This window comes from Platalea leucorodia, assembly GCF_965183815.1.
Source record: "Platalea leucorodia genome assembly, chromosome: 10".
NCBI classification, from domain to species: Eukaryota; Metazoa; Chordata; class Aves; order Pelecaniformes; family Threskiornithidae; genus Platalea; species Platalea leucorodia.
In genome coordinates, this window is record NC_138832.1 from 496356 (window position 1) to 620793 (window position 124438).

At 50.3% G+C, this 124438-nt stretch overlaps 1 protein-coding gene across 1 annotated transcript; it reads left to right on the plus strand.

The window, feature by feature from the left end:
* Nucleotides 1-65726: 65726 nt before the first annotated feature.
* Nucleotides 65727-121683, plus strand: AR (androgen receptor; the record flags this gene model as incomplete). Its single annotated transcript, XM_082322828.1, has 8 exons — nt 65727-66730; nt 94328-94479; nt 104037-104153; nt 111047-111334; nt 118552-118696; nt 119657-119787; nt 120345-120502; nt 121528-121683. 8 exons carry the CDS (start codon nt 65727-65729, stop codon nt 121681-121683), a joined length of 2151 nt encoding a protein of 716 aa, XP_082178954.1.
* Nucleotides 121684-124438: the final 2755 nt, after the last annotated feature.

Below are 124438 nucleotides of genomic sequence, written 5' to 3' on the forward strand. Positions count from 1 at the left end.
CAGCGGCATTGCGCTACCCTCAGGCATCGAACCGAAATGAATCATTACCGAAAGGGTCCCTCCGGCAGGGCGGCTGCCAGTCCTGCAAAGGAAGGTCTGCCGCTCTTTCTCTGGGTTCCTGCTCTTTAGCTGGGCAATAGGTGGTGATAGAAAGCATGTTCCCTTAAATCCTCTTGCCAAAACGCTCTGGCAATATAACATCTGCAGAATAGTAGCAGTTATACAAAGGAAAGTAAAAGCGATTTCTCACTGCATTTACTCAGCCAATTAAAAAAAAAAAAAATCAATCCTGTTTATGGTGATCCTTTTGAAGACAAACGTTGCTGTGTGTTTCCAGTTCCAGCCGTTTGTCTCCTCCATTTCCCCAGTGATATGCACATTAGTTTGGCACTGTTAGTTATGCCCGGGTTTGTGTGCTAAACTCCTCAGTTTTCCTTCCATTATTTTCTTTATAGACAAAAAAAAAAAACAAAACCAAACCCAAAGCTTTTGGCAATTCTTTTGAAAATAAGAAACTGCATTTATATAAGACTCTGATATAAATAAGACTCTGAGTCTATAAAGAAATTTATATATAAAGAATGGGCCAAATTTTAGCTTTCTTAATCTCAGCAGGCTCTTTATTAAGCTTAAGTGATGTTTCCTTTCACAGGAGACTAAGCGAGATTTTTCTTTGCCTTATTACGTGGCAATAGCCATGAAAGATACAAAGCAACCACCTAAGCATTTTTCTTTTCTCAAATCCCATCCAATATACAGATACTACTGGCAAGAGTCACATAAGAAAATATACCAAAGAACGAAGCATTACTGACATCAAAATATGTTAAATGAACGAAATGGGGGATCTGAGATACTTGTGGTACGTATTTAATAAGACGACCCTTTTTGGTCAGATCTCGCCCACTAAACAAGCAAGTTTGAGCCTGATGATGTCAGTGTGCCTTTTACCGAAAAGTTTTAAATGATCCAAGTGGTGGGTTTTGCAATAGATGCCTTAAGATCACTTTCTTTCATATTCAGCTTATTTTTCTTTTATCCACCCTTTCACTTGCATGTTTTAATCTTCAGGTTGTAGCCAAAATAAATTAAATTGACAAACAGAACTTGACCCAAGTATTCAGTCAGTGGCATGTTTCAGTATTAAGGAAGAGAAAATGAAAATATAGAACAAATTACACAGATAAGTATCAGAAAAGTCAAAGCTCATCAGATCTCAGCATGTCCACGTGAGAGATCGGCACAGAATGCGCTCATTGGACTGAAACGTCATACTTCCACACAAGTTTCTATCCCTTTCTCTTCTCCTCCTCCTCCTTTTACCACTTAATGACCATGATTGCCCTTGGGAATTTTTTTTTTAACATTTTCCAATTGAAAATACCAGTGTCAGTGCTTAATCAGATATCATTTAGCTCCAAGTAAACATTTCTACAACTTCCATCACATAAGTCCTTAAAACCACGTCAGTTTTGGAACCACAGTCTAGATGAAAATGGACTGAAGCACCGAACAAGCATAAGCCAGTATACAGCATTTACACCACCTTCAAACAGGAGTACCTCTCCTTCACTTTTGTTCTGTACTTCGTCCCCAGCCACACGGAAGCCAAAGGAGGGTTCCATGAAAACCAAGCAAGTCACATACAGAACCGAGTAAAAAGAAAGAACAGCAGATACTGCTGTCATCTACGGCAATAGACACTACAAAAAGAACAGTTTAGAGAAGGACATAAAACCTGCTGCTTCGAGCTTTATACTGATTTTTCAAAATATTATTGGAATATTTCACATCTGCTTTCTGTACAGCTTCTTCCACATTTTTATCCTCCAGCACTGGCTACAATCAGAGGCGCAATAAGTAGCAGTCAAAGGATTAACAGAAGCAGCGGCTGGACGCGGCAGTGGCCGTCCCGAGCCTACCGGCGCTAACGGGCACAGCGTTGGTTCCGCGCCAGGACGACGGGGTACGGCTGCACGGCACCCCACATCGCAACTGTACCCATCCCCAACCTTTCCTTCCCTTTCCCTTCCTCTACTTTCAGTAGAGGATCCCAGCCCTTTAATCAAACTGGTAAACGGCAACACCTGCAGTATGGTCTAGCGTGTGGCTTAGTATATGTTTTAATATACGAAACTTTCCACATAACTCAGAATAGCCACCAACACGAAAGCTAGGAGCCATAATCCCAGCTTTGGTAGCACATCTACTACTAATATGCAGGCAAATATGCATGCAGTTTGTGACGGCCACATTTTCCTATTGCAAGCCTGAAGCGTCAATGAAGGCACAAGAGGCCATGTTGCAAAGAAGCACAGGAGACAAGTAATCCACACAGCTGCTGGCGATCCAAATGTCAACCTGGTGGCACTGCAGGACAGAAATTCATAAAATGAGAGAAAGTGACTGCAGAAATGAATTATCATGAAAATTACTATTTTTCTTCTTTTTGCATTTCATGTACAATCAACAGTGCAGAAGTTTGTGAGGCGGCTGATTGTGGTTCTCAGTTCTTCAAACCAGAAAATGCTTCACAGCAACAGCTCTCTAGGTTCGTCAGAAATATTCTTTTTATCAGTTCAGAGGAGGAAACCGCACCTGAACTCCATGAGTGGCTGCACCTGCGAAATCCCAGGGAAGCAAACAAAGGCAGGCTTCGGTGGAGACCGCAGCTGGGGGATCACCGCGCAACCTGGCTGACAACAAAGGGAAACTTCCCAGGCATGAAGATGGCCTGATAATACCAGGGATAAAATAATGATAACAAAATTAGAAAACAGCCCAATCAAATGTAACGGGATATCCTAGGAGCGCACCATTGCTTTACAGGCAATGACTCTGAACCACGAAGTTTGAGTGAGTTTTAACCCCCTCGAGTCTCAGAATCAGATGAATGTCACCTGCCTCCGTCATGTGCCGCCTTCACACAGAACAGAGGCACTCATTATCCAGGGGAAGCAAATGATAATCTCTCTTGGCCAAGGCACCGAAGCATGCTTTTGTTGAAAAGCACAGAAAGGAAGAGGAGAGGATGTGGAACTTGAATTCTAACGAGGCTGGGTTACTGCGTGCCTCACTCAGTAACTGAAGCGATTGATAGATCCCTCGCCTTCCAGAAAATGCCACCAGCCTCTTCTGAAGAGCGCTCAGTTGCCAGCCACCGTTCCTCCTGGTGCAGATGCCAACCCAGCTTGAAGGGAAGCCGGCAGGCTTGTGGAGGCAAGTCGCTGCAGATGAACGCTGTAGCATGAAACGAAACCGCTATTTCCTTCCCGCTCACGCTGCAGCCGCTGCATGAGGAGCAGTGCGAATCCACTGTTCAGGCTCCAATAATCTATGCACAGACAACCGATGTCCACGTTAATTCAGGTGTTGAGTGGATGATGAGAGCAGCAGAATTCAGATGTGTCCTGAAGTTTCTTAAGAACTGTGAATTTCCCTGCCAAATCGTGGGAGGTATGTGCATTAGTAACAGGCTCAGGAACATGCAAGCTGCAGTCTTGTACGAAGGAAAGACTGAAATGATCTTGCATACAATTCCCTCTTTATTATGAAAAACTATGAAGAGGCAGAAGAAAATTAAGATGCTTGAAATGACATCTCTAATATCTTCCAAGTAATGCACAATATATTTAACTGCTTTCTCTGAGGGTTAATATTGCGTTTTACATTTTGCATAAATGTATAGATTAAGAATCTCTTATTTGATCAATAAATGCTTAAAGCACTGCTTCTTGTAAAATATCTTTTATGTGATAGTAGATCCTTTAAGAACAGACATCTGTCTTCAAAAAGCATGATCAGTTTGGCACTTCAGATGGTACCTTTTGCTGAATCTTTTAACTTGAGTCACCAATAAAAAATAAAATCTATTACCTCACTTTCTGCTTTGCTTTTCACCTAAAGTCAAGCTGAACTGGAACTTTGCCAAATTGTAATAGTTAAATACTGTTTTTCCCAGTATGTCTGGCCCAAATGAGAAATACAAGTGCCAAAGCATTGCAAGGAGGCCTGGCTGCACGTATCTGTGTCCCAGCTGGAAGCAGGAACTGCTAAAATGCAGCACGAAATTATTTTCACACAACGTCCCACATACGTTGTGTGACACCAAAACTACTCGCAGATGCCTATGACCATCTTAAAAAAAACACCTTTGGGAAGGTCATCCATCAATAGCTCTCATCATTCCCTTTTATCCCCAGTGAATTAATGATTTTGGACACATACATAGAAACTTGAGGAATTAAAGTGGCTTACAGCCAACTTAAGAATGTAGGCTTCAAAATTTTGCTGTTTCTGAAGAGAACTAGTAGGACCACCTCATCTCAGCTTGGTCAGCGAGCAAGGACCGCTGTGTTGTATGTAGGAGCTAACCTAATATATTCCATCCATTTCAGGAGAGCGGTGAACGTGTCTAAGAACTGTGTCCTGACCTGCACCCGGCCAGCTGACAATTATCGACCTGCAGCCGTTTGCAGCCAGGCTCCACGGCAGCATAGAGCCTGATAAGCCTGACCAGCTGAAATCAGGTTACGCTCCACACTGACGGGCTTCCCCACCGATCCCTTGCAGAAGGAAATGCCGTGAGCGTCTCTCTCTTGATTTTATCAGTGCTCCAAGGCCAGCTCCTGCTGTAGTCCTGCTCTCCTGGTCATTGGCCATGCCTTGTCTGCTGGCCAGGTGTGTCCGTGGATTTCCCCGGTTTCTGACTCTGCCTCATCCTGACCTCAGGGTTTGGCTTCACCCTTGACCTCTGCCCGATTTTCCACACCATCTGCAACACATGGCACACCTAGACAGTCTAAACGGGGACATTAACGACCTTTTCTATCATTTCAGTGGAACGTGATGGAGCATCCTCTAAGAGAGGACTGGAAGCAGATAGGTTAACTTGCAGACAGATGCAGGCAACTGAGAGCAATACGATCGTAGCAGAAAGGTCTTGGGAATTCTCCGATGAAAGAGAAGTATAGATATTGCCTTCCACAAACTTCTCATTTCACACTCTGGAAGATTTAAATCGTGTCTCTCCAAGTGGTCGTGAGCCGGGCAAGCCAAAGAAGAGGCGCCCAGAGGTGCGTTTCCCTCTGGCAGCCCGCCAGCTAGCTGCACAACCGCCGGCAAGGAAACGCCGTGCTGCGGGGAGCGAGCGGCCTCCTCCCCTCCTCTGGTAACAGAGGGATTCCTGGAGTTCCCTTACTAGAAGGAGATGCATCGAAATAAGCCTAAAACAGGAGTGCACGTAATGAAAGATACCCAGTGAAGGTACAAGAAGCAGAGTTTTTCACTCATCCCATCACAGGATGAATTAGCACCTACACTAATTGTTCTCATAGCAGTCACTGGCAAAGACAGTAATATGGGAAGGGTACAAAACCACTAAGCAAAAACCGTAACAAGGGGAGACACTTGCTGCCATTAAAAAACCAGAACTGGCTACCTCCGAACATTCGCCCCTGCATATGAACTAACACAGTAAAACAAATTACATAGACCTCCCAGCCAACGTGCTTTGGGGCATTCGCTATCGCCACATCAGGGTCAGGAAGAATGTTTAGGACAGTATTGTACCAGTGCAGCAGGAAGACTTGACTTTTTTTCTTGTGCAAAGGGTTAGACAACATCCTAATAACTGTCTCAGTGAAGGAATGATTCATTTAAGAGGCTGAGACTGCTCCAGAGCTGTCTATTGTGAACAAAAGGTCCACACAGCATGAAGCCTTTTACAGTCAGCACCAGTCCAAATGTGTTAATTACTGTGAGTGTGCTTCCAAAATCACTGGGGGTATTCCTGGAGCAGACCGGGCATGTGACTGCCATTATTTATGACCAAACACTGCCAAAGGCTGTTGCATTACACCCGGGCAGTTGACCCAGTTAAATACACATGCAGTAAATCAGGCCTCAGTTACAAAATCACTTCTGTGTTTTTCAGCGTGCATGTCCATCCTTGTAGAATATTCTCAAAAGGCAGCATAGCATATCGCAAGCTTTACCGCTTGCTGTAGCGTACAGCAGTGAATGTATTCCAGAGCAGAGGAGCAGTATGAGAGGAGGTGCTCCCAGTGCTTTTCAAAAAGCACGCTAAAGTAAGTAAGTGTGCATCTTTACTGAGTGCAGTCGGGGACTAGACACTTGGGAGATTACCCTACAGGAGATGATACTTTCTGTTGACCAAACCACGCGCCTTAACATTGCTGACCCTTTACGGAAGTGCTAGATATCAGTGGTTCCAAGAAGTTCAGCAGAGCCGTATCAGATAATCGTGTTTTTCAATACACGGAGACGATCAAAGCCGGAGGGTAACTTGTAGGTGTTCAGGGAATGCCAGACTCAAAGCTAGCAATAGACCGAACACTGGATGCCATTTCACGCCCCGTGCCAGGGCTCATGCCAGCCAGACTGTTTCACTGATCAAAAAGACCGAAGTTGTACTTTTACCTCTGGCCCGGTGATTCCCGTGGAGCTAAGATTTCAGCCCTGTCCGTTCAGAGGCACTGAGTACTCAAAGCTTCCAGTGGTCATAAAGAAAAAAACAACTTGGTCTAAAAGTCCGTGCTGAGCAGACTTTGAGAGGGAGAGGGCACGTTCCAGAGAACCAGCGCTGTGCGTGGTGTTAGCGTGTCTGCGAGACCGGAGGCCCCTTCCTCATCGCCCTCTCCTCCGCCTTGAGCAAGGCTCCCTCAGTCTTGTTTCACAAAACATCGCTGGGTCAGAGAAGTTACTTGCCTAGAAAGTCTTGTTGAGAAAATTTCTTTTTCTTAAGGGCAATTGCTACGTACCTAAGGTTAATCCAAGCACTACGACATGAGGAAAAAACATTAAAAAAGTGTGTGTCTGGGGAGATTTCACGCACCTATCTATATGCATTTAACTCAAAAGAGCCTGTCTGGGCATGTCGTAAAGCTGAGAGAAAGAAAGAAAAAGTTCTATATCAGCATGAAAATTGTGCGTCCTGTACTTCAAACAGTTATTTCAATATTTAACAGTTATTTCTAGTAATAATCAATAATCATGGGAATTGCTCTTGCAGGTGTAGAGCGTAAAAATCATGTGCTCATTTCCATTTGCTCATTAAAACCGCACAAACAAAAAATATTGTACCCATATTTCTCCCTGCTATGCATGGATTAACACTGATTCAGCCATTAATAGCAAAAACATCCCTGTCTAGCATTAATGTAGATAAGTAATCCTATCTCAGATTAAAAAAACCAAAACAACATTATTAGCATTCCACAGATTTTAGTTCTGTTCTTTTGATATTATATAGGTAGAGAAAAACCTACAGAGTCACAGTCATAAACTTAGTATAAAATAAACTTTAAAGAAGGGGGAAAAACTCAAACCCATGTGAGATGTGAATAAAAATCCCAAAAGGTTATTTTCAATGAACTTTCTTCTTACCCAGTATCACAAATTCTTTGGTACAGAGAAAGGAATCCGTTAAATGTTTTGCATAGAGGAAATACGGAGTTTCTTCAAGAAACAGGGGAAGCACATAGAGGTAACAGTGTGAAACTTGGATTTCAGTTGGATTGTCACTCACTCGGTGTTGTCAACACCCAAAATATTATCATTAATCATTGGTCAAATTTTATAGCTCCAGCTCCTGCTGCCAGATGACTGCACTCAAACATCGGTCTCATTGTTTTGTTGTTTTGAAAGCAGAATTTTAAAGCAAAGCCCTCCCAGTTGCACAGGATAGCCAGAAAATGGCCTGAAAGTTCAAAACCAAGGAATTTTTATTTTCTCTACAGCGCTCTTTTCAGAAATATGAGTAATGGGTGATTCTGAAGCACTGTCTCCTGGCATTTTAGAGTCTCGCCCATGATTCTGATAGACTGGATAACAGCATTACTGTTTACTTTCCCTGAAAGAACATACCAGCAGCGACTGTCTGCCAACAGAGTCTCCTTTTAACCTGCTTTCCTAAGTGAGTAAGGCTCATCTAATCATACTGCCTTTCTGCCCTCACAGCTCTTTGTTAAGAGCCTCCTTGTTACCTTCTGAAGCCCTCGCTAGCTTCACTCAGATGTGGCTCAGCAGCAAAGGTCTTACGGAAAGCAAGTCGCTACGAGTTTTGTGCAATCAATCAGTGGTGTCGGTGAGAGATGAGAGATACCTCAAGTAACGCTCATGAAAGGACAAGCTTCAGGTGAGCTCAGGTGCGATCTACTCTGCTATTCGTGTGCTGCTGCCAGGGTGGTGGTTAGGAGAACGGGAGGGAATGGAGGGGATGGAGCAGCAGAAATGGATTAGACAAGGTGGGCGGACCCTGCAACAGAAGCTGTCGGGATGCTGTTGGGCGAGATGAAAAGGGATGGGGAATGCACACTGGTAAAGAAATCAGGTGGCAGTGCTCAAAAGACAGCTTGTTTTCAAGGCACGTTGCCTCTTGGTCCGCCTGGCTAGTACTTGAAGCCTTGCGGAACTGTTTCTGTTAAGGGGTGAAAATGCCGGTGTGAGTGAGATCTTTTTTCAGTTCATTCCTTCCAATTTACAGGTATCGAGAGTTCTTTTCTGCAAACATGGTAAAGGTCAGCAGTAGCCAGAAGCTTCCATGCTGACAGTTTCCAAGCACACTTTTCTAGCCAGCTCTGTGCCCCGAAGTGCTGGGTTTGTTCTCTCCTTGCATCAAACTTCCACTGAGTTCTCAGGCTTTCCAATTGCCTTCTGCCTCGAACGCAAAGCCAGACAAAGCTGCAATGCCCCACGAGCACTGCGAGCCAGTTTTCTATGAAAACATCTTGTTTCACCACAGCTATTTCTTGTTTAGGACTTGCAAAGCAGCATTTCATCTTGGGCACCGCCTTCTATTGTTCACGCTGTTGTTACAGAAAGGTGCGTAGTGATGTCTTCCATTGATCAGGATGAGAGGTAGCCACCTCTTCCATTAGCTGTATGGAGAACTTTGCTTCCCAGCATCCCAGGCCTGTTTGTTAACCATCATTGGTATCTTTTGCTATAACAGCTCTTCTTCCATATGGAAGCAGCCTTAAATTGTGACTTCCACCATTCTTACGGAGGTGTGTGAAGGAGGATTTATTGTTCAGTGGAAGACACCTATCGCACTATTACAGGACTGGAGAAACAGTAAAGTGAAAAAAGGACTTATTTCCCAAAAATGGAGCCTTATCGTGCCCTGTAGCTGAAGGATATGTTGGAACATGCACAGAAGTCATAGGTAACAGATATCCTGACTTTAGATCTGTGGTGGGTTGACCCTGGCTGGACACCAGGTGCCCACCAAAGCCACTCCATCACTCCTCTCCTCAGCTGGACAGGGGAGAGAAAATATAACAAAAGGCTCGTGAGTCGAGATAAGGACAGGGAGAGATCACTCACCAATTACCGTCACAGGCAAAACAGACTCGAGTTGGGGAAATTAGTTTAATTTATTACCGATCAAATCAGAGTAGGATAATGAGAAATAAAACCCAAATCTTAAAACACCTTCCCCCCATCCCTCCCTTCTTCCTGGGCTTAATTTTACTCCAGATTTTCCCCACCTCCTCCCCCCAGCGGCGCAGGGGGACGGGGAATGGGGGCTGGGGTCAGTTCATCCCACGCTGTCTCTGCTGCTCCTTCCTCCCCAGGGGGAGGACTCCTCACACTCTTCCCCTGCTCCAGCGTGGGGTCCCTGCCACGGAAGACAGTCCTCCATGAACTTCTCCAATGTGGATCCTTCCCATGAGCTGCAGTTCTTCACGAACTGCTCCAGCCTGGGTCCCTTCCACAGGTGCCGCCCATCAGGAGCAGACTGCTCCAGCGTGGGTCCCCCGCGGGGTCACAGGTCCTGCCAGCAAACCTGCTCCAGCCTGGGCTCCTCTCTCCAGGGGTCCTGCCAGGAGCCTGCTCCAGCGCGGGCTTCCCACGGGGTCACAGCCTCCTCCGGGCATCCCCCTGCTCCGGCGTGGGGTCCTCCACGGGCTGCAGGTGGATCTCTGCTCCACTGTGGACCTCCATGGGCTGCAGGGGGACAACCTGCGTCACCATGGTCTTCACCAGGGGCTGCAGGGGAATTTCTGCTCCGGCGCCTGGAGCACCTCCTCCCCCTCCTTCTTCAGTGACCTGGCTGTCTGCAGGGTTGCTCCTCTCACGTATTCTCACTCCTCTCTGGCTGCAGTTGCACAGATTTTTTTCCCCCTTCTTAAATCTGCTATCCTAGAGGCGCTACCACCGTCGCTGATGGGCTCAGCCTTGGCCAGTGGCGGGTCCGTCCTGGAGCTGGCTGGCATTGGCTCTATCGGACACAGGGGAAGCTTCTGGCAGCTTCTCACAGAAGCCACCCCTGTAGCCCCCTCGCTATCAAAACCTTGCCATGCAAATGCAATACAAGATCATAGTTTACAACAAAATAAAGCTGAATTGGAAAACCAGTAGAGATTAAAACCAGAAGGGTAAAGCACGTGTCAGTGATGGAAGAACAGAAGGTAACAGAAGGTCGTGTTACAATTATGGAGGAAAGAGAACCAGATCTGAAGAGCTGAAAGGAAGAGGACTTGCTGACTGATTTGCTGCTTGAGTTTCTAAGCAAACTCCAACACATGACAAAGCAATCAAGGAGACGGGATGCAAAATTGCTTTTTTCACAGCAGAAGCCTTCATATTGATCTCATATACCAGAACCTCTAAAGAAGAAACAAATAACCTATGCTGCCAGGCCGGCCTTGCCTTCCAGTGGCAGTGCTGCACATAAATACACTATGGATTTGTGCCTAGGGTTCGGCTGCTTCACTTCAGAACTAGCAGCAGGGTTGGAAAAAGCATAAAGCTTTGCCAGGCTTGTGCGGAGTGGGAGCGAATGCTGCCCGCTGTTCTGCAGTGACCCCCGCCGACTAACCTGGAAGCGGTTCAGGTCCACGGGAGGCAGAGGAAGGTCTGAAAGGAAAAGGTGAGCTTTATGCCACTCCTTAATTCATGCCTTCTGCGCTGAATTCTAAGAGCCGTCACTGAAATCCTGCTTAAGGTAAGAAAGACAGGAGTTTTTGGAGAATTGGAAGATTCATGCTGGGGCTCATCAGTGGTGTGCTTAGGTGGGCCAAAATGAAACTCGGTTTTGTTTCTTAAGTGGCATGCCAGGACACACACAGGCACACTAGACAAAAGAGGCAGTAACGTAAGACTCATCAGGAAGGCAGTGTCCTGTGTCTGTAATATTTACTGTGCTAAGGCATTACTGTCTGACTGGCGAATGTGACGGATTTATGGGTTGGGCAGGAATGCTAAACCTTTGGGAAGGAAACCAAAGCAAGGAAACTAAAGCAAAACCAGAAGATAGCGTGAATTCTTGATCACCACTGAGGGAAAGTTCAGAAGTGTGGGCGAGCCACGGAACTTATGTGAAAAATGGCAGCCAGATGCCTGCATCATGAAAAAGGCATCTTAGCCTCTTTGGATGGCATCTTTTTGTTCTAGAAGGAAGGAAGACATCTGTGCAGGGAGGAACTGATGGGAGAATGTGAGGCTGCCTGAGGAGCTTGGAAGAATGAGGGTGTGCTAATTGAACAGAGAGTAAGGAATTGTTCCAGCACAGCAGCAGGGTGGGCAGGAAGAAACTGGTGACAAAGGTGCCGTGTGCGGATGAAGGAGGTCCTACGGTACCCACAGCCTCCAAAGCCTGGTATCTTCTGATACCAAGGCAAAGCGGGTAGAAAAAATGCCATCATTTCATCAAGTAGCATCTAACTTTGACTGTTACTTTACTTTCACAGAGTTAGAGAGGATTTAAAGCAGGGAAATATGGAGTTATGACAATGAAAGCACGGCACTTTCACTGTGAAGGGAATTGCAAGAAAAGGGGTTGGTGGTGTGGCTTTGTGAGAAGGTTCTCAAGAAGCAGAAGAAATCTGGGGGATTCTGCCACTCCTCACTTAGCTGCAGAAATGGCAAAGGTAGGAAAAACAACAACAACAAAAGACAAAAACTGAAATCAGGGAGAATTAAAGACATTTTAAGCACTTCTGCAAGTATCTTGAGATGAGAAGTGAGGAAAGTGCAAAGGCAGTGTTCAAATCAATGAGGAACGGTGTTAGTGATGGTGCTAACACTGAACAGTGAAAAATTTGTCCGTAGTAAAGCCATGATGCCAGCACACTGACGATGCTAACGCTACCGCTCTGGGCGGTAGATGGGCATTGTTAACGGCAATCTACAGCTCTGGCTTTTTGGATGATAATCGACACAATTTCTGAAGGTTTTCGGACCTGGTTTCCAGTGTCCCTCAAATCCTCATCAAGCGCTGGGTTGGCTCCACATCCCTGGTGCAGCACGCCCCAGGCCCACTGCCCTCACCAAAACATGGCGTGAAGCTGCCGTGCGGAGAAACGCCACCGAGACACCCCACAGAGCAACCCCGCCGTCCGGGCAGCCCGGCAGATCCCAGAGGAAGCGCCGTGCTTCCCTCCCGCGCTACCGGAGCGCGGGGCCTGCTCCCGGCTGTCCGGTCTGTGAGGGCGCTGCGGCTGCCGGGTGAACCTGCCTGAAGCAGCGAGCCACCTTTTGCTTTCCCTGACAATTGAGGGGACGCTGAGGCGCGGACAGGGAGACAAGATGGGGACCGCCAAGGAGAGGGGAGCGAGAGCCTGGGCGCTGGGTGGCCTCCCGGAGCCAGCGCTGCCGGGGAAGCCCTGGCAGCAGCCCCAAGGGAAGGAGCACGTTTTGCGTGCAGGTGGGCGTCCTGCCCCGCCACACAGCTCACACCGGCTTTTCAGGGTTATTGCGTATCTGAGCACCACATGCTCGTGGCAGGTCTTTTTCGGCTCCTTCCGACAGCGACAGCAGCCACAGCGCTAGGCGCTGCGGTGTCGTGACACGCCTGCCAAGCTGGGGAGGTCGCCGTGGGCTTTCAGGAGGGCACAAGATGGCGCCCTCCGCCTCCGCGGGGCCCGCCCGCCGCCTCCCGCCCGCGGCAGCGGCTCGCCCGGGGCTGCCGGCCGTGTGTAAATCTCGTCGAATTCGAGGGAATGAAGTTAAATAACGGTTGGACTTGGTGATCTTAAAGGTCTTTTCCAACCTAAACGATGCTGTGACTCCAAACTGTGTATTTTAGGGCTTCTTGCAGTAACAGGTCTGAGGCGGTGCCTGCGGGTGCTCTCAGAAGATGCTCTTGATGCAGCTTTCCTGCAGCGTTCGCTCAGCCTGAGGGCCTTTAAGTAGCAATAACGCGCTCTGGGCGCAAGCCGCAGGACTGGTACGCCCAGGGCGCGGCACGCTGGGGCGCCCGTCCCGGCCCTCGGCAGCGGCCCGAGAGCTGACACTCGGTGCCGCCCTGGTGCCGCCACGGGCCCAGCGCCGCATGGGGCCTGCGCTGGAGCCTGACCCCCAAACCTCTGCCTGACGGTTCCTTAAAGCAGTTTTCACACAGAAAAACCTCTGGTATCAAGCCATAAGGTAGCAGCCAGGGCAGAGGGAAGGACAGTGAAGAAGGAATGAAAATGCTGGCAGGAGGAGAAGAGCCCTAAAATGTCTCGGATCGTGGGCAGCACAGCGCATGCGGTTGCTCAGCAGCTCTCCCACCTTGCTGTGGTTCCAGGGAACGCGGCAGCGGTAGTGGGACCGTGTGGTTTCTTCAGAGAAAAAAATGGCACAGACTGTTTATACATGGACTTCAGGGCCTAATTTTAAACCAGAAGCAAGCTCCACAAGCAAATATTTTCTTTTTGACTGCACAGTGCTGCTTTTAATCAAACAGAGCCCACTCAGTAAGGTATTGCATAGCCATTTTCTTCAGCCACCTTCAGTAGCAGACCACGGTCAACAGCGCTTTCCATGATATTTTCCCTTTGTGAAGGTAAAATCATTCTGGTGTACTATTGAATCTACAGCTCAGTGCTGCTTGAACTCAGCGAAGACAACAGACACCTCCACCAGTACTTAGCAGCACACTGATTTTTGCTTGCTCTGGCTGAGCTAAAGAAAATTGGTGTTTTCGTTTAACTGGCTGTGAAATGCTGCTGTTACGCAGTTCTTGTCAGGTGCGCTTCCTGCTGTTCGGAGCTATCTAGGCCAAGATGTGATGAAGCCTGCAATTCACAGGATGTGTGGTAGACAGCTTCTAGAAAAAAACCCCTCAATTTAAATAACCCAAATAGTACCACTGCTTTGTGGAACTCACCGGCCCGTCCTTTGCTTGTGGAATGAGTTCCAAATCCTCACACAAATATGCAGCACTGTGTGTCATTACTGCCTGCTTTACCCCTCACGCTGTTTCCTCACCTATGGCCACGGTGACAAAACCCTCAACAGCTTTTTAGGGTGTGAGAAGAGCGTTCCCGGCGGCTCCTCAGGAACTCCTTGCCTAAGGGGAATGGGTCTAAAGCACACGGGCGGTGTTACTCACTTGGCCAAAGCTCTCGTGTGGAGGCAGCTTTGCTGTGGCAGCATCCCTGTGATGAGGCTGCAGAAAGAAGGGAGCACCGGGAAGATACCAGGCAGATGCAATGAGCTTGAGCAATTACAGTAGTGCTGCTGGAGCTGCTCACACCAGGGCTGAATTGTCCTTTGTGGCAGAGAGCAGTTTTGTTGAAACAATTGCAACTGAGGTTTGACGTTGAATAAAATGGATTCTCATCACTGGGAAACAGAAGTGGGTTTCTCTGTAGGAAGTAAAGGAGTTGGTTTTCATAGGATCATAGGATCATAGACTGATTTGGGTTGGAAGGGGCCTTTAAAGGTCTTCTTGTCCAACCCCCCTGCCATGGGCAGGGACATCTGTCACCACGGATCAGGTTGCCTAAAGCCCCATCCAACCTGACCGTGAACACTTCCAGGGATGGGGCACCCACAACTTCTCTAGGCAACCTGTTCCAGTTGGACATAGAGCCATTGACTGCAACACTTTGGATGCAGGCACCCAGCCAATTCCTTATCCATCAGATAGTCCATCCATTTTTGTTTGTATTTGCAATATCTGAAAGTTATGGCTGGCCGACCAAATGATCACTGCCCTTCGAAACACACTCCAGGGGTTTTCCTTCATGGTTGTGGCTGACATAGCTCACATAAGGCATTTTCGGGGCTGTCCTGGAGCCACCAAGACAGCTTCCCTGCTGCTGAACTGTTTCCAGCTCCAGAAGTTTACCCCATCCTCCACCTCCGTGCGATGGGGTGTTTCTCTTCACCGCGGTCTGCGTAGCAGCAGCAGCAGCTGGAAGGTTCAGGCATACTTGTGCTCGTTTGAAAATCGGTAAGAGTAGCCCTGTTGTGCAAAGCAAGTGTAGGGACATAGAGAGCTGCATGAATAAATGTGAGAGACCAGGATAAGCAATATAGATTAAAGTTGAATGAAGTTAAGATGATCACCAAAGGCTTTATATTAATCCCATGTGATCTGCATGGAATGTCCGTAGAAGTAAGAGGAAACAGTGAACAAAGCGACCCAGAACTCCTCATATGCCAGATGTCCACTAGTTCTCAGATCATTCATGACAGTTTGAAATTATGCCCATGCCCTCCTCTGAGGCGCCTCAATTTGCTGATTGTGAAACAAACAGTCCTAAAATTTTACTTTTTTTTTCAGTTCTTCTGTATCATTTCCTCTAGTCTTTCCAAATATTGGCATACTGCTACATTCCTCTTCAGCAGTTCTAGAGTCTGCATTTAGCATTTGTGGTGAAAGACAGTCCATCAGTATGCAAGAATATTTGTGAGTTAGTGCTATTAAAACCAGTGCAAGAAACTTAATGGCCTTTTAATCCCCACTTCTTTCTTGAACTTTGCACTACCATAATATGCTTTCCCCTTGATGGAGCAGTATTTATGCTCCATATTTCGTGCATAAAATGCATTCAGTTGTCAATTCAGAACAAAAGTAAGGCGGCAACATTACCGATGCAAATGCTTTAGCTAAATGCCTTCCTCATTGTTCCCAAAAGGAAAAAAAACAAGACAGCATGTAGCCATAATGCCCATCTACAAAATTTCTAATCTTTTGTTTTAGTCATACTTATTAGGTGCACAGATAGTGCTTATGTTACTCTGCTGGATGTGGATTTTCTTCTTACTGCAACAGTTAGTGCAAATTAAGTGCAGCATTTCCAGAAAGGTGCTCCAGCGTACACCCGAAGTGCGGAAATCACAAAGAAATCGTTTGCTGTCTAGCTGAATGAAATAGCTTTACTGTTAAACTATAGACTTTGTAAAGTTTAATAGAAAAATGGTCTAAAATTAGGATTACTGAAGGATTGCCAAAAGCATTCCTAACAGTGGAAATTGTTGGGGTTTTTTTCAGATTTATTTTTCCTGGCTGTTACCATCTCTTTCATCTCTCCAGAAGATGCTTAAAGGTGTCTGCTGTAGTTTAACAGGTAAAAGAGAAGTGATCTGCAGTGGGAACTGGAGAAATAGCTTTATTCTGTGACTTTTTTTTTTTTACCATTACATTATTTTGCTTTTAACCTTTGCCCAAAGAAAATTCACTAGTCTGTTAGGCTTGGAAGGGCATCTTCTACCTACCACTGCTCCCCAGGCAGGATCAACTGTATTTATACCATTCCCAAAGGTATTTTAACCTGTTTTTAAAGACTATTGTGACAACTGTATGTTTGTTCTCCACATATGCACGTAAATGTACATATCTATTTAGATACTTTAACCAGGGCGCCATCCTGTCGATACCTCTATGCACACACCTTTGAAATCTGATTACTCTTTACACTGTCACGTTTGGCTGGTGAGGTCATTTGAAGTTGGTAATATAAATAGATTTGGCTACTTTGCAGTTTGATTCTGTGTACTAAACTGCTGTTGTTCCATTATCATGATGGCTGCATAGCGTCCATATCATCTACTCTCAGAATTTATACGGCGTGCTTTACTGTCATATCTGTCTGGGATCCCTGCTAGCAAACTGCCAACCGAGGCTCAAAACACCAAGGGGGAAACCCGTGAAAGCTCTTGGGTATTGCAGCATTCAGCACCTGGTGCTGGAAGGTGCAGCAGCTGCCAGTGCAGCCTGAACAGCCTCAGGCACTGAGCGTGGGGACGCTTTTATAGATGTGGTGTTCCTTAGGTGGAAGCTTAGGTGACTTAAGGATGTTCAAATGTCAAGAATCAGGCAAGTTCTGAAGGCTTTTCTTTAGAGACCTTTGCCTGTGCAACTTTCCTGTGGCCCTATAGAAGGTCGATAGCGCAGCACAGAGTCCTCAGATCTTCTGAGTCAATGGTAGTAGGCGTGGGTTCATCTTTTCCCTATGTGTAAAAAGCGTAAAATCAGGTTTTAGAGAGAAGGCTATAATCTAGTGTGTCTCTGGATATACCTGAGGCCTTTCAGGGATCCAGTTTGGTTTTGAACCCTGGAGCTTAAGGTTTGATAGAATTTATTGAAAGCTTTTTGATGGAGACAGATGACAATTGGCAAACTACGGCTTAAATAGCAGTCAGCGTTTTCAAGGAAAAATGTATTTGTAGTAAGAAAAGGAAAAATTGTCAAGAGATTTAGAACTTTCTTAAGAATAATGTGATCGTGATTTAAATCAGATCTTTGAACTTGCTACTGGCTGGCAAATTATGTATGCAAATCCATTTTGGTATACCTTCTCTTCATACTAAAATGGTAATTGATATAGAACTTTATGGGGAAAACATCCAGAAAGAGCTTTGAATGTTTGCATAACACAGACTTCTGTTTAGTTAGGAAAATAGCTGTTCTCTGGCAGAAATTTTATTTTAAAGGGAAATGCTGTTAAAGTGGTGGGAACACACAATATGGAAGCTGTGAGTTATAGAAAAGGAAGTTCTGGAAAACCAAACTTTTTCATATTTCTCAAGCAGCATCAGGAGCTTGGGGAACAAAGGTCCGGCCAGAGGAGTCTGCAGGTCACAAACAGAGGTAGCTCAGCAGTTTGCAGAGCACAACTTAGCCGTGCAGGGGCTGGTTTCCAGGTGTGGCTCTGAAATGCTGTGACTAGGACATCTCTGGCTGCTGCTGAGGAACACTACCACCATAGTTCAGAGAATTACCTTTGCGTCTTGCCTTCTGACCACCAGCTTCGAGCTAATGACAGACAGATGCAAGTCTCTGTCTCTCCGTTCTCCAGACTGGAGAAAATATGACAGAAGCTGACAAGTGTGATCCTTTTTATCTCTCTTTTTATTAGACTCCTTCATGTATGGGTTCCATGAAAGCACAGTGCCGTAAGACGAGTCCTATTACAGCACGATTAGTCTAAGGTTCCTAAAAGGCCTGTCCTTTATATAGGCCTTGTTTTTTGCTGAATTAGTTTTCCTCTGCTATTTTGGCAGCATTCACTGGTAGTTTTCTGGTATTGACACTTGCTAGTTATTTAACATGTCAGAACCCTTCAAAAATACGGTTACCTGTTGAATTAGCGGCAGTTTTCTTCATTTTATTTATTTTGTTTGCATAAAATGGAGGGACACTAAGAACTGCTTCAGGGATTGCTTGAAGACAGTGGACTTCTTTCTTCCACACTGGTGGGCCCCACAAAACCCCGGAGGTGCTGCCCTGGGTTAAAGAAGTCGTACAGCTCTCTGTAGTGAGAGGTAGCCTCTTGAATTGTGCAACACTCCTACACCTGGGCTTCATTCCACTCTGCTTCATTTCTCATTTCTGATGACAGATTGCAGCTGATGGCAGTGAAATGAGCTTTTGTAATCCCTCCTCACTGTAGACATTTCATGGGAGCAACAAGTTGAAATTATGCCTGCTCCCAGTCTCTTCTGCTATTTTAGTTTAAATGACTAGCGTTGTGTTCTTCTGTGACCTGTCCTGGAAGACCACAAGAAGACATTAATTTTTCAGACAGCTGTGCTGCCTGAAGACAGCAGTGTCCCAGCTGCTCAGCCCCACTCACAACCTAGAAGTTTCCGCCCCCACAGCTCTGTTGGCAGATGGGATCACACGAGTACTCTCTTCTAGACACAACACGTTAGGCTAGCGTAGTGCTCCAGTGGTGAAACTGGGAGAGCAGAGACCTTCACATTGTGGATGGTGATGAACCAGCTCCAGCTAACACAGCGAGGTCAAGAGAATGTCTATAAATGGTTGCTGTCCTCATTTACAAATAAACATTTTTTTCATTCCTGGATGTGTGTACAAATACTGCAGAAACAAAACAGCCTTTCAAAGCAGAATCTAGAGCACTTTGTGATACAGACGTCATCAGGTTAGCACTGTTTGTCTAGCGGGTCCACCCTGGTAGGCTCGTCGTATGGGAGACTGTGCAGGATGTTCTTAATGGTGCTGTTTATTTCAGTCAGATACCGCAGAACTGTTCGTAGTAATGGGCATTATGATGTGCTTTACCGTATAGATCTTACTGGCACCAAAAAGTGCAACACAGTACACAAAACATAGCAATAATATTCGGCCTTTAAGGAGGTCTAAGAGACCTAGATGTGGGAAGAAAATAACATTAGCTTTTTTAGGACAATGCATCATGATGTATTTATTTCATCATATGAAAAGATGACATGGGGTAATTGCACAACTGAACTCAGGTGTTCGTTTGCTGACTGCATAGAGAGCTTCAGATGTTTTTTTCTTGCCAAAAGGAATTAGGCAGTAGATCCCATTTCTTATCTGGAAGAGCAGAACAGTTTGGTTCTAGCATTTACCTGGATGAAATTAATGAGAGCTCCATCACATGTAAGTCTACCAATGAGTCATTGAATGGCTTGAGTAAGTCACTTGCTGACCTTTTTCATCTTGCATTTGTAATTGGACAGTTGTTGCCTTCATAAGACAGGATGGAGAGCCTTGTTGTTAGAGTGAAGTCCCTGGAACTGAGAATGGCATGATGAAGAGGTGGTTAAGAAACATCTGTGGCTGAGAAAGCCTAGAAAGCTTAGCAGGTGCTTTGGGAACAGTCGCGCTAACCACTAGGCTATTGCCTAGAAAGTGAGCTCTGCCAACGCTTCTTCCTTTAAATGCCTTTTCTACTTCAGGGTCTTCATGTTCTCCCTTGTGAGCAGATAAAGGAACTCATGATCGGGTGCCTGGTCAGACATGCTTGGTGCATACTGTGCGGTGCTCAGTGATTTCTGACCAGCGTTCAGATGAGCAAGCAGATATCCAGGCTCCCTGTCCAGTCTCACTTAGACATTTGGTACCTTCCTCGCTTTTTGACCGCACAGCAGCCCTGAGCACCTTGGTTAAGTAGCTAGGCAAATCAAGTACCCAGTCTGAATACTGCCTGTGATCTACCTACCTTGTTTATGGGTTTACAATGCTTTTTTATTTTATTGATAAAATGGGCTGTCAGTATGTATGCTGTCACCAATAGTGAAAAATAGGTGCCTTTCCCCTGCTCCAACTACAGCCAGTAAGGATACTGGGTCCGCCTAGCACAGGATTTCTGGAAAATGTAAATAGTGGAAATCCAGGTGTACCCTGGTCACCAGCCTTGGAGAAGAAGGTGCGCTCCCCTCCCTGCCGGCAGAGCCACCATTGCACAGAAGAGAGTTCAGCTTATATTGAGCCTGATGGAGAGAGCGTGTGTGCCTAACTCTGTAGCCTATTGCTTGGGGCCATCACATTAGATTGTGAGAGGCTTGGCTTTGGTTCATCACCTTGAGGATTCTCATGCAGTGTGACTGATGTCTTGAGCTGTCTGCTGCCTCCTGGCACAACTTCAGCAAGGTGGAGTGAAGAAAGTATAATGTCTGAAAGGTCCTTCATGCTATCAGTAATGAATGATGAAATGTTTCAGATGGGAATCCAAAGTCATCTGTTCTAAGCTCGACTACATTAATGTCTCCTTTAACGTGCTGCATGAAGAAATGAGAAGTAAGCTTACTAAAATGGCAGTTGCAGAAACTGGACAACATGGCAGATGTTAAAAGACAATATTAGAGTTCTTAATACTCTTGGCAAATAAGAAGAATGACTGGGAGACTGTAGGATATAGTGCAGAGAAGAAAAACAGAGGTCAGTGCAGTTGGGAAGGAGTGACCAGGTGCCAAGGTCCAAGGTGGGGAATGAATGGGTGTCCAGAGAAGAATGGAGCTATAGTGGATCACAAACTGAACACAAAATGAAGTCCTATTGTTTTAAAAAAGACTGATAATACAATGTTTAATTAGGAATACAGCCAGCAAAACAGGTGAAGTAATCTTGTGGCTCAACTAAGTTTTAGTAGAGCCTCAAATAAAACACTTAGTTGGGGCTACTCTCCAAAGAAGATATGAACTGCCTGGAAAGCCTGCAGACAGAATAACAAAAAGTCATCGGAGATCCTATAACCTGTCTTTATAACCTATAAAGGCAGATAACTGTCTGCAAATATGTAAAATGCTGTTGCACAGAAGGGAATAATCTGTTCTTTGGGCTCATGCTGGATAAGACAAGAAATAGTGTGCTTAAACTGCAGCGAGAGTGATTAAAGTGAGACATAAAGTAAAAAAAGTATTGGCAAGGAGCAATGAAATCACTAGAATAGATTGCCTGGGGAGGTGGGGAAGTCTCCATTACTGGAGGTCTTTAAGAAAGGGTTGGACATGCATCTGTCAAGAGTGGTTGGTTTTGATTAAACTTAGTTTGCGATAAAAAAATGGATTATCCGGTCTCTGAGGCCCCTTCTGTTTTTCTGTGATGCTGTTGTTTATCTTATATTATTGGAGTCCTCTTTCCTGTGGTCTTGGTGTGCTGTAGGAGGCTTAGTAAGGAGTGTGAACTCATTCTTCTAACTGTCGTGGTGCAGCGAATGCTGCCAAGCGTGTGTTGCCATTGTTTGCAAAGTCTATGGTCGAGAATAGAGATTAATGAGTTTCCAACTAAGTTATCAAGGATCTCTTGAGTTCACGCATAAGATGTTCCAGTCACAACAGAAATCAGATAGCTTAGATGTTTTTATGAAACCTGAAAATCACGTATGTTTTTGCCTTTCTCTACAATTGCTGGCCAGTGTCATTATTCATTTCCTAGATTAGAGTCTTGTTAGGTTGTTTGTCTCCTTTGAAATTCTGATACATCCTATATCTGACTCCCTCCTAGCGGCAGTGTTGGCACAATATTGCCTGTAAGTGTCCCGTTTGCTCTTCCTGAAATTTTGCAAGCTGATAGAAGGGTCTGCTGTTTCACTGGAGATTTATGGGGCGTCTTTATGATTGACCAGAAAAGTCTGGGATGTTTATTATGCATTTCTTCTTAAGGGCATCCTAATTAATTTTGTCAGGGGTTATTGCATAATATGATCAGTAAAGACCATCTGAACTCTTTTCTGTACAGGTTTCTTCTTTATAATGGTGTAATGTTCACTTTCAACAGATGAGAGTTTCATTTGGGGAAATGAATTAGATGGTTGGAAATATCCAGCCCGTCAGCTGATATGTGCAGTGCTATGGTTTTTCTTTACATGTAGTCAGAGAGAAATGCTACAATCCACATAGGAAACTTCCAGAATAAAGACCTCTATTTTCTCTTTCTTGGCTGTGGAAATATTCTCTGCTCTCTTCTTCTTTAAATTACTGATTTTTGGGTTTTTATTTAGCTTGTCTCATTTAATATTGTGGAGTTTTTTGCAGACTTTGAGAAAGGGACGTGACTTTTTTTCAGGAAGTCATCCTAACAGTCTCTTCAGTGACAATGAAGATATTCCTAGATTGGGCCTCCTCTCCAACTCACCATTTTCTGGCGGTGTCATGTACCAGGGGCATAACCATGCAAGAAACATTTAATTTAGAGTAGCACATACAACATTTGTTCTACTCAAGTCTTCCATCATCCTATAACAAATTTAAACCTCTGTAAGACCAAGAGCCAAAACTAAATCAAGTGAAAGGCAGTAAGATCTAGGACCTGTCTGGACCCCGAATTTGTTGAGTAAAAAATTGTGAACGTTGTAAAGCACTAAGCGTGCTGCAGAGGAGGATGAACAGCTTGTGGTGGCCCCCATCAGGCTGACCTGGAAGTGAAATTATGTCCTAGGCCTTGATCTAGCAATTTGTCTTGCCATCAGCCTGTGAACAAGACCTATCAAGCAGTCACCTGCAATACCACTAGAAATGCAAGTGCACATTTCCTACATCTCGCCTGTAGCTGAGTCCAACCATCAGTTTCAGAGGAAAGCAGGAAAAACCTACAAGCTAAGTCAGTCATGTGTGGCAGGGGAACAATAGCACATGGGGTCTTTCAGGGAACATACAGTCAACCAAAAGAAAGCCCTGAGGCAGGGGGATCAATTCCATATGAACTGAATATAAACAGTGGGAAAGCCAGTCTCCTTTCAAACTCCTTTGGTGACAACAGATATAAGGAGTATCAGTGGACAGCATGGAACTTATGTCATCTTTGTGTCATCTTTAGTGAAAGATAGTGGATCTAAATAGTTTGCTTTCCTCTGCCCGTGACATTTATTTTTCTAGGCTTTAAATCACATTGGTTTTTTCATCAGTGATGGGATCAGGCTCTAGGAGCATGGGGGGGGTGTCAATTTTGCCAACTCTGCCACAATCACCTGGTTACAATACCCAGCGATTTACATACTTGGTGGCACCTCCGCTAACTCTCTAATCCCTATGGATTTGCACATACACACCTGGCTGGAATGAAACCAACAGCTCCATGGAAGATGCGCCTCAGGGAACAACAGACTCTTCCCGAGCTGCCCGCAAAGCTGACCAGGACAGAAGATAGCGACATCTTATTTCCCTTCAAGGAAGCAAGTGGGACTCTGAGCCCACAGCGGGAGCAGATCTGTAGCGTAAGAATGGACATAAGTAACAGAGCAGTGCTTTAAAGGTGACAGTAGAACTAGAAAAAATGAAAAGAAGAAAAGAAACTCACTCTGTTCTTCCATCACGCCACAGAGGTAGTTCTAGCGCTATTGTACTAGTTTGTAAAGATGCCTGTGGCAGACCTGTCTCCAAATACAGCGACACTACTCAGTCAGGTTGCCTTCCAGTGTCCCTAGTTATCTGCATCACTGGTTTTCTCATGGATTTGAAAGTAAAAAATTTATCAGTTAAAAAAGAAATCAGAGTGGACACTGAAGTTGTATGGTCAGTGCAACAGGCACCGAGACAGTAAGCATTTAAAAGGCATCTACCAAACTTCCCAGACAGAGATTTACTCCATTCCATCCCATCACGTTCCAAAAGCTGAAGTAAAAAATAACATAGCCAAAGATCTAAATGATAGTAATGACAATAAAAAACCCTGATAGACATAGGACAGATACTTCTAGCACCAATACAGTCGAACAGAGTGTACTGTTGTAAACATTGCTGTGCTGGGCACAGGCCAAATTGCTTTATGTGAACGACCTTTGGTTGCAAAACCATGCCTGCTATGTAAAAAGGAAATAAATAAATAAATAAAAGTTTGCAGTGGTTAGTTGATCAAAGCTATTGTTTGTCACCGTGTCCTCAGCAGAAAGCAATGTTACAGCCTACAGACCGGGTAGATTTGTTTGTGTGAGGTCTGATGGGAACTGATAATTCTGTAGCCCAAGAAGCTGAGGAGGAAGAAATAGGTGGTTATCAGGTTTTTGCTTTGGGGGATTTTTTCCCCCAGTGGTTGTTGTATTTTTGAGGTTCACCTTTCATACGTCCCATATGAGAATTTCTCAGTCAGTGTTAAGCAATAATGACTGGTATAAGAACCCAGATTAGAAATGGAATTCAGTGGTGTCACAGGTCTGTCTTGTGCCATTGTTACAACATGTTTATCTTAGAAGTAGGTTTAGTAATTAAAATTCAAACGGGAGCAGGTGTGGAGAAAGAATATCAGGATGTCGGGGAAAAAAAGAGCCTTATATACAGAGACCAGAGTTATACTCAAAGCGCAGGCTGCCGTATGGGCTAGAGGCGTTTGAGTTATCTTTCAACTCAATAGCTTGGTGGCTAAAAGAAAGAAAACTCTTTGTGCATAAGTGTGCCCTGTTCCTCCTCCAGTAGGAATAGAAAGGAGGAGGAAAACCAACCCAATCACTTCTTACGATGGTGACTGATGAATTTCTGAATGGGGTTATATGGTATGGTGACGAAAAATATGAAGAACTACACTTAATGACTTGCAATATCTCTAATGTCCTCTGTTCCCGTGAATTTGTGCTGCCAGTCTGTGCTTCTGTTCTAGACTGGAAAGCCTTGAAGCAAGGACTGTCCACTTTTAAAAGGCATAAAATAGTGGAGCCTCACCAGTTCCACAAAACAACAGTGATGCTGGAGTTTCTGTTCTATTACATACTCTGGTGGGCAGAAGGGGGTATCTGGAGAAAGAGACACATGAATAGTTGTCTCTGATGCGGTTGTCCTGAGAGTTTTCACTTGTATTTTTGCTTTTTATCAAGAAAAAACGTGCAGATATGATCCCCTGTAAGATCACCATGGCCAATGTCTCAGAAAAATTGAGTAGTCCCTCATTATCATCACCTTCCACCCTTGTACCATTGCAAAAATTTGTACCTTGTACCAACTGCAAACACTGACAAGAATTGTGCATGGGAAGGAAATATCTGGGGGAGTGTGGGGGGGAAAAATAATGGTTCTTGCTTTCAGAGAGCCATGTGACCCTCTGAACATGGCAGGAAACTGAGGGCTCTGGCTTTAATCTTTAATCACAGCCAGAAGTGAGATGATGTATTTTTATCTTTTAATATGGGGAGAGCAAACAGTGGAAAAGAATGGGTACGCAGATATTGTGCAAGCGGGGTTGTGTGCTTATGTATGCGTGGCAGAGAGACACAGTCCATGCTGGTGGAAGAAGAGACTCTTGCTAGCTGACACCAGGGAACTTCGGTCGCCAGTGCAAGTAATTTAGGGATCCCTGATGAGGTCAGAGGGTCAAAGCCTAAATAATCTAATCCAAAAGAAGGAAACAGTGGAACTGCAAAGTCAGCAACACAATGCCGGTCAGATTTGCACCCACAAATACACTATTATAAAAGCAAAGACAAAGACTTGAAGGCAGAGACGTGCAAACGCAATGCAAGCCATTTAGGAGAAGAATGCAAACACGAAGTAATTCCCCCTTTCCTCCCGCATCACCTCATGCCATCCCCCAGATACATGTATTTTTGTGAAGTTTTCAGTTAATTTTTCAGGCAATTATTGCTTCCCACACACAAATGAACAGAAGCTGGCAGATATATTGCACGGGCAGCCGAAGCTGGAAGTGGACGGCGTTGGGTGGATTAGCCCTGGGACACAAGCGCATCTGTTAAAGGATAACTTTCTGAGTGCGACGGTGCCAGGGGCAGGACATGTGGGCATGACAGCACTGGGCCGGGGGGAAGCACGTAGTGCCTCTGTGTGTGTAACAGGCAAGTGTTAAAGAATGGTTTGATACTAAGCTGCAACTCACATCTTCGTACCAAGTGCACCGTAGTTCTTGGAAAAGAATATGCCTTCGCCATAGCTTTTGCCTGAAGCAAATGAAACTCATATCTCAGAGATATATCGCTAGAGAGAACCCTGGAAAGAACAGCCTGTACCATTATTTATGGCTAGTAGAGGCGTAACGAAATGCAAGGGCTGAAAACTCAAGTTAGGAAAATGCAATTCAGGAACACGACATGGATTTTTAACAGCGGGGTGGGCAGCCATTGGAGCAGGCTATTGAGAGAAGCTGTTAATTTTTCAGCACTTCAGATAAGTAAATCAGGACTGGAAGCTTTTATAAAAGATATTGTCTAGTTCCATGAGCAGTTATCGAGCTCGATGAGAGTTTTTTGCACAGCAAGGCAGACTGCATCCTAATATCCTTCATTGCAGGTGTTACTGGGCAAAATTGCAACAGTTTGTGTTTCAGAGATCGAGCGAGAGACTCACAGCGGCCGCCTTTAGCCTTGAAGAATACAGGAAGGGTATGGGAGAGGCAAAAATGCAAAGGTTTACTTTTTTGTGCAATGAATGTTCTCTTACAACACAGATGTTCACCACCATTATAGGACATTATTAGGGAATATGGTAATGGACTCGCCGTAGCTATATAGCTGTGTGAATAATAAATAAATAAAGCCAGTTAGCATATCCCCGTGAAACATTCACAATAGATTTTGGTTCCTGTAAAAGAGTATTAATGACTGTGTTAATTATGTAGTGTAGAAGCAGCTTACAGTGACATATACATAGAAAATCATGATGGCTAGATATTGAAATATTCCTTCCCACAATGTTTTTTGTAAAAGTTCCATCAATTTGATTAAATTTACCTTGTGTTTTACTGTTTACTAAGGAGGTTGACTATGGTGACTCTCTGAGGAGCCTCAGAGGACCATGATGACCCAGGTGACTCAAATTTCTTTCTTGCTGTGTTAGAAGAAAAGAAACTGCACAACAAAAACTCTCCTTTCTGTGGCCAGGCATGGTTGGTCAATCAACCACATACACAGGTCATTAATACATAGATAGAAATTGGGGATTACAAACCTCACAGTCTTCAGCTAATAGCCTGGGGAAGAACAGAAGTTCCCAGTATCTTGTGTATTAATTTGTACCTGCGTGTCTTGGAGCCAGTGGAAATAGCATGTTAGTCATTCTCAGAAACTATTTGATACAGGTAGACCAAAAGTCTTCCCCAGTATGTCACTGTCTAGATCACTGCAATCATGTTTATCCATTTTTAGAATCCATTTTTCAGTGACTTTTAAGAACTCCTGCCTTGATGCATTTCCTACTTTGTCATGTTTGGCGTGTGGGCTGGCTAATGTTGCACCTAGGCGGAGAAAGGAGCAGAATTACAGAGTCTGAAAATACAAAGAACCCATGAAATCACCCTTCATCTGTCTGTCTATCCATAGATGATAACATTGTGATGTTCGCTTCTGAAAGGCTGCTGGATGGATTTTTCAACCACTTTCAATAAGAGATCATTCCACTGTCTTAAAAGCACATTGCTGTGAAGAGTTTCCAGATATTCAGTCTTGACAGTCTTCTCTGGAAGAAAAGAAATGTGTCTTCTATCCACTGTGCAAGTTCAGCCCACAGTGGCTAGGAGAAAAAGTCTGATCTGCTGGCATTCTTAGCCCGCGAGAGCCCCAGGCGTCCTCGGAGAGCCCTCGGAAGAATTGCGAAGACGTGTCAGAGAATGACGAACATGCTCCATTTTCTATGTTATTTAGTGGGCTGAAGATTCCTGATTTCATCCCAGTTCACAGCATTTGAGTGGTAATTTAGGACAGGTTGAAAATGCTGGATTTTCATACTGTAGGTTTTCTTTAACAATGTCAGCACATCTCCTTGAAGCCGTGTGTCTAGTCTGTGTGGTTGGACAGTGGAGGAAGTTTTGTTTATATTTAGACTTGTTCCAGCCACGAAATTAGTAGAATAAATAAAGATAGAAGTAGAAAGATTAGAGATATTTTAATTTGGTACAGGCATCATTAATGGTTTATTTGCTTTTTGATCTTGGAACTTGCGCCATCTCTTAATAAATAAAAATGCTCCATAGCAGCTGCAAGGAACAATGGGGAGATGAAGACAGAGCCAAAAGCAGTAGAAACTAAGTAGCCTGGGACAGGTATTAAAGTCGAGAGCGATGAGCCACATCAACACACTGTTATTTTTGACCGCTGTAATGGGAAGTTGCAGATCATACAGAAAGGAAGTCAGCCATGAGAAGTATCGGGAGGCTTTCTGTCCTTGGTTTGTGTGTTACTACCACAGTAAAACCTAACTAAATGATGCCATATAGTTGGTAACAACACAGTCGTCTTGAAAATGAGTTAGAAAGCACTTCCTTGTCCATGACGGAGGTTAAGACAGAGTGAATTAAGCATGAGCTCTAAATATGTGTGTAATTTCCATGGCCTTCCCTGAGACTGAGAAATGTTTTCCTTTGCAGCAGTCCGGGTGAGTTACACGGGGGCTGCTCCTGCGCATTCCTTTCTGAAGCCGGGCGTTCAGCCTTTACTGTTCTCGGGGAGACCCAGCATCACTTTCACTGAAGCTGTAGCATTGCAGTCTCTTCATGTTAGCCTGCGACCATTTTAGCATATCTGAAGTCAGGACAGCACCTGCTGTTTTTATTTATCAGCGACAAAGAGCGAATTAAACAGAAAGTGTTATCTTTCACAAAACTTGCTGCTATTTATTTGCAGATTGCATCATAACACAGAAAAAAAATCATAAAACTGCCAAGAATCCAGTCGTTACCTGTCATCCTTGGAGGCTTTGCTGAGTACACACAGAGAGTTTGGGGTTCTTTGTCTTGCTCTTCTTGACCACCGTAGGTGCATAGCTTTACTCTCTGGTCCCATTGCGTCTTTTGCACTTTTTTGGCCTTGATTCAGAACAATTGAATATTTGCGGCTTCCATTGTTAGGATAGAGAAGGCAATTCTTAGAGGCCTTCAGTGCCCACAGAATATACAAATACTCCTCTTTCTTGGGTCTTTTCTCCTGTGTTTCCCACAATTCATATACAGCTTAAGCATAGCATTAATGCAGCATTGTTTTTTAAAATATTCTAGGTTCACAGCGTTCTAAAATACGTTAGTGAACCACCTGAAATTTTTGCTTACAGGTTCTCAGATCTGCCTTACATATCTTTCCTAAATAGTGGTGCTGTCCTGAATAAGGCATTTTACTAAGGAAAAACTAAAAATGGTTTATGAGGGTAGTCAGTGTTTGCTAATGCCTGCAGCAGATTAGAGCATTGACTCACGGCTGCTTTACTTCAGTTTTATGCCAACAGAACTTTATCGTGAATGGGAAAGAAAGGAGGCTTTTCCTACCTTTGCCACCGAGTCGCTCCTTCACCTCTGTTGATGTGCCCAGGCTTTCCATGTCTGTATCTGCCATTCAAAGGAATGTATTTCCTCAAATTATTCAAAGGATGTTTAGCTCATTCAAGTTGGTGAAGTACTTTGTCATTCGTGTTGGAAAACCTCTGTGGAAGTGTTGATGCCATTCCTAATATTTTTCAGCTTTATACTATCTACACTCACATGACTTTTGATTTTTTTTCCTGTGTTTATTTCTGTATTTATTGAACACCAAGCTTCATTTATAAAGTTTGATGTAATTACAGCCATGATTGTGAGAAGTGATATTTTCCTGGTGCAGCTTTGAGTGCTTATGGAAACGTACTGTCAGGTAGGAATAGATGATCGGAAATCAGCTCAAGGCCCAGTACCTTGAGAACTGCAGTCACGTGGAATAATTATGATGCTTTCATTCACGTGTTTAGGAGTCACTGAGTAGACATTGTCCCTGATTTACAGGTAGACCAAGCAACTTGACTGCGGCAGGCTGCGGAGGAACTGGATTAAAAGTTTTAACTCTGGTGAGCGCTTGGAAAATAATCAGAGGGCATGCTAGGACTTGCAGTTCCTTGGCATTTTGATTTGCAATTCGTGTGGAGACTTGCCCAATACTTAGTGAGCAGCGTCAAAAGAAGTCACGCCTTGATCTTTGAGATCTTTGGCAGAAAAATCCAAGCAAACGAATTATCTTCTCTTCAGCACTTAACAGCTGTCTGCCAAACAGATAATGTTCTTTCCATTCCTCATGGATATCCTAGAACAGTCCCAAGCTCATGATTTGGCAATGCATAAGGTCTGAAGTTCTCTGCAGGCATCAGTCAATATCTTGAGAGAATATCAGAGTTTGGGTGTAATACCGAACATCTGTTAACAATATGAATAATGTCAGAAGTGTCTAGCAATGGAAGCTGTGTAATATTACGCTTGCATCTCACTTAAGAGCAGATTCCTCTAGTTACACGTGAGCCAGGTGGAGGTCGTCAGTACAAATGCCCAGTACAAAACTGCAAATAGGAAGAAAGTACTAATGTTCATTATTTACCAGTAAAACTCCCCAAACCATAGTCAGAGTTCTCAGTGGAATTAATTTTCATTATCTTCCGGGTACTATGCTCAGAGCGAGACTTGCTGGGCTTCTTTAAATTTCTGCAAGAAAGATTTTATTATTTCTCCTTCAGTCTGGTTTTTGACAACTGTAACAAAACACCTGAAGCCAGTGTGTGCATTGTGCTAGTCACCTGACCTTTTAAAAGTCACCTGACATTTTGAAATGCCTGCCTTCTAGAAAGACATAGCTATTAAAATACCTCCAAAACCAATAAAAAAATCTGAACCCAGATTTATAGGAAAGGAAGGAATTACTTTACCTTTTTTTGGAAATGCATTCTTGTAATGCATATGCTTGGGGGTCTGAGCGGACCAGGTTGGTCCAGGAACCAGGCAGGTGACATTTCGCTGTAGCTTTGCCAATGAACATCTATCTTGATTTGTTCCTCCACTCCCAATCCAATCACAGATTTCTAGAAATCCTTCCTTTTTACCTGAAGGATCTTTGAGCCTCCATCTTCCAAAATACCCTTAATAATAATAGTTTGTGGTACTAATACTAGGTAGCTGGGTATACAAAGTTGTGAAGAAATCTCCTATCTGTTTGAGTCCTAAGTCAGCATGTAATGGACCCATGTCCCTAAAAGTGTTCTGATGCTGTCCTGCTTACCTTCACCGAGATGGAAAGTCTTGAGTTTGTTTTGCATCTCTCTGTGTAAATGCAGGTGACATCATCTGATGGACAAATTCGTTAATGACTCGGATAGCTAGAAGCCAAGGCATTTGAACTTTTCTACCAGCTTCCATCTAAAAACCACAACATACTTCAAAAAAAAAGCTTGTAAGTAAAGACTCTCAATCACTACCAGAGCAAAGGAATCAGTAATGGCTGTTTTACAGATTAGAAAATAATATATCAAAGCAATGGCATGCAGCATTTTTTAATATTTCACAAGTGAAGACATGTGAAAGAATCACAGAATGGTGGAGGTTGGAAGGGAAGCCCTGGAGATTCTCTAGTCCAGCCCCCCTGGCCGAAAGCAGGACCAGCCAGAGCAGGCTGCCCGGGCAGGTTTTTAGTATCTCCAAGGGTGGACACTCCACAGTCTCTCAGGGCAACTTGTTTCACTTTTTGATCATCCTTGCAGTAAAGAAGTTTTTACTTAGGTTTAAGTGTAGTTCAGTTTGTGCCCCAAATCTACGTCAGATATAAGCACATGCCTTCTCTTCACGTTCAGTTATGGAAGACAAGATGGAGACAAATAAGCAGCACATTTCCCTGACTCCTTGTCCTTTGGCCCAAGCATCAAGCAGCTGCTCTCTTGTTTTTCTTATTTCACTGTCATTGCCACTAATATTAGAGACAAGCTATTAGCAGACATCTTCTGAGGCAGAACGCGAGCTGAGAAATACTGAAGTTCTCAAGTCTCTGAAGTTAAGAGATACAGAGGCTATATATTAGTTTAAAAAAAAAAAAAGGGACAAATACAAAAAGAAGTATGGGCTAGCAGGCTTGCCACAGTACTGTCACCATTTCAATGGCTTTATTTATTACTAGCATTTTGGAAGGAAAGACAAAAGCATAAGCCAGAGGATGATTAAAGAGTGAGCTGGGGAAGTTTAGACTCCTTCAGAATAGATCTGAGTAATGAACAGCATTTATTATGTCTGTTTAAAGGCAAAGTAATAAGGACAAAGGGTAAAGCTACACTAACAATTAACTATGAATTCTGGTTTGTATTTGTGACTGTGCCACCCAGCTACACTCACATAAGATTTCTACACTTGCTTGCCAGAACAAGTACTTTCCAAGACCATTATTTCTGCTCAGGCAGGAGGTAGATACACACATCAGCCATTGTCCACAGCTGTAGAAAATCAATATGCACCATGCTTGCAAATACAGATCGTTCTTCCCAAGAAACGCTTACTCCAAGCTGAATTCCTTTCTCTGATATCTTCTTATCTTCTGCCAGCATCAGCTCTCCCAAATGCTGACCTCAACCACCCCTTCTAGCTCCCTGGCAATTTAGCTGGCTGTTTGCAAATCCCTGTTGTGCATTTAACCCTTATTTTCACGGGGCTTAGCAGATCCAGACTGGTTCCTTCTTTTCAGTATAACCAGGTGCTTTCATTGTGCTGCCTGAGAAACACCGTGCTGCTGGTCGGTACTTGAAGAAACACAGCATGTCCCTTGCTTCTAGTCCCAGTAGCCCCAACAGCCCCCATGCCTCCCCGTTTAGAATGAGCACTCAGAACTGGTGCAGCGGGGAGGGTCTCAAACATGGCTCTTCTGAAAGGCAAGGGACACAAACTAGAGGTGTGATAACGCTCAAGATGTGTCCTCGCTATGCAGAGTACAAGCAGCATTTGTCAATACTCCACAACCTCAATCCAATTCAATTTCCCCACTAACTTTTTACACCAAAGGGAAAAACTTCATATTACCATACCATTTTATGCAGAGAAAACCGTGTCACTGCATATATCTTGCCCTGTGTTATTGTGGTCTATGGCAGTAATACAAGCTCCCAGGTAAATTTTTTGTCATGAGATCTCAAAGATACCTGAGATCAATTACCAGTACTGGATATGTTCTGCCATTCAGAGTGATACCTTGCTCAGGGGCTTCCAAAGCTACTTGCATCTGATTATTTTCGGACAAATGCTCTCATCCATCACAGAAGTTGTTAGTTGTAAAGACCAAAAATAAATTACTTTGAGGTGCAAATTCCCCTCAAGAGAAGCCATAGCTCACCAGGCAACATGCAAAAAATGTAAAGGTTTCTATAAGATGCTGCCTACCTGACAGAAATCTTTTAACTTGAAACCGCTTGCATGTGGTACCAGCCATTTTGTCAGCTGAAGTGGAACATCACACATGTCTTTGCAATGCTACACAGCTTCTTTCATGCTTCAGCGTTGGCTAAGCTCTTGGGCAGAAAGCTTCGGTTCACAACATTTTAACATCTGGCTGTAATTACTGAGTTGTGTCAGCTTTCATCAGATAACGGAGCTAACTTTGGAACAGCCTAAAGGTTGTGTTTTGTTAGAGAGCAGTCAGAGCAACAAAATTTGCAACTGGACTTCTTCAGAGTTGAAGTCGAGTGCCTACTTGGTACTTAATACGGGTGCAGATTTGCAAATTGCATTACGTTCAGAGGTATCCGGAACTCAGTTTTCCATTTGAGTCTCTCTCAAACTGTCCGCAAATCATGTCATACATGATCTTCTCAACATGATTTATTGTATACGCTCAAGTGGAAACAAGTATTTCCCTGTTTGAATTACTGGACTTGTTTTCCCAGTTCAAACTTTCATCCACTTTCCAGACTATGACCGATGTTTTCTTTTCTCTCCATGTTTTTCTCTGAGCTGCACTATTACCTACTAAATTGACAGCCTGTTTATGTTGGTCAGCAGCTTCGGAACCTATACATGGCTTTCATACTCTGAGTACTTGGATGAATCGCTCTTCTTTGCGAGATGATATCTGTTGCCAGTGTTCCAAAATACCAACCAATCTGGAAAGTTTTACTTAGCCTGTTGAATTTAGTAGTCGTTTTGCAGCGATTGCAACCCAGATAAATTACAGCATTTGCCTCTTTATTTATTTGTATTCATTCCTGAGCTTGGGCTGGGTAGTTTTTGCTGTTCCTTTCAGAAGTTTAAGTGGGAATCCAGTACAAGATTAGAAACTGGATTCCATTTACATAATTTCCCTGAACACAGTAGTATTTCTCATCTAAGAACAACAGCCACAAACTCCCTTTGGGCAAAGGCAGAAAATGCTTCTGTTTTCCTCTGTAATTGCATATACCTCACAGTGCCCCGTGGGACCGTATTCTGAATCTCGATAGGACGGCATGAAGTATATGACCTTGCTACCTTGCTTTTTTGGTCAGCATTTTAATACCAGTGCTGGGTCAGGCATCTGAGGATCAAAAACCCTCGAGGGTTCTGTCTTCAGAGCATCTCTGTAATACAAAAAAATGATGATACACTGGGGGAACGAGGAGAAAGGCTGTTTGGGCTGCACTGTATTGTCAAATGTGTTATGCCTATTGTCAGTTTGTCACATGTGGCTTCTACAAGAAGTCGTGAGTATGTCACCAACGCTAAGATTAACAAAACTGTTGTATAGCAGATAGCTTTAGAAATGCTGCAAAGTCAAGAGGATTCTGTAATATATGTTACAACCTCTACAAAGGAACATGCCCTTACGGTTGCATTCAGTTAATTTCTTAATCAAAAAGACAACAGAGGAAGGAGAAAAAAATTCATGAACACTTCTTTGTGTAGCATATATGGCCCGTTCCTGCCTGGTCTAACAGGGAAAAGACCAGACAGTGGCTGGAAGTCACTCCAAAGTCGGAGAGGCTTAAATAAGAAAAAGGGACTCATTTTTAACAACAAAATAATTAAACCCTGGAACAGACAACCTCAACAAAGAATGAGTTTTTCACTCTCGATGCCACATTCTCACTAGGTTTCTTCCTGGACCAAGGATTGAACTTACTAGGGTATGGTCTTTCATCAAATATGAGTTGCTGAACTCAATAGAACAGGATATACAAATTATCCCTCCTGATCTTGAAGATCAGGAATTTATGGTTTATCATTATAAGAACAGAATATTTGGAGTTCTGGATATTTTTCATCACTGTTTCTCACAGAATGTTTTAAACAGGAACTCCACAATAGATGCGTGAAGAAATGCCAATAGAATTATTAAAATACATCTCAACACATCTAAGACCCTTTTTTTTGGGGAAGTTACGGACAGACTTCCTATGCCTTCAGCCAGAGGAAAGATGTAAATACTTTTAATGTTAAATGTTAGCACTTTCTTGTTTCTTGTAGGTGGACAACCAATTTTGCAGAAGCCTATGCATAGCTGAAGAAGCGTGCAAGTCTCTGGAACAGGCTGGAGGCCATTTAGGTGTTCGATGAGCTGCAGGACAGGGAGGTGCTTCTTAAAGGATTTTGGCTCCCTACAGAGACTGATGGGGCCTGTGTGAGATCCCTGTCCCCTATCACCCCACTTACACTTTTCTTCCCTTTATGTAGGTAGGAGAAACCATATTTCTGGAGAACAAAGAGCATCTAAATATCAGTTTGATAAACTTTTCTGCCTGCTCCTGTTGCTGTCAACCCCTGCTGAAGTGCAAGAGCAGTTGCTCAGCTATTAACTCTTTTATTTCCAGTTTCTGCTGAGGGTATCTCAGAAAAACCTTTCCCTGCCAATCCCGTTTTCCGAAGGAACTACCATGAGTCCCACAGACAGAACTTACAGTTGCCTTGAACTGCAGTTGTATTTGATCTAGGGACTGTATGGGCCTAGGGACTGTATTCACCAGCAGTGAAGGTGTTGCATAGTTCTGCTTTCCAAGGTACTGACTCGGAGCAGTAAATGAGGCTAGGGTCTGTGTGCGCCGCGTGGCTGGATCAGCAAGAAGGTCTGTGTGTCAAGCTATAAGTCTGAGTTTGTTTTCCTTGCAGAATGCACATCATGACTGAAAGAAGCTGCCATACCAAGCCACGTCTGCGGCAAATCTCCCTCTGAAACAGGGTGCTCGCCCTCTCCATTCTGAGTTTCTTGAAGCTGAAATCCAACTTCTTTTGAATTCATGAAGGCATAGAAAATTTTCAAGGGAAATTCAGATCCTATAAGAAAAAGAACATACATAGTCTGCTATGTGTAGCACTATTACATGTGTAGCACTTGTATGTATGTAGCGTGTATATAGATGCTCGTGCTGCTTGCCTTCTGTTTACGTCAGCTGTTTAGAATTAGACCAGGGATTTACAAAGGGTGCAAAGGCCACCGGCTGAGAAGCCCTGCTCTGGAGAGGAGCCTGTCTGGAAGGAAACATTCCTGGAGTGCTTCCTTCAGACACAGTAACCAGGCTTTCCCCGGGGTAGGTACATGCGTTTCTCACCATTGGGCTGCGTTTTCTCTCTTGTTTATTTCGACAAAAATGTCTTGCTTCTTTGCTCTCCGTTCCTGCTGCATGGCCTTGCTGTGACCGCAGGCTGCCTTGACAGAAATCACTAGCTGGAACGATGTGCTTTGCCAAGGTTGTCTTTATTTAGACAAGGCTTCTGCTTTCTGAATTCTCTTGTAGCAACGGAGGGGTCATAAAGTAACTGTGCCGCACCTCAAATTTTGGAGGCTACTTGGTGCGCTTGGGGAAAAGTGCCTTTGACATTCCTACCTTATTTAGTTTCGTCCCTCAGTTTTTAACAGGGAAAACAGGAACTTCTGAATAATTTAGCAGTCTAACAGACAATAAGGATTTTTTGCCTTGAATACAAGCCTGGGTTGTGGACAATCCTCCTTGCTACCAAGGGAGGTAGTCAGGGCAGTAGCCTGAGCTCAGGTGGGCCCCAGACAGCCCTTTCTAGAGGAGTGGCAAATGAACTGTGGCTTGCTTTTTCCTCCCTCCGCTCTATACCAGAACATGGCAGGCTGCAATGCAAATACTATACGTGTTGAGCATGCATACTGTAATTGTTAGTATTCCGAGAGAGTCTGCAGAGTCTAACACAGGTCAGCCTCTTCGAGGCACTGCACCTGTGGACAGTATTTATACTGTATTTATTAAGAGTTTGCATTCAGAGACAAGAAAGGTTACAAACTGGGGATTAAAAGAGCAACAGAAAACAGATTTTCCCAGGCCAGTGGCAAAGCCAGGAATAGAGTTTAAGTTCCCATCTGTTAAACTAACAGCCTTTCCTAAATTTGTATCAAATGAGCATAATAGATTGACCTGGGTTTAATACAATCAAATTCTATACGTATTGGTAACATTTTCTGGCTTGCTGTCGAGCCTAAACCAAAGAGCTGAGATATGAAACAAAGCGTGTGTAACAGAACACCTATTTTTCCTAACTGGAAACAAAATTCAGAGTTGTGAGCCTGATCCTCAGTATAGGCTGTGAATCCTGATGAATCTGTGCAGAACAACAGGAGGAACATCTGAGCGTAGGTGTTGGTTTCATATCCCCACACAGAGGATTTGGGATGAGTATTTCATCGGTTCAGAAAGGCCCTGAGAAATACGCATGATAACAAGTACCTGTTCGTTTGAATGAGGTTAGCATCTATTTAGAATGGCGTAGATTTCGTGGGGCTTTCAGCTAGACAAATTCGGGCGTCTTTTCTCATTTCTCTGCTGTGAAACAGTCCTCTGGTACGCACCTCACTTAGTCTTTTCCTTTCGTGGAGGTGGAAAATGGAGGCCTCAGACAAAACAGATTATGTTTGGTCAGCGAAGGATTTAAATCAGCCAACTAATGCTCCGATAGTGCTGCCTATTTAAGTTCTACATGCTGAAGAGAGAGATTTTGCAGTAGACAAGTAATTCGTAACTGTGGAGCAGAATCTGAATAATGGGACAGAATTGCTCTGCTACCAGTTTCGGCCTCCCCGCTGCAATCTGTCTGCATGCATTGCACCTTGCCTGTCGGTGGGATTTGTAAAGGCGCCGTGCAGAAACAGCCTTCCTACTGTGCTTATGTGATTTATGTGACACAAATTCATACCAGGCAATCCATAAACATTAGTGTACAGTCACCATAGAGTGACAATGTTACAGTCGTGCAGTCACAATAAATAACGCTGGGACTCCCCTTAAATATATAATTTTCTCACCTGCATGCAAGAGTCAAGGTACAAATGCTACTTTTACCATTAGCTTTGCTGAGACTAAGGGATTGGACTGATTATGTGCGTGATTTTGCTTTTAAATACTCCTAAATGGAGGTTTGTGACATGCTGGGTCAATTATGTAGTGAGGGCTAACTAGACTTAGGGACATGACTTAGTGACTTAACTCTTATTCTACTCTAGAACTAGTCCCACTCACTGTGACTGCCTTTGGGCATGTTTGAAAACCTGAAGTATTTGAATTTATAAACAATTAAAACACTCCAACATTTAAATTCTGCAATATAGACTCTGCTGGAACATCTGTTGAAAAGATGAAGTTTGCATTTGGCATCCTGAGGTATCATCCCCATCACTTACAGCAGAGTAATTCCCCCCGAATCAGAAGTGGTGATGCCCGGTCTCCTCTTGGCCTGGGTGACGTGGCTGAGGTTCCAAATGAGTTTGAAGGAGCTGGTACTCTCTAAGTGAAGTGTATTAAGGCAATGATACGATCTGCACCTTACCAGGTATTAGTGAACAAGACATCTTCCAAAGTGTGAACCCTAACCGAAGCTTTTCTTTCCCATGTTTAGCGAATGTGTAATAGCTTTCCCTTATGTGACTTCTTCGGTGCCTAAAAGGGGCTGAGGTCACATTGCAGCTTTTCACCCAAGGAGTCATTAGTAGGTTCTCCAACCCCTACTAATACCCTTTTCTCAGAACGAACAACGCTGTTAGGATTTACCTTCATGGGCCCCCTGGGAATAGTCCTTCTCTTTCAAAAAATTTGGAGGCAGTGAAAAGATCCCCACACCTGCGTGTGCATGGACGTACACACACAGACAGCATGACTGCGTGAATGTAATTTCCGTAGGAAAACAGGCTGAAACAGAGGAGGAAGAGGAATTACTGTCTGACCTTCCCCAGCCAGTGATTTGGGAAATAAGCAAACATGCAATTAATTTGTTTTGTACGCCAACATGAAAACAGAATGAAATCTATGTGGGTGTTTAGATTGAAACACAAATAGACTTTAAAAAAATCGGGCTGAAAAGCGAATGGCAAAAAAATATCCAGAAGGAGCCTTGGTTGTTCAGTAATATTCCCCAGGAGAGCAGGTTCCCCTCCCAGCTTACCCTCTGTGCTGAGCTCAGGCTCCGATGTGAGGGCTCACGCAAACAAGGGGGTTTCCAAACTACCAGCTCTAAGGTCTGCCCCTTTTCTCTGTTAGTTTTGGGGCTAGTTGCCTCGATTCTCTGCTGACAGAAGGAACACCTGAAGCAGAACACAGGCAAGAAGCTGGCCAGCTAGGAAGCGGGAAGAAGAGAGCTAATGAGATGCAGGTGATAAATTTCTCAAACTCTAAATATGGGGTACCCATCATGTCTGTATCCCTCTTCTGCAGTTTTCACATGCTAGTTGTTCTTAACAGACCTTTCACTGACAAGACGTACATTTCCTGACACGGGCGTATTTTGCTTTAGCTCTTTGTCTTTTAGCCTGTAAACAATTTCGAGCAAAAGGTGCTTAGACACTCAACGTTTGTGCTGCGCCCTGCCCAGCATATCTGGATGCTAGCAGGGAGGAGACCCTTACCCTTCCTTTCCTCTTCTCACCTCCAGCAACAATACCACAAAGTCATGAAGCAAACGCTATTGTCTCCATCCATACCCACATGCATCAACTCTGCCAAACATGGATCATGCACTGGATAGTTGAGGATTTTGGAAATGCACTGTACGGCTTTTCTTGACCCGAGCCGCTGGTTCAGAGGAGAACCCTATGAGGAGTCACTCCAAAATCCAATAGATATCTGATGGTCGTTCAGCCTGCTCCTGAGCCGAGGGTGTTCAGCAGTGTTCCCAAAGCCCAGCAAATTCCATGCAGATGGAAACAGCACAAAAAGCCCGCACAACTATGAGCCTACGTGTAAGTATGGAAGGAAAGAAGGAACCCCCAGTAGCCGAGCAAGATGATAGTCTGGAGAACATTCCTTGCTCATGAGAAGCACTGTATCCCAGGCGCTTTTCTTATATCTGGTCTTCAGTGATTACTGGATCATACTGGGCACATACCTGTGATATGCGAGGACTGCTGCTCATAGGAACGAGCTGTTTGGGTAACAGCACTGCAGGAACTTGCGAGCTGGTTGCAGTGACAAATCACACCGGCTAGCCAACGCAAAGCCAGGAATGACCTCAGCACTGGCTTTGCAAACTCAAACTGCCTTAGCAGACTAAAAAGAAAGAAGAGGTAAGAAGGGCGTCATGGGAGCACTCCCAGGGGCACCCTTTGTGTTTGATGGCTTTTGTAAAAGGCCAAGGCAAGAGCAGCAGTGGTTGGAGCTGGAAAGGAGCTGAAGCGCGCTCGGCTCGCAGTGAGGCTGGACAGGGCTAACCGCCTGCCGGAACTGCAGCCAGCCCAGCGCAGGCCGGCAGAGACGAGGGCGGACCTAGGCACTGAAGGGCTGGGATGAGGTCAAGCCCGTCTAACGAGAGCCCGGAACTGACCCAGCATTTAGTAAGAAATGCTTTGCCTTGATGCTAGCAATACCGGGGGAAAACGTCCCATCCGTCAATGACAGACAGAGAAGATCCTGGTCTCGGTATGGTAAGGGCCAGGGACAGTGTGCAGCACCAGTAATGCTGATTTGCTGGCACCGAAAAGTCTCTCTGGAAAGTCCAGGCCTCACAGACAAACCTCCAGAGTGGATAAAACCTCAAAATCCTGAAAATTCGAATCAGTAATTGCTAAGCACTCTCAGTTATTCGTTACCCTCCCTTCATACAAACACAATATTCACTATTTTCTCTATTTAATTGGATTATTGAGCAGAATTTCAATTGCATCTATTCATCTTTTAAGCACAAAGAAATAGTTTTAAACCTTTTGTAAGTACCTGAATGGATTGTTATCTTTTACACGCATACACACAGACCAGTTCCTGTATTCACACCAGAAAGAAACTAGAGGCCAGACAGAGAAAGGAGCTGGAATAATAAGAGCTAATATTCATGCTCTCTGCTGGATGACAACTACAAAGCCCAAAGCAACTTGTCACATATAGCAAGTTATGAAGTGTACCTTATGTAGCAGCATTTGGGAAGCTGAGCATGCCTGCGTTCTCTCCTAGCTCTGCCTCTGACTCCACCTGTGGACCTGGGTCACTCACTTCAATCCCAGTCAAAATCCTGGCAGGCATTAGATGCTTCATGCGGATACGGCAGTCTAATGGGAAGGAAAGTTCCACCTCCCTCATCACCCCTCTAGCTAGGAAGATGCCTCGTTTGACCTGAGAGTTCCTTTGGACATGTGTGGGTCTGGTTCTGGGCAAGACAAACGGAGCCAGCCCAAGAAGCTTAAGCACTGAAGAACTACAAATCCAATAGCATCTATGTTGATTTTTGAAGTGCTGACAGTGGTGTTGGTTCAGCTGGTGTCATCTTGGTGAAAGTACTTGTTCCAGGCAGGGCAGCTATTGCACTTGACTTCTTCCACTGTTATTAGCTTTATTACTATTTGATACTTGTAATTATTTCCCGACCTGGGGGCATCCAAACCTCTGTGAGAGAGGACCGCATCCACAATGCTTCTAGACTAACCTTGCTGGTTGTATGCAGAAAGGCACAGCTTCCACCGTTCTTGTTGATTCCTCTTCTTTTCCTAGAAATGAATGCAAGATTTGCAGAGAGAACAAAATGTGTTGATAGTCTCAAGGACGGGAACATAGCTGAATACGTGGGGCCCTGAATTCTGGCCCCAGTTCCACTGCTGTTTAGGAATTCTCTTAAGTAACAATTGAATAAACCCCAGACTTCTGCTCTATTTTCTGCTATTTTGGTCCATTCTCCATTTTTCAAATGGTCCAAATGACTCCAAAGTTTCATTATATGCCTTTTGTTATTTTAGTTTGCAACAGTTATGATCCATTATTGCCATAGATTCACTAAGCACGGGGGGCTCTATGAGTTGCTCATATCAGATCACAAACAGGCTCTGAGAAGTGTCTGTTTGTCCTTGTGAACCTGTATGTCTGTAAGCTGGCTGCTGAATTCAAACCGTAATGAAGTGCTTTGGTTTTTTTTATATATTTTGGGTACAAAACAAAAGTGGAAATTTTGGGTTTCTTTTGGTATGTTTGCTTTTTAAACTTGACTGAAGAGCTGTAGAGTTCTAGATTATCCATTAACTTCAAAATTGTTTTTTCTGAAGAACAGATGGAGGTATTGAAAGAGAAAAACAAAAGAGCACTCTCCAGGTTATTCCTTGAGTGCGAATGAGTCATCTGCAAAACTTCAACTACTACACAGCACAAGATCCTGTCTTTAAAATTTTCTGAAATAATTTGAAATTTAGACAAGGGTTTTCAATGCCTCGGCTAAATCTCTTACTACTAAAGAAAAAGAAGTAAAGAAAAAACCCTCTATTGGAAGGATGAATTCTTTCTCTGTATTTTTAATTAATTTAAGGCTGATAAAAAGCCTCCGGATTGATTCCTTTGGCGACCTGGGAAACTTAGTAACCTCAGCACAGTGCAGAGCGTTGACCTGAAAAGTGGGCTTTCCAGGTCAAATCGGACAGGAGGATTGCCACAGAGCAAGGGATGTCCCTTCTGTACCGCTCCAAAGTAAAATTGCCCCAATAGAGCCATAGGATAAGCCCTAATAACTTACAGTTTGCATTGCACAGACCTGTTGGGAGTCTGGTAGCTACATCATCTGAAGCATGCTCTACCTAGATGCTCAGTCAGATTCTCCCTGCAATATTGCTTCTAGCTGTTGTGGAGACCTCTGGCACCGGGAATGGGGATGACAATACTGTGTGCTGTGGCCCAGCCAAGAGTGAGGAACGAATTAAGTAACACGAGAAGAGTCAGACCAGAATTAGATCAGACTGGGTAAAGGAATATGTTGCAATGTGGAAACTGGAAGTTTCTGCAGCAGAGGGTTGTAATTGTCTTTGTGCTAATAACTTTATGTCAGGTGTTATCTTGAAGAGTCCCCAGGTATATAGTTCACGCCTGTAGTGAAAGGAGCATCTGGAAGCCACAGTAGAGCTAGGAAAAACCAACGGGTCTGAACACGTTCTCCCATTCCCTTCTGTTTTACCAAAGATGGATTGGAAATGTTTTGTGACAAACAGGCATTTATTCATTCTAACGTGGTATTCCAGAAGGAAAGCATCATGGATCATCATTGGCATGTCAGTGCACCAAGACCAGGTCTCAAGACTGTTTCAAAAGTAGTTGTATGAAAAATTCTTATGGCATCCATAGTCTTCATCAAATGAGTATTTTCTGGGCTGGCTATACTAGATATCTGTGATATTAGCAGCATTCCAGACATAAATAACTATGAAATTATGAGCTACCACGGAGGGAAATTGCCTACCAGCTTCCACCTGGTTCATCTCGATAGTCCAGTGGCAGACTGTAATCCATGGACTTCCTCTGGGCAACTGTCTGTCAGTCTCACCATCAAATTGTCCTATGCTCAGACTGAGTTAGAGCACAACTGGTTGTTTGAAATTCTAGCAAGAATGGATTATATTGATTTTGGAGAAGGCAGAAATCCAATACTGAAATGTGTTCATACTGGTCGAAGACCTGAACTTGCTGCTCACTTTAGTTTGGAAAAAAATGATGCTGTGTGCAGAGGAGAGCTGCCATGACTACGCATTATAGACATTTAAAGGAGGTAACAGAAGATAGCTGTTTAAAATTTCTATTTGATTTTTTTTAAGGATATAATCTCTCTCGCAATATGTATTGGAGAACATCCGATTCACAGGGCACACACATATCAGACTCTCCCAGTTTCTCAAGGGGCATTTTAAGACCATAGCAATGGTGTCTAATTCTAAAAAAAAAAAAAAAGCTTATGGAGGAGTTAATCACTGTCGGTAATCTTATGTACCTATAAGTGTGTATATATATAGATACAAGCGTATACATCTGTTCTGAGGAAGATCTGGAAGTAGAAGGAGGCTGCCTCGCTAGACTGAGGAAGGGATTTGAGGTGTGGACAAGCAAGAGAAAAGCTACAGGAGGGTGGTGAACGGGTTGGCAACGCGCACAAAGCTGAGGGCACGCCTGGGGCAAGAAGGGAGGAATAAGGAACAGATCTGGAGAGCAGCGGCGCCAGATAGTCCCTGGAGGGGGGACTGGAGGAGTTAGAGCGTTTGCAGAAGGGGATTAGAAGGCAGCAGAAATGCTCTAGCAGAAGGGGAGGAGGGGGAGATTCGCTCCGTATGGCAGACAGATATGTAGGATCTGATGGGCAATGAGCTCAGGAGGAGAGAATTACGTTGGGACCTGCCAGAGACCTGCTGGTGTTCAGCCCTTGTACTGGGCTTGCTGTAGTGATTGGGAAGGGCAGATCACAGAGGGGGAGCGCAGATGAAAAAGCTTGCCCAGAACATGGGCTGGTGGCACAGCCTGAGATTACTGTGTTCTGGGGTTGGGTCTCCTGGCAAAGCTTCACAGACACCCCAGACCTGAATGGAAATGGAGAGGGAGAGAACAGTGAGAAAGACAGCAGGGCAGGGAGAGAGAAATTGGCAGCAGAGAAAAACTAAAACAACCGAGACTTGCAAGTTTGGACTGAAAGACCTAAAAAAAGCTGGAGGGAGAAGGTGAGAGAGTGGGTCTGGGCATGCGTCGGCAGTGCTGCGATGTTTCTGCACGCGAGGCCGGCTGTCAGCGGGGGTGAGGGTCTGCTCAGGGCTCGCAAGGGCTCTGCTGCACATCCAGTGTTCAGCTCATCAGTCTGGAAACGGCGGGCTCAGGGCCAGGTCCGGATGCCAAACGGCAAACAATCAGCCACTTCACCACCCTTCTTCCCAGCAGCTCCCACCTCGGAGTCAAAGGGAGCCCCAGGAGCACGCTGGGAGCCGCGTGGTCACTCCGGCACATTTCCCGGTGACCTCGCCTGCACTCCCCTGTCAGGAGATGCTGCCATCAACACCTCACCTCTGCCCACGTTGGCAGCTCCCGCTGGAAGCACTCCCAGGTTCAGGACTTTCTGTTTCATCACACACACATAACCTGTTATTAAGCAAAGCATTTCACTCCACTCTCAAGTAGGTGATTTCACATGCAGCAAGCAGCCACTCATGGGACTCTGGTTTACTTTTATCTTCACAGGAACAACCACATGCACCTACTTTTCTGAAACAGAGTGAAGAATGTGAGCGCCTGTTAGGAGGAGAAAAAATCAAGGACAGGAGCAAGCTGCAAAATCCCGGCCTAGACAAGAAACACATGGAGGTTTCCAAGTGGTATTTTTTCTTCAAGGGGTGCTAAATATCAGTGACCTACCTTAACCCTGGTTCCTCTGATAAAATTGCCAACGGGAATAGCAAGTAACTGTGCAGGTGGATCCTGAGACATGGGATCCTGTTCATCAGCAAGTACACTCAAAGAGCCAACACCTGGGCTTGCTGATAATTAATCCTTCTTGTAAGGAGCGTGTTCCTCAGACAATGGCTCATTCACAGTCTTCGCTTTTTCTGTGCCTGCTTCATAGGGCAGAACATGCTCCTTATATATTCTCCACGGCACTGATATTGATCTCCATCAAAACAGTCCCCGAAGAATGAAAGTACAATCACAGCAATGGATAGAATTACAGTACAGTGCCTCAAAGCTTAACAGTGACAGCTTAATAGACCTGCAATAAATGACAGGCAAGAGAAAAACAATATGCTGTGGGAGCCATAAATATGTGGTTATGAAATAACAAACCAGGATTCCCTAAGTGCCAACAACCTTCTGGCATTCCATTTAAAAACTATAAATCTGCCATGGCCCAGGTTAAGTAAATTCCTCTCCGTGTGTTAAACTCTTTGTTTACAGGGAGGGTAATTATACTGACTCTTAGTGAAAATAAGAGATGCCAGCTCCGGAGCATATGAAATTAAACAAGGACATTTCATGCTAAGCTGAAAAGCTCCCTCTGACATTTGGTGGAAACTCCCATCTTCTCAGGCAGGAATAGCCTGTACCTGGCACTGCTGCATGCCTGCAGCCTGTTCCTTGATGCAGTGGGAACAGGAAGGGGTTAAAGTCTCCTGGTAGTTGCCGCTGTGGGCAGGAATGGATCATGCAACGCGCCAGTTGTAAACTGAATGGGGAGCTTTTCTTCTAGAGGAGCAAGGTCAGATCCCAGGAACAGGAGCTAAGGATTTCGGAGTTTTAACCTTGATTCTGGCATTGACTTTTTTATGAGCTTGGAGAAAACAGAGAACTTCACCGTGGATAGATGAAGGATCAGAGAGCTCACCAACCTTACAAGGAAGTTTTGCAGATTAATTAGGGTTTATTTTCATAGTGCTCTGCATGTGAAAGGTGCTAAGAGATACACCTGATAAGAAAATTTACAAAAGGCCACAGATCAAACCACAGCTGAGGAAGCTATAAAGTATTTGTTGCAAATTCAGTGGGAGCAACAGGAATGGTTCAGATACAAGAAAGGAATGGGAATGGTATAGAAAACCAACTCAGTTTCCAGCTTCTGAATACCGTCCCTCTGTAGGTCGTGAGGCTGCCAAAGAGTGACAGTGTTAAAGCATTCGCTTCCACCATTGACAACATTAATTCTTAAGGCTGACAGATAATTTCCAAATGGACTCCCAGGGACTCCCACTGCAACCAGTGCCTTATACTTGAATCGAGATTCAAAAGGGACAGTGGTGAATAAGCTTAACTATGTCTTGGGGAACCATGGAAGATGAAAATAAGATTGACGTCAATCCAGTGGTCCTCAAAAATAATCACTGAATAGTGAAACAGGGTCAGATGCCTAAATACACATTACATTAGCTCAGTGGCTAGAAATTTGGATAAACAACGAAACCCCCACTGCAGCATGTCTAGCTGCAGATTCCAGGACCCATCTGCTGAAATAAAAATAATCTCTACGCTAGCATTTTTCTATCCGTGTCTCGGAGTACTTTACAGAAAAGGTTGGGAAGACCCTGGTGCTAAAATCTTATCTGTCTGCTTACCCATTTACCTGTCTACGTCTACAAGCTCCCTGTCTGCCTACCGGTTGGCTGGCAGCCTCTCTAAAGGATTTTATATTTTTGAGTTAATTTATACTTACTGTGTTTCCTCATTCTTCTAGTGAGGGTAAAAGCCTTGTTAGCCTCATGAGCCGTCACAACATTTGAAGTAGATCTAGTAACAGGAATCATAGGCAAGGAGCCATTAGCAATGTATTGTCCAAATAAGCAACAGAGGTAGGAAGCAATCACAGACACCAAATTTTTGCCCTTTTTTTTTCCTTCAGTTGCTTAGATGCAAGAAGCAAATACCAGCAGCACTGCCAGGGCCTTTTGCAACTGTAAAGAAAGTAAAAGAGCTGTTCTTGTCACGGGAGGAAAAAGTTGGGCAGCTCGGTACTGCACGAGCAGTCAGCACCGTGAGGGATTGTCCGGCCGGTGCGTCACTGAAGCGGGCAAAATATCTAAGTTCAAACCAAAAAGCTATTAAATTGGATACCCGAGACCATGGATGTAAATGCAAGAGTGACTCTGGTTTGGGGGAGAATTCATGCACACCCTTGGGCCCGCGTGTTTTACAGAGCAGGTGGAAGTTGCCCGAGTTTGGTTTCAGGGGAAGAGCTGCTGACAGAGGCGGAGGGGCTGGCCCGCTCGAGGGGCTGGGGAGCTGCAGAGAGGGAATTCTGTCTTTTATGGCAGTGGCCTTACACAGAGCAAAAGGGATTTTCTTTCTACTTGAAAAGACAGCTTTTTCATGACAGCAACATCCTAACCATTCTAAGGAAGGGCAGAGCTGACATGGAAGGTCTCCTCTTTTCTCTGTTGGCTGTTTGTGATTCTTTCGCCAATATTTTTTTGTTTTATTTACTGTGATATTGTAGCCTCTGCAGCTGTTGGTCCCCCACTTGCCTCTCAAATGTCACAATTTCATCCAAAATCATTAAGGTCCCACCCTTAAAAATGCCTAGAAGCATTCCCTGAAACTGATTGCATGTGAAACGTTCTTGCATGGATGAGAAGAAGACAGGGCTGGATAAGGCATTGTATTTCACTTTGGCAAATTAGCCGACACAATGAAGTCAGCAATCAGCCAGTAAACGTGAGGCAGAACCTGGCACCTTCTTGCAGATAAACAGATAGATAAGACGGCACGGAGGCAACATGTCCCGTATATGCCCAACAGGCAGCCAATATGGATTTGCAGTGTCATTACTGAGGTCTGGAACAAGAGCGGATAATTTGTTGAAAAGAGACTTTCTTTGCAGAGAAAAAGATTAATTGGAAATACTACATTGGCCCACTCAATACCTTTGAGACACACTGGGATTTTTCAATGGGACTTTAAATATTTGCTCTCGTACTGGTGAAAACAGCTGATTCCTTTTATATCATTGTTTTTCTGAGCTCTTAAATCTCTTTCACAAGAAGATGATGGATAAGACTTCAGTCTTAATCTGCAGCACTATTACACGCTCTGATTCCTCCTTCTTTGAAACAGGTCCCTGATTCTTCAGGCCTGGCTAGATTCCACCAAAAAGTACAGATGGTTTGGACTTTACACAAACCTCAGAGCCCAAAATATTGTGGAGGCTCAGAGAGATGCAGAAATCTCATTCTCAGCCTTCCCCCCCTGGCCTTTGTTGCCTCTGTGCCTATCAGGTACACTGCAGAGTAAGCCCAGCCAATTCGAATTTCCTTGTCGTTGGTCATGCGGCTCATTGATCTGACACTAGATGTGTCTGTGTTTCCAGGTCTGACAGGATTATTTATACAGAAACCAGCTTAATTCTTGTTTGTTCAGATCAGTTTTCTCATTGCGCTCGAGTTCAGTTTTATGACAGCTAATTTTTAGGGCTGGAGAATCTCCCGAGCCCCACTGGGTACGCAGCAGGATGACCACACTTCTGCACCTGTGGGACAAAAGCATCTGACGCATGGGAGCACAGTGCAGAGTACGAGGACAGCAGCTGGACTGCATGCACCGGGATAACTATGCAGAACTGGCTTGTCTGATAAAAGCACAATGCCCCGAAGGCATTGAGGCAGGGAGGGATTACAGCCCTATCGCAGGGCTGTAGGAACATCGAAAAAGGGAAAGGAAGGACTAACCTGCTCGTTTATCTCTCACTTCTTCGGCTGCCAAAAATTGTACAGCCGTTTGCCTTTCCTTTTTCCTCTGGTAAAGTCGTGGACATCAAGGGGGGAGATCACCGGCTTGGCTTTACTGTGGTCTTTGGGACATCCACTTTTTGCAGTTCTTCTAAATTTGTGTCTCCCGGGCTGAATGAAAACATTTTGCTTTTTTTTTTTTTTTTTTTTTTCTTTTTTTGCTACCACGTGAAGACCAACTCAGTTCAGGTCACGTTCAGCAGGCAGTGCAGGTTTAAGGTACGCAAAGATCAGTTGTGAGGCAGGACCTGCCTAGTGGCAATCAGTTCGAAATAGACTGCTCATTTCGTTTGTTTCTACTTTATTTTGTTAACACCAAATAGAATTTTGTCTAATTGAGCACAAAAACAGATGCCCCTGATGAGCTGGTATGAGCAGCACTAGTAAAGAGGAAGGAAGCACTAAATAATTGGTTGAAAGTCTTGGCTTCCCAGAAAACAGTACAGACAAGGTTGTCAGACAGCTGACAGCGATTCCAACGCAAAGGAATTCTGTCTTCCTTTCAAGCCGTGTTTTCTGTCCCATGGATGTTTTGCCTAGCTTTCTGCTGCAGGTCTACAAACACAATATTCATCCTCCAGCAAGACAGCTCTTCTAAATCCATGTAGCTGGCTTCGCATTTGTAACACATCCAAAAGCCTCTGCTTTCCGCAAAACTGATGGACACTATGGAGTATGCGCTTCGATGGATCACAGAACGTACCAGCTTGAAAGAAATGTCAAGTGTGTGTTGCTACACTGGACCAGCTTTGCTACGTGCCTGGGCTGAACTGCTGCAAGGAAAATCATATAACAACGGTTGTGTATTCTCTGTGGCTCAGTGACGGTTGCCTGTTTGGCACACACAAGGCCAGAAAGTTACTATTTCAGGCTGACTCTGTGTAGGTTAGAACATGCCACTGCCTCAGCTTATTTTTGAAGGGTTACAACTGTGTCTAGATGGAATAAAAACCATGAAACAAAATTCATGGAAATAAGCAAAGTGTAGCTCTGCAGGAACTAACAAACAGAGCTACAAAGGCATGGCTTACCCACCACCCCCCCTTCTAGCCAACCGTGGCCAAAACGGGCCCAGGGTCAGGAGAAGGAGAGGAGACCAGACACCAGGAATGAAATCTGGTGCTTGGCTTCCCGAAGCAAAGGAACAAGAAACAATACCATCGTGCCTCCCTTTGGTCAGTACACAGACAGCAGCTTGCTGCACCTACAGGGGAGAGGGACGGCAGACCAGCGGCTGGCTGCTCACAAAGGTGGCGGTTACAGACTGAATCTGAGGAGGAGGAGGAAGGCTTTTGGAGAGGGGCGGCACGAGGCTAGCCAAGTCTGCAGTGAGGAGAGGTCAGGATTTCAAAACCTGACTGGACAGAGATGGCATTTCTAGTCTCTGCTTTCAAAACAGGGCTTGGTATCAAAAAGCCGGATACCTCAGGAGCCAAACTGAAAAACAACAGAATACAAATACATGCAAGTAGTGAAGACTTTTCTTGTTTAATAGGGAGACACAGTAACAACAACAAATATGTTCTTTCTTTTTTTTGTTAGTAAAGCTGCCAGTTTCTTGATGTTTCAGAAAAACAAGACATCTGCCGATAATTTACAAGCACAGAAAGACTCCCCAAATGAACTTGCAACAACAGTTTATGAAAGTAATCAGAACATCACATGATGAACAATAATCAGCTCTAAAAAGGAGGCTTTGGACAATACGGCTCCAGTTACAATTATGTAAAATTTTAGAGTCAAGAAGCATCGGTCATTGGTTGAGCAAGGCACAGACTGACACTCAGCTTCGTAGCACTTCTGTTCTCTGTTCAGTCCACCAAAGGGAACGAGACGGGTTGTAACCGTGACCAGCTTTCCTTACCTCCATTCCCAGTATGGGACAAGGCTGCGGCCTTTCAAATGCAAACCTAGCACTGAAGGCTCGAGTTTGAGAAGGTTGCTTTTGGCTGTTGAAGCCTTTCCTGAGACTTCGCAACATTTTAAAGCCTAGTAAGATATTTCTCAACCCTGTGTCAGAGCAAGTGTTGATTGCACAGTCCTGCTAAGCGCATAGTTCCTGCTGCGCCCTACAAGGCAGGTGTGCCCTACAGTGCCTGGCAGTGCAGGTTTTTCATGGTTCAGAGCAGGAACCGGTCTGAAATGCAGCACGGCTCCCTCCTGGCTCCCGCACCCAAGCTGCCTTTGCGGGGCGGGAGGGTGCTGGCAGCAGGGCACTGCATGCCCCAGCCTTGTCCTGCTGTGGGGTTAAGACACTGCTAAACTGGGCAGCCTGGCCCAAGAGATGGGAAGTGCCACTGAGAGCCCAGGTCTGGACATATTCTGTACAGACAGTATGAGATTTGCTGATGAACGGAAACCTGGAAACAAAGTGCTGATGCAGCTATCTGCTGTAATGCGTATGCATGCACGCACCTTCCTTTTCTGCGTTTGTGTCATTCCCAGGGGCGGAAAGAACTGCAGCGCGTGTGCGTGTCTCTGCGTGTGTGCGTGCACCTATGTGGGCTGTAAGGGAGCAGCAAAGATGAAGCCTAAGAAATAAACACAACATCTCTCTCCCCACGGGAGCAGTATTCTAGAAATACTGCTTAGGATGCAGAAAGGCGAGAAGTCTCTTGCCGCCTTATGCCAAGATTTACTGCCCTGCAATGATGTCACTAACAATTTTTTGTACTATAAGCCAAAACTTTTCAACACTAATTGAAGGGCGGCAGGAGGCAAATCACCAAAAACCTGTTTCACCAGCTTTTGTGCTGCAGAAGAACACTTGGTGAACATAAACCCATCCAGCCTCTCAGAGTTTTCTTTAAATTATTCTCACCTCTGTTAAGGGCAAGATGTTGTGCTACATCTGTCCCAGTCACTTCAGATTCCTGCACCAAAAGATTTCTTTATTTTCATTCACTGGAAACACTTTGAGGGCACTACACTACCCACATAGTGATTTTAAGTCAATAGTACATTACTATTAGCAGGACAAAATCTATTGCATCTTTTTATGGCAATCTATCTATACCTGCACCTGAACTCACTGATCTTCGCCATCCTTAAATTCCTTCCTTCTTTCTCTGCAGTATCACCTTGGGATGCCTATGTTGTAGATTGCCCAATTTGCTGTGCAGCATGAGAAGAATTCAGTTATAATCTTTAAGATGCGGACCCTCAATCCATGAGAAGCACGTTACTCTGCTGCATTCTGGTATTTCTTATGCTACAGAAAATTTAAAAAATTAAGACTTGAGACCAATAGGAACTTCAGGGAGGTTGTTACCTACAGCAAGCGATTGCCACAGCGTCAGTGCAGTGGGTGACCCAGAGGCAGTTCCCTTTTATACATGAGCACAGGTCGTGCCTTTTTGCTGTCAAATCTGCAGCTGGAGCCTGTTTCTGGTCAACAGATACCCCACCACAAACTCCTCATCACAAGTGGGTCTAATCCACAACCAGCATCAATTTAACCTCCCACAGAAAGGAGCTGGGTTTGGAGCCCACCAGCTGTCACTCGCAGTGGGATGTCCCTTCAGAATAGGTGGGGTGGGGTGAGAAGCAGTTGACAGCTGTTGCCCAGATGTGTCAGTGCTGTGTGTAAACAGCTTTTCTGCAGATGAGCTGGATTTTTCCCATCGTTGTGCTCAGTAGCTGTAAAAAAACAAAAGGGGCGGGGGGGGAAAGCCCTCCACACCTGCGCGTTACGACTGTTTTGCTATTTATGGCTTTCTTTTCCAGGTCATCTAAGTGAGGTTTCCCTTGCCAAATACTTTTCATCTCTACTGTCTCCCTCAGGGATGCGCTATTCTAGTTTTCCTCTTAAATTATTACACAAGCATGCTTCCTCCTTAGTCCAGAGAGTGAGGGCAGCTCCTCAGAAAGTGCACATGAGCAGTACACACCAGCCAGGCCTGGGCTGACCTGCCCGGGGCAAGCCCAAGGACACACTGGGCCACCGTGCCTGGTGCTCCAGCATGCTGCGTGGCCTGCAGAGCGGAATACAGTTGCAGCTGCTCAGCTCCTCCAGCCACCTTGGGGCTGCCTCCAGGTCGGTGCTCCAGGGTGGGTATCAGTCAGCAAAGGAGCCGCCTACGGAGAAGAACAGAAGAGACAAACCATCCACTTCAGAAGCTTGCCTTGCTCTGTAAGGGACAAAGGGTGCTCTTCATGCCGGCCCATGCAGTGGGCTGCAGGAAGAGCTCTGTGCTCCGTTACCGGGGGCAAGGAGCTCAGAAAAGACAGTAGCTGGGGGGACTGTAGAGCGAACTCAGGATTCAAGAGGAATGACTTAAAACTGGCGCGGCAGTGATGCAGGTTATCTCGGTACAAGGTGCACAGGTAGATTAAACAACCGGGCAGTTTGCATTTGCACGTTTGGTTGCTGGCTTGCTGATGTCTGGATCACAAATTGCCTGGGCAAAAATTTTTCAGCAGGAAGGATGGATAAGGGGACTAAGGGGAAAAAATCGGAAAAATCAGTTCTCATATGCAGCTTAAATACATTGTCAGCGTTGAGATTTACGGTCTCTTGCGGGCTAACGGTTGTGTTATCAGCAGGCTCTGTGCTAGTGGATCCGTATAGCTGTCCTCGGTCGCCGCCCGTCCTTAGAAACATTCCAGCCGCCTGGAGCAGTGATCAGCTCTGTACTGAGCAGCGTTTTGCTTCCACTGCTCCAGTCTGTGTCTGCTGCTATTCAGAGTTTCAGGAGAGGCAAAATATGTTAGTGCAGGAGTAAGTGTACCGCGCTGTCTCAAGGTTTAATAAAGATCTAGGTCATGTTAAACTACTTCTTCAGTCACACAATGTATTTACCTGATGAAAGAATGGACTCCTCGGTGTCCAATTAACAGTGAAAATATGCTTATGAAGTAAATTGTGCCAAGTCTTACACCTCTAGGACACTCCATCAGAGTTTTTGTGACCTGTACTGTAACAACGTGATACAGATGGGTAGTGTTACTGAAGCTTCCAGTGGGCAATTTCCTTCCCACAGCGGCTCATACTACGATCAACACAACCTAATCCCCTCAATCACACTCTCAGCTGAGCCGTAACACATCTTTCCTCTATGATATTCTTTAGATATGTTACAGGGTCTTTAAATAGCAGTGTTGGAAATAAGAACTTAAAACGACCTCAGACATACTGAGGAAGAGCTGTGCCTGCTAAGATGGGACAAAGACCAGTGACGTTAGAAACTTCAGATAAAGGAAAATGTTCTGATGCTTCCTTGGGATCCTCAGAGTATTCAAACAAGCAGCAACAACCTCACACCAACTATGTATTTAAGCCTGGATGAAGCACTGGCCTGCTGAAGGCAGCGGCAAAGCGCCCATGGACTTCAGTGGAGCCAATGAATCTCCATCAGCCTCTGGTATCTCACCTTAAGTGGTCACCCCTGCCCAGCAACGCAAGTGGCCTTATCCCAGGCTTCTCCCAGCTGTACTCTGGGAAAATGGGTAAGCCGGCATTGCTGCCTAGGACCTGATTTCATACAGGAACTTAGAAGTCACGACGCCACGTATTACCTCCCCAGCTCCTGAGGAACTTCAAACTGCCCAAAATGCAATTGTGTAAGACATGATAAATGGTACAAATGTGTGTTTCATTAGGAATGAAGTTTCTTAAAGTTCTCAGCACCGCAATGATTGCCTTTGATCAAATGGACCAAGCACTTCAGTCATTTCCTTAAGGTACATGAACAGGCTATTCTGAAAATCTGTCTCCAATTTGTAATAAAGAGAAGGAAAACACGTCAGTGGTTCTTTGGAGGTGACAGTGAGGAATTTAGGCAAAGAGGAGAATAACATTTCAGGTGATTGTAACTGTTTTGGAAATATGACCTAAGACATCTGCTTAGTCCTGTATTTAAAGCAAGATTTGTTTCAAAACGTGCGAACAAAGGCATTTGAAAGCCCGGGTGCGGGTCTGCCGCTTTCTGTGCAAGGATGCTGCTGGTTGCTGAGCAACCCGGCGCTGGCCCCATGCCGCTCCTGGGCGGGCACCGGCCGGGGGATCCTGCCGCACGCCTGGCGTCGAGCAAACTCATCTTCTCCTGAGTGCTCGCTTCTTGAGAGGTCATGAGGCTCAATCCGTTCCCCGCCTCGCTGGAAAGAGGCATGCAGGGCGGCTGGGGAACGGAGCAGGATCCTCTCACTAATCTGTGCCATAAGCTCGATCAGAAGTCACTGAGGGCAGTGGCAAGGAGCCAGGCGATTCCTCTCCCAGGGGCACGTGAGGTTTGGGCTTTCCTGGGTAAAAGCAGCGTGAGCATTGGACAGCAAGGAGAGGTACAGGGGAGAGTTAAGAAACCTACGGTCCTAGATCAGAAGGATGCAACATATTGAGCAACAAGAGACGTAAGGTGTTCTTACTTTTCAGAATTAAAATAGATGAAAGCGAGAACATTTTCTGCACCCATCTGCAAAGACGGTTTTTAAAGCCTCTTCACCCACGTGAACTCACATGTCTGCCTGACAAGACAAGGCAAAGTTAGCAGTCCAGGATTGAAAATTTATGGACAAAATATGTAAAATTTTAAGAAATGTGCTACTTCTGTGTAGCACTAGGCAATCTAACAGACTCAATTAAATAATGAGGAAAAGCTGTGGGCGGTAGAAGTAACGAAGCCTGGTTTCCTGCAGAGTTCTGCCTCGGTACCGCCTGAGGTGCCGAGGGGCGGGAGGTCTCCGGGGCTGTCTGCGCTACCGGCTCGCTGCAGCCTCATCACCCATCAGCGCCCACGGTGGCTCCCTCAGCCACAGCATCCAGAAGAGGCACAAATAAGATCTCCCTCACCTACGTGCATGTTTCTTTCCCCCAGATTACGTGGTCTTCATTGCCACTGAATCCTTGCTTCCCTGCCGTAATGGGGTGAGAACAGTAACGAGTTCAAATGCACGGACGCACAAGCGCTCGCTCCCCGGCTGGCAGGGCCTTTGGCTAATCCAGCTGCCTCTGCCCCAGGCGGAGAGCGCGACGCCGTTTGTGCTCTACCTTCTTTTCGAATAGTTGCCATTACTTTAAATGTACCGCAAGAACGAGTCTTAATTTTCCCATACAGGCTACTGTGGTTGGAAAGGAGTTCGTTATTTCAACATTATGGGACACGAATAAGGCAGGGCTTCTGCAGCTGTATCATAAGTATGTTAATCACGTCATAGCTGGGGTAGCACAGCAGAAGTAGTACAATCAAGGTAATACTGTGAGTAACTGGCTAATGGATTACACTTGCAACTTGCCTCAAATGAGTGGAAGCAAAGCTGTTGAACTGTGTGCTATCGGCCTTATTTCACTAGAGATTAATGGCAAAAAATGATTGATTCTGCTCCTGGCAAGCTCCATGGGAGTACGATAACATTTGAGCTCTCAGTGGCTGTAGATTTGTGCTCTTGAAGATCACCTGGTGTTGATTTTTTTTCAGGCAACGAAGGAACAGCTGTTAGTCTTGAGTCTAGAGAGACATTTTTAATGGAATGTCCCCTATCTGTCTGAAAAATGTTGTTTGCTGCAATTCTGAGCAGTCGCATAGGACGTTCTGAGCCAAAGGATTTTATCAGAAAAAGTATTTTCTTGGTGTTTGATGTATTTGACAGCACTTCGTAAATACTTGTTTTGGTACTGATCCAGCAAAGCACTTAAGTGAATAGTTAACGTTAAGCACATGAGTATTTCCTAGATTTCAGTGGGACTATTTATATACTTCAAGACGGCAACGTGTTGAACTGTTTTGCTGGATCAGGTCTCTTCAGCATCTCCCCCTGCCCTTAATCAGACCTCATTCTGCCGGTCATGAAGTCAGACAAAGTGCCTGCCCGGTAATGCAGAGTCAAGTCCAGCATCTTTTACTTTTTTTCCTCCTTGTGCACTTAAATTGACTTTCTCTGACCTGAAGGACAAAACTCTCAGTGACATCCACAGATCAAACCTAAGCCCCTGGTGAAGGTCCCTTATAAATATCTGTAGGGGACTTTAAAACTCACCCTTTAAAAAATGTTTACAAACAGATACAAATTACCTCAAAACATGCTTTTCAGAGACTGGGAAAAGAAAATTCAAAGCCTTATCAGCTTCAAGTTGAGAATAGGTCATCTCCAAAACACTGCATGATGCCTGAAGCAGAAGGAGGGCCAGGGGACAAGGTCTTTTCCGTACTGTTCTCTCAGGGTATTTTGTTTGCCTCCTCTGCCTTCTGGAAAGCAGAGAGGCCGATGCAGCTAGGGAAAGGCAGGCGTTTGAACTCGGCTTTCCTTCGCTCTCAGTGAGGGCTGGGGAATACGCGATGCCGAGCTACAATCTGCCTCCGTCCTCCCCTGTTCCCCGCCTGCTGTCCGGGACCCTGCCCTCTGCCAGCTGCAAATCGCGCTGCTCCGGGCCGCTGCCTCCGCGGCAGGGCATTATCAGAGTATTAATAAGTTGTAAACGTTAATGAAACTACCGCGTTCGTTAGAATTACTCCTTTTTTCTTTTTTTTAAAAAATGTTTTTCCCGCAGCTCTAGCTGGCAGTTTCAGTGAGAGGCAAAACACCATGGCCATGGGAATGAACTCGCTTGCTCTCAAGGAGAGCGGGTCCCCGGCGAGCATGTGGGCGAGCGCAGGGGAGACTGCGCCGTGTACCTGTGACTTGAGATGGCTCCTGCGATTCTGGGTTCCTGAAGTCTTGATGATAAAATCCCCGAATATTCAAACAAGGACTATGGTTTCAGTTCTTAAGCTGAAATAGAAATTTTACAGAAAAGGTTTGAACAAATTTCTTGCAGTTAGTTTAAAAGCAGAAGCTTTAAAAGCACTTTTGTATGCTGTAGACAGGCACAATCAGCTTGCTGAAGATGTGTGACTTCATGGCAGAAAGAAACCGAAAATTGCATACAATAAAATTTTCTGTCTGTGGTCAGAGTGGCAGAAGAAACTGTCTAATTTCCTATGACAGTTTGCACTCAAGAATAATTAACCACCCTCAATTTACTGTTTGTTGTCCTGTAGCACAGCCAGAAGAGTATTCATAGCCGTTGTCCTATTGTATCTACAGAGCATGGAACATTTTGCGCCTGATTCCCATATACAGGGTTGCACTGAATAGCCCTGCAGTCGCCTCCTTGGAGTAAGTTCCTGCAGTGTAAGGTACTCGGACTCTAACTACCCAGGTACTGAGACTGCTGCCAAATCACACTCTAACCCGCTTCAGTCATACAAAAAGGAGAGGCTAATAAGATAAAGATTCCTAGTTAATAGAATTAGAAAAGGCATCCCAAAGGATTTTATTACTGAAGCAATTGCAGCGTGTGGCTAGCGCTGTATAGGATTACATATCTAAATCCTGGGAACCCCTGCCGTCAGTGGGGGCCAGCCCCAGCTCTCTTTTATAGGCTGGTGTTACTGGCATTTCCTTGTCACAGTGTTTAATTTTACCTGTAAGGCAATTCTCTCAGCCAGCTAAAGTACTGCACAAGGATGAGAACCTATTTTAAATTTGCAAAGCTTGCATCTCAGTTGCAAACTGCACCTTACCCACAAGTCTATAATCTTCTGGTGCCACGATTTCCACTGCCACACCTGACAAGTGTGTATCAAGCTACTGCAAGAAGCCCTTGTGCTGTTCTCTTCCTCCCATTCCGAAAAGCCAGTGCCTCCTTGATCTTTCGAGGGATGAGCAATTGTATAATGTCTCCAGAGAGCATCGTCACCTGGTACGAACCCCCTGATCTAACTCCGCTGCTGGCCAGGGGAAGCCTCCTTGAACGATTACCCCCTCTGACTTTCAAGAGAAGGTGTATGTTCCAGGTGAATAAAATTAGGTCTCTGCAGGACGTTTTCCCTGTCACACCAAGCAGAAGCAGCAGGTAGTCGGGTCTAGCCGGCATTTTTCTCCGTGGGGTAAGAATTGGGCTCTGGCTGCCCGCCTCGCTGCTGGTGATTTTCCCCCCGTTCCCTCTTGCCCGCTCCCGCAGCCGGTGCCGTGTGGTCCTGCCGGGGCTCCTCCCGAGGGGTGCTGCGGGTCAGAGGACAGCCAAGGCGTTTTGGGTAGCGTAACGAAAAGCAGCCTTTCGGGAACTGAATCTTTTTGGTAAGGATTCAAGATGGTCAAGGCTAATAAGGGCTGGAAGAATCAAGCTTTTAACTTTGTGAGCCCGGAGGCGGTGTTGCAGACGATGCCAAAAGCCCCTCTGGTATCAGTAACGCAGAGAGGAGCTACGGGAAGAAGGTAGGAAATGTTCGTGTAGCAGCTGGGGCGGTGGTATCAAGGCGGCGATGGGGTTCATCCCACTGTCAGCAGCAAGTGTGTCTGGCTATAGCCTACGTCTTCTTTTTAAAGCACCTTCCATCGGCAAGTGAGGTCAGTCGTTGGGGTGTGAGTACGGCTGGGGCTCTAAAGAGCAGCAATGCACAGTATTAGTATAAATATTGTCACGCTTCTGGTTTTAACATAACTAATGGGTTTTCTTTGAATTTTAACTGTCCTCTTGAGGTCTGCAGCACTAAATAAAAGCATGAAAACGGCAAGAGAGAAGCTGTTCGCTTCCTTCTTTTTCACGGGAGGCACGGTGCTGGGAGGAGGAGGAGGGAAGGAGGCCATTACACAGTTTGCTCCCATTCTCTTGGATATCTTTAAGATGTGCCTAACTTCAAGGCAAGAAGAACGCGTTCTTTTTGAATATTTTTAATGGAGAAACTCTTGTAAGATACGTATAGCTGAAATAATAAAATACGTGCAAACTGTTTTTTTTAAATCAAGAGAATAGAGAAAAATATCTTTAAGGCTTTATAAATGGCTTCCTTTATTAAAGGTCTATTTTGTGTTGCAGTTCACGCAAGCGTACCTCGTGCACTGCATTAATGCTCTTCCCATCCCGATCATCCAAACAAACACGTAACCCTAAATCTTGTTTTATAGCCAAGCACTCGGTTACCTCACCCAGTTGCTTTTTACTTTCTATTCCATACGCATACAGCTCGCTGGTTATCTCATAACTTGTATTTGGCTGTACAGGTCAGGCCAGTAGAAGGTTAGTCCGTGTCAAGAGTTTTAATTCTCTGTTTAGATAAGAGAAACAAACCACAAACATTGAACTGTATCGCGTTCAGCGTTATTTTTTTCAGATTTTTCTTAACATTTATTATGTTAAAAAACAGTGAATGAAATATTTCTTCATTACAGTGTGATGATTACTTTTATTTGTGTGCTGTATCAAGCTGCATTTAAAATCAGTTAAAACATACATGCAGAATTTTAAGATCGTTTTTACAGTTAAAGAAAATGCTATTAAATTCAGAGCATGTAAAAACTTTATTACTTAAGTGTAAAGAAGTATTTTATTAGATATCTAAAGCGGAATCCACATGTAATGCATTGCACCGACTGCACGCGGTCCCCGTCTCCTCCCTGACTTGAGAAGCGGTGGATCTCATCCGCGCGCGTCCCGTTTTGACCCCAGGACAGAAACAGAAGGGTTCTCCTGCCTTTCCCAGCTTTGAGCGCGGGAGTTGCTGCCCTGGACCAGTTGAACGAACTAAAATGAAAGATTCCCTCTGACCCTTGGTGAGACGCTTGGAAATGATGGTTTAACTTTTCAATAAACTTTGATTTTAGGTGCTTAAGTAGTGACTTCCACCAGGCAAATGACAAAAATTTCTTTATGATCCTGGGAGAAAATACAGAGAATAATATGATGTTTTCATGTTTAATTTGACTTATTTTTATAAACTATATTAAGATTAGACACGAATCTAGGGTCTCAAATTAAAAAAAAATATTAATCGATATGCATTTAGTTTACGTGAGTAAACCACTCATAAAATAAAGGGAAAGGTGATGTTTCTCTTAAAGTTACTTTATGCATTTTACGTATTTTATTTTCGAAACATCTCCTCCATTTGTACCTCTCCGCTCCGCCGCCCCACTATACAAATTTGCCTCTCTCCGAATGCCAGGTGTTATCATATCGATTTGCCACACGCGCACGTAGAACAGCAAAGCCGGCCAGCAGCCGTGCCGCCTCCTCAGCAGGCGGCAGAGAAAAGGGAGGCAGCAGGCGCTCGCCAGGCCCGGGGCCGGGAGAAGGGCATCATGGCAGCCGCCGGGGCCGGGAGAAGGGCATCGCGGCAGCCGCCGGGGCCGGGAGAAGGGCATCGCGGCAGCCGCCGGGACCCAGCAGACCTGCGGCAGCGGGGCTGTGCCGGGCACCGCGGGCACCGCAGGCACCCAGCTCCTCGCTGCCGGCTCGCCTCGCCTACGCGAGCGCACGGCGAGGATGCTGCTCGGAGTGAGGCGGCTTAGCGACGCTTTCCCCTGATGCATCCCCCCGCTCCCTTGCCCCTGCCTCTCTCAGCACAAGGCCGTGATACCCTGAAGGAATGTATGCCACCAAATATTCAGATGAGCCCATCGTGCTGGGTTTTTCTTTGGGTCATTATGTTATAACAAAAGCCACATGTACCTCAGTTAGAATGAAACCGGTTTGTGAAAAAATATCTATTTTCACTCGCGGCTTATTTTCCATCTAAACGATGTGTTACCCAGAAAAATAAGGGACTGGGGGAGCTGGCAGAGAGCTGGGCCCCGCGCGGGGCCGGTGCCGCCGGCTGGGCGACGCTCGGCTCCGCTCCGTCAGAACAGTCGATGCGTCTGTACGTCTCTCCAAGCACACCTATCTGATTTAAACTGCAGTACTTTTAGACTGGATGTCCACCCTGATTACCGATTTTAATGTTATTTTACGTAACAGAAAACAACGTATTATGATTCTTACACTCATAAAACCAAATACCGCTGGATCGTTAGAAAAGAACACTTCGGTATTTGTGAGACGGTAAAGCAAACCAAAATACTTTCAGCCTGCCTTAATGTTTCAGCAATAAAATGCAATCAAACACATGAATACCTTAGCCTCAACCACCGACAGCCGCGCCTCAGGCCCAAGCAAACAGCCCACAACGCGTGCTTCAGCTTCGTTCTGAAGGAAAGCACAGCCGCGTTTAAGAGAAAGGCACTTTTCTGAAACGTGCACAGGCTCACGCCGCTGCTTGTTTTTCACTAATTTGATAATCAAAACTACAGCTTAGCTTGCACACAGAAAAAATACACATTTGCGTAGGTTTTGCCTGGTCTTTCCATAAAGGATGCCCATTTTGCTGCGCTAAAATACAGCTCTCAGAATTTAAGATGTAAGCTGAGATTCTGAACTGTAGAAAGTGATTTTATGGCAAGGATTTAACTCAGCTTTAATGAAACTAGTAAAAGAACTTTCAAACACTAAAGGAAGTTACATTTTAATATTTGTAAGATAGTAACTGCAAGTAAAGCACTCCCTCTGCATTAGCAGCACGGATTTTTCTTCGTCAACCAAGTATAAAGATTCAAATCCATGAAGCCTTTAAAAAACAGCGTGCGCAGCCATGCACATACGCACCCAGAAAATCCATTGACATTTAATAGCTTTTAAAAGAAACATGCGAATACCAGGGAAACAAAACGCTCGCAAGATGCCTTTTCAGGAAATTAAAAAAAAAAAAAAAAAAAGAAAAGGAAAAAAGGAAAGAAAAATGGCCACCTTCTTCAAATTTATGTGGAGATCTAATCGCAAAATTGCTTCTAAAACAATCCATCTTAACCACATAGACAGTCGGTCAAAACCGAAGCGTTGGCTCTGTAAGCCGAGAAGAGGATAAACCATTTGCAGCCTTCCTCCAGGCGCGTCTGCTGCGATGAGCCTCGCCCGAGCCCCGGCAGCGAGCGCCCGGCGGCGGGGAAAGCCGTGCGCCCGCAGGCGCCGCAGGAGGGAGCGGGCGGGAGAACGCGGCGCAGCAGGGCGAGCGCCAGCCCGACAGCCGGGGAGCCCCGAGACACGCAGGGGCCCAAACGCGTCCGATCCCAGGCAGCCACGGCTATTCGAACAGGGAAAGTCTCACTCGTACCGAGGTCTTCACGGCTCGTGGTGTTTTCGGAGCGTTTCTTCCTCGGTGGGAATGGGGGTGTCGGAGCCAGTTCTCGCGTGCCTCGTCAGAATCGCACGTGGGAATAACCCACGGTCTGTTCAAAACACGAAGCCATCTGTTTCTTATGCGGTATTACACTACCTCGCCGATCCTCAGCTTTTTTCAATACATTTCTTGTTGCTACTCATGAGAATCCTCCCCTTGATGCTTTCCAGAGCCCGTAGGTTTCACCCCAGAGCCTTGACAACTGTTGGAGGCTGAAAGAGGAAAGACACTGGAATCCGCATCCACTTGGCAGGTATCCGCATGGATTTGTGGCACCAGCTAGCTTTCCGGGACAGGGGAGGTTTCTTGCGTCATGGACAAGGGATGCCATAATAAGATTCAGTTGTGAATCCTGGGTTTGTGCCTCTAGGTTTTTGCCATCGTTTCTGACATGCAGAGCAGCTTTGCTGTAAAGCCAGGCCATCGTTATCACTGCGTAGCTGGTAGGAAGAGTGAGTTCGTACACTCATCTGGGTCCAAGAAAAAAATAAAAAGAGGTTCTCTGAGCTAATGGCACTAATCTTTCAGAAAATGCAATTAAGGCTTTATACCAGCTTTTCGAAGAGTGACGCACACAACCTTACTTCTGCAGCAGGCACTTCTCTCGCAAGCCTACCCGGAAAAGAAAAGGCATCTCCCCACGTGGGCAGGTGAAGAACAGTTCGTACCGCCGTGCACGCTTGGCCACACAAACATCCTCCTTGTCTCTACAGGTTTCTTTGCTTCCCGCCGAAACCTCTCCGATCCTCTCCCGCCGCCGTCCCCTTCCTGATGGCTGGGGCTGCAGCTGCGTCAGGGCAGGCTGGGCCGCGCCTGACTCACCGGGCCGCGGCAGCCCGCGCCGAGCCTCAGCCGGGCCCGCCTCGGGGGACGCCCGCGGGACCGCCGAGCCCTGCCAGCGCGCCGGTACGCGCTCTGCCCGTCTCACACCACCGCCCTCTCTGTTTGCCTTTTCAGGTTTTAGCTGTGCTTCTTTATTATTTTAGGGGCTATAGTGCTTGTCATTAAAAAACAGCTTGGTGTTTCACCCGTACCAAGGGCCTACAGGGTTGCTCGTGAATGGTCTTCCTCACCGGCGGCCAGGAAGAGCCGGGCCCAGCGCTGGGCCCGGCAGCGCCCGGGTGCCGCCAGCCCCTGCCCGCTGCCCTCTGCCGCCCCGGTGCCGGCTGGCGGCGGGGCGCTGGGGTGGGCCGCGGTGCCACCCTCGCCTCCGCACCGACCCAGCCGCCTTGCTGGCGGGAGGCGGGGGGCTCCGGCCCCTCGGCGGTGCGCAGGGCGCTGCCAGATTGTGCTTGGCTGAGCCTGGTTTTTAATTTTTATCTTCTATGGCTTGTAAAAATGCTTTTAAAAGACTGGACATGATTCTTCATTTTCCCGACTGGCTCCACGTCTCCGTTTGCAACAAATGGTTACTTTTTTCCCTTTGTCTCCAAACGGGTTGAAATTAATGGGCTCACTTTAGCCCGTCTCCAATGAGTGTGATTCCCTCGGCCGGTTGCCTGGGAATGGTGCCTACCAGACGAAGTGGCCCCAGGACTGCTGTTACGGGACCGGTAAGGGGAGCGCAAGTCCGGCTGACGGTAGCTCCCGCACTCATTACGCCTGCGGGCTCGGTCTTCTGCGGCCTTGTGCGTGGCGGGCGCGGCGGCAGGTACGCGCAAGGGGCACGCACCTGCGGAGCCTCGCCGGCGGCAGGACGTGGGGCAGAGGAAGGCGGCAGCAGGCGCGGAGCCGCCCGGGGCCGGGGCCGGGGCCGGGGCCGGGGCCGGGGCCGGGGCCGGCGCTGCCCCCGTCCCCCGTCCCCCGTCCCCCGTCCCCGGCGGGCGGTGCCGCCCCGCCCCGCCCCGCCCGCGGGGCCGAGCCCAGAAATCGCGGCGAAAGGCGGCGGCGGCGGCGCTGCGGCTCCGCGCTGCTCCGGGGCCGCCCGCGGGCCGCGCTCGCCGCCGCCGGGGGAGCCGAGCCCGGGGCAGGGCGGCCGCCGGGGCGGTCTCCCCCGCCGCGCCTCCCTCCCGGCCCCGGCCCCGACTTTCGCCGCCTGTTGCGCGCACCCAGCGTCCCGCCCCCGCCGCGGCAGCCGCTCCGGCGGGGATGGGCGCCGCGGAGCAGCGCCTCTGGTAGCCGGCAACGGCGGGCGGCTGCCGGGGGGCGGCCGCCGGGGCTCCCCGCCCCCGCCTCCCCCGCCCCTGCCGCCTGGGCTGCCCCGCGCTCGGCGGGCATGGAGGTGCAGCTGGGGGTCGGCCGCGTCTACCCGCGGGCGGGGGGCAGGACCTTCCGCGGGGCTTTTCAGACCTTCTTCCAGAGCGTCTGCGAGGCTTTCCAGGCGCCGCGGGAGGAGCCGGGCGCCGGCCCGCAGCCGCCGGCGTGCGCGCCCTGCCCGCCGAGCCCCCGCCCGCCGCCGGGCTCGCCCGCGCTCCTGCCGCTCCCGGAGCCCCGCGGCGCCGGCAGGGCGCTGCCGGCGGGCGGCCCGGGCATGGGCTCGCCCTTCCCCTGCCCCGGCGAGCTGAGGGAGCTGCTGTGCGAGGCGGGCGCGCTGCCGCTGCTGCCGCCGCCGCTGCCGCCGCCCGAGGCCGAGCCGGCGCCCAAGGAGGACCCGCTGGGCGAGAGCGCCAAGCAGCTCTGCAGGGCCGTCTCCGCCTCCATGGGCCTGGCGCTGGAGGCGCTGGAGGCGCCGGGCGAGCCGCTGCCCCGCGAGGACTGCATGTTCGCCCTGCCCGCCGGGCCGCTCCGCCACCCGCGCCCGCCCGCCGGGGACCCGCCGGAGCCGCCGCCCGCCCTCGCCGGCCCCGAGGCCGCGCTGGCCGTCGGCGCGCCCGCGGGGCCGGGGCTCTACCGCGGCTCGCCGGGGCCCGCGGCGCGGCCGCCCCCCGCCTTCGGCCTGGCGCCGCCGCCCGCCCGCATCAAGCTGGAGAGCCCGCCGGGGCCGGCGGCGGGCGGCGGCTGGGGCGCCCCGTGCCGCTACGGCGCCGAGACGGCCCCGCCGGGCCCCGCGCCCCCCTGGCCCGTCGTCTTCGCCGAGGAGGGGCAGCTCTACGGGCCCTGCGCCGAGCCGCCCGCCGGGCCCTTCGCCTGCGGGCGCGGGCCGGCCGCCGAGGCCGCCGACCTCCCCGCCGACGCCTGGTACGCGGCCGGCCGGGCGCCCTTCGCCGCGCCCGCCGCCTGCATCAAGAGCGAGCTGGGGCCCTGGGCCGAGGGCTACGCCGGCGCCTACGGCGACCTCCGGTGAGTACCCGCGCCCCGCATCGCGCCCCGCGCCCCGCATCGCGCCCCGCCGGCACCCCGCGTCCCGCAACCTGCTTCGTGCCCGCGCCCCACCGGCACCCCGCGCCCCGCCGGCCGCCCCGCCGGCACCGGCGTCCCGCCGGCATCAGCACCACGCGTCCTGCAGCCTGCATCGCGCCCGCACCCCGCCGGTACCCCGCGTCCTGCAGCCTGCATCGCGCCCGCACCCCGCCGGTACCCCGCGTCCTGCAGCCTGCATCGCGCCCGCACCCCGCCGGTACCCCGCGTCCTGCAGCCTGCATCGTGCCCGCACCCCGCCGGTACCCCGCACCCCGCGTCCTGCAGCCTGCATCGCGCCCGCACCCCACCGGTACCCCGCATCCCGCGTCCTGCAGCCTGCATCGCGCCCGCACCCGGCCGGTACCCCCGCATCCCGCGTCCTGCAGCCTGCATCGCGCCCGCACCCCGCCGGTACCCCGCACCCCGCGTCCTGCAGCCTGCATCGCGCCCGCACCCCGCCGGTACCCCGCACCCCGCGTCCTGCAGCCTGCATCGCGCCCGCACCCCGCCGGTACCCCGCACCCCGCGTCCTGCAGCCTGCATCGCGCCCGCACCCCGCCGGTACCCCGCACCCCGCGTCCTGCAGCCTGCATCGCGCCCGCACCCCGCCGGTACCCCGCACCCCGCGTCCTGCAGCCTGCATCGCGCCCGCACCCCGCCGGTACCCCCGCACCCCGCGTCCTGCAGCCTGCATCGCGCCCGCACCCCGCCGGTACCCCCGCACCCCGCGTCCTGCAGCCTGCATCGCGCCCGCACCCCGCCGGTACCCCCGCACCCCGCGTCCTGCAGCCTGCATCGCGCCCGCACCCCGCCGGTACCCCCGCACCCCGCGTCCTGCAGCCTGCATCGTGCCCGCACCCCGTGCCCCGCCGGCCGCCCCGCTGCCTCCCGCAGCCGCCCCGGCAAACGCCGCGCGTCCAGCCCGCCTCTGTCCCCGCTGCCCCCACTTGATTCACCGCTCCGCTGTCGGAGCCTTCCCTTTCGGCGACAGGCTGTCACCTGTGGCTTACTAGGCGAGATCGTGCCAGAAATACCGCGCTGCACGCCCGGTATCGCCGCCGTGCCCTTAAGGCTGATCGCATTTATCTCATTTCATTATGCCTCTGTTACTCCCCCTTCTCTCGGCCGCTGTAAGCGTGCGGGAGTCGGGATGCTGTGCTTCAAGCGCAGACTGGTCTTGAGATCGGGTTAAAATTTTCCCTGCGCCTTGCTCCGCCGTGAGCCAGGCGAGCGGGGACGGGCTGTGCGGGGCAGGCTGAGACTGCCGCACGGGTAGGCAGGGAAATACCGCCTGTGCCTCCCAGCTCCCTGGTAAGTACCGGTAGAAGATGTGTTTTAAAGTAGAGATAGAAGAGTATTTAGGAATACAGCAGAGAAGGAAAGGTTTATGTGTTTGAGAAGAAGGATTCGATCAGAAGTAATTTTTCCTGGTGGATTAACCTCAAAAAAAGGAGATTAACTCTCTCTGTAAAACACAATTAAACCAGCAGGCACACTGGCTCATCAGCTTTAATCGTGGCAAACGCACTGCTGCGTGAGCGAAGTGCTGCAGCCGACAGAGACGGCAGCCCCAGCCGCAAGCAGTTGGCACGGCCGCAGCCAGGGCTGGCGTCGCGGCGTGCCCACCCTGTGGTACTCTGCCTGGTGGGAGCGGAGGTTAGGACGAACAGTTCCATGTTCCCTTTAAATTAGCACAGGGCAAATGCATCGCGCTCCTGCTTCCGCGCTTGTTCTGCTGCTTTAAAATGCTTGCGGCTTTATTCGGGCGGTGTAGGAATTATCACCCACACGACAATTTACTTGGGGGTTTTATGAAGAAGTTGAGGACTTGGCAAAAAACCTGGGATAAAAGTAAGGAAAGGTCAAAACGCGTCCTGCTGTGAGCGTCGCATGGCGGCAGGAGCTGCCTGTGCCCTGCCCGTGTTCCTCGGGAGCCTGGGTAAATCTCTGCCGAGATTAGCGCAGAGTCAGCAAGATGGGTAAAGTGGGAAAAGTTTGCCTGTCCGAACGGCGCAGGGGACGGTGCAGGTGTTTGGTGGCAGGAGGCTCAGCCTTGCGATGGTTTATTTGCCTGCGAAGCCCGTGCAATAGAACCCCTCGCAGATGGGGAATACCACGGTGAGGAACGCGGGTTTGGGCTTAGGTGGTGGTCAGCAGGCAGTCGGATTTCCCCCGAGTCTTGCCTTAGAAATAAATGGCGTCTCCCTTATTCCTGCGGGAAATGCCGTACCCTCCTCTTCCTCGCGGCTCTGTTCAGCCTGCTGCATCCCTGGCCCAGCGGCTGCGAGGGCGCCTGGGCTCCCGGGGCAGACTTCTGCTGGGATCAGTGGAGTCGGAGCTAGCACAGAGAGGTTTTAAAATACCATTACCTCGTCCTTTGAACTCGGTTGCTCGTACAGCGTTACCCGGCTGCTGCGAGCGAGCGATGGACTGGCAGTATTTGTACCGCTCTCTGTGCTCGGATGCGATTTTAAAATGCTGTAAGGAAAGCGGAACGCTCCTTTGTGCTCCGGCTAAAGCCGTACGGGTTAATTGCTGCCAGGTTTCTATTTCATCCTAGCAAAGTCTCCATCAACTTTACACTGTGCTGCCTGTCGATAGCTGTGGCGTTTAGTTTTCTCTGCTGCAGCTGGGGCTGGTGGCAGCGGATCGTGTCAGCTTCCCAGGCAGCCGCGCTCGTGTGAAAGAGGGTCACGGGAGCCAAAACGCTTTACAGCAGAGTTCCCTCGCCGAAGGATGGTCTGCTTCGGAGCCATACTCCCCCACTAGAGCTAGGTTTGAGCGTTGCACAGAAGGCTTTGCCCTCGGCCTCGGGAGACGGACTCTCGGCGTTTTCCTTGAGAGCGGCGGAGGGCACTTCTGTGGGCTCGCTGCAGCGTTGCCAGCCCAGGCAGCTCTGCGCTTCGCATCCCCGCGGTGCTGGCAGCTGCAGCTGCAGCCCCGTCTTCTTTGAAGAAGAATAAACATTTTAAGGTGTGTTGCTCCTAGTTCTTTCCCGTTTTGAACGGTCCCTCGTTGTGCTAGCGGGACTGCAGCTCTTCCCTCCGGGGTGAACGCCAGCTCTGCCCTGGCGCAGTCTGGGTCAGGTACAGATCGGCATTTTTGAAGTTAGACACCCCTTCCCCCCCCCCGTCTTCATATATGCCATTAAAGCATGAACAGTTTCTTAATATTTTGGGGGAGTTGTTTACATTTTCCTTTCATGTAAACTACTCTCAGTGTGGGTTTGGAGGTCTGAGTAGAAGAGTTTCCCTCTAAAGCCGTGGGAGAGGGGGGCTGGGTTGCTTGAGGGATCGCTAATGGCAAATCGGGTGCTGGTGTCCACCTCGGTCCGGGATGCAGCACGCACGGCTCACGAAGCAAACGCTGTCCGCTGCCGGCGGCTGCCCGGGCGGCCAGCGGACCTGACGGGGCCGAGCTGAGGTGCCCTCTCGGCAGGAGCCGTCCCCGCCGTTTGGCGGCGTGGCCGGTGGTCTCCGGGCACGGGCAGCGGCGCCGGGGCAGACCCGTGGCTGCTGCCTGCCCCTGCGCGTCTGCAGAGCGGGGATTTGTCTGGGTTTAGAGGCACTGAAACATTACAGAGGAAACAAAGTAGGCATTGACACAGCTTGAATTAATTTAAGGCTTTTCATATGGTGTACCTGATCGTGCCAGTGATGCTTACATATAATTAACAAATTAATCCAAGCTTTTGTGACACTGTGGACTTGTAGCTGTTTATCTTTGTGCTCTGGTTATTGCATAATGACTACCGGCGGTCTCTGAGGTGGCTGAATAACCTGTTTTAAGAGTGAGATGCAGCACTGATAGAATGAATCCAAGGTTACGGTGTGAAAATGACTCCTAAGACCAAAACCCAGCACCGGGTAAGTGGTGCAGGCTGATTTGGTTTAAGCTAAAATGGAGTCAAAGAAGGAGCTGTTACTGAAGCAATGGAAACAAAGGCGATAAATTTAGGGAGTAATTGGCTCAGAAAAATCTAGCTGTCCATGTAGTTTCAGACATGTAAGTGGCATTTGCTGTTACTACTGTTACCTGTTTGGTATCCCTGTGTTTGCAGGTTACACCTGCCCGCGGATTCCTTTCTTTGGTTCAGCTGTAATCAGCCTGGGCGAGTGCCCTGTGTTTATGCATCACCTGGCATAATGGCTATATAATCTTTTTGTGGCCAGCTATGTAATTGTGTTACTGCTTGCAGATAATGCCTGCAATAATTTCTACCTGCTGAAGGAGGAGATAAGATTCTGATAAAAAGACCAAGGGCGGGTTGTTGCACCAACGGATGAGACGTGGCGGGAGGCCGCTCTCCGGCCGCCCCCGCTGCCAGCCCGGACCCAGCCGCCGTCCGCCCCACGCCCGCCCGGGCGCCGCTCTGGCGTCCCCTTCCCCAGGAGGGCCCGGGGGACCCTCGGCTCTTCGCGGCGGGACTCAAGTGCCCTTGGGAAGGGGACGGCCCTCCCCTCTGCTGTTGCCAGGATGACCTTTCTGCTCAGGCAAATGGCGATATTATGTAAATATTTCTTTTGAAGACAAGCCGTGCACGGACGAATGCTCTTTCTGAAGCCTGTCCCTGTGGCCAGCTTCGTGATACGTACTCGTGGTCCGCAGCCGCTGGTGCGGATCCATGGACGGTGAACCTTGGGCGGTGGGGAACGTTGACGTGCTAAAGCTTTTTGATGGTTCCTGGTAAAAGCAGAAGAGAAAGCATTAAAAATTCTTCCTCATCACCTTTCAATTCTTGTTTTTTCTTCTTTAAACGTGCACATCAGGCACTCCCGTTACCAGTGCTCTCGGCCGGAATCAGCTCCTTCTCCCGAGATGCAGCTGAGGTTTTGCTCTTTTCGGGAGACTTCGGGCATCGCGTTCCGACGTTTCCGCGTAGGTGCGAGTCGTTGTGGGGCAAGCGAAGGCTGTCTTCAGAGCGCTGCGCTTCCACCAGGCAATGCCCGTTTCTCGTCCCTTTTATTTAGTAGGTGATAGGGTTGATCTCTTGTCACGTCTTGTTTGGAAAACTACCAATTCCATATTTTTCCTGATCATTTCCAGATTTTGAGCGAGTCATGGGTAGCAGTGAGTTCAGTGGCGTACACTTAAATCATGGTCATCTGTGTTTCCACGTCGTGCTAGGCCAGCTTGCATCGCTGTTATTCACCAGGAGCGACTATGCCTTAAATTTGCAGTGAATGCTCCAGGTCACAACAGAGATCCCAGCAAATTTATGGTAGGAGAAACCTTTCCTAGCACATGCCTGAAAAGTACCCTGAATTCATGTCGGTGCTTGCCAAGCCATCTTCAGTCACTGCTCGCTGTCGGGCTTTTCACAGCCCCAGGGGGAGCCCGGGGTGGACGGGGGGACCCCAGACCCTGCAGCACTTGGCTGACGGGCTCCCTGCCTTCAGCACCGCTGGATCAGGCCGCTGTTTCAAAGCCTATAGATCGCAGGATTTGTAACTGCGTGCTAAGGTCTTCTGCAGCCAAGTTTTGTCCCCAGTTGCCAAACCACCACTCCACTTTTCCGTGCAGAATCAGATCCACGTGGAGCATGGGTGGGTCACGGGTGGCTTCTCGAGTGTGGGGCAGGGCGAAGCTTGGGAGGGATGGGAGCTGAGCTTTCCCAGGATGCAGCGTTAATTAAAAGCTGCTTTCATAGATTCCCTACTGACAGGCACGAGAAGGCTGTTGTAATCACAGCACAAAATGCCTGTCCTGCACCAGCGCTGTGCCTGGTTTAGAGAACTCGGGACTCACTTAAGTGTGAATTGGCACGCTACCAGGCCGTGACAAGACACTCATCTGACCTGGCTTGAGATAAGGTTGTGAAACAAGTGATACACTGGGGCAGGGTAACTGGAGTAGCCGGGGTGTTCAAGTTCTGTGCACGCCTTATTCTTGCAGGATAACAGCGGGCGCAGCGAGCGCCTCGCGGCCAGGCGGAGCAGCAGAGATGGGCACTGCCAGCTTCCCCCGCGGCTGGCACGGCCGCTGGGTCGCCCAGTGCCGGTGCACAGCGGTCGCGGTTCCTTTCCTTGCTCCTGAGAGTTGCTGTCTGAAGGATTGTGGCATGCAAGTCAAAGCTCATATATTTTCTTCCATGCTTAGCTGGTTGACTTGCTTTCATTTCATTTTGAGGATGCTGATTTATTTAGTCTTTCCCATGTGGTAGTTTTCATTTAAAGTGATAAACAAGGTTATCCTTTTGCACAGCTGGTTACCTAGGCTCGGCCCGCGGTGGTGTGAGGGCAGCGAGTGGCCCTTTCTAAAGATGGGCTGTTTGACTTGACGCTGGGTGCGCACCGAAATCCCCGTCAGGAGCTGGGTCCTGGTGGCATAACGCACGGAGAGACTGGCTGGTTTTCTTCAAAGATGCCCAGAACCCCCCAGAAAACACTCCAGACTGGAAGGGTCATGGTCCTTGCGTTACCATGCTGGCCGAGCCCGGGGGCATGATGAAATGGTCGGTACTCTCGCTCCTCACCCAGGTTGTGCTGGCTGAGGCAGCAGCCCGCCTGTGGTGCTGGAGGTGAACTGCTCTGCCCGAGGGGCTGCGTGGCCCTCTCCTCTGCTATTAAATTGGGATTTATGTCTGTGGCAACGAGAGAAGGAAAAATAACCATTTCCAGTGTTCTTTATTTTCCAACTTGCTCCTTCCACCCAATTGATTTTGGTTCTGGAGTTTCCCTAGTGTTTCCATAGCAGGTACCAAATACCATAAAATGGTTTCCCTCTTTCCCGCTCCCTCCTCTATCTGTCCCTCCCTGTCTTGCTGGCTCTCCCGCGCTCCGGCTCTCCCTCCCCACTGGGAAGGGGAGATGCGTCACGTCGGTAAGGGCTGGGCTCTGCAGGGCGTACACGCGTGGCGCGTTCGTGCGGGACCTGCCCGTCTGCTCTTACAACACGAAACGCCTATTTGCCTTTTCGCCCGTTCGTTGTAAGACGGTTCAAGGGCAGGCGTTCCCCCATCCTCCTCTGTGCCCTCCCATCCTCTTCTCCCCATGTCTTGAATTTCTGAGCTCTTCCGCCCTCTGGGAACTGGTTGCAAAGTCTCATGCTTGATATCAACAGTGATAACTTCCCCCCCTGTTTCTCTTAAGTGCTAGTTGCAATGAAAGGGTAAGCTCTACGAGATGCTTGGCATAGGAAACAGTGGCTGAGAGGATTTCACCAAAGAAATAATGCATAAAAAGCTGTAAGAGTACTGGTGGGTTTGAGTTACACAGGCGTTTTGTGTACTCTGTCCCCTATTACCAAGGGCTTCTGGGCGGGATGCGGTAACGATTTGCCCGTGACAGCCGTTCTCCTACTTGTACAGCTTGAACATTTTTTTCTGCTGTTTGCAGCATTCGCTGGTATTTATTTGTTCCGCAGAAGCTGGCTGTGCTCTGCATTACTTCTTGCAGCCAGTCTGTAGGATAACCCATTGGTTCTCCTGTTCGGAGCACTTCATTCCAGCCAAAGAGAGCTAGTTAAAAATTGGTAGTGATTTGGTGCTTTTTCTGAGGTTGGAAGGGCAATATATTTCAATATGCTGATGCAAATGAGAGAGAAAGCATGTTTTGGAGCCTGCGTAGGAACCCGTGGCTTTGCATATTGCCATATCTGAAAGAAAACCGTGCCGGTGCACGGCTGCGCCTTTCCACCCACGTTTCCTTCCCGGGAGGCTGCGGGGACGGGCACGGACGCCAGCCCCCGGGGCAGGATCGCCTCCGCGGGGACGGGCACCGGCGCCCGGGGCAGGATCGCCCCCTCCCTCGGGACGCGCCGCCCCTGGGGCTGCCGCCGCAGGCCGAGCGGGAGGACGCGGGTGGACGGCGCTGCTGCCGGCGGGCGCCTGGCAGCGTGGCCATGCTCGATGACGGTCTGTCACCGCGCTGCCGAAAGCACCTGCGGGCGTCGCGGCGTAGAAGGTATCGGCGCGGGGCAGAGGCCGTGCCGAGCCCGGGAGCCTCCGGCAGGTTTGTGGGCGCTCGTGTCGGGAGCGATTTCTGCCCCTGGCTTCAGACTGAGGAAGGCGTGGGACAGTCCCGGCAAGAATTAAAGCAGAAACACTGTGGCGAGGCGGTGAATGCCCAACGCCATCCGCCGCCCGGGCGGCCCCTCCGGACGATGCGCGACTCCCCTCGCCTCCGCTCCGAGGACCCGCCAAGGCCACGCTCGGCTCCGGGCAGGAGACAGCAGCTCGCTCTGTGCCCGTGCCAGGGTGGCACCTTTGAATTGCCTGCTCTTGGGCGAATGAAAGATAAAGGCATTCGCGAGCAACTTTCAGATGGTCAGTTCAAGGAAAAAGCACGGTGAAAACCAGAGCTGATCAGAAGTCAAGGGATGCCCCTCACAAGCGTGCTCCTGAACTGGGAGGAAAGCTGGAAACGTTGCCATTTCCTGCAGGAAGAAATTCCAAAATTTCCTAAAACATCGGAAATTTTTTTAGTCATATGGGAACATTTTTTGTTTCGGTGTGATGAAAGCAGTTTCATTTCACAGAGTTAAAAATTAATTTGTAGTGGAGAACAGACGTGCCATTCTTTGTATTTTTCTGTCGTTCCTATTAATTACATTTTTGTCGTAGCGCTGAGCTCCACTCGTTTCATAAATTGCTGATTTTAAAATGGCTGTCCTAATTTGCCATTTCTGCATTGGCAACTGTTACTCTGGCTGGCTTTCAGTCTGTGCTTGGCACGCTCGCTGGTGGCTCTGCGCTGGGCTGCTCCAGTAGGCTGCTCAGTTTGAAACGGATACTTTCTGCTTGTGATTGTAGGCTGACGTTACAAAGTTAAATACAAAAGAAAAAAATCGTATTATTCTGCCATCCCATGGAACATTTTAAATTTATCAAATGAGCATTTACTGAAAGAAAACTCTTCTGGGAGACTTTCTACTGCTTCTGGTAGAAACCATTTGTTTCTCTGAGCTGCTCTGGTAGATCCCAGAGATCTGGGCAGCGGTTGTACGACTCTGGCAGTTAAACATTGGAAATATATAGAAGAAATGAAGTTGCCCCCTGCACAGAGGTTCAGCACGAGGCCTGGGAGCGGGGCGCCCGCGAGATCGCTGCAGCCCCTGGGGCGGCGGCGTTGGCCGGGGCTGTGTCCCCGCCTGCCCGCGGCCCTGGCGGCTGCCAGGCTGCCCTTCCCCTGCGGCAGCGGGCGGGCAGCGCCCGGCCCCGGCGCGGGCAGAGAGCCGATGCTCCTCTGCGACTGCACCGGGCGCGCGTGGCGCAGCTCAGCTGCGCGGTAGCTCCTGGGCGTCATCTGGGAGCGTGCTGCCTTGCGCGTTTATGGAGGTCCGAGCAGCTCGGCCCCTCGTCACGCAGTTCCTTGAACCCCACCTTTGCCATTACAGCCCCCAGGAATCCTGACATAACAGCCCGATAAGCCTCGCACCTCTGCATACGCGGGGCTTTTTAAAGGAGGATGTTAGTGTTCAGTACGTTGCAAGCTGATCTGCGTAGGTTGAGAGGCATCAGCTACGCCCGTTTTGCTCTACTCCCCCTGCGTTCCCCTGTTGCTTTTTCAGGGTGTTAGCAGTCCTGAATGCGTTTGCAAGTGGAAAAAAAAAAAACAGCAGGGCATCATAAGCCAGAAGGCAATGCTAAGCAAGAAGCATCAGAGGAACCTGGCTGCTTGAAGGGCTTATGAGACGTGGCCTTTTCATCCTCTTGTTTAGTAGATTTCAGTATGTTTTGCAATTTAGAGTGAATTTTCTTTCTTTGAAGAATGTTTTCTGCTAAAAAGGACATCTGCAGTAGAAACCGAAGCAAAGCGAGCACTGCCAAGTCATCTCGGACTGAGCAACTGACCTGAGTCAGCTGGCAAGAAGCTGCTCTTTGACACCAAACCAAATTGGTGGTGTGACACAGAGGGCGTGGGCACCTTCCTTTGTTGTTATCGTTAGGTAAGATGTGAGCATTTGCCAGAAGTGATCGCCTCTCTCCTTGGATGAACCCATTTCTACACCATAATCATAGAAATGCAGCAACGGCAAAGTTTTCTGCATGGGTACTGGATCCTTTTCCACTCTTTCTTTTCCTCAAGAGAGACAGGAGACAGCATGCACAAGAGGCAGGTGTCCTGTCTCCCTTTTTACTGAACATTTATGCCTGGTAAGCAATTCAGAGACAGATACAGGCATGCCATCGTGTCGTGGTTTAACCCCAGCTGGCAACTGAGCCCCACCCAGCCGCTCGCTCCCCCCGTGGGATGGGGGCGAGAATCGAAAGAGTAGAAGCAAGAAAACTCGTGGGTTGAGATAAAGACAGCTTAATAGGTAAAGCAAAAGCTGTGCGTGCAAGCAAAGCAAAACAAGGAATTCATTCACCGCTTCCCATCGGCAGGCGGGTGTGCAGCCATCCCCAGGAACGCAGGGCTCCATCACGCGTAACGGTGACTTGGGAAGACAAACGCCATCACTCCAAATGCCCCCCCTTTCCTCCTTCTTCCCCCAGCTTTACATGCTGTGGTGTGGGATATCCCCGTGGTCACTGGGGGCAGCTGTCCCGGCCGTGTCCCCTCCCAGCTCCCTGTGCCCCCAGCCTGCTCGCTGCGGGGTGGGGTGAGGAGCAGAGAAGGCCTTGGCTGTGTGTAAGCACTGCTCAGCAATAACAAAAACATCCCTGTGCTGGCAACAGTGTATCCAGCGCAAATCCAAAACATAGCCCCTCATTAGCTACTGTGAAGAAAATTAACTCTATCCCAGCCAAAACCAGCACACATCTCCTAATACCTGGCAGTGCAGTGCCATCCTGTCTCTGCAGACTGTCTTCCTCTTGTCTTCACAGTTGTTGGATTGCAAACCAAACTGCGATATTGCAACTTCTCATTGCTACCAGGGGTCAGGAGGTAGCTCCAGAGCGGACCTTGCTGGCTTCTGCCCAGACCGCCACTGCCGCGAGCATGGCTGTGGCAGCAGAAGACGTCTGGCAGTGTCTTTTGTGAGCCTCTGCTTCAGCTGGATTTCCTCCTCCTCCCGCACAGGCTGGCACAGATAGCGGCAGGGAGTGCCTGGAAGATCCTCTCTGGCCACTATAAATCTTCTGCGTGGGAAACCTGTGCAGCAGCATGGACTTGGAGGGACCAGTAACCTGCTCAGAGTCCTTCCTTATAGCCCAGGCTTCACAGTCCAGCGGGCGGTGAGTGAGGGGAGGCCACAGGACCGCTGTCTGGATCTCGTTAGTGTTCTTTGAAGAAGTGTTGGGGACAGCAGTGGATGTGTTACCTTCCAGTATGCCGGTAGGATGCGGTGAGTGCTGAGGGGTCACGCTGCCGGGTGTTAGGATGCTGCCACGCCGACACCACGATCGAGCATTCACCCACGGGGCGTCCCTGCCCAGCCTGCAACAGCTCGCCTCAGGTGGGACTCTGCCAAGTCTGGGTCCCCCTTCCCTTCCCGCTCACCCTCGGCTGCCGAGGGCGGACCAGCCAGCCCGAAGGGTTGGTCCCTCCATCCGTACCGGGCCTGGCACGCTGCTCCATGGGGATTGATGGTTGGATGCAGGATGCTGTGCTGGTGCTGTACCGTATGGAGCGCCGTGTGGCGCGTGCACGGACCATCACACTTCTCTTCTGCAGCCCAGGGGAGCCCTGATGGCTGCGGCGTCCGCAGCGCGCTCCCTGGCGAGGGGGCCGGGCACGGGCCCCTGGGGTGCGGGCAGCGCAGGAGGTAGCGCCGTGCATCAGCTGTCCCCACACGTACAGGTCCTTGCAGAAGCTTGTTTTGCTCTGCATAAGAGCTTTAAATTGACTGGTACAAAGTGTAACTTAGCATTTGCCTTTGAATATGAACAGTAGGAGGATGCAAGGAACTTTTATCCAATGTACGAAAGCACATCCATTTTCTTGTCGGTCCCTTGTAGTTCAGGTCGTTTGCAGAGAGAGTGACGCTGGGTCATATGGCAGAAAGCTGAATAAAAATGCTTAAGTTTTGTATCCGCCCTTAGGGGTGAGAACAATACACTTCCAGTGGCCCCATCGCTCACGGGTTTGAGCTGGCACCTCAGTGAGCAGGGCGGCAGGAGCCGCAGCTCGGACACCCAGAGGCCTCAGCTGCGCGGGCTGCAGTTGCGGAGCGGCGAGCCTTCCTTTGGAAAGAGTTTGGGGATCCAGGGGTAGGAAATCAGGTCTGATCGTTAACAGTGTTTGCTTGAAAAAGCTAAAGCCTGTAAAAGAAGTTGTCTTGTGAACTTCAGATTTGTGCTATGCAGCAGGAAACATAAATTTTGCTCAGAGACAAAAGAGCCTGTGGCAGAAGTTGAGGTGTCTCTGCATGGCTGGCAGTGCTGCTGGCAGCCGCGGCGTCCTGCGGGCCGAGTGCTGTGCTGATGAGCGAGGCAGGGAGCCTCATCCATGACTGCGCTCGTGTGCTGACGGCAAAGGATGCCTGTGATTTTCTGCGGTCCTGGTGGAAGTCCCAAGAGCTGAGGCTGTGGGAGGCATTCATCCTCTGCTTCCAGTTCATGCAGAGGGAGCTAAATCTGGACCTTGGGGAAGCTGGCAGCCGGGCAAGCTGGGCTCTGGTTGGGCAGGTGAGCTGCGCGCTTCACCGGGTGAAAAGATCCGTCTTTTGGGAGGGAGGTGTTTCAGGGCTTGGCGTCTACAGAATACAGGGCAGCATTGATGCAGGGGAAGGGAAAAAAATGTAGATGATGGTGATTTTCCATCATTCAACAGTCCTCCTCATTTTGAGATGCCAGTTGTGACGACAGGGCCGTGAGGAGCCAGCGCCGGCAGTTAGGGTGGGACGCGGGGGCGAGGTGAGCCTCAGGCCGGCTGTGCTGGGTGGCGGTGGGGCTGCTGGGCTGGGGGTGCCGTGCGCCGCCAGCCCCGGCGCCGCTCGGCAGCGTCGTGCCGAAGCTTTGGGGCAGCAGCCTTCGGTTGGTCCGCGGGTCCCTGGGGACCTCTGGCCTGCTTTGGGGGCCCGTGGGGGGTAATCGGCAATTGCCTGTAGGTTTGGGTATGCTATACGGGGGGACCCAAAGGGTGGTCAATGGCTGTTTTATCCTCCGTTGGCCGGGGTGGGGGTGTAGTGCTCTGTCAGTCGGTGTCACTGCCCTGCACCGTGTGCCGGTGTTGCCAGACGCTTTCCTGGCTGTCTCTGCGGGGTGGCTGGATGCGGTGATCTGTTCTGTCAAGACGGAGAGTCAATTACTCTTCAGCTGAGGAGAGCAGAGTTCGTTTAGATTAGCGAGTCTGTCGTAGCGTTCGGAAGACTGATGGCGTTTGAAAAAAAGCCTGAGGGCTGCGTGCAGCCCTGTGCGGCCGTGGGCGGGCGGGTGGGCACAGCCGTGCCCGAGCCGGCCCCTGCCTCTCCGGGCCCCCGGGTGAGTAATGCAGCAATCCCTCCTTAGCACGTGAAAGGTGGGGAGCATCTCCCTCGTGGGAATTGAAGGAGCACGCCCGCGTGGGGATGGATAGCTCGGTGGCCACATCTGCATGAATCATGAGCATTGCTGGCTTTTGAGTTGGAGCGACCTCGTCCAGCCCTGCCCTGGCGTTTGAGGCTAACGCCACGGAGAAGCCAGGCTCCGATTGTTTCCTGCGGTGGAAGAAAGTGGTTTGGTCACTTTGGGATTTGAACTCAGACGGGCTGGTAGCCCTGCTATCGATAGTCGCTGCACACTGTGTGGACCAGAACTGGCTTTATTTTCTAATGATAATAGTGGTACAAGTAAGCTCATTAAAATAAAAAGGAGCTGACCCGGTTGTCACGGCAAAGGCTTGCGACAGGGGTTCTTCATCCGTATTCCCTTTCACCGTATCCACTGCTGCTGCTGTTTTCTCCGCTGATCTGCCTGTGCTACTCATCCACGTCCAACCACAGCTTGATCCTCCTGCCAGCTCCGGATGGGGTCAGAGCGGCGAGGAGCCGCGCCGGGAAGGGCCCGCGGCCCCGGGAAGGGCCCGCGGCCCCGCGTCGCCTGGGCGGCCGGGTGCCCTGCGCGCCCTCCCTCCCTCCCGCCTCGCTCACCTGCAGCAGGCAGCGCTGGCGGTTGTTGCAACGTGTGTTTCTGTTTTGTTCTGCTCTCAAAATAATGCTTACAACCCTGATTCTTCTTGCGAGTATTTTTAAGTGAAGTTAAATGTATCCTGTAAGAGTAATAAAAATACTACCAGTAATAGTATTTTGTGCTTTCTGGCACTTTTCTTCTGAAGCACTTAGAAGCAGCAATTCGTTTAGCCTCCAAGCAACCATGCGGAATAGGTGTTATTCCTTTTCTGTGGCTGGAGGGAGGTGAGGTTTGTCGCGAGGCGGTGGCTGTGGCAGCAGCGCCTGAACGGCCGTGGGCCCGGGCAGCCGTCGGAGCCGGGCTGGGTTTTGGGCTGGTTTTGGGAGAGAGTCCTGCAGCCGCATACTTGTGTGCTGGACCGTGTGCCCCCTCAGTAGCCGCTGTCAGTATTTCAGCGGACCTGAGCGCTGTCCTCGGGGTTATCTGACCCCGTCCACGTCCCGGGCACTGGGACAGCGTTTGCAGGAGCGGGGTTACGGGAGTGCAGCCCCTCACCTCGGGGGACCTGGGCGGGAGCCCCCGCGCTCCCGGGTGCCTGCGCGGGCGGCGGGCAGAGGGAGCCGGGACGGGCCGCGAGGGCGGGCTGGGCTCCCGCTGCGCTCTTGCCGCTGCTTTTTTCCTGTTTAATGCAATCTGAGCAGAAGCCAGAAAGAGCAAGGTCACCTGCGCTCCTCTGTGGTTTGAAACTCCCCAGCCCCCACTCTGGGGAGGCTTTTTAAATAATGAGAACAAAGTCAAATGCTGACACGTCCTCAGAAGCAGTAAGAATGATTTGTCGGGACACAGACCGCAGATTAAGTCATTTTGCAGTAGCAGAAATAATCTTAAAAATATAGCCCAGCTCTACAGGTATTTATAGCTGCTGCCCTTTCCCCGGGCAGCGGGCAGCCGTCCCTCTGGGATGGGAATTGGATGCCGCCCGGCTCCGGGTGTCTCAGGTATCCACACTGGGTGATTTACGCCCCAAGCTCTCTGCAGGGCTCCCGGTGACTTTTCTGTGCGATCACAAAGTAGAATGGAGCACAGCATATTAAACAAGTAATGATCCCCTGTGAAGAGCAGTGGAGAAGCCCGTGGTTTTGCTGGAGGGGCCGGTTGGGTGCCTCCATCGCGCTGCCCAGGGCGCGGGGCTGCCGAGGGGCTGTGATGCCATGGACCGCGCTGAGCTCCTCGAGATTGCAGGCAAGGCGGCTGCCGCTTCCAAAACAGCTCTGGGAGCAAAAGATACGTCTTAAATAAGGCTTAGAAAGTCAGCGTAGAACCGCCAGTATTGGGACACCGATACTGTTTGTATGGAGCATCCTCTGCTGCGAGAGCGAGGGAGCGCTGCGGGCAGCAGGCCTGTGGGTTAGCTGGGGAGAGCAGCCAGGCGCGTTTTACTGCGTGTAACCGTGGTGGGCTTTGGCGGGTCTGCGCCACGGGAGCTGGACGGCCTCCAGGACGCGCTCGCTGTGCGCCGGGGCCGGCAGAGCCCTGGTCGTGCCGCGCAGAGTGCGGAGAGCCGCTTCGGCGCGCTGTGCGGTGTCCCGGCCGCTGCTCGCGCGCTGTGCACGGGCATGGTTGTTAGGATTTATCTTTAACTCGTTTAATGTCTGTAGCCAGGTGTCCCTGACAGGCGGCGCGGGGAGGGTTGTCCCTGGATGCCGCCCGTCTGATCCGGGGTGCCAGCACCGCCTGCGAAGCTCGGAGTTAAGCTCTTGCCGGGGCCTGGAAGGCCTGATGTGCTGGCGAAGTGTCTGAGGATGGGTGGGTGCAGGCTGGTGGGTGCCCTCCCCCTCCGCACCAATGTGCTCCTGCTGGGACTAGAAACTGGGGCTGGCCGCAGCCAGCGGCTTTGGGAAGAGCCTCGGGGGTAAATCCCGCCTTACAACAGCATCTTCGTCCGTGCTGCCAGACCACCGTCCTGCCGGGTGTTCCTGGAATAGCTGCTATCAGGAGCAGTCCCCACAAATGCCAGAGGGAGGGCTGCAGACTTCCTAAAATCCGTTTTATAGAGTCACTGGGACATGTTCAGTTCCCGGGGCAAGGTGGGAAAACCCTGGACTTTGCTGCTTCTCTCCCCCTGTGTTCTCACTGGTTGGGGAAGGCCTTAGCAGGCTGCTTCTTGTCTTTCCCAAGATGATACTTTACTTCTTTTTCTGGTGTTTTCCCACCAACCCTCCAGCAGTTTGACTGGTGTTACATATTTTAGCTGCATTAGCTTCTTTGCTGGTTAGGAATGGCAGAAAAAATGCTTTGACCTTGGCCCGTGTGCTGAGAACAGAGTCCAGGCGCAAGTTTTTGTAACAGTAATTTCCTCGCGAAGGCTCCTGCCTCCTCCCCGCCGCCAAGCTGGCGCGGGCAGCAGCAGCATCCGCACATTTTTCGATGCGCCGTTGGGGAGGGTTTGGACGGGCTATCTCGGCAGCTCCTCTTTCCTCTTATAAAAGAGAGAAAAGGATAAAAGTAATTTGTGTGCAGGTCAGGTTAATTGCTTTCATCTGCGTGGCAATTAGGTGCATTAACTAGGAAATGAAGTACCACATGCAAATATTGTGCAGATGATCTACATTTTTTCTTGGATCGTGTGTGCATGTGTGCGTTTGTGGGCATGCATCGTCTTCTACCTGCGGACAGAACGGATGGGTTTTGTATGCGTATTCTCTTCTTGTATAAATACCATCTCCATCCCTTGCCTCGGCGCCCGCAGCCATCTGCCTGCAGACACCGTCTGTGGAGGAGACGGGGAGAAACGGGCGCTTTGCACCACGCTGTCCGTGGGAAGCAGTGCCGGTCGCGGGTCCCCCGGGCTGGATGGGGCTCTGCGAGCCTCTGCGGGGGGACGTGGCGGGGGCTGGCATGAAGTCGGCACCTCTTCTTGTCACTGCTCAGGCCCAAAGTTGAGAACTAACCCTCCAGGTCACCCCCGGCCCTTCTCCCGCTGTCTGGGAGCGCCGGCTCTGTTCGGCAGGGCAGGCCTGGGTGGCACATGTCCAGCGGGGGTCCGGAGCCCGAAGCCGTGGGTCCCGTGGGGGCCGCGTGCCCTCCTCGGCTGGCTCCGGGCTTTGGCCCCGTGTCTGCTCACATGCTTCAGAACCTGTGAGGTCATCCCAATGAGCTCGGCCCGTTCGCATGCATTTAGCTTTCTGGTTTTCAGTTATTTGCTTTGTTTTTATGTGTCCCCTGTGGCTGGAGATGAAAGTCTTTAACTCATAATACAATGTTCCACTTGCAAAGAAATCCATTACTTCCCCATCCGTTTCCAAGTCCCCAGGAACATCTTTAAATGATTAGAAAAAAAAATAGCAGCATAGGGATTTTTTTTTCCCTTTGTTGTTCACAGCACAGCCTGTGCCAAACGCCAGGTCCTTGGTTCCTGGCCGTTTCGGCGGGCGGCTTCGAGGGGAAGCCCCGCGGGGCAGCGCCGGGGCGCCTGCGGGCTGGGGCATCCTCCGCCCGTGGCTGTGCGAGGGGGGGACGAGGCTGGGCTGGGGCTGGCGGCTGAGGGGGGCTGGGGGCGGCGGTTTTCCCTCTGTGCAGCTCACCCTCTGCTTTGCCGCAGTGGTGCTTAAGCACTTGAATTACGGCCTGAGCTGGAACAGTTGCCCAAGTCCCCGCAGGGATAAGGTGGCAGCCTGAGGTTAGCGGGGCGGCGGGCCGGTCTCTCTGCACGCCTGTTTCAGTTAACGGAGGGGGCTCCGTGTGTCCTGTGGGGATCCCCTGGGATCAGCGGTGATCCATTTGCTCCTGGCCGTGTGGGCGGCAGGGCAGAGCTGTGCCCTTGCGGCCGGAGGAGAGGATGGGGCTCTGCCTCCGTGCACCCTCCGGCTTTCCAAGAGCTGGGGTGAAGGTGGGCGCTCGGCCGCTTTGGCGGCTTTGTCCTGAGATGACTATCTCGCTGCTTGCTTGAAAGAGAATTATGAGAACACTCTCAAGGCTAAGAGGCCTAAAATTAGACGTGGCATCTGTGTTTTGGTTTGCAGGTGGGCTTACAAGAAAACGAGTCCTGGCTGCTTTCGTTCTTCGCCTGCTTGGCAGAGTGAAGCAGCAGACAGGGTGCTGGCCTCGTACGCGACTGCAAAAGCACTGGGCTCCCTCAGGACATCGCTGCCTGGCAGGGCCAGCGCGTCTGCAGATTTCAGCGCCCGTCTGTGGTTACGGGGGCACCTCCCATGCACGCGGATCCCCTGGGATCAGCCGATTGCTGCTGCTGCAAGGTTCTGCCCTCTAGATTTCCCAAGAAATGCTTTCAGCCCCCAAAATGATGGGTCTGGGTGTCCATGCCTTGTGTCGCTACAAGAACGTATCGGCATCAAGGCAGTGTTTCCCAGGGCTGGGATGCCCTGGGCTCGCCGCGAGTGTGCCGCCGGGGTTCGCGCCAGCACAGCTCGCTGCTCATCCCCGCCAGCCCGGCCCCGCGGAGGTGCCGCGGTCCTGCCGCAGCCGGCAGGTGCGGGCAGCTGTGAGCCGCGGGCACGCGCGGCCGTAGGGCAGCCGGCGGGGAAGCCAGGCCACGGAGCAGGAGGACCTGGCTGGACGTTAGCTGCTTGCTGCGGGATGCTGACGAATTCGCCTCTGCGTTCGCTCTGTTGCTGAGATCAGGGCTGAGAGTGCCAAGAAGCCCATAGTTATGTGAAACCCTCGTTATAATTTGCATATTTACTCTTCATGTGATGACTCAAAGCATGATCTGCTTTGAGGGCATGGGAGATGATATTGTGGTGTAAGTTGTGAGGTCTCTAGAAAACAAATGATTTGCCAGCAGAGCTGAAGAGCAATTTTGCAGATACAGCTTATACCCGTTCCCAGCCATAATAAGGAAAAGCATTTTTATGCCCCTGCAGCTGTGTCTCTGCAAAGGTTTGGTCTTGGTATAAACATACCTAAAAATAAACCAGTTCTGCCAGTAAGTTCTGGCACCAGCTGAAGTCCCCACTGCGGCCAGCCCGAAAACCCCACCGCAGGCTCTCGGCAGCCGCCCACAGCTGCGCGGGGAGCGCGGCGCGGCGCAGGAGCTGGCGCGGCTGGCGATGCACAGCCACCACGGCAAATCCCCGCATCCCACTCCGGCGAGAGGGGGTGCCAAGGGCGGGAGGCGGGGGCCGCTCCCCGAGCTGGATGCTGCCATTTCTTCCTCTCTTCCCCATCTGTTCCCAGGGCCGCCACGCTTTGCCGGGAGGAGGAGGAGGGTGCTGGCCCGCCCGGCAGTGGGGAGGCGGGAGAGGCCGGAGCAGCGGCCCTCTGGAAGGCAGCGGTGCTGCCTTTCGCTTTGCTGCCCATGCTAGCCGGTCTCGCTCGCGTGGTCTGCCTCCCCGCTCGGGTGCTCCGATATAAGTGGTGTTTGTGGTCTTCTCATTTTTCCATGCTGGATTCCTCCGTTGCCTGCCATCTGCCCGTTTTCAACTCATGCTTCCTCCAACAGAGAAATTAAAATGCAGAATTTGAGGCACCGGTTTCCTTAGCAATAATTCCACTGCCAAATGAAGTAGGAAAAATATTACGTGTTTTAAATAGCCGAGTCTGGGAGTGAATCCTGTCATCCCTCAGCAGCCCGGCTGGGAGCCTTCCCGTCATGGCAGTTGTACTGGTGGTCTGAGGTCCGAGCGTGGCAGGGAGGGCTCCGGGCTGCAGCCCCCCTTGGCACCGAGTTGTTCTTTGGTGGAATCACCGGGGAGTGGGATTTTCAGACAGGTTTCCGCGAGTTCCCCAGGAGCAGAGGCAGATGCCGTCGCCGGCCGCAGAGCTGATGTGATGGTTCGTCGTCCGTAAGTAAGAGGAAGGCTGGTAAGCACGTGTTACAAGTGGGGCAAGGCGTGGAGCCGTGTTCCCATCACGGAAGGCTGTGGACGCCTGCGTTGACTGGAGCCTGTGAAACCCACGGGAGGCCAGTGAAACAGAACGGCGGGTGGCTCACAGGCTCTGCTGGCGATGGGAGGAGGTCGGGCCCCCAGCAGAAGGCGGCACCTCAGCACCGGGAATTCTCTGCGTTGCTAAACCAGCTCCAGAAGGTAGAGAAAATCCAATTTATGCAGCCAGTTCAGTTCAAAGGCTAGTCATTCAAACTGGAGATCTACTCGGAGTTGAAAAAGGCAGAAAATGTGGGAGGTTTTCTTCTAACCTGTGTAGAGAATGAGGCGTGGGCCGGTGGTATCCAACGGCTATTAAATCTCGGAGATCCCTTAGAAAAGGGCCAGTCAGCAGAGTCTGCAGCTCACAAATAAGCCTGGCTTGGCGTTAGTAGTCAATTGATTTGAAATACAGACTGCTTTGATAAATTTAGTTCTGACTTACCAAAAGAGCAATTTAAAATGTTCACATTTCCATTGAATTTATGGATCTAGTTGAATGCAACTTGACACATATCACAAATGAAATACTAGCACAGCATCTAATAAGTAAGAAATGTGTCATACACCATTTTCTAGGTTATAGAATGGAAAATCAAAAGTCACGGCAAACTGTAGAATTGCTTAAAAAAAAAAAATGCGTATTTGCTAAACAGGAGAAGGCTCTTGCTGACAAAAAGAACTGTCACGTCCTCTGCGGAGGCATCAGCATGGCCATATTTAAAATGAACACGTTCTGCACGTTGCAAAGAGAAAATGTGAAGGTAGGGAACATTACTGAATGCATTCTTTAGGGAAAATCACTGCAAAGGACAGAGGTAGAAAAGATGAAAACCGATTCTTTAAGTAGCGGGATCCTTGTTGCCAAATTCTGATTACATTTGAAGTTCTATATGACGTTGATTTAAATCAGTCCACCTTGGTTTTCTTTCCGCAGTACCTTATCAGATTCTGTGGAGAGAGCTGGAGGTCCTGGGGGGCCCGCGGGGGAATCCCCGCTCAGCAGGCATCCTCCTCCGGCGCGGGCGGAGGCGAGCCCCTCCGGTCCCTGCCCGGGGGCGGCGGGAGCGGTCAGCCTCGGAAGGAGCCAGCGCGACTCGGGGTGACCCCGGTGGGGGCTCAGGGGCTTGGGACGCCCGAGGGCTGGCTGCCTGGTTCGGCCGCCCGCGGGCTGGAGGTGAGGGCGAGCGCTCTGCCGACAGCGCCCAGCGGGACGCGGGCCCTGAGGTTTCCCGTTCTGCATTAGAAAGCAGAGGCTGGTGAGCGAGGCTCGCAGCGCTCGTCCTGCCGCCAGGCTGCGGGGGGGGTGTCCGTGGGTCGGAGAGGGGCTCTCTCCTTGCCCGAGCGCAGAGGTGAGCGGGGTGTCCGAATATGGCATTGACGTCAGTCCCCCCGTCCTGCCAGCGCCGTGCGTCCCGTATCGTCTCTCCCTCCAGCAGCTGTCGTTTTCCGTTTGAGGCACGGCAGTACCGTTTTGATTGGCCAGGCGATTCCTGGAGATACCTCAGGGACCAAGTGGCCGGTTCATATGAGGTGCTCTGGCTGCACCCCGTCACCGGACACAGGTCTGTTTGTGCTGGCCGACCACCCGGCCGCTGCAAGCCTCCCTTACCCCTGTGTCCTGCCAGGGGACGGCCCCGGAGCAGGTATTGTTCTACAAAGGCTTTGCAAGCAGGAGCAGGGACTACTCGTCTAATTTACAAATGCAGTGCTGGCATTAAGATCCGTGTACTGTAAAAACAAAAGGAACATTAATCTGCACGTGAAGGGCGCGTGGGGAGGGTAGCGTTGGTCTTCTGCCCCACGTTGATCTCTGGTTGCACGAGCCCGGCGAGCCCTGGGTGAGGACGGGGATTCCTGCCAAGAGAATTCCTGCCTCCTGCCCTGGGAGCGCGGCGCCGGCGCTGTTCCAGGCCGAGGGGCCGTGCTGCTGGCGCGGCCGGCTTGGGTCCGGCGGCCTCCGGTCCCCCTTCCCAGCCCCAGCACGCCTGGGCTGCCGAGGGGGGCCCCGGCCGGCGCGATGGGAGCTGGCTCAGGCAGGTGATGTTTTGTTACCTCCGGAGATTCGCGCTTCAGGTCTGGCTGTTGCGAGGAGCCGCCAAGGAGCTTGCATCATCTCTTCCTACGTGTTTAATAAGTATTGCTGCACTTAGTTCTCGCAGAGGGAAAGCTAAATGTCTTCCTATAAAAGCAGGCTGTTAGTACGCAGTGCTACAAGCCTGCGGTACCCAGCCAGGTGCCAGGATGCTTTCTGGGGGGCTGCAAGGCGGTGCCCCCTGTCTGGCACGATGGCAGTGTCCCTTGGAGCGTGAAACGTATGGACCAAGAGTATCTCAGTATTTGGAGTTTTCTTTATAGTCACATTTCCTTTCTGTCAGCAGAGGAGATGGATTTGAGAATGGAAGGTTATGGTGGGGGTTAAACTAACTTAAAAAATATTAGTCAGGACAGACTGTTTCCTTGGGAAATAAGTAGGGCTCTCGGTGCACCAAGGACACCAAGGTCTTGTCCTTGGAGGCTCCAGGTGACTCTGCAGTCACCAGGACGATGTGGTGCACAGCGCTGGTGACCTCGGGGGTGCTCGTCAGGGCTACAGCCCGCTTGCATTACTCCTGTTTTGCTTTTTGTCCCCTTCGTGCTCCGTAACCAGGTGAGGTCCCATCTTAAGTAACCTTGCAATACGTTTATGCCGTCTCTTTTTGCAGATCCCCTCTCTGTCTGGGGGAATCAAGTGTTTCATCTTCTCTGATTTATTTAAGCTGCTCCCTGAGCTCCCTGGCTGGAGATCAGGTTTTGAGGCAGAAGTTTCGGTCTCGGTTCGGTATCCAAAAGGCAGGCAGCTGCCTGCCGCGGAGGCCACCTGTGTGACACGGAGGCTGCAGAGCAGCACGCCTGCCTCCCCTCGCCGTTCTGCCCTCGTCTCTGCTGCTCTCTTGGGGACGACTGGAAGGTGAGAGCCGATGATGATCGTTGTGACGTGGCCTGTGCCGCCCACCCCGTCCGCAGGCGTGCAGCGGCGCGGCTGGCCGCGGTGGCCCTGGGGGGCTGTCCCCGGGGTGCCGGGCCCAGGACCCTCTCCGAGAGCCTGCTGGTTCTGCCAGCCCTCGCTGCCAGGGATGTTTGGAAAACCCGTTGTCATCTGCTAAAGTTTATTTAAATCCAATGAAGACCAAGTTCCCGTGTGTGTTTACCACGGACTGTCCCTGTTATTTGCACTGTGCACCGTGCTCTGCTCTCTCAAAGATGCTATCTCGCCTCTCCGCCTCCAGCACTTACACATGAAAACAAGGCATGGTCAGTTTAGAAACATATTCAAGGCTATTTAGAAAAAAGGAAATAAATTCAGTGTACAAGGCTGCATGTTTATAGATTAAAGTGCTCAAAGCATTTTAACAGATGGGATGCTTTAAAGTTTCCGTGCAGGCCTTGTTATCTTAATCAGCGCGGCTTAATGACTGTGGATTGAAGATTGCACCTCCATTGACTGCAAGCCAGTCATTTTTTTTAATACCCTGTTTGAAAATGTCATGCACAGATGATGCCACTTTAAAGGCGACATTTACTACTGATAACATAACAGTATCTCAGAAATGACAGGACTCGAAATGACTGGGCAGGATTCTGTGCCATCCAGGTTTGTGTGCAAGCGCTCGTTCAGTTCATGGCTCCGCATCCTGAGCGTTGTGGCCAGGCAGATTTTTAGATACAGCGTTGTAAATTTGCAAAACCAGCAGCCACTTTGCCAAAGGGCAAGGTGTGTGACCGAAAGTGCTCTGCTCCGGGGATTGCCGGCTGATGGCCGGGCCGGGATCAGCTGGGGCGCGTGGCAGCCGCCGCGGGTGGGCGGGCGGGCAAATCCTGCTCGGGGATTCTCCGAGGGCCAGGCCAGCTGAGTCCCCGTGTTTGCAAGTCCACCGCGCCGTGCTTTAGCAGACGTGTTCCTGGGCAAGGCGGCTAAATCCCGGAGCGGGTTCCAAGCCCGCCGGTGCAAACCCTGGCGCTGAGCAGTTCGTGCCGTGAGCCGAGGCCACGAGGAGGCTGCGCCAGCCGTCAGGGCACAGCCGCGTCGAGAGCAACGCTGCAGTGTTTCACTTCGGTCTGGTGGGCTGTTCTGGTGCAACTGTTGGGGTGATTTTAACATGGAAAATTGTGGTTGTTCAGTTACGCCAGGCTGATGGAAAGCAGAGGGAGTGTAAGGATTATGCATCATGTAATATTAGCATGGTGAACTGCTTAATGAATTAATCTTATTCGAGCAGGTAGGCATGGACTGCAGAAGCCACGCAGATAAAGCAGCAAACACAACTTTTTTGTGGTCTGCCTCCGAAGTTCTGGGCAGCGGCGGGGGGCCGTGGTGCCTTGGCTCCTTTTGGGTAGCGTGTGCCGTCTGTTGCTGAGGCGGAAACTTTCTTTGTGGGTTATGAGAAGTGGTTGACTTTTCTCTTATCCGTGATTGCCCTTCGTTTTCTGGGTGTTGTAAAATCTGGGCTGTTTGGTGAAATTAACTATTGACAAGCAGGCGCATTGCGAAATCGTAGTTCCTGCTCTACAGAAGTATTTGCATGTGGCAGGAGCTCAACAGACTCGATTCGTTTCCTTAAAAAACCCTTCTGAAACGACAGCAGAATTCTTCCTACAGCCGTAAGAGAGATACTGAGGTTGTTTTTTCTCCCCCCTGAATACTGCCACGCTCCTTTGTGAGCAGCCCTGACCTTGGCCTTCGAGCCATGCTCCAGGGCTGGAATCTCTGCCCGACGTCACTGCTGCAGCAGTTGTGTCTGCCCGCGCCGCGCTATCGCCCTGCTTTGGGTTTCTCAGGCAGCGTGACACTTGCCACATATTGTGCAAACGACGGTCTCGTATTCTGGAGCCCTCCGCAATGCGCTCGGCGCTTGTTTTTGCCAGACCTCAGTATTCCTGTGGCTCCGTGGGGTGGGCGCAATCAGCAGGGACCGGCAGAGCAAAACTTCTGCTTGGAGGAAAGCTTTGAGCAGCAGATCGTGAGCCCGCAGGGGCGGAGGAGCTGGAAACGCTGCTGGTCGCTGGGACCCCCGGGCAGGTGGGCGTCGGGCGCTGCCCAGAATGCTGCCGGTTCGCACGCCCCTGCAGCCGCCGTAAGCTGCCTTTTCGGCTCGTTGCAGCGTTATACCTACAGATTTTGAGAATGCTCTTAAAAGGTCTCTTGGAAAGTGGAAATAGATGGTTAAAGGTACCATTCTGATAGCTCGCTCTGAGTTGCCCATGTTTTCAGTTATGTTTTTCTTGCAATTTTCCCTCTAAAAATAAAAAGGCAAAGGCAAATTGGCATCTTTTTAAAATCAAGGGGGTTCCCAGGCAAATCCTTCTGCTCTGTGGACAGTGGCTGCCGGCAGTAAAGGTGCAGGAGCGAGCTGGAAATCGCGCTGGTGCTGCAGGGCTCAGCCTACAGCCGAGCTGCTCCGCAGCTGCCGAAGCATCAGTCTCGGGAGGCGGTGGGACGCGGGGGCTGAATGCTCCCCTGTGCCAACCCCGGTGGCAGGAGCGTTACACCCGGGCCCAGCCTGTCTCACAGCCAGGATTAACCTGTCGTGGCTGCCAGCTCCCTCTGATTTCCATCCCGAAGTGGGCAGCTGGGGCGAGACTGGCTGAGCAGAGAGGGGTTTGCAAGGAGAGCCCCAGCGCCTCTGGGACGCTCTGCTCAGCACCCTCCCTAGGCAGGTGCACGTATATAGGTACACTAGATGCACACGTGCATGCAGGTGTATTTGTACTTGCACAACTCTTCTCATGGAGAAACAGCTCTTTAAAAAGCCACTCAAGCCTTAATTGCTGACCTACTTTGCAGCTTTAAATAATTAAGCCTCAAAAATACTCCCAGGTCTTCTGGGGGTTCTGCTTCTGTCACCACAACAGCTGCTCCGGTGGGAGCTGCTTTTGCTCATTTCCTATCTGAAATACATAGTGCAAAGAACAGGGAAAGCACAGTGTGGAAGGTCTTGTGGGAAAAGATAAATTAGCCCTTTTCACGTTTCTGATTGCATAGGGAGGAGAGGAAAGGTAACGCGTCATTAGAGGAAAGGTCTGGTATTGCTGGTTTCTAAAAAATTGCTGGATAAATAAGGCATTTTTGGCAAAGCTTCTATATCTGCTGCCGGTTGTTTCTTAGTCGTGTCCGCTCTGCAGCAGCACCTCGAGCTGAGCGCGAGGGCTGTGCAGCGTAGGGTGCTCGTGCAGAGCTGGCACGGGGGTGCCCGGGGCCGGGCGGCGGGATTGCGCGGGAGGACGGGCGGGATGCCGGGGGGGCGAGGCAGGGAGGCGTTTGTTGCATCAGGACTTAACTATGGCAGATATGTTGCAACCGACTGTATCTCCTCCATTTGATTGGTAATTCAAGAAAAGCCTTGGAAATTGTGATTGTCAGGGAAGGATAGTTGAGCAGCATCTAGAGATGAGTCACTGCTTCTGATTGCTCCTGCCGGAAAGATGAGGAACGACTCAAAATGTTTCTTGCCTTAAGAGCAAAGGATAAAACTGCTGCTCCAGTTATTAACCTACAATTTAGGTAGGATCTGCCTAGCTCCCCTACGAGGAATAGACGATAGCGGCGTTCTTGAAGGACACAACTGACAGCAAGATCAGAGGAGGGAGGTGAGCCTGGGTTTTGATCTCACCCGTAGCTGTCCCATTTCATGCTTCACTCTCAAGGTGTGAGTGGCTTAGAAAAGACAGCCGTGCTTCAGCCAAGAGCCCTGACCCGCGTGAAAGGCAAACCGCACCGTAGTCTTTGGCTGAAATGAAGTGCAGGGCGGCATCGCCGTGCGTTATAACTTACGGCAGAGAGGGAAACACCAGTGGAAAAGCTGGTGATTAGCACGCATGTCTTTCCTTAATTAAACCTCGATGCTGCCAGCCGCTCTTTCGGTGTGCGAGGTGTCCCCTCGCGTGCGTGGTACCCAGGCGGGCAGAGCCGCCGGCGGGACGCGGAGGGGCCCTGGCCGCGGGCGGCAGCTGGGGGTGGGGGGGCTGGGAAGCAGGACAGCGTTCCCTTGCCCTGGGTCTGTGTTGGTGTTTGACCCCTCTCTCCAGAAGTCGCAAGACTTCTCAGAAGATTGACAGCGTGGGCTCTGGCTGCCCTCTCTCCCAGGGCTGTTGTCTGTTTCAGTGGATTTTGGGTTTATTCACCCTGTGGGCCCAAATGCGGCTTTTCTGAGTATGAAGATTTTTTCTAAGAAGTCCCGGCACTGTTACATTCACTCTTAATAATTTCTAAGACCTTGCCTGCAAGCTTTCAAACAATACCAGAAACCAAAAGCAGATCTAATTTTGACCAAGAAGTTGCGGTGACCTACTGACTGTTAGAAACTAATGGCCTCATCCGGCGTTTTGACAAAAAGCCAGTTTTAGCAAATAACTTAAAATGCGATTGCTCCCCAGACTGCCTGGATGTGCGTTGACTTGTGATTCTGGGAAGCACCTCTCCTGCTGCCATGCCTTTGGAAAAAGCAGCTTCTCCATAGACCTGATCAAACAAGTGTTGGTCTTCTGCGTGGTCAGAGCGAGGTTTGGCTTAGTCGTTGCTTGCCTCCTTTCTGATCAGTGCTTGGCTTGTCCCATCACCGAAATTTGGGGTTTTGCCATGAACGTTCTCCTAAGCGCGGCCCGCTGTGCTCACCCATAGCTGGTCCTAACCCCGCTTGCTGACCCTTTCCCTTGTTCTCTTTCTGTTTTACGCTGCAGGTTGGAGACTGGCCGTGAACATGCCTTGGCCATTGACTATTACTTTCCACCTCAAAAGACATGCCTGATCTGTGGAGATGAAGCATCTGGGTGCCACTACGGAGCCCTCACTTGCGGTAGCTGCAAAGTCTTCTTCAAACGGGCGGCTGAAGGTAATGCATACAGAGAGGAGGGCAAATCACTCCCACCTCCAAGTGTTGGCGTTCTCTACCAAAGTAGCCTGAGAGTCAAATGCTGGTGACACAAGTTCTCTCATCAGCAGGCAAGTCATTACCGTATAAGTGCTGGAGGCATTTGCAGCATCATGATAGGTTTTCCTCCAGTTGAAAGAGGTTAAGCAGCCTTCCTTTGGGGAGCCTGCCAAGCCAAGGGGACTGAGGCAAGAGTGGTGGGGACAAAGTGTGATGGGTTTCTAAAGTCTCTTGAACTAGGAAAGGAGAAAATTCAAGGATTAGTTGATTTCTTTGTTCTGTGTTTGTCATTCCACATTACAGATTGCCCTCAAAAAGTAGCCGAACCAGTTTGCTGAAACACAATCCTTTTCAATGCCTGATAATCTCAGTGACCTCAGGAGACCCCAGAGAGTCAGTTCCTGCTGCTTCTCTTGACTCTCAAGGGTGCTTTAAGTTCCCATCAGCCCTCCTGCGGTCTCAGACCCACAGCTCCAAATTGAGGGGATGCTTTTCCTCTCTTGCATCCCTTTCAGAGGATCACTTCTCTCAATACCTGCAAAACGGCAGAACTGCCTGTCCATCAAGAGCTGTGCTCTGACCTTGGTGTCCATGATCCTTCTCCCCAACCCTTGAGAAAGCAACTTCTCCTTCACGTCCAGCTCTGGAGTGCCAGGCTCTCCAGAGATAAGAGTGAGCCCAGATGTTGCCTTTCAACAGCAAGGTCTTTGCACCATCTTTCCTTGGTAACTGGCACGTAGAAGGAGCGAGCCCAGCTGTTTCCTTGGGCTGTGGGTCAGCAACGTCTGGTTTCTAACCGCAGTTAGAGTCATGATTCCTTAGGGGCAGAGTGAGAGTCTTTGTTGTGGAAGCCTAAATGTCTGGTAACGTAACGTGCCTGTAAATCGCACATCTGACTTCTTTTCTGGGGTGATGAACCAGTACAAATCATCGTTCTTCCTCGGTGCTAACATAACGTATTTGGTGCGCTGGCGCACCGTTGGCAACCGGCGTTACAGGCCACGGCATCCCTGAGCGAGGGAGGCACCGCGGGTCCCGGCGGGTGGCCAGCGATGGGGACGGAGGCTTCTGTCTCTGGCTTGTCTCACCGTGACCCTCCCCTCCCGCGCCTCGCGTCCTCCCGCTGTCGCGCGGAGGTCCCAGACTGATGGGCGCTCGCCCGCTGTTGTCAGAGCGCTGCTTCTGGATTAATTCTAGCGTCATCCTGCGCGTTTTCAGCGTTGCATTTTCCCTCATTCATCATGCGTGCCAGGAGTGAACTTGCCAGCGCTGGCTCAAGGAAGAATCGGGGCTGTGCCGTAGAGGACAACAGCATCCTGTGGCCTTAATGGGACAGGCAAATAATATTAATAGATAAGTTTGGCATATTTTTCCCAAGTAAATCATTTACGGATTTGTCTCTCTGCTCTACACCAATTCTATGTGAGGCCAAATGGATTGGCTTGTGCAGCCAGAGTAAATACCAGCTGCTTGTTTAAGTCAGCAAGTTATTGTTGATTTATAGCAAGTGGAGTCTTGGCTCTCTCTGCCAGACAAACTGCTGGTGGAGCACCCGGTGTCGGCTGGCGGGGCCCGGCCGGCGCTCCTCCTGTTACGGCAGGGTGGGCTCCGTCCTGCGAGGCGCGCGGGTGCGGGCCGTGAGACGCCTGCTGGGGGAGAGGAGGCGGCCTGGGCTGCTCGCGTGGCTCTTAATCGCGTGCTGTCTTGTTCCCCCGCCTGGTTGTGTTGTATCGTTAATTTAAATGGTATTTGTGCCTCTTAGTTTTTAAGCCTCGAGGTGTTGCAGAGGGTTAGAAGCGTTGGGTTGCGTTAGCGTGGGGCAGCAGCAGCCCTTTGCCTTGCCCCTGGGTGAGACCGTGGAGCGGCGGAGGTTTCATCATGTTACCCTGAGGTACATGGATAAAGTCTTTAATTTGGGGAAGAGGCAATAAATCGGACTCCTTTATAAATATTGCATGCAGGGTAGTGGTAGGTGATGATTTCTGTCCTAACTCTTGGTGATTTTCCAGCTAGACCTTTCCTTCTTGAAGTTGAAGAGCAATATTGAAAGGTGGTTTTTCAGTGTGTCCTCGTGTTTTAAAGTCCATCAAATGCATCTCTGAAAACCTTAGGTCACCTTTGGAGATTTTTTACAACAGCAGATCAGAAAGCTTCCCCGATGAGAAAAGAAAGCATTGCTTCTGCCCCTGCTACCTTCCTGTTACTGGTGTAAACCAGCAGCCTCCGACGGGGGGGAGAAGCAGCGGGCTGGGAGCTGAAGAGCAGCACAAACACCTGGGAGGGAGCGGAGAAGGGCTAGAGATGTAGTTTTCCTTTTATCGTATTTGCATAATATGATAGTGAACTTACTGGCAGTAACTCAGGGATATTTAAGAAGGTTTGATAGACATACACTGCCTTCTAAGGGATTAGAAAGGGAAAAGATTAAAAAAAAAAAGTTATGCCGTTGATTCCTCTTCCCTTTTGAAGCACGCTGAGGGATTCGTGTGGTTTCGAGCAGAGCAGATCACTCCTGCTTTGCTAAAATGTTTGACAGATTTGAGGTTTTTTGCAAGCTCAAGTCCAACCAGTTCTGCCAGAAGGATGCTGGAAGAGTTAACAGAAAAAACATGAATGTTTTCCTGACCCCTTTGTCAGCTCTCTCGATTTATAGACTCCCTCAAGATGCCCAGGTTATATACCGGCCGGCTCTAAAATGCACCCTGCAGATTCCTCAGCTCTGATGTGGGCTCCTCCCTTGCAAGATGGCCCGCCGCCTCTTTCTGATCAAACCTGGCGTTTGGCTCTGCCTCTCCGTCCCCCCGCTCCGCTGTCGGGGCGCTGGGGCTGCGGGGGGCTGGGGCTCGCTGCCCCGGCGAGGAGTGCTGCTGCTCCTCTGCTGCCAGGCACACTCGCGGCCTGTGAAGGAGGAGGACTCCTTCCAATCCCTCCTTCTCCTGCGATAACATAGATTTGGTTAACAAAAAGTGCATCCGCCTCAGCACAGATTTTGTGTTTTCTTGGCACAAGTAGGCAGGGCATCACTTTGCATGGCTAGGATGGCTCGGGTGAGTTACAGACGTTAGGGTTTGGTCCTCGTGACACCACACTTGTCCCTGAAACAGAAGAACGCTTCAACACGACACGCTTCCAAATCAATTGGCAGGCCAGGGGTTCCTGTTGTCCCATCCCATCCAGGAAGGGAGTCATTTTTGCGTCCCCCGCATCCTCCCCTGAGAAATGGTAGCCTTCCTCATCCCTCCAAGGTTGCATGAGATCTGATGGCCACCTTGGCCAGTTCAGAGCTGCCTCTGTGCAGTGTTCCTGGCAGCACGGGACTGGGACACCTTAGGCTGCATTCCTGAGGGGATTGCCTTTAAATAGCATAGAGCTAAATGAAAAAGTAACACAGTATTTGGCAAATTTCCTAGAGGGCTAACAGCCAGACTGCTGTGCAGTCTGTTCCGATTCCCTTTCAGTCACTCTCCATATGGATTATTGTTCTGCATCCTGCCCTGCTGAGGCATCTCTGCCCTGCACCAGAGAAATGTCTTTGGGCCAACTCAACAGTTTCTTGCCAGTTTTCAAGATCACAACAAGTTGAAGTGAACCGCTTTCGAAGGCCATCACCATGTTTTAAAATGCTGTTTCTTCTCGTGGCCGGTCTGACGGTATGCAAGAGTCAGGTGTGCAGAAGCCTTCGGTGGTGCTGCAGCACCGTGATGCTCCAGCTTCAGCGGTGGGTTTCTCGCTACCCTTTGGGTACTATTGGCCTTAAAAACCCGTGGGAAGAGCAGAAGGTGGAATAACCAGACGTTTGAAAGCTGAGGCCCTCCTGGCACAGCCTGCTGCCTGTCTCTCGCGCTGCCGGCCAGGTGGGATCGCTTTTCTCTCCCCTCGACGTCCACAGACCAGCTCCCCCCAGCCCCGCGCAGCCGTGCTGCTCTGTGGGTGACCGGTACGCCCGCACCCGCGTCGCCGGGTGCCCTGGGGGGCGGCTGTCTGCGCTGTGCCGCTGACTGGCACTGCTCGCTGCTTCAGCCTGCGCTCGGGCAAGCTATCTGTCGGAGGGTAGTCAGACATGACGGTGCTTGGAGTCTGAAGCAGACAACTCGACTTCAGACAGGCTCAGGAGTTAAAACATTACAGCTTTGTCTTGTTGCCAGAGAGCTGAGCAATTAAAACATTTTTGCTTGCTGGATTTAAGCATCTTTAACATAAAGCCTTTTCAGTTTGCACAGTCCTATACCTGTCTACTTTGAAAGCTCATCCATCGTTTAGCCCTGGCTTGCTCTAGGCTACTTGCTAGATTGTCTCCTGTATGGAGCGGTGACCTGCCCATGCTGTCGGTTCACCAACATCTGCAACTTCCATGCTTGCGTTCCTCTGGCTGGGTAATGGTTTCCCTTGCAGATCATCGTTCCTGGTTCCCGGGAGAGCCTCCCCCTTGCTCTTCCCAGGGAGCCAGCCTGCCTTCCCAGCCGCCGCAGGCTGCTGCAGTCGCTGCCGCGAGAAGGAGCTGGAGCTGCTGCTGAAGCCTGCACTGTGTCGCTGGGGCTGGGTGCTTTCCTTTTGTTTTCTTTAGTCTTCTGGTAAATACAGGTGGCTATTAAGAAAATGACCTTGCAAAGATATGTTATTAATAGTGGCTTAGTGTTGGTTCCTGAGAGCTTTATAGCTGTGCCCTCTTTGATTATTTCTAATGGGGGCATAAAGTGGGAACTTCAGAGCAGTCCCCGCACCGAACCCGCAGGCTCGGCTCTTGCCGTAGCCCCGCGGGTGACAGTGCTGGGGACCAGAGTTTTTACAGAAGAGGACGGAGACCCTGTGGTTACGTGAGACCCCAGGGGATTCGCTTTCTCAGAAAGCTTGGCCTTATCCCCCAACTGTTAGAATTTGGTTTATGCCCTGAAATACAAGGAGATACCTCTTTGCCAAAAGGCATTTAATGGGTTTTCACATTCGCAATCGTAAATCTTACTCCAGACATTTGCGTGTATCGCTTTGCTTTCTGGAAGAGAAAGCTACTCTTAGCACAACAACTCATGTGGCAACAGGCTTTTAGTTAAATAACTTCTCTGGATTGAGCAACTGATCTTTCTCCGTAAATCTTTACTTTTAGCCGAGACTGGAGAACTGCTCTTCCCCTCTGCCCCGATGTTCATTGCAGTCCCAGGTGATGGGCAGGAGGATTCAGTGATGGCAGAAGCATCTTTCTGCCTGGCGTGAGGTGCACAGGAGGGAGCCCGCGCCCCGGGGGCTGTTGCCAGCGAAGGGGACGGTGCTCCAGCAGCGTCGCCCTGGGGCGCAGTGAAGCGGGAGCTACGGCAGCCGGCAAGAGCCCCGGCTGCCCAGACTGGTCTCCTGGCGTTCCTGTGCTGGTCTGACGCAGCAGAGGGGTGCCGAGTACCTCTGTAACTCCACTTCTCACCTACGTGCACATCAGACAGTATCTGGATCGGCCGGGAAGGAGAAGGGTCTCCTCCAGGCATGCATCTGCGGTGCCGTCAACTGGGTAATTATATCTGAGGCTGACGGCTTGCCGACATCCCCGTTGTAAAGAGCCTGGGTGATGGGCTTTGCAAAGAGCAGGACCACTGGGTAAAATAGGAGAGTGTGTTTAAAGTTTAGACCTGGACGTACAGGTTTGCAAAGCAAGAGCCTCTGCTTTGGAGTGGTATGAGACAGCTTCTCCATTGCTTGCAGGCAAGAAAAAGAGAAAAAAAATCATTGCAGTGTTAAACTCAATAGAAGAAAAAACAGTGCATTTATCTTTAAATAAAGAACAGCTGATGGCAAATGTCTCAGCTTGTTCTTAAATTAAGAGAGTAAATTATCCCGAAATTAAAACCAAGTGTATGAGAAGTTACTTAAGACAGATGGAACCCGTATTCCAGCCACCCTGGTGCTCTGGGCCTTTACAGCCAGCGGCACCTTCTCCTCCGTACGCCCGTGCTGTGCCCAGGCTTCACAGCCGTTCCCCTCCCTCCCAGCTGGTGCACGCTCCCAGCTTGGAGAGCAATGGAGAGCAGGGACGGAGTACGCCGGTGCGGGCGGAGCAGAGGAGGTGCTGGGTCCGGCGCTGTGTCGGTCCGTGCCACGAGCGTCCCGGCCGTCGTGGTTCTCTGCAGCCGATGGGACGAGCACAGGCGGCTCGGGAGGGTTGGCTTTGCTGGGGCAGCGACGTGGTGTGGTCCCTCTCCCACGTCATGGATTCATTTCACAAACTGTATCCACAGCTGGGGTAGCAGTGATGAGGGCGCTGGGTTTCTCCGGTAATTAAGAGGAGAATCTCTACCTGCCTAGGAATTAGGACAAGATGAGCAAGCAGCTTATTCTCATGCTGAGCAGAAGCAGACTCGTGAATAGCCATTGCATGACCGTTTGTTTCCCTTTTTGTTAATGGCTAACAGCTTGAAATAAACAGTGCCAGACTCTCCATGTACAGTTAACAGAAAATTGGTTCCTGCCCCAAAGAGTTTATTTTCTGAAGCAGGAAGCAGGCCCTCGCTATTTCAGCAAAATGACTGTACCGTGACTGTGGGGTGGGTTGTTGACTGCGACTTAAAAGCTTGCATTCGTCTGAGCCCATTGGCGGGGAGGTAAAGTTGTTGTAGAGACTCTTCTAACGTGCCCGTTTTGTGCGCAGCGATCTGGGAGGGCCGCGGGCGCGGAGGGAGCTGCCTGGTCTGGGCTGGTGGGAGATCGCTCCCACGCCGTGTCCCTTCCCAGCCGTGCCGGAGGTGGCGGATGCTGCTGAAGAGCTGATGGGGAATAGCACGGCTGCCTCATCGAGCGAGGCTCGCGCCCGGTTCCCAAACCTCATTCCCCCCCCGCTCGCCTCCCCTGGGTGCCTGGGGGGACAGGGAGGGGCGGGGGACGAGCCTGCGCCCAGGGACGCTGCCCGGAGCCTGGGGAGCGCGGGGGGCCGGGGCAGGGTGGGTGTTCCCCTCTTGGCAGGGGAGTTCGGACAGAGCTGTGCCTGACCCTGGGGCGTCCTTGGGGGGCTCGGGCAGCGCCTGTGCCGCCTTCCCTGACTAAAGCCATTCGCAGGAGAGGCTTGACCTTTTTAAAGATTTTGAGCTATTGTTGTTGCAAAAATGCTGCAGTTTAGACTAGGGAGGCGAGATAGGGGAGGAGCAGGAGCCGAGGGGAGAGCAGAGGGTTGTGCGGACGCTCCCGGGGCAGCGCTGCTCGCGGCAGCCTGACGGCCTCGGCCAGAGACCGAGTTGGCCCCGTGGGCTGGGCTTGAGCCCTCCCGGCAGGCACAGCCCCAGCTGTTTTATAGTCGTGGTGGGTTTGACGGGCTCTGGAGCATCCCGGTGTCAGACGTCATGAGGCAGGAATCCTGCGGTGCCGGAGGGGAAGGAGGGCAAAATCACCTTACTCCATGCCCGTACCTGAGGAAGTAGGGCGTCCGTTCTTGTTTGATGTGCATGTAAAGAGGCTGAGTGGAGAGAGTATGGCCTTGGCACTCGTTTCCCATAGCACAAAAATAATTCCAAGTAACCCAGTTTCAGCCAAAGTTGTTCATTACTCATCCTGCTGAATGAACTGTTGAAAGGGAGGACGGTGCTTGTGTTCTCTGGGATTTGGTGTAATCGCTGCTTCTGAGGCTTGTCTAAGTGTCCTTAACACTGGTAATGAGCAAAGGGAGGGGATGAGAAGAGGTGCTGATAAGAATGGTGTTAAAAGGGTTTAGCAGGGTATCATGTGCTGCAGGTAATGCATTCCTGCCCCATTATGTCTCCAGTCTTAACAGCTGAGGCACTGGCTTTTAACGGGGACGATTCTAAGAAGTTCAAGCGTATGGTATTTTTGCAGCTCTTCAGCGCGGTCCCGTGCGCACGCAGCGTGAGGAGTTGATTATAACCGAGCCTCACGATGACTCTTCTGCGACCCTGCGGTGAGAGGCCGCAGGTGGGATTTTGCGGCGGCGGCCGGCCGCGCCAGCGAAGCCGCAGCCCTGCGCCGCTGGCAGCCGGTGCCGGGGAGGAGCGGTGGGACCTTCTGCGGGGAAGCAACAGGCAGTGCCGGTGAGGTCTGTGACACCGGGCTGCTAAAATTTTGCTGCTTTTTCTGATTCTAATATCTTCAGAAGTTGTGGACGTGTGTGTGGGAGGCTGGGAGCTGTTAAATCAGCGCACCAGGATCAGCGCATCTCTTGTCAAAACTGGTACATTAAGCAGCTAGGTTCAACCTCGTCCTTGTAATGGATCTCTGATGACTCCAAAGGGCTATTCCTATAAGAACAGGGAAAGCAAACACTTGCAGGATGACAAATAAGGGTTAAGCTGGATATAGACTGATTTCCTATGTAGGCTACTTATGCAGAGCCTGAGGTGCACAGCTCTATTATTTACTGAGACCGGTTTAGTTTGGAACGGTATGAAGAACATCAGATAAATCCTGATCCAGTAAACGTGTTTAGACTTGACAAGAAAACAAATGATGAGTTGGGAAGGAAAGTTCACTCTTGGCATGTCTAGCACATGAGGCGGTCAAAAAAAAAAGAGCTGAAATCTGGAGCTCTAAGGGCAGTTCTCTGAACAAGTGGAGAGGTGAGTCTAAGACACCAGTCAGTCGGACAAGAAGTAACTCCTGAATTTTCTGCAAGCCCCCCTAAACCCGGTGCTGCGCAGGGTCTCCCTCGCCGGGAGTCACTGGTCCCAGTTTCCTCCCGGCTGTGAGCGCAGCCCGGGGGCAGGGTGACTGGTGCCAGCCCGGCACGGGACCCACGGCGGCGGAGCCTCTGGGGCAGCCGCTGCCCGTGCAGTCAGTTCCCCAGCCCCGATGGCTGTAACCTGCAGGTGGCAAACCCAGTTCGTATTAATGGGTGGCACAAAAAATAATTCGGCCCCAAAAAGCGCTGCAAAGAGAGTCGTGGGTGCAGAGGGAAGGCCGCTGTCTGGGGACTGTATTCAGCAAACTGTAGGTAAGTGCCGTGGCAGGAGGATCAAGCTGTGTTTTGAAGGCGTTCTGGCAGAAAAACAGCTCGTCACAGCAAAAAGCCAAGCAATAGATGCATGACATTTAAAAAATGAGAACCAAACTATCTATATTTCTTTACTTTTTAATTGCTCTCTATTGACTAGTTCTGCACGGTACGGAGTGATTTTTCTCCTTGGAGATCGGGCTCTAAAAGCCTCTGCCGCGCGTGGGGAAGAGGAGCCGTGCCGCCGGGCCGCGGGGGCAGGCAGAGAAGGGTGCTGAAGTACGGCGAAACAGCAGGCACCGGGTCTGCGTTCGGGGCAGCCAGCGCTCGCACGAGGCGTGTGTAGCTGGCCGTGACCCGCTCCTGGAGCAGCAGGGCAAGAACTGTGCCCTTTTCCCAAAAGAGACCAACTTCCAACATAAATTTTCTGCTGGGGGGGGCGAACTGGGAAAACAGCACCAATATGGTCCTCCTCTCCTCTCTGCTCTCCTCCAGCGATGCCAGTCACCCTGGTGATACTGGGAAAGCGTGAGCCCATTTCTCCTTGTAAACCTGGCCTGATCGGTACCCACCACCCATCTGCTGTTTCCTCTGATGTTTGTAGGTAAACAGAAGTACCTCTGTGCCAGCCGGAACGACTGCACCATCGACAAATTCAGAAGGAAAAACTGCCCGTCCTGCCGCCTGCGGAAGTGCTACGAAGCTGGGATGACTCTCGGAGGTACTGTCTGAATCACGTCCCGGGTCCGTGCGATGGGCTGGGGCGCCGGGCTAATCCTGCAGATAACAAGTGTGCTTGGCACATTAACAGTCAGTAAATGTCTGAAAAAACGAGGCTGATGGAGCATAATGAGCTTCGGGAAGCATTTGCAGGTTTCTAATACCACAACTGTGAATTTCATTAAGCTTTTGTTTGAGTTTCAGGAAACATTCTTTTCCTTAATTTAAAACCTTGTTAATCTGAAAAAATGTAAGCAGCGAGGTTAGCTGGATTCTCACTCACACCAAAGCCTCTTTGAACAGAGCGCTCCCATTTTAAGATGATTTTTCCCAGGCAGAAAGAGGCATTTTTCTTTATAAAATGATAGCCCTAGTATTTTTCTTTGCTGAATGGGAGTTGCTCCTGTATCACTGGGAAAGGTCCTTGCTACAGTTTGTCTCTGTTCCAAAACCTGTAGCTCTACCAAAACCTGACAGAGTGCCCATACCCAAAATCTTACATTTTCTGCTCAGAATCTAGAAGCTACAGCATAGGTCACTGGGTGGCTCATCTTTGAGTTGATTTGATGTGAGAGCGAGGAAGATAATACCCTGAAAAACGGGGCTGACGGACCCGACCCGCGATCAGGAGGCCCCTGACCGCGAAGCGCAGGCGAGTCACGAGTGATGCGAGAGCCCCTGGCAGCGTCGGGCACGGCGCAGCGGGACGTGGGGAGCCCTGGCTAGTGAGGGGTGCCAGCACTGCGGGTTAAATGCTTCCACCATGGCTGGGATGGGCAGTCCCTCCCGGAGCTGCTGGAATGCTGTCGTGAAGAACTGGCTACCGAAATGGTTCCAGCTTGTTACTCATCAAAAAGCAGTGGTTTTAGTTTTATTTCTCCCCCTAACAGTTCTCACAGCTCGGGTTCCAACGAACACGCTTGCTTGGCAGGGCAGGAGCCAGCCTGCTCCCCTCCGCTTTGGCAGCGGCGGGTAGGAAATCTGAGCGCCATGGGGACACAGCCCTTGGGCGAGGGGGGATGCGGAGACGTGCAGCTCGCTTTTTTCCTCCTGGTAGCAAGCAGGAAAAACAAACGTGCCCAAAGGTACTGCAGTCCTAAAACCTCGTGACGTCAACCCCGTGCGCTGGCTCTGACCGCTCCTCACTTAACGCTCCCGCTCCGTCGCAGGCGAGCTGTCGGCAAGCGGCAGGGTGCTGCTGGCGCAGCGCTTCGGGAGCGATGTGCGTGGGCGCACCACGGTTTCGGAGCGCTAGGGAGGTGCCCGGTCCACCTGATGCGACCAAGCAGGCTGTTTGCTTGCTGAAGTTGCCAGACGGCTATCTCCATCTCAGTTCCCAGTATCTGCTTCACTGGTTCTGCCCCCAGCCCCGGTCACCCAGCCCGGCTGGGAGGGAGCGAGGGCGGAGGAGCCCGTCCCGGCGCCGTGCCTGCCCGCACGCCTTCTTGCGGGAGTTCCTGGTGACAGTCGTTTTCCTGGCCGCTGGTGGCTGTTGTAGCTGTGGCTTCCCGGGAAGCAGGGCGACTCCTGGGACCCTTCCCTCTCCCTGGGAGGGCTGGGACCGGGCCGCCGCCGCCCTGCCCATGGGGTTGCTGGGCTCCTGAGCAGGGGGACGGGGGCGAGGAGCCGAACCCAGCTCCCTGGTCCGCAGGCCAGCAGCAGGGCTTCATAATGCCATCCAAAGCAAGCATGCTCTTATTTTTAAGTGCTTTTTTCCTGGTGAAATTTCCTTAAGTAAGAAAAGACGTACATCAGTGTAACCTTCTTCTGCAGGACACACTGACAAAATTAATGCTAATACTGATAGCCCCCCTTTTTCTTCCTGAGGCTCTTTGGGTCAGCCTGACCTGTTCTGCCTGGTCTGTTTTACATTTGTTTTGAATGTCGGTTTAAACGCAGTTGTTAAAAACATGCGCTGTGAGTTTGTCCACAGTTATTTCTCCCACAGTAGAAAGGCAGAGCATTTGAAAATGCTTCCAAGCTCCAAACAGTTGTTTTTAACTGCCTGTTAATTACCAGTCACTTGTAGGGTATAATAGAGCCGCCGGTGACCTGCAGCGCTCGGTGTGTTTAATGGGAGGAGGAGGTGACACTGAATACCTTATTTAGGACTCTCTGCTTTGGCACAGAATGGCAGTATGCTGAAGCGCTTCATTATTGATTGAGATCACTCTGACCTGCGAGCTGAAATCCATTAAACAGAATCTTCTCTCCTGATCGACACTGTGAAGCTGAAGAGAAGGAAAAGAAAAAAAAAAAAGTGATAATGCTGGTTTCGTGTGCTCGGTTCTGCTGGAGCACTGTCCTGCCTCTTCCACAGCACCAGTTCCTACTGCAAGCGCGGGTGCCTGCACGGCTGCGCGGATCCCGCCAGCCCCTGTGCGCGGGAAGCGTGCCGCTGCGCACGCGGCCGCGCGGATCCCGCCAGCCCCTGTGCGCGGGAAGCGTGCCGCTGCGCACGCGGCCGCGCGGATCCCGCCAGCCCCTGTGCGCGGGAAGCGTGCCGCTGCGCACGCGGCCGCGCGGATCCCGCCAGCCCCTGTGCGCGGGAAGCGTGCCGCTGCGCACGCGGCCGCGCGGATCCCGCCAGCCCCTGTGCGCGGGAAGCGTGCCGCTGCGCACGCTTCGGCGCGGATCCCGCCAGCCCCGGGACCCCTCTGTCCTGCTCCGGTCTGCACCCTGCACGTCGCTCAGGCAGTGCCACTGCTGCTGAACTGCAGAGCTCTGGATTTAAGGCACCTCCTGTTGGTTCGCTGCCAGCGCATTGAACCTTGGCGTGCGAGGTCCCGTAGGCCGCTCCCCTCGTGAGAGCCAAGCGCCTCGGCCGGAGCTGGCAGCCCGCCTGTGCTGCGGGACATCTGCCGTGCGCCGTCAGCCTGGCGACTGCGCTCCGTGTGGGTCCTGTCTTGGGGCAAAACCTCCCAAACGTGCAAAATACAGTTCATTTCATTGATGGCAGGGCTAGAAAACTACTGTAATAACTGCTGATAGCCTGTAAAGGCCTAAGGCACGAGGCATACCTGTATTTAGTCCTAATTCAGGTCCAGTTACTGTGGTTAAAGTAGGACTCATGTCTTATAAAAACATTTGACATCAATGTAAGCATTTCCAGCAGTGGAGAATCTAACACGTTTTTGCCACACGGTTGCAGTAGTTAATTACATTCAGTGTTGTGACAGATGTACCTTATTTTTCATCTTGTCTGTCCTTGATTTCCAGCAACTGGATCTTTATTATGTCTTTGCTTGCTAGATTGAAAAAAACTACTTTTATTGAATTTCTGTCCCTGCCGTGGGTATTTGTTGGCTGCGACTTAATAACGCTTTAGCCTTCTGCATAGCCGCCTAGGTAAAATTGTTTACTTCCTTTCTGCAAGGCGCCTTGCCTAGTCTTTGCTGTTCTTACGGCTTCTGCAGTTTGCGAACACCTCCCTCGTACAGGGAACATTAATCGCAGTTTCCCGGTATCAGCAGCATCCGTGCTTAAGGGGGGTGTGCAATGCTCGCCGGGCCGGTGTTTCCTCCCTGGCATGGCACGGGATCCTGTTAGTCCCGTGTGCGCTGGACCGTGCTGCCAGCTCAGGCCGCCGTTTGTCCATCGGCCTTTGGTGCGAGTTCGGGCTGCCGAGGATGGAGTTCGACTTGCATTGCATACGGCTGGCTCTTTCAGTTGCTCGATCTTTCTGCTTACGGCGCAGCGTACCTTGCTGTAACGCACCGACCTCGCCAGCAGACCTTAACCAGCCTGTTCAGCTGTCGGTCCTCGGTGCTCGGGGCTGTTTTCCCGTCTTTGCGTTGTCATACAGACTTTAGCAGAAATGGTTAATTTTCTTTTTGGAATGAATGTCGACGTTCACAATGAACATAAGAAACGAACCCGTTTCATGTTGTTTCAACATTTATAATTACTTCTGAGATGTGTCACCTGGGTGATACCCAGTCGTACCGTCTAATTTCCTATCATTCGAGTTTTTTAATTCACGTGGGCCAGACTGACTCAGATCTCTTAAACATGTCTTCTATACCAGTACTGTTATAATTATCAAGTAAAATTATCCTGCCAGAAAAGATTGATAGCTTGACAGGATCTGGTTTTGACAAGCTGCATGTTGATGTTAATAAAAAATGGAAAGCACGGGATGTAAGTCAAGCCCTGTTTCAGCTTCTCCGTCATTCTGCCCGCAGCTGAAATTAGCGTGCGGTGCCTGGGGCCAGCAGGATTTCTCTGTCATCGCTAGTGCAGAAGCAGTTTTCTTCCAGGTCCCCAGAACTCCCCCGAGTCCCAGCACCCACGGCAAATCCGTGCTGGAGCCCAGAGCGCTCCTTCACCGGCTTCAGAAGCGCCTGGCGGGAGGGCGGGCGGGTTAAGCTGCGTAAAAGGTGTGTCGCTTCGGTAATCGCTCTGTGCTGTGCTCCCTAGGGATTCTTGCACTGGTGAATACTTTATTGTGATACCATGTAATTGTGTCCTCTCAGCTTTTTTTTTCCAAATACGCGCGAGATTTTCTCCGTTAACCGCGGGAACGGCAGACGGCTGCGGGCGCGACGCCGGGGCGGTGCCGTGCCAGCAGCGGCTTTTCCAGCCTTCCCGAGCCTTGTCCCCGCGAACAGCCGAGCCGGTGTCACACGTGCTGGGGTTCGTCCCACCTTGGTTTGGAGAAGTACAGTGTCGACTTCTGCCTAGCTTAGCTCATCCCAGAATAAAAGTATAACAGATGTCTTCAATTTCTATTTTTCTATTTCTGTTCTTGTTCCCAGTAGCTGCTGAGGAGGAGCTACCTCCAAAAAGGGCTTTTGCACAGATGACTGAATATAAGCTGCTCTTTACCTCTGAAGCTTTTCTCCATCTAGTAACGTCAGTCTTTCCGTGATCTGTGGGACAGCCGCTCCTGGAAAGCGCAGACGTGGGGCTCCTCTGATCGGGGCAGTTGTCATCCACCGTCGCTGTGCTCCGGCACGGAGGGTTTGGTTTACGGCTGCAGTCTCAGGGCCAGCGCAGTTGGTTACTTGCTCTCTTCTTACTTCACTCGGTATCTTTTAGTACTAGATAATTCAATTTTAAGAAAAAAAAATTAACATTTAAACGAAACCATGTGTGTGTTTTATAACAGTGTGGGTTTGGCTCCAGTTACACACAGGACCTGATTGGGCACTGATTATTCGTCTTTGGAAGATACAGTTTGGTTTTCATTTCTTCTTTTAAGCCGGGGAGCTTGTCTCCCCTAGCAGCACGCCTGTCTCTAAAGGTCCAGGGCCAAGCACAACCACGAGGCATGGTTTCTGCCTCAGGTGGTGTCAGACCCGGTGCCTCCTTCCCGAGTTAGGGCGAGGTTGTTTGGAAACGAGGGCTCGGCGTCCTGCGCTCCGCTCCTTCCGTGCTGCTTGTCGAGAGCAAAACCCGAGCGCGGCTTCCAGGAGAGCGGTGCCGTACCTGTCCCGGGGGATCGGCTCGCCGGGTTAGGGAGCGGAGCGCCGGGGGCCTGCCGGATCCCGCTGCTGCCTGTGCTGCCTGCGGCTCCCGGAGGGGTGGGAGGGGGGAGGCTGGCTGGCCTGCGCCCGAGCCGGCGATGGCTGGAGCATGTCACGCTGCACACCAGCCCTCTTCTCCTGTTGCTCTCTCTTGTTTTTATTACTCTTTTTTTCCTCCTTTTTTGCAGAGCAGCCGGTCCTAATTGCTCTTACAGTAGATCATCCAAAGTACATTAGTTAAAGATCAACATTTTGAATTGATTTACAAAGCTGCACTTTAACTTGACGTTTTTATGTTTCACTGCTTATTTTTCTAATTACAGCTGAAAGGAGATTTGAGATAAGTATCATGTAACGGAGGAGCCAAAGCCCCAAGGACGATTGGTTTGATGTTACGTTCTCTGCTTGAATTAAGTGATTCGCTTTTTTTCTCTAATTAGGGGTTTTGGAGTCGGTAAGAAGTGAAAGCTGTTCCTATCGGCAGTAGCCTGCTAACCCATTTTGTGCTGAACGCTGCCATGTAGGTATCAAATTAGATGAATACTGACTCCAAGAATCCTGAAGTCGCAGGTCTGAAGCCCCTGCTGTCTCTCGCTAGCAGGCTGGCATCTCTAATTAAGAGCTGGGTGCAGAGGAGAGGCACTTCGTCATGGGGACATGGGCACGGCTGTGGGCTGCCTGCAGTCCCAGCCCCACGAGCCCGCGCCGCCGCCGTTCCTCCTGGAGCTGGCCGGCAGACCAAGGCCACCCCTGCTCCAGCCTTCTCCTCGTTGGTGGGCTAGCGGGGGAGACTCCAGGGACACAGCTGTGGGACCACCTGCTAGCTTTTAAAATGTATTTTCCGTAAGATATTTGTAGAGCAGTGACCTGGCTGGGAGAGCTCGGCTGTAGGGCAGAAGGGGCTGCAGGAGCCCCGGGCAGGGAGCAGGCTTTTCACTCGGCTGCAGCCCGCTTCCACTCTGGCCTGGGGTGGAACAATCCCACTTCAGCGCCCGAGTGCAATGGCTTTTTTCCCTGGAACGTGTCCATCTACGGAGTTTGTTTGCTTGTGTTGCTTCCCTTAATTGCATGCGAGTAGTTGTTTGAATCGAGTCACCTCTTCCCTTTTTTCCCCAGTTCTTCCTCTCCATTTCTAAGTGGGAGTTAATGTGAGACTGGTCACAGCTGAGGATGGAAATGATGCTTGTTCTCTTCTGTATTAGATTAATGAGCAAATGGAGTTCCTTGTGCAGCGCGCGCTCCCTTTTGTCCTTAGGCGAGGTCTGCGATGCCGAGGCTCTCTTTGGGCGGCGGGCGCTGAAGGAGTAGCTGCTGCTGGCCATCAGTTTCCCTTTCCTCGTAAATACAAGTGGTGGAGCTGGAGGCCAGGAAACTTCAGACTTTTTGTTATTTTTAAGCATCACGCTAAAATGTGTCATTTCCACAGCCCGCAAGCTGAAGAAGCTGGGTAACCTGAAGACACCAGACGAGGCGGAGGCAGCCAGCTCATCCAGCCCCACAGAGGAGCAAGCTCCCAAGATGGTGATGACGCACATTGATGGGTATGAGTGCCAGCCCATCTTCCTCAACGTCCTGGAGGCCATTGAGCCTGGCGTGGTGTGTGCCGGCCACGACAACAGCCAGCCGGACTCCTTCTCCAACCTGCTGACCAGCCTGAACGAGCTCGGGGAGAGGCAGCTGGTCTACGTGGTCAAATGGGCAAAGGCCTTGCCAGGTGAGGAGGAAAGCTACCAAACCCCGTCCCTTCCCTGGCACGTCCCCAACGCCCCCGCTTGCGTCGCCTGGGGTGGGTTTCGAAGGAGGTGGTCTGCAGCCCGTGTCCCGCCATCACACAGCGCCTTCGGGGAGCGTCTTCACAAGGTGCCTGGCTGTGTAGTAGCCCCGTAAAGCAGGCTGCGGCAGCGGGCTTGTCTCCTTTGGGTGGCTGGTTGATGGGAGAGGTGACGAGGGGGTGACAAAGTATGTGGAAACGTGCGCTTTTGGGTCTGTCCCCGCCGATAACCCCGGGCACGCAGTATTGTGTGGGAAGGGCCGTTGCTGGCCAGGGGCTCAGGGTTTGCTCTCGTCCCGCTCTCCCTGTGGGGGTTTCGCTCCGCTTCCAGGGCTGCGTCCACCAGACCTGCAGAAGTCGTCTCTAAACAAGTATTAGCCCTATCCCATAGCCTGCATGAAGTGGTGAGAAGGGTAAATTTCCCAGGTGAATCAGAAATGTGCCACTTCATGATGTGAAAGTGAGATGGGGGAAACTGGGCTGAAAGTAGCTGAGGCTTGAGAGATGGGAGACATCCTTCCTTGCTATTTTTGTATTTCACAAGCCAATTAATTGTAAAATAGCAAGAGAGAGATACAAAATCTCAAGGGGCTTCTTCCTGGCAGTTGGGTTGCTCTTCTCTGACAGGCTGCTGGAGCATATTTGTGGTGCATTCAGAGTCGTGATACGGGAGTACATTAGGGTTGGGAAGTTTCCAAATGGTAGTAGTTACCAGGTGCTGTACATGAAAACGTCCCGGTGATGTATGGCCTTCGTTGAATACACTCCTCGGTTCCGAGCACAGAGGCCACCAGCCTGTAACACGCTGCCCGTCGTAATCCTGCCGGCTGAATGAGTGAAATTACAGAAGACTGAGATCACCCTGGGTGCGGCAGGATCCCGTTCACCTTCCAGCGTACCTGGGACTGGGGCGTGGGGACGATACCGGGCTGCCGCCCTCACCCCGGCCCCGTTCCTTGGGAAATGCCACAGAAAACGGGGATCCTGCTCTTGATGTGCGGGTGATACGACCACAGGAGGAAACTGAGGCACGATAAGTTTGCCACTATATGCCAAAACGTGGTGATGAACTGCCGTCAGACGTTTTGATGTTCCCAGAAATTCAGCAGTCCCCCTGGAAGTAGCTTGCCCGTGGTCCAGGAGGGGCGTTAGTCTGAACGTGCTTGAGTGCAGAATAGCCCATGCTGCTGCTTATATTCTTGAGCCAGAAAAGGTTCACCTAGCTTGTGAAACTAGGGACAAATCATGCTTTCTCTTCCAGCTTATCTACATCAGACATCAATGCGTCTTCAGAAAAGTACACGGAGACACCACTAAACCGGACCGGCAATCCGGGGGCTGAGGTTGTAAAACTGCGGTAGCGCTAATGGAAAGGGAGAGTGCTTTGAAAAACATTTCTCATCGTAACCACCCCCTTATCAAAGGCTTTTACTCTCCTGTACTGCACCTGATCTCCGACCCCGTGGTGCGTGGCCGCGCGGCGGTGCCAGCTGCTGCACCGTTGCCTCCCGGGGCCGGCGCCCGCTCTGCCGCTGACGGCCCCTGGGCAGAATTAGCTCTCATCTTCTTGTGTCTGAGCAGTCAGCTCTCTCTGGGCACTTACAGCATAACTGGAGGGGATTGCCTGTGGAGGCCAGCTGTCCTGCGTGGGCGCGCTGTGGTGGGATGCTGCCTGGCTGCCCTCCCCATCCCGCCGGCCGCGGAGCTGGCGTTGCCGGGCCATTAGCATCGCTGTGCCCGCAGCGAGAGGCAGTTTGTTATCCCCAGCTTTCTCTCAGCAGTTCCCTGACATGTGCCAGTGCCGGGGTTCAGCAGTAATAACCACAATTTTGCCACTTAGTCGTTCTCCTGATATTTTCGAGGGAAGGAATAAACAGCCGCGGCACTGTTGCGGTTGCGGTGCTCCAGGCGGAGGTTACGCAGCCCCTTCGCTCAAGCAGCAGCCCAGCTGCCGCTGCAGGATGGGTCTCATCCGCTGCTGGCTTCTGCCTGCCCTGGCGCTGGTGCTGCCCCGGGAGCCAGGCGAGGACCGGGCACAGCCAGCAGCGCCGGGTCGGCTCCGGGAGCGAGTGGCCGTGCCCAGGCGCTGCCCTTCCCTGCGCGCCCTGCGGCCGCCTCGCTTTTTGGGTAAACTTGCAGAATCCTACCCCATAGCCAGAGGTAGTTTGCTATCTATTATTTATTTAAACGATATTTTGGTTACTAGACCAGAAGTGTTTTCAGTTCCTGGGTCTTCAGGTTGGCTAGGCAGCCTGACGCTTGGCGGGCTCAGGAGAGGGGCGATGCGGGCAAATGCATGCAGGGGGAGAAGTAATGGAAACAAACCCCAGGCAATTTAGAAGAGCGGTATGCAGTTGTGTTTGTCAAAACAGAAAGATCTTCGCACAGTCTGTTGGGAGACTGGAAGCTGTTTAATGAAGGCTGTTGCTGGCGAGGTGCAAAGGGAGCGGACTGGAGGGCTTGAGCGGCCGCCGCAGTGCCACGGCACAGCAGTGCCACGGCACAGCCTGCCTCGCCGTCAGGAGGAGCGGTGCCCCAGGCCGACCGCCCAAGCAGCCGTCTCAGCGGGTGTTGCTGGTGCCGAGCCGGCAGACCTCGCCGTCCCCTGCCCCGCCAGGCGGCCCGGCAGCAGGGGTCAGCTGGCGGACGCAGTGCTGCGCGGTCCTCGGCAGGTCCCCGGGAAGGGTGGAAAGGTCTTCCCCTAGCCCCATTAACGAAGCGCGTCTGGCACAAGCATCGGCTTAACTAAGCGTAAGCAGCCCTGCGTATCTGTTAAGATAGATATCGGTGTAAAGGGGCAAAGGTTTTCCTTTCCAGTGGCTGCTGCTGGTCGGAGGAGGGGGAACTTGCACCTGTAATAGAGGTAGCCTCAGCCGGGTAATACTGGCAATAGATTAATATCGGTTAATAGGTGATTATTGACCTTGCATCCTGCATTGAACATCACCTGTATAGCAAGAGGGATTAATGTGCAGCAGGCGTTCCTGCACTTCTTCCAGCGAGGCTTCAGCGATACCCTAGAAACACGACTGCATCAGGTAGGAGCATTTCTGACTCCTGCTTGCCTGCAGTAGCAATATCAGCCTCTGTCTGGTGGAGAAAATGTAACGTATGGCCCTTTGGACCCTGTGCAATTGAAATTTTGTATAGGAGAGGGTAGAATCAAACTGTGGTTTCCCTGGAAAGGAAAGATTAAATAACCATAGCTTGCCAAGAAAGCTGCTGAAACACAGAATTAAAAAATCTGATTAAATCCATAAAATCTGTCCGCTTCAAGGTAAGTGGAAGGAGTATGTATTTTCCCTTTTCCATATACATAAATTCAGTAAAGGTGTTACGGTTAATTTAGGTCAGCGCTCAAACACATTAGTTTAAAGATCATTTTAAGTGGCAGCAAATGAAAAGTCTTCAGTTCATTCCCGAAGCCGCTAGGGAATCAGTCTATAACAAATACCGGGACTGGGCGTGTCGGGGTTGGGGCTGCTTGACGGCGGAGGGGCGCGGGCAGGCTGCAGCCCTCGGGCAGGCGAGCACCCCGGGCGTTCGTAGCCGCTCGGGGCAGGTGCGAGGCGGTGAAGTGCCCCCCCGCCATCACGGGAGGTGGGCCTGTTTGTTAGGGCTACTGCAAAATCTCCCGGTCCTTGCCGTCAGTTTGGGCTTTGTGGGTGTTCCAGGCCGGTGCTTGCTTTTCTGTTTCAAATACGCTGCCTCACAATACATCTAACTCACCCTTTAGCTGTAAGGATGCAATTAATTGTGCATCTTTTTCCATTCTCTGGACAATAAAATCTGCAGATACAAAATGAGTGTTTACATTAGAAATGTTACTTACGGTGGCACGCGAGGTGTTCAGCTGCTGATCTCTAAGGAAGATATCGTTCTGACCCAGCAGTGCGTCAAGAGAGAATATAAAGAATTTATTTCCAAACTATGCTGCTTTATGATTCTTCACAAGAAAAAGGTTATGCGTTGATCTTTATCAAGTCATCAGTAAATTTAATTTTACTTTTGCTATGATTTCTTTCTGTAGAAGATATCTTCATTTGGGTATCTTCAAAAGATGCCAGTGCTAAAAATTCAACAACATACTGTGGCATTAGATTTATATTTTCTTTTAGAGTGATTTTGGCCGTACATCATCTAAGATGCCTGGAGGGTGGAGGTTTCTGGGAAATGGTAGGTATCTGGTTTCTGAAAATCAGTTTTCCTTCAAGGCATTTCAGCTCAGAAGCTCTTGTAGAAAAGTCGGCCGCTGTGTTTCTAGAGCTTGTTTTTGCAGACAAGCAGAAAGCAAACTTTAAGTCTTGTAACAACAAAACTGTTGTGTTCATATACCTTTCCTTAAACACTGATAAAGCTTGCGCAAATATTTGTTTTTTAGTGAAAGTAATTACAAGGTAACGGACAAGCGCACCAACACCCTTCTCACAGCAAAGGTTAGGAGCAACCAACGCTTGCCCAGGTGGGCTGGAGGGCTGACGCTTGGCGGTTACGGGACAGCCGGTCCCCGATGAGAACGGCCGCCGGTGGAGGCGGCGCTGGCGCTGGTCCGCGCCGGCGCCGGCGGGGCGAGCGCAGCGAGGAGGCTCTGCCCGGGGGTTGCTGTTTCCAGCGGCTTCGTCCTGTTGACGCTGAACCCAGCAAAAGGGGGACGGGTTTGTGTGAATTAGGGTTAAATTTCACAGAGCTCGCCGTTCACGGGTATGTTTTCCATCTCCAACCCACAGTACAGGTTTCCTCTTCGGTGGTGGGATGTATGGGCCTGGCTCCCAGCATACAGGCACAAGGGAAACCAAAGGTCAGAGACCTCCGCTTTGCCGCCTTCCTCCCCCACCTCATCCTCTCCAGCATGCCTTGGCTTGCAGTTCATTTCTGGCCCTACTTCTCATAGGGAAGTTCTTGCATCTCTTTTGAAGACGGTGCATCTGCCGTCATAAATACGTTCGTGTTAGCAGGATTTTCTCATCTGCGCGGTTAAGAGCGTCTCTCCTGGGGAGCGCCTTCGCCCGAGCACGCCGGGGTGCGCGTCCTCGCCGTCCTGTCGGGAGGGCTGCGCTGAGCCGCCTTCCGAGCGTCCTTCAAACTGCGGCAGCAGGTCTGGCCGTCCGTCTTTGGCTTGACCTGCTCTTTCATGCTCGCTCTGTTTAGAGCGTTGTCTGCTAATTCCCTCAGAGGACAAGATAAGTTTTTCCTTCAAAGAGGAATTTAAAAAGGGGAAAACCCCAACCGTAGGGATTTGGGGGAGGATGAGTGTGTAGCAGACCGATGAAATGCTCATCCTCATCGCTCGGTGCCAGCGTGGGAGCGTTCCCTGCACCATCTCGCTGCCCGCCCACCGCACAGTCCCAACTGCAGGGGCTTCGGCACGGCTCCTCTTCAAGTAACTCAAGTTTTTCCGATCTTTTCAGAAAGCCTAGGCAAGGAAAAAGAGCAGTGGCAAGTATGGAGCAGGTTTTACGAGGCAGTGAATTCACCTCTGACCAAATTTGCTGGATGAATAGAAAGGTTTTCTTTATAGCATGCAGTACGGTAATTAAATACGAAAATCTAACTTAGACATGTCCTAGAGAGGAGTATGACTGATTTCATGAAGTCCGTGAGTTGCCCAGGTGCCTTGTCTGTACTCGTGTGCTGTTAACGAGTTTCACTCCGGCTGCCAGAAGGCTGCTGTGCAGCTGAGAGCCCTCCGGATGGAAATCACCTCTTCAGCTTCGGTAGGACACCACTTGCATGCAAGCTTCACTTTTGTAATCCGGTGCCATGAAAGCTGAGAGGAGAATGTACGAATGTAAAGCCAGTTTAGTCAGCAATAAAACATGACTTGGGCTCGTTTGCAGTTGCCAGCTTCCCAAGCAAGAGACAGATGCTTGCCTCAATGGGTTATAAATATGTCCTGAGGGTGTTAGAATTGCTTTAATATTTGATTGAAATAACATAAGATTTTCCTGAAACCGGATTACATTGGACTACTTACAAGTATCTGGAAAAAAGTGCAGTGTTGGAGGTGACGTTTGTGCATGTGTTGTAAACATGCCTGGGATTTACTGTGAACCACCATCTGGTAACACTAATTTGAATTTAGTTGATATTTTTGTTCAGCTTGCAATTCAGCAGAGGCTTTCATATTCATTTTTGTAGTCATTAGATAAATGCGTTGTGTGTTTGACAGAGAAACCGATGCGGACTGTTAACTGTGGGATGAGGCCTCGGGGTTCCTTGCTGGCTCTGAGCATTATACATTAAAATCCATTTACTTCAATTTGGGGAAGTCCTAACGGGTTGAAAATAATGGAAGTTTTTCAGCTTCTCTCCTCGAGTGCCAGAATTGCACCAAAGGAGGCAATTGGTTAACGAGGGCTTGTTTCTGCCTCAGTGCCTGGAGAATGCGATACGGTTCATTGTGTTACTGCTGGGGCTCCCGCTCCCCTTCAGCTGAGTTACCTCTGGTAGCAGAGCAAAGCAAACAAACCCGCATCGGCTGTTCATTTCCCGTACTTCTGACACGCTCTCTCACATGGTAATTGTGAATGTTTTGGAGCGAGGACTTTGGGGGTTATGCGGCGGGCGCAGAGCAGTAAGGCTCGGGCGGTCTGGGTGTCTAATTCGTGCCAGAAGTGAGGGCTGTGGCAGGGCGAGCCTGGTGCCGGGGGAGCTGGACCTGCTCAGCACCTGCACTTGGACGTGTGATCCTGCAGGGCCTTGGGAAGCCACTAAATCCCATCCTGCTGCATCTTGTTTGTCCAGGCTGTTGCAGAATGAGGCTCGTTCACCTCACTGGGTCTTGCACAGCCTTCAAATACAGTTTGTGAAGATCTTTGAGAGTCTTAGGGGGAAGATGTCATTCATTACCAATTGTCACTGCCTTCGTCTAAAACGCTTTGCTGCGTGTGTTTTTCTTTATCCCCTTTCTCTCCTTCCAGTTGCAGTTTCGTGCTTTGGCTGTTTCTGATTGCCCGTCAGGGTGTGAGCGCCTGGCTGCTGACACTGCGGTCGTGTCACCCGGCTGCGTCTGCGTGTCGTGGGACGAGCTGAGGTCTGGCTGTGGACCACCTTGTCCTAACGGGAGCACTGCGAGGGGGCTGGAGTCTGCACGAAAGCAGTCCTGGTAACTGCAGGGAGGCAAGATTAACGTGTAACATCCCTCTCTCATTTTTTACTAGGATTTCGCAACCTGCATGTGGATGACCAGATGTCAATAATCCAGTACTCTTGGATGGGCCTTATGGTGTTTGCTATGGGCTGGAGATCTTTCACTAACGTCAATTCCAGGATGCTTTACTTCGCTCCAGATTTGGTCTTCAATGAGTAAGTGCAAAATAGCAGCAATCTGATGTTGTTCTTTGTCTGTCTGGGTCAGGCTAGGTAAGAAATGAGAACAAGACAAGGAACGTGCTTTCCCATCTGCGTATGAAACGTGCGGCTTGAGTAACGGTGCTTTCAGAGCTGACCAACCGAGCGCAGGAGGGCCCTGCTTTTTCCCTCTGATTGCTCTGCCGTGATCTCCGGGAGCAAAAAGGAGAGTTGCAAAGCCTCTCCTGGTCCTCCTCCTCTTTCCCTCAGCCTTGCCTTGCGTTCGACTTCCATCAGGGCAGCAGCAAGTGCTGGTGCTGGGTGTGAAGGGCCGGTCCATACAGACCCGCCTTTTCCCTAAGGGACTGGAGTTCCTGTTTTCAGCTTGCTTGGTCAGCTGGGGCAGAAACAGAAACAAACGTATAGCGTAACTTCTGAGGGGTTCTCTCTGATGTACTGTCAGCTTAAAGCTGGGGAGGGTTTGTTGATACTACGGTAGAAGAGCTTAAAAACAATACCTCAGCACAGCAGCAAGCAGAACCACACCTCTCCGAGGGCTCCGCGCTCAGCTTCGCGTCCCTCGCGGAGAGCCACCTTTGGTGAATCATTGCAGTCGTTTTGCAGGAAGGCAGAGGGTCAGACGAACCCCGTAGATCCCGGGTAGTCATCCATTTCCAGACAAAGAGGATTACACACGGGCGTTTTGGAAAACATTCCTCTCCTGCGTGCAGGCTGGTTGCTGCCAGCGTCCCCCGAGACAGAGCTCGGGCTGTTGGCAGCAGGGCTGGGGCTGCGGGGTCGGGCGGCGTGTCCTGCCCCCAGGCCACACAGGCAGCGCTTCGGCCTCCCTGCCAGGCGTTGCGCGTCCGGCCCTGCGACGCGTTGGCGCGTCCGGCCCTGCCAGGCGTTGCGCGTCCGGCCCTGTGACGCGTTGCGCGTCCGGCCCTGCGACGCGTTGCGCGTCTTGCCCTCCAGGTACCGGATGCACAAATCCAGGATGTACAGCCAGTGTGTCAGGATGCGGCACCTCTCCCAGGAGTTCGGGTGGCTTCAGATCACACCCCAGGAGTTTCTCTGTATGAAGGCTCTACTCTTCTTCAGTATTAGTAAGTGCTCACACCCTCTCCTCGGCAGGTCTCCCGTTGCTATACTGTATCGCCCTGGAGGTAGCTGGTGCTTTTCCTGTGCACGTGCATGTACTCATGTGTCCCAAGCGACGGCTGCGGGTGTTCTCCTCTCTGCTTCAGTCTGAGCTGCTCAGAGCCAACGGGCTGCCAAGCATCAGGCCGCCAGCCCCCAGCCCCTGCAGCTAGCCCATCCCGCCTCCGCGCCGGGCAGCGCTCCTCCCCTGCGGCTCCCGCAGGAGGCTGCTCCTCAGCCTGACCGCCGTCATCACGGCGGCCTCCGAGCATCAGCTGCCGAGCGGGAAAACAGCGCTGCGGCTTGTTACCTTGCCTCTCTTCTGTAAGAAGTGCTGAACAGGGGTCCCTGGGTTAGCAGTAGTCCAACAAGCTGATCAGAGCGAGGGCCGTAGCAGAAGCAGGGCTGGCGGGCAGATCTTTCCCGTTAGGTCTGCACTGACCACTTCTTCAGCCTTCCTCCTGCTCTTCCGTCCTCTCCACTCTGGGCAACTCGTACTGTTTCCTTCCCATGTTCCATCCAGTTCCAGTGGATGGCCTGAAGAACCAGAAGCTCTTTGACGAACTTCGAATGAATTACATTAAGGAACTTGACCGTATCATCGCTTGCAAGAGGAAGAACCCTACCTCCTGCTCTCGGCGATTTTACCAGCTCACCAAGGTCCTGGACTCCGTCCATCCTGTAAGAGAGCACAGTGAAATGTCTATCTATACGCATAAGAAATGATATAAGAAAGGAACTTTTTACAGTGAGAATGATCGTTCACTGGAACAACCTCGCCAGGGTGGTGGCAGTCCCCGTCCCGGGAGGCTTTCGCGATGCGGTTGGGCAGGGGCTGGGCAGGCTCATCCAGGCTCCCTTTCCCAGGGAAGGCTGGACCGGGTGATCTTCCGAGGTCCCTCCCGGCCTGGGCTGTTCGATGAGTCTGTGATTCTTTGTGGTTTGTGTTTTAACCCGTGGCACACCTTTGCAGGGACAGTATTGCAGTGTGCTCCCAGATTGAGCGGCAGAGAAAGACAGCCACTGACTACCGAGGGAGTGCAAGTTCCCCGTGTCTGCCGCTCCCTGCAATAACCCCCCTTGTGCTTGGGTTTATGGGCTTCCCTTTTTAGCAATGAAAAGCTCTTTGTGGATGATACTTTTCCATCATCAGCCTAGCAGAACAGCTCAAAATCTCAGCGCCCCCAACGAATCTTTTCTGATCACAGCAGTGAAAACAAATTCTCTATACTTAAAGTTGTACTGGTGAAATGTGAGCCAGAGCTTTCCTCTCTCCCGGGGCTCAGCTCCGTGCCCATGCAGTTATATGTCTACAAGCCAAAAGTAATTTTTAAGAAGCGAAGTCATCAGCATCTGCACACAGTAAGACAAGTTGCTGTAGGGGTAAGAAGGTGCCATTTTTATACATCCCCGTTTTTGTGGGACTCAGTTGTGTCTGAGTGTGAAGGGCCATGGCAAAATGCGCTACCTGTGTATTAATCATACTAAGACATGCTGCCCGGCTGGGTCGTTGCCCCGCTCCTCCCCAGGATGCCTACCTGCCGTCTGGCGACGGCCAGCAGGGCAGCGATGGCCAGAGAGCAAAGCAGGTCCCGCTGCCGCGAGGTCCGGCCCCGACCCGCTGCGCCGGCTAACGTCTGCGCGGTGTCTCCCCAGAAATCGCTGACCGGGGGCTTCTCGTCTAACAAACTTTCTTCCTTTCCCAGATTGCCAAGGATCTGCATCAGTTTACATTTGACCTTTTAATTAAGGCACATATGGTGAGCGTGGACTACCCTGAAATGATGGCCGAGATCATCTCTGTGCAGGTTCCCAAGATCCTGTCTGGAAAAGTCAAGCCTATCTACTTCCACACACAGTGATCTTCCGGAGGGACCTCCCAGTTCTGCCACCCCCATTTCAGCCATCTCCTGCCTGTTATTTCTGCACTACTGTACTGCAGTGCCTTGGGGAATCCCCTCTGCAGAGGCGGTACGCCAAGAAGAGGGACAGTAACAAACGACTACCTGCTGGGATTCCTGAGATTTCTACTTTTCCTGAGGTACCTCTGAACTGAACTACCTGCCCCGGCTTCTGCCTAGGTTTGGCTGGCTCGCTGTGCTGGGACGGGGGACTGTGGCACGGTGGCAGCGGCACCGCGTCTACACCCTCTCCTTTGTGTGTTCTCCACAGTGACTTTTAGTGGCCCAGGGCCACGGGAGATCGGGAGAAATGCCAGCAGTTGCTGGGTTTGGTTTTTTTTTTAAAAAAACGGAACAAGACCGAACAGAACCTACAAGTTTGGGCGTGGGTTACTTTACTGGCCTCCTTCGGGACTGTTTTATTTGCATTATGGTGCTGGGAAGCAGAGGAGTTAAAATACTGCAGCAGAGAAACAGAGAAGAGTCGGGAGGACGAGATGAATTTGCAGCCTGATGAATTCAGAGGACCTGCTGCCGCCGGGCCAGAACGCTGCCGCGCAGCCGCGGTGGGGTCTGTGCCGGACAGCACGCCGCCGCCGTCTGTGGCCCCGCAGCCCTGCCCGCGCTGCGGCGCGGACGGGCGTTAATATTAGCTGACGGAGCGTTATGGGGGGTTGTCAGCAAAAGGCCTGGAGAGGAAGATGGCCTTTGGAAATCCCCAAAGATGGCAGATGGCTACTGTTTTCCACCTGGGATGTTTTTCCTACAGCCAGTCAAGCTGGATCTCGGTCTGCCCCGCAGATGCCCGGATGCTCAGCAGTCACATTCCCGTCCTCAACAGCTGCTGCTCCTCCGACACAGCCGTACCCGCCTCCGCAAGTGCCTGACGTCCTCAGACCTCATGCTCTCCCTCCTCCCGTGGGCACCTGAAGCCCCCTGCCCAGCCCCTCACCAGCTCTGCTCCCGCTGGGTGTCCGCAGACCCCGGCTTTCCAGCTACAGTACTTATTTTCTCTTTGTCCCAACTATTCTTTCTGATGCCAGCAGACGAGCGTCCCGGGAGCAAAGCAGCGGGGCCGGGATCTGCGAGGCCAGGGGACTCCTGCTGTCAGTCCCGTCCTTTGGGAGGCGGCTGTGGTAACTGGCTGCTGCTGCCATGGCGCTTCAGGGCGTTGTAAGGGAAACCCCGAAGAGACCTTCTGCCCCTCCGAGCGGCGCACGCGGCTCCTGCTGATTGCAGCGGTGGATTGCAGCCCCGGGAGACGCTGCCCTGCGCGCGCCGCCTGGCCCCAGCAGCTCAGCGTGGCGTGGCCGCGGCACAGCCTGCGCCCGGGCGGACGCGGCACCGGCTGCAGCTCTGCCGTGGGGATGGATAACGGCGCTGACAGCGGCCCTCGGTCCACAACCAGCAAACAGCAAAGGCTGATGGGCTGCGGCCGCGGTGACTCCTAGCAGTCAGGAACACCTGGGAGAAGCAGGTGGTTTTTTCAGGCATAAGCGTTGTCTTGACTCTGTTTCATACCTCAAGTTCAGAAGGAAACGCCGGCCCACCCAACACCCGTATTCAGATTTGTTTATTTGGTGGGCTCCGCTTCCCACAAAGTGGCCAAGCCTGCATTCCCCGCGGTATTTCAGTTCCACCCTTCCCGCACAGCCGCGAGCCCACCAAAACCGCCTGGTCAGAGCGGGACAGGCTCTTGCCAGGGTAATGCTTCTCATTGGGGGCTGCGGCGCAGTCTGGCTTTGCCGACACGCACACCTACGAGGGGTCCTCGTGCCGGCGCAGGCAAACGGCGAGGCCGTGCCCTGCCACCCGCGCTTTGTCGGCGGGCGGTGGTTTTGCCGCAGAGCTTGTGGCGGAGCTGTGCCCACCCAGCGCGCTGGTGTGGTCCTCCGGCACAGAGACGCCACGAGCGCCGAGCAAACGCCAGAGTCCGGAGAGGTGAACCTGGCCAGACAAGTGCACCAGATCGCGCTGTGTTCCCCCCGCGTAAAACCAGCTACTCGTGGTTGTCAGATGTCTTTCAAAGTGAAGGGAACGAGGTTGAGGCCAATTAATTGCCACGTACATGTCGTGCAGAAAACAGCGCTGACGCTTCTGCTGCTTGCATCCCCGTCGGCTCTTCAGCAGACGCCCTCATGGTGCACCTGGGTTCTTTGCAAACTCTCGGCAAGAACAAACGCTTAATTTTCCTGGTACTTTCCAATCATGCTATGGGATTTTTGTTAAGGAAAGGGGTAGAGAAAAAACCCCAAACTGTCGAAGGAGAGGGTCCCTCTTTGCAGTTATTTGTAATGGGTTTTCCTCCCCTGCTAGACAGGGCTCTGGTCGTGCTCTTCCTCCTGAAATCCCTTCACGTAGGTGGCAACAGAATCCGTAGATAACCTTCCTGAGAGCCAGCCAACAGGACGGTGTTCTGTTTTAGAGGGCTGCGAGCATTTTAAATGTTGATACGATCTACTAATATTTGCAAATGAACCAGTAAAAAAATCCTGCTGGTGCATTCCTCTCTTCTTGAACGTTTTCTGGCTAGTAGCAGAAAAATACGATGAATAACCGGGTTGGAAATGCCCTGACCTCTGTCATCAACAGGAGGATGTTTACGAGCCCGCTGAATAGCTCCTTTGGAGAGCTTTATGTTTTGCACAGGCTCATGTCAGTAAAGTTTTCATTAGTTAATGAGAGTGGAGGTATCCTGCTGGGTACTTTCTTGCTG